This window comes from Telopea speciosissima, chromosome 11, assembly GCF_018873765.1.
Source record: "Telopea speciosissima isolate NSW1024214 ecotype Mountain lineage chromosome 11, Tspe_v1, whole genome shotgun sequence".
NCBI lineage: Eukaryota > Viridiplantae > Streptophyta > Magnoliopsida > Proteales > Proteaceae > Telopea > Telopea speciosissima.
In genome coordinates this window covers 13,600,301-13,744,479 of record NC_057926.1, presented here as the reverse complement: position 1 = coordinate 13,744,479, position 144,179 = coordinate 13,600,301, and the positions used below count along the sequence as shown (strand labels likewise).

Here is a 144,179-nt window from a genome sequence, read left to right as displayed (position 1 = left end):
ACCACGCGGTGATGGTTCAACCATCATTCTAAGGTTCACAAACCTTTATTGAGTTTTAGTATGTTCCTCAAAATACCCTTTCGATACCCTAATGTATATGTGAAGCCATCATGGTAAATCGGTTCTCATTCACCGTAGCTGAAGGAAAACTCGATCCTTTATGAAAATGGAATATTTATTGAATTATTTAACCATTAAGGCATGTAGCTAATTTGACTGAAGCCCTCCACCATGATCACGAGTTTACGGATTTAATCCCAGCTTAGAGATCGATTGAGAAAATGTCTAACTGCAATCAGTTTCAGTTGTTAAAATTGTTAATCACTTCCTTTGCTTCTAAGATAGAAGACATTAGAGACCGATTAATCCTTCCAAAAATTTATTTCTTTTTAGGAAATACACGCAATTTGATCCTAAGGTCGCATCCATTATTTGTGGTTTAATTACTCAAACCCATGGAATTGAATGCTCAAAATCTTGGGATTGAATGTAACTCTGCTTCGGTGGTGGTATCTATCCTAGTAGGCTCAATTTCATTGGTCCTTGAAGCAACACTAGTACTTCTTGAGATCCTATTTGTCCTATATTACATGGAAGATTGAGTAAAAGAGGCAAATCCTATTGTCGGCTACCTTGCTAAGGATGCTGCTAAAATTGGGTTTTCTTGTACACAATTTGATCTCCGTGCTTACATCAAGGACGAGGTGCATAGAGATGCCTTTCGCATGCCTAGACTTCTGTTTCAGTTCTAATTTATGGATTTTGGGGTTTTCTTACTGATGGCAATGCTGAAGGTGGGATTCTCCTAAGTCTTTGTTTTTGGTCTTTGTTTCTGGATTCATCTAGTTATACCCAAACATTAATCCTGTACCCTTTTCTTTTTTTTTTTTTTAATATATATTTTATTTGATTTTTTAGTGAAAAAAAGAGCTTCTCACAGAGTCAATGGTCCGTACCTCCTTTCACATGGATTTAATTTATTATTTCTCTCATTTCACGCCGGCGAATGAACGATGACCGAAACCCTCACGTTTATCTCCGCTGCAGTGCGTGTTTCGTTTCTCCGCCTTGTGCTTGTTTAACTCTCCACCTTAGTGCGTGTTTCGTTTAAACTATGCTCATCGGATCCCCAAGCGACGAAGGCGGTGAAGCCGACGACGATGCCGACGACGACTCCAACGGCGAGCTCAAGCCCAAACTCAACCTGTTTCTCGAGCACCAATACCCTTCGACAACAAATCTCTTCAATCTGGACAAGGAATGCCAGAAGATTGCCCTGTCGACCAACGCTGGGACCTCCCTCTGCATCTGGTTCGTCTGGAATGATGCAGAGCCCAAGGGCATAGACAATACAAGCTCTCCTCCTCCCGGTAGCGTTAGCTTCTATTTTCTCTGGATCTTCAAGCGCAAGGCCGTGGTCTCCCTGCTCACTGCTTTCAAGGTGCTCTACGACTTCCACTGGGGCGGCGGCGGGGTCTTCATTTTCATCTCTGCCGGGGGTTTTGGGTGGACACATGAACTGCGAGATAAGGAGGTGTTGATGTCGGTGATGAGGCTTCTCATCTCGTTCGTCTGGAACGAAGCAACGCTCAATCGTATCAACACCTTCGGCAACACCACTTGCATTCTTTGGACCGTCGACCGCATTGCCATGGACACCCACAAGGAGTGCTTCATTGTCTCTAGTTGGGTTTTTGACCTGCGCAAAAAGGAGGAGACGGTGATGATGATGGGGCTGAACCAGTCCCATGTGGCTGTGTTCATGGTCAGGGATGAGCTGGCCTCAACGGGGGCCATGGCCTCCAAGGGCTCCATCGTGGATATGCTCTGGATTTTCGTCGATCCCAACCCGATGGCCCTGCTGGGCTTTGAAGGGGCAGTGTCGAACGTGCGTCATTCACTTACAGATGCCGCTCTCAGTTCCAGAGAGCCAAACGTGGTGACGTCTCAGATATTGAAGCCGGACCTAATTGGAATGGGGGTTAGCATTTTGGCTGATTGGTCTGAGTCTGTGGGGCATTATGAGTCTTTCTGCCGCGCTCCCTCCATGGATGACACCTCCCTTACCCCTTCCTCTTCCCTGAAACTCCTCGCTATTTGGTTGATTGGGGTTTTTTGCCTTTTTCGGCAATCAATCCCCATCTTTGTGATCCATATGACCATTTCAGTTCTGGGTTTCTTTGTGGACTGCATCGAGGGGTTCCCAGTTAAGGGAGGATTTGCTTTTCTCTTTCTTTCTGTGTTTATAGGTGATTGTGATGATGCAGGTTCTACCGTCTATGGCGCTGCCGTCGCCGTCGCTGACGAAGGTGAAGATTTTTGCCCTAGAACCGCTGCAAGGCCCATCATGAACTTGCGGCATGTTACCTGTGACTGGCGTCCTACCTTTGTGTCAGCTGTCTGTCTGCCATGGGTAACCAAGATTCCAGTTTTTTGTCAGGCATGCATCATAAAAGATGGGGATTATGTATGCTATGTTAATAGCAAATTACCTAGGGAAGTGGTTGTTACCCATCCCCTAGTCTGGATGACCTGATCAATAGCATGTGTGATCATGTCGTTTTCCACTCCTTGGTCCTGGGTACTGTGTATGGGGTCCTTGTGCTTACCATGCTATCTATCCAGTTAATGTTTCGTGTTTTTTTGGCTTTGGGCGCGCATGAATGAATAGCCCTCTTTCTACCCAAAAAAAAAAAATTTATTATTTCTCTCTTCTCCCTTGACTATGTGGGCTTCATGTGGATGATATTACTTCCGATATAACATAGGAGATCTCCCCACACTGGTGGCATGAAAATTCCTATCCAACAGTAAATTAAATCCATCTAAGATCCTCTATCACAATGATCAACCCATATAACACTAAGTGGCAACTTATGAATAGTTAACACTTGTCTTGTCACAATGACATTAGATTAACCCTTCTAATTAAGGTTTTAGTATTTTTTGTTTAGGGGAAAAAGCTTTCCAAACAGAAAATTGCTTCCCATAATTTTATTACAAACCTATAACATAGATGGATCCAATGCCCTGATCATATTATCATTAAGGGGGCCATATAACTTAATTACCAACCTGGTCCTTTACGAGAGGATCTATAGTCTGGCTAGGATTAACCATTGCTAGCTCATTGGAACCCAAACAAGATTAGGGGTGTCAAAAAAGCCCGTTTGGCCCGAACCCGCCCTGAGCCCGGCCCGGGCCCGATCCTGATTTTTCAGCCTGAGTTAAGGGCGGGTTAGGGTTTAGAAATTGCTTGACACTGGCAGGGTCGGGTCGGGATCGGGTTTAGACCTCAGGTTGAGCCCGACCCGACCCTGTATTGTTTATAAGCATATATATATATTTTTATATATACAATATATACTTCTATAGATATGGCAAAAGGTTTCTTGGTCAGCGGTGCAGGTAAGGGAATCTACAGTCGGGAGTAATCTGATGCATGGAATTGGTATCGATAGATCTTGTTCGTTAATTGAATTCCGAAATATTATACAGTTTTGAATCAAATACGATACCTATTACCGAAAAAATAAAAAAAAAGAAAGAAATATGATGCCAAATACACTTCCTCTCTCTCCTTCTCTCTCTTGTCGAATGCTTCATTCTCACTTTTGTTCAGAAGAGTGTATCTCAGATTGAAGGCTCAGGCTTGCTTTTACCCTGTTTCTCTCACACTTAAGAGAGAATTCCACACAGAGGAAGAAGCGTAAAGCAGGTCGCTAAGAAGATTTGAGATTGGAAATCAACAGAGATCTTAATGCTTTAAGACTCAAGAGTTTCAACCTCCCTTAGCAGAGAACTGTAGAGGTTCGTTCGATTTATTTCTTTTACTCTCCATTGTTGCCCTTTCCAGTATCCTCCATTATTTTTGTTATTAGACTCGTTCTCACTTTTGTTCTGAAGAGTGTATCTCGGATTGAAGGTTAGGGCTTGCTTTTACCCAGTTTCTCTCCGCTTAAGAGAGAACTCTCCACAGAGGAAGAAGCGTAAAGCAAGTCGTTAAGAAGATTTGAGATTGGAAATCAACAGAGATCTTATTGCTTTAAGACTCAAGAGATTCAACCTCCCTTAGCAGAGAACTGTAAAGGTTCGTTCGATTTATTTCTTTTACTCTCCATTGTTATCCTTTCAAGTATCCTCCATTATTTTTGTTATTAGACTCTACCTCCCCCCGATTTAGTGTTTTTTTTGGTGGGGTTTTGAGCGAGGAAGATTTGGTGCAATGCTTTCTTTTAGTGTTGCTAGGCCTGAATCGATTCATGTTATTAGGGTGAGTAATTGGTTATTGGTTGGTATTTAATTATATGATTGTGATGTAATTGGCACTTCTGAAAGTTGTCTATTCGCCAAAATTTCAATCACGAAGTAAATCTCTAGTTTCTGGTGCGTTCAGAGATTTAGAAAAGAAGATAGTTTTTAATAATTTGGGACGTTATAGGAACAAGTTGTACTAATTACTAAATACTCTTTAACAGTGGCAATTTGAAGCTAGGTTGTAATTTGTAATTGTGAATACTGACTTCCACGAACTGGTAACTCCATGTTTCAAATGGGTTCATGGAGAAACACATTAAGCTCTCTAAGTGCTGTATTTTTTTTTTTTTAAAGTTAAACTCATGAGATGTTAAACTTTTTTTTAAAGTTGGCAATTGGAATTGATGTAAAAAAATTTTGGTAATTGACATGGCAAATTTTTTTTTTTTTTGAGTAAATTACTCCCCCCTCCCCTCGATTACGCCCTAATGACAAGCCCCACCCCGGCATATTGAATACCCAGTTGGATTTCTGCTGGTTCATGGAGAAACACATTTTCTTATTGATTGCTCTTTGCCACGGCCCTCCTCTGTTTTATTAGATAATATGCTAACTCTGATTGGATTCATGATGATTGATAGATGGAATGTCATTTAATTATTAATTGGAACACTTTGTAACTTCTAATTTCTCTTGGACTTGCCCAAATTGTGGCTCCATGGAAGTCCCATATCCTTTAAGCACCAACCCATAGGGTAAGGATGACACATTTATGGACTGGAAAAGAAGATTACATATAGCTCTACAAACAGCAAAGGCCTTAACTTATCTTTACTTCTCAATACACAGTCCCATCTACCATAGGGATATCAAGTCAACCAACATTCTATTGGGTGGAGAATTTAATGTAAAGGGGAATATTGGGAAGCGATCAAATTGATTAAGAGCCAACTAATAGAATAGTTGGGAACAATAGAATTCAAGGTATTGTACTCAGGTGTACGGGGTATCTTTTGGGTTGATGGGCCGGCGAGAGCTGCATATCATGTATTTGGGGATGTAGTGGTATTTGATACAACATACAAGAAGAATCGATATCACTTCCCGTTTGGTCCCTTTACCAGAGTAAATCATCATGGTCAAAGTATTTTGTTTGGATGTGGGTTGATAGCTGATGAGACAATTGAGTCGTTTATTTGGTTATTCTCTACGTGGTTGTAATTTACTCATGTAAGGATTTACGTGATTCGATAAGATGCCTATATCCACATAGATGAGGGCAGTTTTCATTAAGAATAGAAAAAAGGTTACACACTCTTTTCCTCACGCATCTCCAGACATCCAATAGAGGGCCAGAGTGGTCATTTTGCCCTCCCTATGTCTGGGCACAGTGAACACAGTCTGGCAGCATTCTTTTTCCCTTTTTTATACATATGAAAAACTAAGATCGAACCATTAATAAAACCAATAAAGGAAAGATAAGAGACCATCAAAAGAAATCGATAATAGATGGGCAGCAAGGGGGGTGTGTATGCTCAAGTATTGGGCAGCAACGGGTGTTTATTTAAGAATCTTTTGGGGGTTTATTTTGGACCATTGGGCCGCAAGGGAGGGGTGTATGCTCAGGTATTGGGCAGCAGGGGGTGTTTATTTAAGAATCTTTTGGGGGTTTATTTTGGGCCATTGGGCAGCAAGGGGGTGTGCTCAGGTATTGGGCAACAAGGGGGGGTGTATGCTCAAGTATTGGGCAGCAGGGGGTGTTTATTTAAGAATCTTCCATGGATTCTCCGTTTAATGGCTGTAGAGCCAACTTCCACTGAATAATTGGTCTCTCTTTTCTTGTGTGATTACTCCCCTTTCTGATTTTTATTTTTTGGGCACATCTGAGATCATTTGAGCTCCATTATTCTTTGGTTGTGATATCCGTGACTTTTGTTGGTAAATATTTGTTTGGCAAAATGGATCAAAATAGTGGACTCCATTAATTGTTAGTTGCTGCAAAGCTATATATCATTCTTGTTATTAGATGGGTTCTGTCCTGTATTTGGGTTATTTTATTATATTTTTGCTGGTTTGTTGTTGACTGATTACAGTTTAGAAAATTGAAGATTGAGTAGTCCATTGACCTTCACACTGAATTGGATTGATAAAACAGTGAGGAAAGAGGAGACAATCTTATTGTTGCGATCATATGATTCTTTATCTGTTTGTAAGTTTAATCAAAAGCACTGTTGTTTAAGAATTTGGTTACTCACTGTTGTTTAAGAATTTGGTTACTCATGAATGGAGATACATATGGTAGAGAGTATTTCGGATACAAGATCTATGGGTTTGGGGTATCACTTTGCCAATGGCTACCGTTATGAAGATTCATGGTATGAAGGTCTGAACCAAGGGTTCATGAAGAAACACACTATGCTCTCTAGTTGCTGTATTTTTTTTTTCAAGTTAAACTTTATTATTGGCAATTGGAATCGCTGCATTTTTTTTTTTTTTTTTTGTAATTGAAATGGTATTTTTTTTTTGAGTAAATTACTCCCCCCTCCCGTCGATTCTGCCCTAATGACATTTGGCTCTCTGGTTGCTATATTTTTCCTAGTAGTTGGTGGGTTCTGTCCTGCATTTGGGTTATTTTATCATATTTTTTATGGTTTGTTATTGATTGATTACAGTTTAGAAAATTGAAGATTGAGTAGTCTATTGACCTTCACACTGAATTTAGATGGATTTGAGTATGTGGATTTTGTAGAAACTGATAATTCAAAAAACACAATAAGTAGAAAGTTGAAATAATCACACAATGTAAGGATTTACGTGATTCGATAAGATGCCTATATCCACATAGATGAGGGCAGTTTTCATTAAGAATAGAAAAAGGGATACACACTCTTTTCCTTACGCATCTCTGGACATCCAATAGGGGGTCAGAGTGGTCATTGTGCCCTCCCTATGTCTGGGCACAGTGAACACAGTCTGGTAGCATTCTTTTTCCCTTTTTTATACATATGAAAAACTAAGATCGAACCATTAATAAAACCAATAAAGGAAAGACAAGAGACCATCAAAAGAAATCAATAATTGATGGGCAACAAGGGGGGGTGCTCAGTTGTAGGGCAGCAAGGGGGGTGTATGCTCAGGTATTGGGCAGCGGGGGGGTGTTTATTTAAGAATCTTTTGGGGGTTTATTTTGGACCATTGGACAGCAAGGGGGGGTGCTCAGGTATTGGGCAGCAAGGGGGGTGTGTATGCTCAGGTATTGGGCAGCAGGGGGTGTTAAAGACCAAAAAACCTTTTGGGGGTTTATTTTGGACCATTGGATCTAGGCACCATAATTCTCTTCTGTTGATTTGGAATAAATGGTATAAAGCAATATATATGCTTAGGCATACATAATTTTCATGTGTTGATTTGGATTGCTTTCTTCCATCGCTCCGTCACATTGCATCACCAAATTACAAGGAAATGGGAGTGGCTATTCTTGCACATTTTGACTACTTTATCAATTATCCTAAAAACTTATGTTATGCTTATATACTTGCAGAGTTTTAGAGGGAATAAAAAAATGGAACATGACGATGGATTATCGTATACTATTGTCGATGGATCTATGGCAGAGGTTATTATACCATATAGGGACTTAGGTAAGTTTTACCTTGAAATGCTATTGATATGACAATGAATAGAAATTAATATTGTATTTAGCTGTGTGTTTCATTTTGTAGAGGATGCGTATGCTAATGAAGGTCCCACTGATATGGAGGAAGCTCTTCGATTAGATGTGGAAGATATTGAAAAGAAATTAAATAGCAAGGACATGATAGTTGATGATGGAAGTGATATAACCAATGGAGATATAGCAGATCATGTATTTGTGGATGAACCAAGTGAGAATGGTGATGGGGGTGAAAATTTGTTTGTTGATGATCCAACGGAACACATTAACAATCCTGTTGAGCATAATTAGGAACTATGTATTGGGAAGTATTTTGCCAATGCAAATGATGCATAGGAATTTTATAACAATTATGCTCGAAAGATGGGATTTAGTATTCGGAAATCTAAAGTGGAGAGGCCAAGGAAAAGGAAAGAAGGAATGGACGAGGAGGGGGATGTCTTGTCTCGCATGTATGTTTGTAGTAGGGAAGGTTTTAAGGATTACAAAGATAGAAGACAAGAAGGAAAAGATGTTACTCGTCAAGCTGATAGTAGAGTTGGTTGTCCTACTCGTATGCGGGTAAAATCAGTTGAAGGGGGCTTGGTTGTTGACCAATTTATTTCATGCCACAACCATAGCCTCGTGGCACCCGCTGAAATTTATGGGCTTCGATCACATTAATGGCTCTCAGACTTGGTTGTACAGATTGCAACCACTCTAGATGATTGTGGTATTGGACTGGCAACTATTTATGAGGTTGTGAAGTCTATGTCTGGTGGGGCCTCCTAGGTGGGTTTGCCAGAGTTGGCATTTAAGAGTTTTATGAAGAGGCAAAATCAGAAGTTTCTTGGAATGGACTTAAAAAACTTAATGGAATATTTGCACCCTTCCACACTGTGTGATCCTCAATTCTTTTGCAAAATGGCCATAATAGATGATGGTAGTGTTATCTTTTGGGTTGATGGGCTGGCGAGAGTTGCATATCATGTATTTGGGGTTGTAGTGGTATTTGATGGTACATAAAAGAAGAATCGATACCACTTCCCGTTTGGTCCCTTTACCGGAGTAAATCATCATGGTCAAAGTATTTTGTTTGGATGTGGGTTGATAGCTGACGAGATAATTGAGTTGTTTATTTGGTTGTTCTCTACGTGGTTGAAAGCAATGGGGGATCGACCACCAGTTGCATTTATTATAGACCAATGTCCATCATTGTTGAGGGCCATCCCACCTGTGTTTCCTAGCGCACAGCAAAGGTATTGCTCTTGGCATGTGCAAAAACATTGCATGGAATACTTGAGCCATTTGGATGGGATGAGTCAGTCATTCAAATAGGATTCTGGGAGGTGTATATATGGTAGTAAGACGGAGATTGAATTTGAGACACCTTGGCAAGAGTTACTAGTAAATTATAATCCGGTTGAACATGCATGGTTAAAGAAAATGTACGAGCAACGGGTGCATTGGGTACCACTATATCTAAGAGGTACTTTCTTTGTCGGCATGCCACCTACACAAAGAAGCGAGGGGATGAACTATTACTTTCGCGGTTACTTTAAGCACTCAATCCCATTGTACAAGTTTGCACGACAATACGAAAGGGCTGTAGAGAGACGTTGGGAGAGGGAAGCTAGTAGTAATTTTGCTTGTATAAACACAAACCGTCCATTGTTAGTTGGCAATCCTTTGGAGGAGCATGCATCTAAAGTGTATACAAGGAAGATTTTTGAAATCTTTAAGAAACAATGGGCTGCAGCACTAGTATTGACAGCCACGTTAGTGGAAGTACACGGTCAAAAGAAAAAATATTTGGTGGGTCCCTTTGATGTTCCCGATGAGTATAAGTGTGAAGTTTGGTACGACCTTGATGTCGGTGTTGTCACTTGTAGCTGTAAATTGTTTGAGTTTATGGGTTTGTTATGCAAACACATCCTGCGAGTCTTCCATAAGATGGACCTCAAGGAAATACCTTCCCAATATCTCCTAAAACGGTAGACCATAGATGCAAGGCATTATTTGACGAGTGACAAAGAATTAAGGGATGGAGCTTTTGGATCAGTAACAAGTATGTGGGCTTTCCAACATGCTGTTAGACGTTTGATACCCACAATCAGTGGTTCACAAGAGGCATGTGATTCTGATACGGTTGCGTTGGGGATTGTGAATCAAAAAATCTTACAAGCAATGGGTGAATCCAACTCACAAACTTTGGGTGTTGACCTATAACCGTCTGCCAATGCTACACCTGACCTCTGTTGTAATCTCCATATTCCTATGGATGTGGTGACAAAGGGTCGGCCTAATGAAAGTTGTAGTAAACATCCAATGGAGATGACAAGTAGAAGGAAGAATAGATGTGGCAACTGTAAGGAGTTAGGGCATAACAAGTCCACTTGTAAGAAGGTTTGTTTCTAAGAAACTTGGTTTTGTGTCAGTACTTTTTAGTGCAATGCTAATGATGTGGGACAATGCCTTATGTTTGTTCAGGTAGTATCAGCGTTGACAAATGAATTTAATGGCTCGTACAATGAAGAGTAGCTATTAGAGAGAGATTTCTGATCTGGAATGTTTGATCTCATGTATGTTGTCACTTCTTCTTCCCACTACTTCCTCCTCCCAACCCCTCTCCCCCCGGTTGCACTGTCAGTCTACTTCTGTCTTTTTACTTCTTCCCCACCCGATTTCATGAACCCACCTCTTTTCTTCTCTGTTTGTTCAACATTCTTATACATATTTATGACTGATTCCTTATTAGAATGTTTGCCTAAGAATGGTACAACATAAACCATGTGTTTGTTGAATTGAAGCACGTTGCTTAGACCTATATTGTTCACTGCTACAATAAAATTTTTTGTTTCATTAACTCATGTAGGCTTGTATACGCTGTTGTCCATCCCATTTCATAGCTACAATCCCTTGAGTGTATACTTATTATTGTTCCTATTATGCAACCCATGTAGGAATAGAGAATTTGTATTCTTGGTGGCTTGAATGCTTCTATACTTGTGTTGGTGTGGAATTTTTATCATATTGTACAATTTTTCTTGTTATTAGGTGGGTTCTGTCCTGCATTTGGGTTATTTTATTATATTTTTTCTGGTTTGTTATTGACTGATTACAGTTTAGAAAATTGAAGATTGAGTAGTCTATTGACCTTCACACTGAATTTGGATTGATAAAACAGTGAGGAAAGAGGAGACAATCTTATTGTTGCGATCGTATGAATCTTTATCTGTTTGTAAGTTTAATTAAAAACAATCTGTTGTTTAAGTATTTGGTTACTCATGAATATGCTAGACAGTATTTCGGATATAAGATCTATGGGTTTGGGGTATCACTTTGCCAATGGCTGCGGTTATGATGATTCATGATATGAAGGTCTGAACCAAGAGTTCAAGAAGAAACACATTATGCTCTCTAGTTGCTGTATTTTTTTTTAAGTTAAACTCATGAGATGTTAAACTTTATTAATGGAAATTGGAATTGCTGCAATTTTTTTTTTTTTGTAATTGCCATGGTAATATATATATATCTTTTTTTTTGAGTAAATTACTCCCCCCCTCCCCTCGATTATGCTCTAATGACATTATACTCTCTAGTTGCTGTATTTTTCCGGTTATTAGGTGGGTTCTGCCCTGCATTTGGGTTATTTTATTATATTTTTTCTGGTTTGTTATTGACTGATTACAGCTATTGACTGATTACAGTTTAGAAAATTGAAGATTGAGTAGTCTATTGACCTTCACACTGAATTTGGATTGATAAAACAGTGAGGACAGAGGAGACGATCTTATTGTTGCGATCATATGAATCTTTATCTGTTTGTAAGTTTAATTAAAAGCAATCTGTTGTTTAAGTATTTGGTTACTCAGGAATGGAGAAACATATGCTGGAGAGTATTTCGGATAGAAGATCTATGGGTTTGGGGTATCACTTTGCCAATGGCTGCTGTTATGAGGATTCATGGCATGAAGGTCGAAACCAAGGGTTCATGAAGAAACACATTATGCTCTCTAGTTGCTGTATTTTTTTTTTTCAAGTTAAACTCATGAGATTAAACTTTATTATTGGCAATTGGAATTGCTGTATTTTTTTTTATTTTTTTTGTAATTGAAATGGTAATTTTTTTTGAGTAAATTACTCCCCCCTCCCCTCAATTTAGCCCTAATGACAAGCCCCACCCCCGCATATTGAATACCCAGTTGGATTTCTGCCGGTTCATGGCACGAAGGTCGGAAGCAAGGGTTCATGGAGAAACACATTATGCTCTCTAAGTGCTGTATTAAGTTAAACACATGAGATGTTAAACTTATTTTTTTTAAGTTGGCAATTGGAATTGCTGTAAATTTTTTTTGGGTAATTGACATGGTAATTTTTTTTTTTGGGAGTAAATTACTACTCCCTCCCCTCAATTATGCCCTAATGACAAGCCCCACCCCCGCATATTGAATACCCAATTGGATTTCTACTGCTTCTTGGAGAAACACATATTCTTATTGATTGCTCTTTGACACAACCCTCCTTTGTTTTATTTATCATATAATATGCTAACTCGGATTGGATTCATGATGATTGATAGATGGAATGTCATCTAATTATTAATTGGAACACTTTGTAACTTCTGATTTCTCTTGGACTTGCCCAAATTGTGGCTCCATGGAAGTCCCATATCCTTTAAGCGCCAACCCATAGGGTAAGGATGGCACATTTATGGACTGGAAAAGAAGATTACAGATTGCTCTACAAATAGCAAAGGCCTCGACTTATCTTTGCTCCTCAACACATAGTCCCATCTACCATAGGGATATCAAGTCAACCAACATTCTATTGGGTGGAGAATTTAATGTAAAGGGGAATATTGGGAAGCGAATTTAATGTAAAGGGGAACATTGGGAAGCGGTCAAATTGATTAAAAGCCAACTAATAGAATAGTTGTGAACAACATAGTTGCGAACAACAGAATTCAAGAGATATATCACATAAGAGAAAAGTCAACAGAGAGTAAAGATTGAGTTCACAACTGAGTTCAGAACAGAGTTCACAACGCATGGACTGAGTTCACAACGCATGGACTCAGCCCGATGCTATAGCAGCACTTTAACTTCTTTGTGGATGGAATCCACCAATACACTAACTGCATCACTAGCTTTACTGAAGATTGAGATCTTCATAGTTTTTTTGTCCCCTATCAATCCCAATAACATGAGCCGTTGTCTCGAGCTCTATCTTTTCACAAGCAACAATGATCGACATTAGATTCATATTAGAAGCTGAAGAAGAATAAAAAGGACCAATGACAACATTCCACTATTTTTATAAAGCAAATCAATTGAAAATTCATTATCCCATCCCATATCACACGAACCAAGTGCTTCCTTAACCAAATAATTGGTTAAAAAAATTCCAGATTGATCAACCATTGAAGACCAAATAAAGGAAAATACCAATTCATAATCTTTTCTCCAAATATGTTGCTTCTTAGATCAGCCAACTACAAAAAGATTTTCACCTAAAAAAAAAAAATTACAAAGCCAAAAGATAATCCGATTCTTCACATCCAAGGTTCAGAAAACAAAAAGACCAGAACAGAATCACCAAAAGTAGCTTAATCCGATCCACTTCCTCCAAAGCCATCTCCATTTCCACCTTCAATTTCAGCTTCACTTCCTCCACAGTCATCCATGTAGAAGTAAGGGTGAAAAACCGGTGGATCAACATGTCCTCCAACTAGGTTATCTTAATCTTCAAGGTCAGACAGATTAATGACTATAGGATAATTCGGACGTTCCTTTGGATCGTGTACATAAATTGGTTTCAAGGATGAGCTCCCCCGTTCAAGCCGGATTGGAGGTTTGTTAGGCATGTGTGGCAGTTCCACCTTATCCTCTTTTTTGATCTTCTTCACCACAACACCACCTTTCTTCAGTTCCACGTTAACCTCATTTTTGATCTTCTTAAGCACAACACCTCCTTTCTCTTGTTGTTTTTTTTCTTTCAGCTTTTGTAACATCAACTTAAACTTTTCGATCTTGCGACGCAGTTTCTCCTTGTCGCGCTTAGTTTTAGCAGGCCTTTTCTTCTTCTGGGTCTCTCCTTCATGAAACTTCACTCCTTTGTGAAACCTGGGTTTGAAGTGATCTCCCTTGCTATTCTTAGTTTCAGAGGACCTTCTCTTCTTGCTCACTCCATGAAGGCTGGAGTCAGAGTGATATCCTTTCATACTTTGGGAAGACATCTCCATTCTAGAGTCAGACTGATATCCTTCCATCCTTTGAGCTTATAACATCCTAACTAATAGAACGCAGGACCAATTTATATATGCCCTCCTCCTCCCCTCCCCCCTCTCTCTCTCTCTCTCTCTCTCTCTCTCTCTCTGTCTCTTTACTTCTCCAGAATTATCCCTTTTTCTTTTCCTAGATTTGAAGTGGAATGAAATCATTCCTATTGAATTGAATTTTGATCCAAAAAACAACAAATCGTTTTACATTATACTGTTTGAATGAGTTATAAAACAGATTGTTTGGCTCCCCAATTTGCCTTTCCCAATTACCAGCACACATGGAGCCGAGATGGTTCGTCTTCCCAATACGTTTTCTGGAATATGGAATGAGTGTCAATGACTAATTAAAGCACCAGTTTTAGAGAGATTTCAAACGGCCAGGAGCAAACAAGTGAGAGAGTGGACGCTAAGGGATGCGATTGAACTTACTCATCCCTTATCTGACGGTTCCACGTGATCAAGGGTCTTAGGCTTTTAATGAGTTATTCTTATCGAACGAAGGACTAATTAATGATTTGTTAAAACAGAGATAGAGACCCAAACGGGCAGATCAAACAAGGGAGAGAGAAAATTCCACTGTTTTCGGTGATTACGTTTTGTTTGTTACAGCAGTGGCTAAGTTAGCAGTGGTCAGTTGTTCCTATCAAAATAATAATTAATGAGGTGTTAAAGTAGAGAGAGAGAGAGAGAGAGAGAGAGCAAAACGATAATCCTTTATGGGATTTAGGTTGGCCTTCTCCTTCTACCAAAAAAAATAGGGATGGCCTTGTGCTAAGCCAAAGAAATATTCAGATGTAACAAAATGAATAAGAAATCGGTCCATGAATTGGCTCGATTCAAGATGGATAATGAACAAAATGATTAAAAAATGGGCCCATGAATCGGCTCAATTCAAGATGGATAATGAAGAAAATGATTAAGAAATTGACCCATGAATCGGTTCGATTCAAGATGGATAATGGACAGAATGATTAAGAAATCGGCCCATGAATCGGTTCGATTCAAGATGGATAATGAAGAAAATGATTAAGAAATCGACCCATGAATTGGTTCCATTCAAGACAGATAATGAAGAAAATGATTAAGAAATCAGCCCATGAATCGGTTCGATTCAAGATGGATAATGAACAAAATGATTAAGAAATCGGCCCATGAATCGGTTCGATTCAAGATGGATAATGAACAAAATGATTAAGAAATCGGCCCATGAATCGGTTCGATTCAAGATGGATAATGAAGAAAATGATTAAGAAATCGACCCATGCATCGGTTCCATTCTAGATGGATAATGAAGAAAATGATTAAGAAATCGGCCCATGAATCGGTTCGATTCAAGATGGATAATAAACAAAATGATTAAGAAATCGGCCTATGAATCCGTTCAATTCAAGATGGATAATGAAAAAAATGATTAAGAAATCGACCCATGAATCGGTTCGATTCAAGATTGATAATGAACAAAATGAGTAAGAAATCGGCCCATGAATCAGTTCAATTCAAGATGGATAATGAAGAAAATGATTAAGAAATCGACCCATGATTAAGAAATTGACCCATGAATCGGTTCGATTCAAGATGGTAATGAACAAAATGATTAAGAAATCGGCCCATGAATCGGTTCGATTCAAGATGGATAATGAACAAAATGAATAAGAAATCAACCCATAATGAACAAAATGAATAAGAAATCGACCGATTTCTTATTCATTTTCTTCATTATCCATCTTGAATTGAACCGCTTCATGGGTCGATTTCTTATTCATTTTTTTCATTATCCATCTTGAATTGAACCGATTCATGGGTTGATTCTCGAATCCATACTATGATCTCAAACATCTTCAAAAATCAGTTTGTTAATATAGAATCAATTTCAGTGTTACATATGAATATTTCTTTGGCTTAGCACAAAGCCAACCTTTTTTTTTGGTAGAAGCAGACCAACCTAAATCCCATAAAGAAGGGAAACACACTCTCTCATAGCCACAATCTAGTAAGGATTATCGTGTCTCTCTCTCTCTCTCTCTCTCTCTCTCTCTCTCTCTGCTGTAACACCTCATTAATTATTATTTTGGTAGGAACAACTGATTAATAATGCTTGTAAAGCCTAACAACCTTGATGATGTGGAGCCCTAAGATAAGGGATAACTAAGCCCATGCGCATCCCTTGGCTTCCACTCCAATCACTTATATCATATCACTAACTTAACCACTGCTGTAACAAATAAAACATGATCACCAAAAACAGTGGAATTTTCTCTCTCCCTTGTTTGATCTGCCCGTTTGGGTCTCTCTGTCTGCTATAATAACTCATTAATTAGTCCTTCGTTCGATAAGAACAACTCATTAAAAGCCTAAGACGCTTGATCATGTGGAACCGTCAGATAAGGGATGACTAAGCCCAATCGCATCCCTTAGTTTCCACTCTCTCCCTTGTTTGCTCCTGCCCGTTTGAAATCTCTCTAAAACTAGTGCTTTAATTAGTCATTGACACTGTTAAATTATGTACACCAGAATACCATGGGGGTATTCTGGTCTTTTGGGTGTTTTATGTATTTTTTATTTATGTATTTATGAACAAGGGTAGAAATGTAATTAGGACTGTGACACTGTTCACGTGAACAGTGTCGTGAATAGTATTTCCCCTTGTAATCTCTTTTATTATTATTATAAATAGAGAGCTTGACTGATCTCATTGATCATTCAAGCATTATTCCACAAACCTGTTTTGTTAACATGGCATCAGAGCCAAAATTTCTCTGATCTAAGTTTTCAAAACCTACCCCCTTCCTATCATTTTTTCTTTCCTCCCCTTCTCTCGATTTCTTTTCTCTCCTTTTCTCCCCTTTGCTTCTTCTCCCTTTCTAAGGGTAGCACTACAAAGGTGATCATATGATCTAGTTGTTGCCCTATTCCCACCTCTATTTTTCCCCTTTATGAGATAATTTATTTGGTTCGATTGCTGCTGGTTCCTGTCTACGATTTTTGGAGTTTCCAAAATTTTGAAACCCTAGCCACGATTATTGATCAAGGCTGATTTTCTGCATATTGGACACTCATCTGCGATCTGGACCAGCTGCCCTCAAGCCTTTTTTGGTTGTTGAAGACCCCTTCTCCCAATCGATTCCTCTTTTTTAGGGTTTTCTAAAACCCTGATCATTATCGATTTTTGGGAATTGGGCTGTTTGCTGCTGTTGTTTTATTGGAGCTTCTTCTCTTCATCAAGGACATCCTCTACAGGTTCCTGGACAGATTCGATCAAGCTTCTTCGTCAAATTTTTTTGGATCCCCATCACCACATCGATCTCCAATTTTGGGTTCTCTTCCAAAACCCTGACATTGTCGATCTCTGTGGAAGGGATCTCTCTGCTGCTGCTGATTTTTTGGGAGTTGTTTTGCCCTTCATATTGGCCCACTCGACCTTGATTTCAGCTTTTGGTTTGGTGTAATTGCTGGTTTTTCATTCTCCACAACCTTGTTGCAACTATAGGTGACTGCTGATTCCACTGCAACTTCTAATCAACCTGGACATGAAAAATCAGATTATCATACTTTTCAGCCCAATCCCATCAAACTTGATGGCAACAACTACCTATTGTGGTCTCGGTCAGCCTCTTTTGCTATTGTTGGCTGTGGTCTCGGTCAGCCTCTTTTGCTATTGTTGGCTGTGGTCTCACTGGCCACATTGATGGTACTATTCCCATGCCTGCTGCCCCAGGTGCTGCCCTGACTCGCTGGCCTGCCAACAATGGTGTTCTCATGTCTTATTTGATTGGTTCTATGACTTCGGACATTGCACATGGGTTCCTCCTTTTTTATACATCTTAGGTTTGGTCAGCCTGTAAGGAAACGTACGGACAGCTTGGTAATGATGCACAGGTCTATGAACTCAGGAAGAAGGTTCTTCATACTACTCAGGGGGACTTAACAGTCTCTAAATGTTATGCTACTCTGCGCAACCTTTGGCAATAGTTGGACCACTTCTCTGATTACCACCTGATAATGCTACTAATCTGGCTACCTATAAGAAACATGTGGATAAAATCAGGGTCTATGACTTCTTGGCTGGGTTGAATGTTGAGTATGACCCAATTTGTGTTCAAGTGTTGGGCCATTCCCCTTTTCCCAAACTTGAGCAGTCTTATGCCTTGGTCTCCTCTGAAGAAAATTGCAGAGCTGCTATGTTGCACCCTACTGTCCCTGACAGATCAGCCCTTCAGACTACTGTACCGGCTCCTTCTACACCAATTGGCACTCTCTCTGTGGGTGGTACTACTATCGGCACTATAACTTGTGGGCATTGTCATAAGCCTTATCACACCAAGGGAAAATGTTGGAAACTTCATAGGAAGCCTACTGACTTTGAGGCTAAACGGGCTGCCAAGCGAAAACCAAAAACCAAGGCCAATCACTCTGAGTCTGTCACTGGAGCCCCTACTACTGACACTGGCCTATCTCAGGAAGATTTATAGGCATTCCTACATGTGCTAAAGTCTTCTACTGTTGTTCCCTCTACTACACCAGCTACTGCCACTTTGTCTACTCCTTCGAGTTCACACTTTGCTCGGTCAGGTATTTCGTTTGGTGGTCATTGTGCCTCTGTAGCTTCCCATCCTTGGATCATTGATTCTGGAGCTAAAGATCACATGACCAGGTCCTCTAGCCTCTTCCATTGTTATTCTCCTACGTCTGGGAAAGACAAAGTCAAGGTGGCTGATGGTTCCCTTTCCTCCCTTTCTGAAAAAGGAATCATTAACTACACTCCTTCCCTTCCTTTGTCCAATGCTTTACATATTTCAAATTTTACTACTAACCTTCTTTCTATTAGTAGTATAACTCGTGATCTTAACTGCAAAGTAACCTTTTTTCTTTCCCATTGTGTTTTTCAGGATCTGGACTCTGGGAAGATGATTGGATTGGGTAAAGTGCATGGTGGCCTATACCTGATTGACGATGGATGTCTCACTCCACCTCCATTACTACCACTACATCAGAATTCCTTAGTATCTTCTGCAATTTATCAGTGGCACTCTAGATTAGGTCACCCCCCTGGCCTTAAGCATCTTAACATCTTTATTTCCTACTTTGGTCAAACATTGTGATAAGACCGATTTCTTTTGCGAGGCTTGTGTTCTGGCCAAACAGACACGTTCAACTTATTCTATTTCTAATAAAAGGAGTTCTTCACTTTTTCACTTAGTACATTCTGATGTTTGGGGCCCTAGTTGTAAGACTTCAGTTTTTGGTCACCGATGGTTTGTCTCTTTTATTGATTGTCATTCTAGACACACATGGGTTTATCTTTTACACACCAAAAGTCAAGTTTTTTCTTGTTTTCAGCATTTCCATAACATGGTTAAAACTCAGTTCAATGCTACTCTCAAAGTCTTGAGAAGTGATAATGGGACTGAGTATACAGAGACTCAATTTTAGAAATACCTTGCTGATAATGGGATTGTTCATCAGACAAGTTATGTTGATACCCCAGCCCAAAATGGTGTGGCTGAAAGGAAGAACCGACACTTGTTGGAAGTGGCCAGTGCGTTGATGTTTTTGCGCCATGTTCCCTCCCAATATTGGGGGGATGCTATTCTTACTACAACCTATCTTATTAATCGGTTGCCTTCCCGTGTTCTTGACTCTCGCAGTCCGGCCGATATTTTACATGGGAATTCCACCTTTGTGGTTCCTCCCAAAGTTTTCGGTTGTGTGTGTTATGCCAAAGACACTAAACCTCATGGAAAATTTGATCCTCGTGGGTTAAGGTGTATTTTTTTGGGTTATTCTCTAACCCAGAAAGGTTATACGTGTTACCACCCTCCTTCTCATCATACTTTGATCAGTATGGATGTGGTCTTTCATGAAAGTCTTGCCTATTATCAGTCTACACATCTTTAGGGGGAGAATTCTGGTTCTAGTGAAGATGTGCTTGTGTTTCCTCCCCTTGAAATTCCTCCTTTGGCTGCTGCCCAGCCTCATACCACTACTAACCAGCCTCCTCCGGCTGCTGTCCCTTCATCTGTAGGGACTCCTTTATAGGGGGAGTATGTAGGAAATAATGGTAGTAATGATCATTGTCAAGGGGAGTTGACTCCAGTCCAGAGAACCATCAGTGAATTTCAGAAGAAAATTGACAACTCTAATATCATCACCTACAAGAGGCACTCCAACAGAGGGCAGCATCAATCCACTATGGCACCAATACCTATCCAATTGCCAACCCAGGAGTCAGATCCTCCTCCTCCTTGTGGTGAGACCTCTCCTTCCAATCTACCTATTGCTCATCGAAAAGGTACTAGGACTTGCACCCTGCATCCCATTTCTTGCTTTGTTTCTTATAGTTCTCTTTCTCTATCTTTTCGTGCATTTGAGTCCTCTCTTTCTTCTGTTCCTATTCCTAAAAACTGGCAAGAAGCATATACAGATGGAAAGTGGAAGGCAGCTATGTTGGAAGAAATGAGAGCTTTAGAAAAAAAACAACACTTGGGATCTTATAACCCTCCCTCCAGGAAAAAAACCAGTGGAATGTAAGTGGGTGTTTGTGGTCAAACAAAAGATTGATGGGTCTGTGAATCGGTATAAGGTACATTTGATTGCAAAGGGCTTCACCAAAACATATGGGATTGATTATCAGGAGACTTTTGCCCCTGTTGCAAAATTGAATACAGTTCGGGTTTTACTATCGTGTGCAGTTAATCTTGGATGGAATCTCCAACAGTTGGATGTGAAGAATGCCTTCTTAAATGGGGAACTTTGTGAGGAGGTATACATGGATATTCCACTAGGTTTTTCTTTTGACAATAATGAAGGCAAGGTGTGCAAATTGAAGCGAACATTGTATGGGCTGAAGCAGTCACCTCGAGCATGGTTTGGTCGGTTCCACAAGGCAATGACATCTGTTGGCTACAAGCAAAATAATGCTGATCATACTCTCTTTATAAAGAGGGCTGGTAAGAAGCTCACTGTTCTTATAGTGTACGTGGATGACATTGTGGTTACAGGCAATGATGGGGATGAGATCAGCCGGTTGAAGAGGTTTCTTGGGGAAGAATTCGAGATTAAAGATCTAGGGCCGCTATGGTACTTTCTTGGGATTGAGGTTGCCAGATCTTCTAAAGGCATCTTTCTCTCCCAAAGGAAGTATGTCCTAGAGTTGTTGGCTGAAACTGGTCTGTTAGAATGTCACCCTTCAGATACTCCTATGGAGGCTACTGTTCGTCTGAAAGAAAAGGAGGGTGAACCTGTTGATAAAGGCCAGTACCAACGTCTAGTTGGAAAGCTGATTTATCTCTCACATACTCATCTAGATATTGTTGTTGCTGTGAGTACTGTGAGTCAGTTCATGCATGATCCCTATTCTTCTCACATGGAGGCTGTTCTTCGGATTCTCCACTACTTGAAGTCAGCTCCTCGAAAAGGCATTCTTCTGTCTCCTAATGGTAACCTACGGGTAGAGATGTATACCGATGCTGACTGGGCTGGTTCTACAGATCGAAAGTCTATCTCTGGGTACTGTTCTTTTATAGGTGGCAATTTGGTTACTTGGCGTTGCAAGAAGTAGAATGTGGTGGCTCGTTCTAGTGCTGAAGCCGAGTTTCGGGCTATGGCACAAGGCATTTGTGAGTTACTTTGGTTGAAAGGCTTGCTACAAGATCTTGGTGTTCCTGTTCATCTTCCCATGATGTTGTACTGTGATAACAAAGCTACAATCAGCATTGCACACAACCCGGTACAGCATGATCGCACTAAACATGTTGAAGTGGACAGACATTTCATCAAGGAAAAGCTGGAAGAAGGGTTGATTTGTGTTCCCTTTATGAAGTCTGTTGATCTGGTTGCTGATATCTTCACTAAGGGATTATCTGGGAAATTATTCCATCCCATTCTAGTCAAGTTGGGCATGATTGATATATTTGCACCAACTTGAGGGGGAGCGTTAAATTATGTACACCAGAATACCATGGGGGCATTCTGGCCTTTTGGGTGTTTTAATTATTTTTTATTTATGTATTTATGAGCAAGGGTAGAAATGTAATTAGGGCTGTGACATTGTTCATGTGAACAGTATTGTGAATAGTGTTTTCTCTTGTAATCTCTTTTATTATTATTATAAATAGAGAGCTTGACTGATCTCATTGATCATTCAAGCATTATTCCACAAACCTGTTTTGTTAACAGACACTCATTCCATATTCCAGAAAACGTATTGGGAAGACGACCCATCTCGGCTCCATGTGCGCTGGTAATTGGGAAAGGCAAATTGGGAAGCCAAACAATCTGTTTTACAACTCATTCAAACAGTAGAATGTAAAATGATTTGTTGTTGTTTGGATCAAAATTCAATTCAATAGGAATGATTTCATTCCACTTCAAATCTAGGAAAAGAAAAAAAAAAATTCTGGAGAAGTAAAGAGACAGAGAGAGAGAGGGGGGGAGGAGGAGGGAGGAGGAGGGAGTATATAAATTGGTCCTTCGCTCTATTAGTTAGGACGTTATAAGTTCAAAGGATGGAAGGATATCACTCTGACTCTAGAATGAATATGTCTTCCCAAAGTATGAAAGGATATCACTTTGACTCCAGCCTTCATGGAGTGAGCAAGAAGAGAAGGTCCTCTGACACTAAGAATAGTGAGGGAGATCACTTCAAACCCAGGTTTCACAAAGGAGAGAAGTTTCATGAAGGAGAGGCCAAGAAGAAGAAAAGTCCTGCTGAAACTAAGCTCGACAAGGACAAGCTGCTTTGCAAGATTGAAAAGTTTAAGTTGATGTTACGAAAGTTGAAAGAAAAACAACAACAAGAGAAAGGAGGTATTGTGCTGAAGAAGATCAAAAAAAAGGTCTCTTGAATTCTGTTGTTCCCAACTATTCTATTAGTTGGCTCTTAATAAATTTGATCGCTTCCCAATATTCCCCTTTTCATTAAATTCTCCACCCAATAGAATGTTGGTTGACTTGATATCCCTATGGTAGATGGGACTGTGTGTTGAGGAGTAAAGATAAGTCAAGGCCTTTGCTGTTTGTAGAGCGATCTGTAATCTTCTTTTCCAATCCATAAATGTGCCATCCTTACCCTATGGGTTGGTGCTTAAAGGATATGGGACTTCCATGGAGCCTCAATTTGGGCAAGTCCAAGAGAAATTAGAAGTTACAAAGTGTTCCAATTAATAATTAGATGACATTCCATCTATCAATCATCATGAATCCAATCCGAGTTAGCATATTATATGATAAATAAAACAGAGGTGGGCTGTGTCAAAGAGCAATCAATAAGAAAATGTGTTTCTCCATGAACCAGTAGAAATCCAACTAGGTATTCGATATGCGGGGATGGGGCTTGTCATTAGGGCATAATCGAGGGGAGGGGGGAATAATTTACTCAAAAAAAAAATAGTACCATGTCAATTAACAAAAAAAAAATACAGTTATTACCATGCCATGCTAATCTTAGATCTTTCTTATTACCATGCTAATCTTAGATCTTTCTCATTCCAACTTTATCAGATTTGTATTCAGGAGGAAACTTTCAAAGTACCCAGTTTAAGTAATAAACCAGACTCCTATGCATAAGAAAATAGATGGACTTGAGTATATGGGTTTTGTAGAAACTGATAATTCAAAAAACACAATAAATAGAAAGAAGAAATAATCACACAATGTAAGGATTTACGTGATTCGATAAGATGCCTATATCCACATAGATGAGGGCAGTTTTCATTAAGAATAGAAAAAGGGTACACACTCTTTTCCTCACGCATCTCTGGACATCCAATAGGGGGTCAGAGTGGTCATTTTGCCCTCCCTATGTCTAGGCACAGTGAACACAATCTGGCAGATTCTTTTTCCCTTTTTTATACAAATGAAAAACTAAGATCGAACCATTAATAAAACAAATAAAGGAAAGATAAGAGACCATCAAAAGAAATCGATAATAGATGAGCAGCAAGGGGGTGTGTGCTCAATTGTAGGGTAGCAAGGGGAGTAGTGCTCAAGTATTTCGCAGCAAAGGGGTGTGTGCTCAAGAATTGGGCACTTGGGCAGCAAGGGGGGGTGTATGCTCAGGTATTGGGCAGCAGGGGATGTTTATTTAAGAATCTTTTGGGGTTTATTTTGGACCATTGGGCAGCAAGGGGGTGTGTGCTTAGGTATTGGGCAGCAAGGGGGGGTGCTAATAATAAAGTTTAACATCTCATGAGGGTTGTGGGTCAGCACCAAAAGTTTGTGAGTTGGATTCACCCATTGCTTGTAAGATTTTTTATTCACAATCCCTAACGCAACCATAGCAGAATCACATGCCTCTTGTGAACCACTGATTGTAGCTATCAAACGCCTAACGGCATCTTGGAAAGCCCACATACTTGTTATTGATCCAAAAGCTCCATCCCTTAATTCTTTGTCACTCGTCAAATAATGCCTTGCATCCATGGTCCACCGTTTTAGGAGATATTGGGAAGGTATTTCCTTAAGGTCCGTCTTATGGAAGACTCGCAGGATGTGTTTGCATAACAAACCCATAAACTCAAACAATTTACAGCTACAAGTGACAACACCGGCATCAAGGTCATACCAAACTTCACACTTATACTCATCGGGAACATCAAAGGGACTCACCAAATATTTTTGCTTTTGACTGTGTACTTCCACTAACGTGGCTGTCTACAACCCATTGTTTCTTAAAGATTTCAAAAATCTTCCTTGTATACACTTTAGATTCATGCACCTCCAAAGGATTGCCAACTAAAAATGGAGGGTTTGTGTTTATATAAGCAAAATTACTACTAGCTTCCCTCTCCCGACGCCTCTCTACAGCCCTTTCGTATTGTCGTGCAAAGTTTCACAATGGGATTGATTGCTTAAAGTAATCACGAAAGTAATAGTTCATCCCCTCGCATCTTTGTGTAGATGACATGCCGGCAAAGAAAGTACCTCTTAGATATAGTGGTACCCAATACACCCGTTGCTCGTACATTTTCTTCAACCACGCATGTTCAACGAGATTATAATTTACTAGTAACTCTTGGAACGTGTCTCAAATTCAATCTCCATCTTACTACCGTAGATACACCTCCCAAAATCCTGTTTGAATGACTGACTCGTCCCATACAAATGGCTCAAGTGTTCCATGCAATGTTTTTGCACATGACAAGAGCAATACCTATGCTTTGCGCTAGGAAACACATGCGGAATGACCCTCAACAATGATGGACATTGGTCTGTAATAATTGCAACTGGTGGTCGATCCCCCATTGCTTTCAACCACGTAGAGAATAACCAAATAAACGACTCAATTGTCTCATCAGCTATCAACCCACATCCAAACAAAATACTTTGACCATGATGATTTACTCCGGTAAAGGGACCAAATGGGAAGTAGGGGTGTCAATAATACCCGGCTGGCCCGAACCCGCCCCTGATCTACCAACCCGAAGGGCGGGTTAGGGTTGAGTTTTTGGCTGACCATGGCAGGGTCGGGTTGGGTCTGGGATAAGACCTCGGGCTTAGCCCGGCCCGGCCCGGACCCGACCCTACCCGACCCTGTATTAGTTATAGATATATTATATTATATATTAATGTATATATTATAAAGGAAAAGATAAAAAGCCAATAGTAAACCCTAAAATCTAAATCCCTTTTCATTTTTTCACTAATCCAGATCGGAAAAGCCGCCGCTCGACAATCGTGCCTCCATCTTCCTCCTTCCCTGCTATCAAGCTTCAGTGAAGATCAAGGAAGCTGCTTACCTGCGTTGAGTTCTTACGTTCGTCTTCTCTGCTGGCTTGCTTCCAACAATGTTTGTTCATAGATTTCGGCAGAGAGAGAGAGAGAGAGGAGATTCGTGAGTACTCTGGTAGTCTGGTAGAATACGAGGGAGTACAACATGAAGGTACAATGATGCAGATAGGCGTTGGATAACAAGCAGAGTTTGACCCGAAGTTTGTTTAGTTGAGTCCATAGTAGAGTCTAATTCTATTTATGTTTTAATTAGGGTTTCTTGTTTCAGTTTTAGAGTAAGAGTATTCAATTATTTTTTTTAAATACCATTGTAATCCACCGATACTCAGATTTGAGAGTTTTGGAATGAAATTTTTTTTGGGTTAACCGATGGTTGCCATGAGCCGTGCGTGCACTCCTCCCTCCACTGATTTCCTTCTTCTTTCTTCTTTTACCCAGCTGCTATTTGCATTTATTCCTATTGGTTGCTTATGCTATTGAGGATTGAGAGGCCTTGGGGTGTGGTTGCTACTCTCAAAATTTCAGAACAAAAGACCTCCAGATGAGAGAGATCTATCTCTCAAGAAGATTGAAGCCCTGTTCCGCTTGGTTCTCTGAGTGAAGGTTGAAGAAGACTTCAATCGTGAGTCTAATTCAAACCCCTATTTGTTTTATTTCCCTTAATACCCCTGCCCTTTATTCCTTATTCTCTACTTAGTCTATTATTTTGCTTTGTTCCAAGTGTGACCCTTCACATTAGTTACAATCCCTTCTTTATCTTTTCACTCTTGCCTACCCAAATACACTATTAGTTTCTGTTCATTTACAATCCTGCTACTATTCTTATAAATCTTCAAGCCATTGAAAGTTGGAACTTTATTCTGTAAATGAATATCATAGACAGAACCAACAGTATATGTTCTTCTGTTTATGGTGGGTAGATAGTTCTCTCCCTTAAATTCAAGTCAAAATGTTGCATTTGTTGTATTGGCTATTGATAAAACATTAAAGCCTCTTGCAATATATAAATTAAGCTCTTAGGATTTATGAATTTTTAATGTTTATTCTTTTGCCAGCTTTGTTCTTTTTATCTCTTATGTTCAATAATTTGAGTTCTTGAGGAAAATGTAATTGAGGGACTTGAGATAAGCTTGCAGTCAAGATTTATAGATGTTTGTGAATTATTTTTATTTAAATTTACAAGTCCCTCTCTCCCTCTCTCTCCTTCCCCTCTTATTCTTCTTCTTTAAAGAAATTTTCAGGTTTTTTTTAGATATATTTTTTGATATATATCAATTAGGGTCAAGACAGGGTCAAAACAGGGTCAATCAGGGCCAACCCGACCCTGCCCAACCCTATCAGGGTCGGGTTGGGCCAGGCCAGGTTAGAAAAAACCCTGGCAGGGTCGGGTCAGGGTTGAGGGTTTTTTGGCCCTGCCAGGGTTGGGCCAGGGTCAAGGTTTAAGTTAAGGCCTCTAGGGTCAGGGTCAGGGTCAAGGTTTAGGCAGACTCGGCCCAACCCGACCCATTGACACCCCTAATGGGAAGTGATATCGATTCCTTTTGTATGTTGTATCAAATACCACTACATCCCCAAATACATGATATGCAACTCTCGCTGGCCCATCAACCCAATAGATACCCCCATACACTACCATCTTCTGTTGTGGCCATTTTGCAAAAGAATTGAGGATCACACAGTTTGGAATGGTGCAAATATTCCGTTAACATTTTTAAGTCCATCCCAAGTAACTTTCGATTTTGCCTCTTCATAAAATTCTTAAATGCCAACTTTGGCAAACCCACCTTGGAGGCCCCACCAGACATAGATTTCACAACCTCATAAATAGTTGCCGGTCCAATACCACAATCATCTAGAGTGGTTGCAATCTGTACAACCAAGTCTGAGAGTCATTTTAATTCCTTTTCAATATCTTCCACATCTAATTGAAGAGCTTCCTCCATATCAGTGGGACCTTCATTAGCATACACATCCTCTACAAAATGAAACACACAGCTAAATGCAATATTAATTTCTATTCGTTGCCATATCAATAGCATTTCAAGGTAAAACTTACCTAAATCCCTATATGGTATAATAACCTCTGCCATAGATCCATCGACAATAGTATACGATAATCCATCGTCATGTTCCATTTTTTTGTTCCCTCTAAAACTCTGCAAGTATATAAGCATAACATAATTGTTTAGGATAATTGATAAAGTAGTCAAAATGTGCAAGAATAGTCACTCCCATTTCCTTGTAATTTGGTGACGCAATGTGACAGAGCGATGGAAGAAAGCAATCCAAATCAACACATGAAAATTATGTATGCCTAAGCATATATATTGTTTTATACCATTTATTCCAAATCAACACATGAAAATTATGGTGCCTAGATCCAATGGTCCAAAATAAACCCCCAAAAGGTTTTTTGGTCTTAAACACCCCCTATTGCCCAATACCTGAGCATACACACCCTCCTTGCTGCCCAATGGCCCAAAATAAACCCCCAAAAGATTCTTAAATAAACACCCCCTGCTGCCCAATACCTGAGCATACACCCCCTTGCTGCCCAATGGTCCAAAATAAACCCCCAAAAGATTCTTAAATAAACACCCCCTGCTGCCCAATACCTGATCATACACAACCCCCTTGCTGCCCTACAACTGAGCACACCCCCCCTTGCTGCCCATCTATTTTCAATTTCTTTTGATGGTCTCTTATCTTTCCTTTATTGGTTTTATTAATGGTTCGATCTTAGTTTCTCATATGTATAAAAAAGGGAAAAAGAATGCTGCTAGACTGTGTTCACTGTGCCCAGACATAGGGAGGGCAAAATGACCACTCTGACCCCCTATTGGATGTCCAGAGATGCGTGAGGAAAAGAGTGTGTAAACTTTTTTCTATTCTTAATGAAAACTGCCCTCATCTATGTGGATATAGGCAGCTTATCGAATCACGTAAATCCTTACGTGAGTAAATTACAACCACGTAGACAATAACCAAATAAATGACTCAATTGTCTCATCAGCTATCAACCCACATCCAAACAAAATACTTTGACCATGATGATTTACTCCGGTAAAGGGACCAAACGGGAAGTGATATCGATTCTTCTTATATGTTGTATCAAATACCACTACATCCCCAAATACATGATATGCAGCTCTCGCCGGCCCATCAACCCAAAAGATACCCCGTACACCTGAGCACAATACCTTGAATTCTATTGTTCCCAACTATGTTGTTCCCAACTATTCTATTAGTTGGCTCTTAATAAATTTGATCGCTTCCCAATATTCCCCTTTACATTAAATTCTCTACCCAATAGAATGTTGGTTGACTTGATATCCCTATGGTAGATGGAACTGTGTGTTGAGGAGTAAAGATAAGTCAAGGCCTTTGCTGTTTGTAGAGCTATCTATAATCTTCTTTTCCAGTCCATAAATGTGCCATCCTTACCCTATGGGTTGGTGCTTAAAGGCTAGGGGACTTCCATGGAGCCACGATTTGGGCAAGTCCAAAAGAAATTAGAAGGTACAAAGTGTTCCAATTAATAATTAAATGACATTCCATCTATCAATCATCATGAAGCCAATCCGAGTTAGCATATTATATGATAAATAAAACAGAGGAGGGTTGTGTCAAAGAGCAATCAATAAGAAAATGTGTTTCTCCATGAACCAGTAGAAATCCAACTGGGTATTCAATATGCGGGGATGGGGCTTGTCATTAGGGTATAATCGAGGGGAGGGGGAGTAATTTACTCCAAAAAAAAATTACCATGTGAATTACCAAAAAAAATTTTACATCAATTCCAATTGCCAACTTAAAAAAAAAGTTTAACATCTCATGAGTTTAACTTTAAAAAAAAAATACAGCACTTAGAGAGCATAATGTGTTACTCCATGAACCCATTTGAAACATGGAGTTACCAGTTCGTGGAAGTCAGTATTCACAATTACAAATTACAACCTAGCTTCAAATTGCCACTGTTAAAGAGTATTTAGTAATTAGTACAACTTGTTCCTATAACGTCCCAAATTATTAAAAACTGTTAAAGAGTATTTAGTAATTAGTACAACTTGTTCCTATAACGTCCCAAATTATTAAAAACTATCTTCTTTTCTAAATCTCTAAACACACCAGAAACTAGAGATTTAGTCCGTGATTGAAATTTTGGCGAATGGACAACTTTCAGAAGTGCCAATTACATCACAATCATATAATTAAATAACAAACAATAACCAATTACTCACCCTAATAACATGAATCGATTCAGGCCTAGCAACACTGAAAGAAAGCATTGCACCAAATCTTCCTTGCTCAAAACCCCACCAAAAAAACACACTAAATCGGGGGGAGGTAGAGTCTAGCAACAAAAATAATGGAGGATACTTGAAAGGACAACAATGGAGAGTAAAAGAAATAAATTGAACGAACCTTTATAGTTCTCTACTAAGGGAGGTTGAAACTCTTGAGTCTTAAAGCAATAAGATCTCTGTTGATTTCCAATCTCAAATCTTCTTAGCGACCTGCTTTATGCTTCTTCCTCTGTGGAGAATTCTCTCTTAAGCGTGAGAGAAACAGGGTAAAAGCAAGCCCTAGCCTTCAATCTGTGATACACTCTTCAGAACAAAAGTGAGAACGAGTCTAATAACAAAAATAATGGAGGATACTTGAAAGGACAACAATGGAGAGTAAAAGAAATAAATCGAACGAACCTCTACAGTTCTCTGCTAAGGGAGGTTGAAACTCTTGAGTCTTAAAGCAATAAGATCTCTGTTGATTTCCAATCTCAAATCTTCTTAGCGACCTGCATTACGCTTCTTCCTCTGTGGAGAATTCTCTCTTAAGCATGAGAGAAACAGGGTAAAAGCAAGCCCTAGCCTTCAATTCGAGGTACACTCTTCAAAACAAAAGTGAGAACGAAGCATTCGACAAGAGAGAGAGGGAGAGAGAGCAAGTGTATTTGGGATCGTATTTCTTTTTTTTCCGGTAATAGGTATCGTATTTCACTCAAAACCGTATAATATTTTGGAATTCAATTAACGAACAAGATCTAACGATACCAATTCCATGGATTAGATTACTCCCGACCATGGATTCCCTTACCTGCACCGCCGACCAGAAAATCTTTTCCCTAATTTTATATATATAAATTTATATTATAAATTAATTAATATAGAGTTTTAAATATATTAAATTTATATATATAAAATTATATAGCTTATAAAATGACTAATTGCTAATATTGAAATAGCTTATTCATTATATAAATAATTTTTGTAGAATGTAAAACAGAGATCTCTTGAACTTTTGAATTAATGGATGGAAACAGAAACATACTCAAATCCATATCTTTTCTTAGATAATTTTTTTTCTTAAATTTATTTTGGATTATTGAATTTTTTTTGTGTGGCTTTTAGTAACCCAACCTGGGTCGGTTAGTAACCCAACCTGGGTCGGTTAGTAACCCAACCTGGGTCGGGTTAGTATGATGGTTACACAGTCAAGAGATTGATGATGCTTCCCCTGTTTTTTGTCAGCTTAATGTGACACTAAATAATGATATGATGTAGTATGAATCCTGCTTTCATAAGGTTTCAAGAGAGGTGGATTGGAGTGGGTCTTAACCTTGGGTATCTTCGGGATGACCTACTCAGACTCTATACTCAGAATTTTTTATATTTGTATAAGATGTTATATTGGTTAAGGCTTTAATGATCTTAATTTGAGTATTGTGAGCTTATTGCCCTGTTTCTTTCTCTTGGCTTTTTGATCGATCATGGTGTTTGAATGTAACATGGTTGGTGCCTTATCGAGATTGACCATAGGACAATCTAACGAGATTCATTGAGTGCACTGTTTATAAGCTGTTCATTTTTACTACTTCAAATTAAGTTAAAATATTTTACTTGCAATGCTGACAAATCCTAGAAAATTACAATCTAATCAACTTTGACATAGTAAAAATTACAGGCATAAGAAAAACCATTTCCAAAAAATAAATAAATAAACAAATAAAGTCAAGGTCAGGGTCAGGGACAGGGTCAATCAAGGCTTGCCCGACCCTATCAGGGTGAATCAGGGCTGGGTTGGATTAGGAAAAACACTGGCAGGGTCGAGTCAGGGTTGAGGGTTTCTTGGCCCTGCCAGGGTTGGGTTGGGTCAGGGTTTAGGTTAAGACCTCTAGGGTTGGGTTAGGGTTTAGGGCAGGCCTGGCCCCCCTTGCCCTAAACCCGACCCATTGACACCCCTAAACAAGATCACTCTAACCTCATGCATGCAAGACCATAGATGGTTGGGTTTTTTTTTTATGTCTATAGTTTTGAATTAATTTTTCCTTTGAGGAATAAGATTCCTTTCATCATTGGTGTTGTGACAGTATGATTGAACTCTTGCATTATCATTAACTCTAACTCCCTTTGTAGTTGTACTTGGTCGTAAATCCTCTTTCCATAGTAATCAGAGAGACAGATTTTTAATTCACCATATGTGAAAAGAAACTAGGTCCATTAACATATCTATGTTTATCATGTGGTTGACAAATTAGACAATTTCTACTCTGTGGTTCCAACTTCCAAGACTGTTTATTTGGAGCTCAAGGCTTTTCGCATGATCATCCATGCCCAGCTTGGAACACCCTTGGAGAAATACATTTCGAAACAAGGCCTTGGTAAACAAGTCTCCAAGTTTATCGCTAGAATTGACAAACAGGGTGGGAACCAACTTTTTCATCATTGCATCCTGATCAAAATGATAGTCCACTTCAATATATTTAGTCCTCTCATAAAAGACTGGATTACTGATTGGTTATTCCAGAACACGTGCATAAGTTTGCTGATCAGAAAACCAAGTTCCTGAACAAAGGATTTAAGCCACATCAACTCAACTGCAGTGTGAACTATAGCTCTATATTCAACTTCAACATTAGAATGGGCTACTGTAGTCTACTTTTTACTCTTCCATATATCAAAATTACCCTCCACAAAGATACTATAGCCTGTAGTAGATCCCCGATCACCCTTAGCACCTGCCCAATCAACATCAAAATAACCAACGATATTGGTTTGATTATTATGACGATTGTTGGAAGAACAGTGGGTTAGAAAGAGAGAATTAGAGAATGGAAAGACTTATTTTCATTAATAGGTAAGCCCCTCTATTTATAATAGAGGGGAAAGTTACAAAGGAACTGAAATAGACAACGTGGGACTAAAATCCACGTAGTTGACTTAAACTTAATAACTTAAGAATAAAACTACCCCAAAAGGACCATAATACCCCCACGGTATTCTGGATTACATATTCCAACACTCCCCCTCAAGCTGGATTATACAAATAAGTAAAGAAAGAAGATCCAGCTTGAACTAAAGAAAAAATAACTCCTAATAATGCGAACATTCCCCCTCAAGTTGGTGCATACAAGGTACTAATACCCAACTTGAACAAAAAAAGGGAAAAACTAGCAGAATCTAGCTTGACAGATGAATGCAGCTCCCAAATAAACCTTCAAGAACTTGAAAAAAATAGGTCTTCAAAACCTGGCGACTTGAGCAAAGAACTTTCACCAATCTTTAACAGCTATCCAGTGATGAATCTCTGACGATAATCTTGAAGATAAGCAACTAGGGCAGCAAGCAGATGCATCAAGCAGCAGAAAAGATCAAACAGCAGAAAAAATCAACCCAACTGTAGAACCTCATATAGGCAGACAATAACCAAACATCTCAATACTTTAATACTTCAATCTCCCCCTTACGGCAAACTCAACCCAATAACAAATTAGATACCCATTGGCAATGGTGAAAACTCTGATCTTTAATGTTTTGCACCAAGTGTTCTTGTAAGTTCTTCTACAATGTCTGTAGGTGTACTATACATAATCCCCCCCCTCACGTGTAGTACACGTGGACATAACAGAGATGATGTAAAAGGTAGGGCAAAAACATAATATTCCAGAATTTTCCAAGTGGTGCTAAGGGTAATGGAAAAGGAAGAAATGGCAAATTAGAGAATACCATTAACTTCCAAAGGGGTTATGGGTATATGCCAAAGGTATGTTTTGGGAGGTGGTGAAATGAAAAGAGCAATGGGATAATGAACCATGGACAAAAACAATGCAACACAGTAATCTTCAACCTTTTTCAATCGATCAAATTCCAAAACACCAATCTCCAATGATCAGATCTGAATTATAAAAAAACAGGTTTGATTTTTAGAAGGAGAAGGCACCATTCTTCAAAAACTTGATCAATCTTCACACAAGGAAGAACCAGTGTGCAAAATTCCAAACTATAAACTCCCACATGCTAAATAGAATTGATGAAGATATCTGGACAGCAATGGATGTAAGAAGCTTCAACAAAAAACTTGGATCAAATCTGAATTAGTGAATAAGGCTAGGATCAAGCTCTCAAAGTAAGCTGGATATGAACCAAAAAAACTTCACATAACTGAATAGGTTTGTAGTTGTAACCAGTAACCTTGGAACACATTGTTGTAATCCCAAATAAGCTGATCTCTAGGGTAGTAGATTTGAGTCTTCAATAATGAAAGAAATTCGATCTCCAATAGTAGGATACTCAGTCTCAATAATAGGGCAACAGTAGTCCACGTAAAGGCAGCAGTAACATGTCAACCAGTCATGCTTACAGAAGCCAATCAATAGAACCAACAAGGTAGGTAGTAAAGCTCAATAGAACCAACAAATATAAGATAATCACTCAGTAGATCCAATAGGTAGTCGAAGCACGACCACATAAGAACAAGGAAAATAGGTTGATAATTGGAAAAATCGAGCCATAAGAATGAACCTGAATTTTTTCCAAAAATAACGATGACCGATCTGAAATATGAGTTGAATACTCCTCGATATGTATAAGACTCTCCTTCAAATATGAGCTTGATAGGAAAACCCTAACCTTAAAATTGATTGTTGTCAGGGTTTTAGAAAACCCTGAAATTGAGATCGATTTAAGGAAAGGGGGCTGTAATTGCTGATGTAGACGTGTAATAGATGCTGACCAAGGCTGCTAGAATGGAGCCTCCAAGGTGAACAATCAATCTCTAGTAAGAGTGAGACCTGATCTTCAAAGGGAGAGACTCCAAAAAATCGTAAAAGTAGAGTAGGGCAGACATTACAAGACTACACCAGCATAAAGGACCTTCTTCAAGCCTTGAACTGATTAAGGAGAGTTCTCTTTTAATGTTAGAACCACCTCCAAAGCACTCGAACAGCAGCAAACATCCCTAGCCCAAATTGATTTTTATCAGGGTTTTGGAAAACCTTGAAAAGAAGAGATCGATTGGGGTAGGGGTCTTAAAAAAACTTGGATAGGTGCAATATTGAGGTTGATTGGTCCTTGAAGTGGGAGTAATTAGCCCTCCAAAAATTAGCAAAAACTGAAACCTGAAAGTCAGGGTTTTTGGTAGGTAACCAAATTAGCAGGTTAAGGAATTTTTGCTGTAGAAACAAATCCAGCCATCAGAAAGGGTCCAAACTTAGGTCGAGTAGGGCTTGTAGTGATGGGGAATCACCCCCAAAAGATCAGCTGCATCTGAAAAAGGAAGCACCAAAATCGATTGGAGTCTGGGTTTTGAAAAATCCTGACAAGTTGAGATCGATTAGGGTATGGTGGCTGGAATTAATTAAAGCTTAGAGAAAAATGAAATAGGGAATGAGGATAATGGAATAGGGTAGAAAGGGGCGGGAGAAGGGTGTATAGGGAGCTCTAATGATGGAAGGTCAGCCTTCAATAGTAATAGGAAGTTGATCTCCAAAAAGTTTTAGAAAACCCCAAATCTCAAAGATGATTCCAGCAGTATTTTACTATAAAAAAGTAGATAGAATGGAGGAGGGCAGCAACTAAATCATTGGTCAGGGTTTTTACCTCATTAGTGCTGCCCCCTTACAAGGTGAAGAAGAAGAAAACCAGAGAAAGAGAAGCTGAGAGAGAGAGAGAGAAGAAGGAGAGGTCAATTGGAGAGATGGAGTAGGGTTTTTTCTCTTTTTCTAACCAAGATCAGACCTGCTCTGATACCATGTTGGAAGAACCGTGGGTTAGAAAGAGAGAATTAGAGAATGGAAAGACTTATTTTCATTGATAGGTAAGCCCCTCTATTTATAATAGAGGGGAAAGTTACAAAGGAACTGAAATAGGCGATGTGGGACTAAAACCCACATAGCCCACTTAAACTTAATTACTTAAGAATAAAACTACCCCAAAAGGACCAGAATACCCCCACGGTATTCTGGATTACATAGTCCAACAACGGTAAATAAGACCTTTTCCTGGAATACCCTTAAGATATCTCTCCCAATGAGCCTACTTAGGTGTCTCCATAAACTGACTAATTAAATAAACAACATAGGATATATCAGGTCTTGACCGTCAGGTAACAATATTATATAAAAATTTTCCGACTAACCTCCGATACTGACGTCTGTCTACAAATTCCTTGTCATTAGACGCTCTAAGTTTGACATGAGGGTCCATAAGAGTTTCTACAGGCTTGCAGCCTAACATTCCTGTCTCGTTCAGAAGGTCAAAAATGTACTTCCACTTAGAAAAACTAAGCACTTTCTTGCTTCGAATGACCTCAACGACAAGAAAATAGCTGAGAGCTCCAAAATAATTCATCTGGAAGTGTTGCTATAAGTAAAATTTAACCTGTTCAATCCCAGGCAAGTCATTACTAGAGACAATAATATCATCAACATAAACGATTATGTATATATGTATATATTTTCAATTTTAATATGAACTACAATATTGAAGGCCGACAAAATGTTCACATGATGAAACCCAATATCTCTAATTGCACCTTAGAATCAAGATTCAAAAGCCAAGTGCAAAAACCCCATTTGGTGTCAATCCTAGGCTCCGTTTGGTTGCAAATGAAATAAGGGGAAGAAAATTAAAATATAATTAAACCTAAGGATAATTATTATAAGCATCAGCTAACATGATTGTATAATTAATTTTAAATTATTTTATATTTAGTTTTATTTGCAATCAATGCCCTTCAATTTTAAATGTAAAATTAAGATTTTATTTGCGGAGTCCAATTACATATTATGGTGAGAACTTTAGGAAGCGTTTGGTTCGCTAAGTCTTAAGAATTTGAGTCTACGGACTCCTGATTCTTGCTAAAAAATAGTGTTTGGTTGAATGTGAACTGGATTCTACGAAAATCAGTGATTCTTCATTTCAACGTAAAATGTACTCGGACAAGAATTCACCTCATGAGGTGAATTCCAAAAAGAAACTGTTACGACTATGCCTGTGGAAACCCCTGACGTGGCTAGTGTCGTGGCCAAGGGTCCCTCCATCTCAGATCATTCACAACATACACAAAGGAGGAACAGGAAACGGCCAGCTAGAATGGATGTCTAAGGAATGAATATATAGGAGAGAGTATACTGTATGTTTGATATGGGGGGCGTAAACGTGCTAGTAGCACAAGGATGTTTAGGGGACACGTTATTGAGTGTCAGAGAATATCAGAGTTAGTTAGAAGCCGTTATAAAGATGTACGAGGACCAGAGAAAAGGGAGGAAAAGAATTATCTTCCTAAACCTCTTCTTCTTCTTCTTTCTCCCAACTTTCTTCTCGTTCTCGTTGAGATCTCTGGCTCTCGCTAACAGAAACTAGCATATGGGATACCTGATATAAATTGAAGATTTTTGGGTGATTCTTAAAACCTAAATTCTAAATTCACGATCTCGCGAACGAACTCGACCTAGAAGGAGAGGGGAAAGGGCACTGAAGCTCACTACCGATCGTTGCAATCCACCGATCGAAGGCTCTGCTCTCTGGTCTATGCTCTCTCTCTCTCGTTCTCTCTTTAGCTCTCTCTCTCTCTCTCTTTCACGCCGTCGCCTTCAACCTCCAGAAACTCGATCGCTGCTCTCTGCACTCTACTCGCCGTCGCCTTCAACCTCAAGGTACCAACTGTTCTCTGCTCTCTGCTCTCTACTTGCTGCTCTCTGCTTCTCTCTCTCTCTCGTTCTCTCTGCTCTCTGCTATTTCTCAGTCTCTGTCCCTCTCTCTCTCGTTCTGTCTGCTCTCTCTCTCTCTCTCTCTCTCGTTCTCTCGTGCTCTCTGCTGTGTCTCACTCTCTCTCTCGCTCTTCTCTTAGCTCAGGCCACCGAGGTTTATATTTTTTAAAAAAAATTTATGCTTCTCTGTCCGATTTAGGTTTTCTAGTTTTTGATTATAATTTTTGTTGTGTTTTTCTTCCAGGTGGATTAAGGTGGACAGTGAAGACCGGGTCAGGCAAGGCATTTGGTTAAGGTGATTTTCTTATTCTCTTCTCTCTCTCTGTATCATCCTTTTTGTTTAATGAATTAGAATTTTTTTTTTCTGTAATTTCTGGTTTCAGCCTTCAACTAATGGATACATAGCTGTAATCTTTCTCCTTTTAAGGAACCAGTACTGCGCCTGATCCTTTTTAGAGACAACCTGAATTTGAAAATAAATTTAGAAATTTAAGTGGTAGCACTTTACATAATAAGAGAGGTCTGAACTACATTGTTTCTACTATGCTCATAGGCTCTTGCTGTTGTTCAATCCTGCAAGTCCCTTTTATATTACCTATCGATCAAGTTAGCATTACTTCAGTTTTTCTGACCTTGCAGATACTCTGTTTGATGTCACTTTCCTGAAACATTGACATAACTCTGGAAAAACTGATTTGTTAGCCCTAAAACTTCACCCACCGACTATGTTGTCCTTGAGATTTTAACAACTTAAACCATTTGTGTGAACTATACTTGTATCGTTTTCTTGTGTGTGAGTCTTTAGCTCAAACCGGTAGAGCTATTGGGAATGCCCCAAGATATGGTGGTTTAAATTCAAAGTATACTCATTGAATTTTTTTATGTTTCATTTTTTTAAAAAAAAATTGATTGTTTGTTCTTTCTCTACATTCATGTTTTTTTTTTTAAACAATTCAAAGTGGGTACATGTTGGAGGTTTCACAGAAGATAAGCAAGTAATTTTTGTGACTCAATTCGTTTGTGTTCTTAGTGACATTTCTTGCTTTCATTCTTAATGCACATTTTTTACTTTCATTTAGTTATTGGTAGTGATATGCACACTCCAAGATATGCACAGATGTGTCACATCTTCTTGTATCTTGGTTTATACAAATTGTATTTCAGTTTGATATTTATATGCTTTCTATATATATGTCTAATCTCAATTCCAATTTTCAAACTGCACCAAAGAAGGTTAGTTATCTATAAATCATAGTTGTCACGGCGTCACGGCGATCCAAGTCGGTGGAGGGGTGTCACGTCGATATATCGACATGTTGCCCGCCATGGCGTTGCCATGGCGAGCATGTCGACCATGTTTTATTTTTTATTTTCTCTATTTTTAATGTGTTAATAGATGTATACTCAAGCCATGTTTTATTTTTTCTCTATTGTTTCTCAAGTTTTAAGAAGAAAATTCAGAAATCGAAGAAGAAATCGAAGAGGGAAAGAAGAAATCGAAAGAAATCGAAGAGGGAAAGAAGACAGGAAGAAGAAATTGAAAGAAATCGAAGAGGGAAAGAAGAAATCGAAGAGGGAAGAAGAAATTGAAGATAGGAAGAAGAAATCGAAGAGGGAAAGAGAGACAGGAAAAAGAAATCAAAGAGGGACGCCATGGCGTAGGTCGCCATGCAACCCTCTCCAGCGCCAGGACGCCATGGCGTCGCCATGACAACTATGCTATAAATGAGTAGAAGACCTGGAACAAGGTTTATGGCTTCCCCCCCTTCATGTTTTCAACCATTTCATCTCAGCTTAGTAAGGGTACATATCAGAAGGTATTTTTATTCAATTAGAATTAGAATTACTCTCATTTGTTATCTCATATGTGAGTCTTTATGAAGTGTGGGTGAGTGTGAGTGTGTCAGTATGGGGTGGGGTGAGTGTGAGTGTGTCAGTGTGTATGGGGACAGCAAGGGGTGGGTGAGTGTGAGTGTGTGACTGTGTATAGGGGTAGCATGGGGTGGGGGTGAGTGTGTGAGTGTGTGTAGGGGCAGCAAGGGGTGTGAGTGTGTGAGTGTGTGTGGGGGCAGCATGGGGTGGGGGTGAGTGTGAGAGTGTGACTGTGTGTAGGGGCAGCAAGGGGTGGGTGAGTGTGAGTGTATGTATGAGTGTGTGTGGGGGCAGCATGGGGTAGTGGTGAGTGTGAGTGTGTGAGTGTGTGTAGGAGCAGCAAGGGGTGGGTGAGGGTGAGGGTGAGTGTGTGATATAAGAATATTGTTAAAGCAGATCTGGACTGGATCATTATTCAACAAAGTAGATCCAAGATATTCCATTCTCATCAGTGAACTGTGAAGGCCACATACTGAGATGAGAGATTTAGAAGGTGGAGTTGTTCACCCAAAAAGTAGGCCATGTTTGGCCACCAAAATAACATTGCCTTCCTTATCCCTTTCTTCACAGAGAGGGAAAAAGAGGAGAGAAGAAGAAGGAACCATGGTGGGAAATAGGGGTCTGCCTGAGAAAATGAAACCCCTCTTCACAATCTCATATAGTCTTAAAATCTATTACCAGAAAGAGAATTTTTCCTCATTCTGTCAATGTGGAAGCCAAACTACATTAGCTTTAGGAGAAAGAGAGAGAGAGAGAGAGAGAGAGAGAGAGAGAAGCTCTTGGAACCTTTCATGGAGGAAACAGCATGTTTAACTCTCCTTTCTCAGCCATCACAGTCCATTTTCACCTTGATATCCACTGTCTGAGAAAGAAACAAATCACATCTTTGAAATAGAACAAAACAGTAGTGGAACAATCCAAAAGGAAGTGTAAAGAGGGATAGAGAAATGAGGGGAGGGGGCAGAAAGCAGGGTAACAAAATGTTTTTTCTTTGCAAAGAGAAAAAAAAAAGAAAGTTGAAAAGAAGCAAAGAACAAATGGGTTTATGAGTACCTGCATTGGCTTGCGTTTGCTTCTATTTCTTGTGCTTGTAACAGTGCAAAAGTTAGAAAGATAGTCAAGAGCTCCCATTTTTCTTCTCTTTTGGCAGTACACAATGTCCATAATGTCCTGCCACTTTCATGTGAGGAATTTAGGTTATATCTCGATCTAAAAGTGTTGTGTTTTGTTTGAGATGTAATGTGCATGATGTCAGCAGCAGGTGCTGCTTGATGTTGATGTCTAGCAAGTCTGAGCTTTGAGCCCTTGGGGTCCCAAAAACATTCCACAACATGGTAAAGGATTCACATGACTGACTTGACTTAGGATGAGAAAAGATTGTCAAAAATAGAGAATTCTTTAACCAACTCAATTGATAAGTATGTTGGGTTTGAGTTGGTCAATAAATCTTCAATCCAGCATTCAACACAACCCAAAACATACCAAACTGAAGCCTACTCACTTAGCCGTATGGCCTACCTGTAACCATAGTTGTCATGGTGCTGGAGAAGTATGCATGGCGACCTACGCCATGGCGTCCCTCTTCGATTTCTTCTTCCTGTCTCTCTTTCCCTCTTCGATTTCTTCTTTATTTCTTCTTTCCCTCTTCGATTTCTTCTTCCTGTATCTCTGTCTCTGTTTTGCAACTAAGAAGTCGCCAGATCTGATTCCAGGAATTAAATACTCCTTGTTTAGTTGATTTCTGTGATGAGTTCTTGCTGGAATTGATAGAACATGATGTGGCGATGCTTCGCCTGAAGGTTTAGACTAGACCGAGAAGAGTTGAAGGAGTTATCTCCTTCGTACTGCGCTGTTTTCCGTCCCAGGCTGAAGTCGTAAGGTTGAAGACAACCATAAATCCATAATCCGATCATGGGTTATTACAAACCCTTATGTTTGCCTTTTTCCTAAAGTACCCTTCTCTTCTTTTATTCCCCTTTGTCCATACTTTACACATCCCTCCAAGTTTACCCTTAGTCATTAAATCAAAACCCTTTTATGCCCTTTCTTAGATTTTGCTTAATTACAAGATTGCCATCCTTAAAACTTGAGAAACAATAGAGAAAAAAATAAAACATGGCTTGAGTATACATCTACTAAAACATTAAAAATAGAGAAAATAAAAAATAAAGCATGGTCGACATGCTCGCCATGGCAACGCCATGGCGGGCGACATGTCGATATATCGACGTGACACCCCTCCACCGACTTGGATCGCCGTGACGCCGTGACAACTATGCCTGTAACCAACCAAGCTGGCCAATTAACAAACAGGTGATGTTTGGACTTTGAATTGGACCCTTAGTTGTCACCATGAATAGTCAACACCACTAACCCAACCTATCGCCACTCCTAATCTCTGGTTCTTCTAATGGTTCAAGTGGTGGACGTATATACTCATATTAAAGTTGGCAGACCAACTTTCTTATAGAATCTGAGTAATGGGAAATTTTAAGCCACCTAAAGAATAGGGTTTCAAAAATCTCATGTAAACTAGTATCGGACACTACTTTTCCCCTCATTTTGTGGGTGTTCCATCAAAAACAATACTCATACACTCATATTGGAGTTGGTAGGCCAACTTTCTTATAGAATCTGAGTAATGGGGAATTCTAAGCCACCTGAAGACTAGGGCTTAGAAAACTTCATGTAAACTAGAATCGCAGGAAGGTAGGAACTAAACCAGCAAGAGACAAAAACTCAATAATAACTCATTAAAGACAGATCTGATCTGGTTAAACCCTTGGTCAAATGGTCTATTTGTCAAGGAGAACAAACCATCAAAGTTGGACATGTAATCTACTGACCAGACTTAGAGAAATGAAAGAATTCCACTGTTAGCATTACCAAAACCCAGATAAAATAAAACCCGAAACCAGATTAGTAACTCAGAAAGTTAGATAATATGCTTAAATAGGGATTTAGAAACTAGAAACCAGAATTAACAGATGGATGGAGAAATTGAGAAATAGAAACTGAAGATTATCAGGGCAGAAACCTAAACAGTAGTATAGATTTCAAAAGAGCAAAACAGAATTAAAGTGAACAGAGAAATTAACATGCGCAGAATGAAGAAAGTTTAGTAATTGATCTGATGTGCAATAGGGAAGAAGAAAAGATATGTTCTTGAATCCACCTGACCTATAGGGCTGGAATCCCATAAAACCCTAATCTGAATTCTACCAGAAACAACTATTGAATCCACAGCAATCGATTTTGGGTCATGTTTTCGGTGGGTGCGTAGGATAGGCTCCCGTGGCGCAGACTAGGTTTTTTTCCTTGTGCTTCTGCTATGGCGGTCCCCCCCTAGGGAGGCACGCCCCTGATCCCCCTCCCCTCACAGGGGTTGCTGCAGGTGGGACAGCTTCTTTTGCTGCGGTGGTTTCTAGATCAGCGTCATTGCCACCTGTCCAAGTGGAAATAAAAAAGCCCTCTTCGCATTTTGGTGATCCTGCGATCTTCTTCGCCAGGGAGGAACTCGATGCCTCTACGAAGCCTTTTGCGACTACGCTGGTGGCAAAATGCAGCTACGACAAGCCTCCTCTGTTCCAGATTAAGGAGCATCTCCGGAAGGCTCTCTTCTTGCAGGGTGAAATCTTTGTCTCGACGTTGGACCCCCGACATGTGTTGCTGCGGTTTGCGGTTCAAGGTGATTTTGTTAAGGTCTGGCTTAAGGCGCAACTGCATATTCAAGGCTTCCTGTTTCGATTCATGCGATGGTCGCCGGATTTTGTCTCTGGTTGGGAGTCTCCTATGGCGCCACTTTGGGTCTCCTGGGCTTCCAATCAATCTTTATCAAGGAATTTCCTTGTCTCTATCGCGGGTGCAATTGGGAAGGTCTTGCGTGTTGATGTTGCTACAGTAAATTGCTCAAGGACTGTGGCTGCTAAGGTGTGTGTGGATGTCGACTTGCGTGACTCTCTCCCCTCGAATATCTGGATCGGGTTTGGGGCTTCAGGTTTTTATCAGAAAATTGTTTATGAGAGTCGACCGAACTACTGTGACATCTGCTCCAAGGTTGGTCACAAGAATGTAGAGTGCAGGAGTTTGGCCCGGAGGACGACTGGTGCAGGTGCAGCGGTGGGTACTGCCGTCGTCGACATCCCTCGTGAAGAACAGACTGACAGGGATAATGCAGGCGTATTCATTCCAAGGGGCAAGGGATCATCTTGGGGTGGTTCAGGGACCTCCGGTGAGCCAGTTCTGGGACTGCCGAGGCCTCCCCGCCGGAGGAGAGGTCGGTGGAGGGCTGTGCCTCAGCAGGCAGGGGTGGTCAGTGATGCCCTTCCTGCGGGTGGAGCTTTGGATGGTCACCCTGTGGATTCAGTTGATAAGGGTGTTGCGACTCTTCGTGAGGAGGTGTGACCTGTGATTTTATCTGTACCAGTGGAGGATGAGAACCCATGTGATGATGCCGTTGAGATCAGGGATGGCGTGGGGCCTCGGGTGGCACAGCCTGAGGTGGAAGATGTTTCACATCTCGGGGAGGATGGTGAGATTCGTGACGCAGAAGCCAACGTGGCCTTAATAGAAGCAGGCAGCAGGTATTACCGGTGTTTGACGGTGATGGATCCACTGGCAGCAGGTGTGTCTTCTTTGGATTTGGGCAGTGGCACACAAAGATTACTTTCGCAGGCTGATGGAGACAGGCCACAACGATATTTTGAAAAAGGACTAAGGACTTTGGACTTTGGGTTCTAAAGACGATGGATGTACCTCGGAGGTCACTGGACAGGTGCCGGATTGATAGGCGATGTTGGACAGTTTGGGGGCTTTCCACTCCACTCTTAGAGAGAGGGTCCGCATCACTCTTGGGAGGCTGGATACTGGGAGCAGTGCTTCGGCGCCAGCAGGACATCGAGTTCGTAGCTGTGTGCACCCGAAAACGTCTTTTCTCGGGGCAGCATTGGTGTATGACAGGAAGAAGATAAAAAAGATCAGATAAGGAAGACAACACAGAGAGGGATCTCTAAGACTGGTAACGAGATCAAAGCGATTGGCAGCTGCCCCTAGCAATGTTTCCTTATGAGCTGTGTTTTCTGGAACGCACGAGGGATTGGAAATAAGCCCACGATTAGGCGGCTGAAGTCTTTGGTGAGTATGCACATGGTGGATATGGTTGCTATTGCTGAACCTAAAGCTCAGGTCTCGAAGGCGCGCTTTGTGCTTCGGAAAATAGGTTTCGACTTCCTACACTTGGCGGGCAGATTTTGGGTTTTTTGGAGGGCCACATTTAAAGTCTCTGTGGTGGAGGAACATGACCAATTTATCACCCTCGAGTGTGAGGTGGTTGGCAGAGGGACGTTTCTTGTTACCTTTGTCCATGGTTGATGCACAGTGGTGGAGAGAAGGGCCTTGTGGGAGAGGTTGGAGCTGTTCTCTGGGGAAGACTCTCTTCCTTGGTGATATCCAAGATTCACCGAACCAGTCAGCGGCTGCCACGTGTCACAAAGCGACCCTCTTCAGAACCAGGGAGAACCAACCGGGGGTCCCCCCCGGGCGCGGCCTCACCCAGGCGCCGGCCTATACCCAGGCGCCGGCCTCACCCAGGCGCGGCCTCACTAAGGCGACGGCCTCACCCAGGCGTTGCCTCACCCAGGCGTAACATCACCCAGGCGCTGCCCGTACCCAGGCGTCGACCTTACCCAGGCGTGGCCTCACACCCAGGCGTCGACCTTACCCAGGCGTGGCCTCACACCCAGGCGCGGCCTCTCACCCAGGCGCGGCCTCACCCAGGCGCTGCCTCACCCAGGCGTGGCCTCACCCAGGCGCGGCCTCATCCAGGCGCCGGCCTCACCCAGGCGTGGCCTCACCCTAGGCATGGCCTCACACCCAGGCGCGGCATCGTTGATTTAGACGTGATGTACACGGACACCGGGGCTACTCGTTTATGACCCAATCGTGTCACTATAGACTCATGTCACCACCGGGACTCTAGGCCATCGCTTAGAAGTCACGTGACCCAGACGGATTCAAGCACCAATGACGTTATCACCACACGCGGGTATCTATCCGCCAAGGATCTTGATACCACCAGGACACTCCCTCCCGCGGGGAGATGGCCAATCAGGATAGAGCCCTGCTACCCAGGGCCTCTATCCACTCAACGACACACTCGCCATCAAACTGGGACTCTCCACACCGCCATACACTACTAGAAAAGGCAAGGTACACAACCCCATCAGGGGACATCAAAACTCATATTGAATAATTACTATTCATCTGTTTGCTCAGGAGATCTAACTTTGGCATCGGAGAGCCCCAGGCTGGAACCACACCGGTTCTCTCTGTTGACCCCTTGGTCCACTTGCAGGTGACGACACTCGCAGGACCGCTTGATTTCTTGACGCAATAGATTGGCGCCGTCTGTGGGAACGACGCTAGCCATTACAGCTACTAGCTCGCTTCCATATTCATTCAATGGCACGAAAGAAGACTACCACCACCAACAACGGAGCGAGGAATGGATCACCACCCCCAGAGTGCTCTTGCCGCAGAGCCAATGACCAGGACCATGTCCCTCTGGAGGAAGAGATCCCCCTTAATGACCAGTTTGTGGTCGACGAGCCCAAGAATGACGAGGCAGACGATGTAGTGGTGGAGGTGATACCTGACCCCAATGCTCCAGCCACTGTGGGTCAGATCAACGACCTGCAACAATAGATCCTCGATGAACAACGACTCTTTCGAGAATACTTGACACAGCGTGCGACGTCTCACCGCCGAAGGACGTCGCCATCAGCAAGGGTGGAGTTCGTACCTCGACAAGAGCCGAACCCTAGGAGATCATCTCCCAGGGGTGTGGGATCAAAGAGAATTGCGCAACGGACAACCCCCACTCCGCAGCGGGGGGAGCCTTCCCAGTGTCCCAGGAGAATAAGAGACCTCTCGCCACGGTCAGAACGTGGGAGGACACCAACACCCAGGGTGAGGGTGCCTAGCCCGCAGAGATCGGTTCGGAGGTCTGTGTTCGACAGACGACTTGAAGAAGGTCAAGTACCACGACGGAGCCGGACCTACAGAGAGGAAAGCCCCTCACCTTCGCGACAGGGTTCATCACGGCGTGACCATTTACCATCCCGCCAACACTCAAAGCGGGAGGGGACATCTAGGAGAGAGTGTGAACGAGGTCGCAACAAACGTCCTGCCAGGCATGAGGGACAGACACGGGACAAGGAGTTCGATCAAAGACTCCGTGACCTGGATGAGAAGCTGGAAGGGCTGAAGAAGCAGACCAAAGGCAAGACACATTCCATACCTGGACAACACCCATTCTCGACAGAGATCATGTCAGCTACGCTACCTTCCAGGTTCCGACTACCCACCTTTGAACTTTACAGTGGTACCACTGACCCTAATGACCACATCAACTACTTTAATGGCATGATGACGCTGTATGGTGGGTCGGACGTGGTCTCCTGTTGGGCATTCCCTGCATCCCTTAAGGGAGCAGCCACATCATGGTTCTCCAGGTTACGATCGAGATCTATATGCTCGTTCGCGGAGCTATGCGAATAGTTCGTCACCAGCTTCCAGAGCAGTGTCAAGCAGAAGAAGACCACCGTCAATCTACTGAACATGGTACAGAACCCTGGGGAATCTCTAAGGGAGTACGTTAGCAGGTTCACCAAGGAGTCCCTGGAGGTTCGAGACTTGGACGACCAGACACAGCATGTAGCCCTAGCAGGAGGCATCAGGGATCTGGACGTGATCAAGGACCTGGCACGTCATGAGACCAGGACTATGAAAGAGCTCTTGGAGCGGTGCAACGAGTTTGTAAATATGGCCGAGGTATTACAAGCTAGAACGAAAATAATCGAGGCCAAGCCACAGGACAACAAGAGGTCAGCACCTGATGACCGCAAAGAAGGTAAGAGGTCGAGGACAGAGCGTCGACAAGAGAAGGGCGATCGCCCATCTGGGAGGACAGACCGTCGCACAGAGAGAAGTGAGAGGGCAAGCACCCCTGAGTTCACACCACTAAACACCACCAGGTCCCAGATACTCATGCAGATCCAAGACCGTGACCTACTCCATTAGCCACGACCCATGCTAGCAGGACCAGAGAAGCGAAACCCTAACAAGTATTGTCTCTTCCACAAAGAGAATGGGCACGACACAGAGGAGTGCTATCAATTAAAGAGAGAGATAGAACAACTTGTAAGAGCAGGAAGCTTGAATAAGTATGTGAAGGGGAGACGTGACAACTGCTCAGGCCAAGGAGACAGAGGTCGCGACGGAGACAGAGTGGAACCAAGAGGAGAAGAAAGAAGAACAGATCGAGAGAGAGACCACCCAGAGGAGCAGAGAGATGCAATAGAACCTAGTGGCACCAAGGGACCTCTTATCCTCACCATACTTGGAGGACCAGGGCAAGAGTCCACCAGAAAAGCTAAAGCCCATGCCAGATTCGTGGGAGTGGCAGAGATGCCAAACAAGATAGCTAAGACCGAGGCGGTGATCTCCTTCTCGGATGAAGACCTGGAAGGACTAAACTTCCCACATGAAGATGCCCTGGTAGTACAGGTGGAGGTAGCCAACCGACCTGTACACAGGGTACTGATAGACGCAGGGGCGTCTGTTGATGTACTCTCCTTAGACGCCTATCGACAATTCGGGTTCGGGGAAGATCAGCTCAAACCAAAGCCCACGTACCTCCATGGATTCTCAGGTGCCACCTCCTCCATCAGAGGTACCATAAAACTACCTGTCACCTTCGGGTTACACCCTCGACAAGTGACTATCATGGTGAATTTCATGGTAGTCAAGTCCGTGGTGTCCTTCAACGGCCTCCTAGGGCGACCATCTCTGACAGCCCTTAGAGGAATCATATCGCCACTTCACCTGAAGATGAAGTTCCCCATCGAGAATGGGGTAGGCGAAGTCCGAGGAGATCAGAAGAAAGCAAGGGAGTGCTACGCCACCTTCATGAAAAAGAACAATGGTAACACCCGTGGAATGGCACTCTGCCTAGAGAACATGGTCAGTGACCAGAGAGATGAACTGATAGAGAGAAGGGGAAGACCAGTGGAAGATCTCATCCCATGGCCCCTCAGCCAGGACGACCCCTTCAAGGTCGTACAGGTGGGCTTGCTACTAAGCAAGGAACAGAAAGAAGGGCTTGGACACCTCCTCCAAGCGAACATGGATGTCTTTACATGGTCGATCTCCGACATGCCGGGAATACCACGTTCCATAGCGGGGCACCGACTACATGTTGACCCAATCAGGAAGCCCATTCAACAGAAGCGGCGTTACTTCGCCCTCGACCGACAAGCAGCAATCAAGGAAGAGGTCGAGAAGTTAAGCCAATCAGGGTTCATCAGAAAGGAGAAGTTCCCAACCTGGCTCGCAAACGTGGTCATGGTACCAAAGCCAAGTGGGAAGTGGAGGATGTGTGTCGACTACACCGACCTGAACAAGGCATGCCCAAAAGATGAGTACCCACTGCCCAGGATCGACCTACTGATCGACGCCACTGCCGGCCATGAGATGCTGAGTTTCATGGATGCCTACTCCGGGTACAACCAGATCCTCATGCATGAGGGTGATGAGTCCTATACCGCATTCCAGACGGACAAAGAAAACTACTGCTACAACGTCATGCCGTTCGGGTTGAAGAATGCAGGGGCCACCTATCAGAGGATGGTCAACAGGATGTTCGAGGAGCAGATCGGGCGCAACATGGAGGTATATGTGGATGACATGCTCGTGAAAAGCATCTACGCCAACCAACACCTGACCGACTTAGAGGAAGCATTCACAGTACTGAGGAGGAACCAGGTGAAGCTAAACCCTGCAAAGTGCGCCTTCGGTGTAACGTCAGGAAAATTCCTGGGGTTCATGGTCTCAGTACGTGGAATAGAAGCTAACCCATCCAAGATCAAGGCCATCCAAGAGATGGCACCTCCTCGGACGGTCAGGGAAGTGCAGAGGTTGAATGGAAGGGTCGCCGCCCTTTCCAGGTTCGTGTTACGATAAGGGGATAAGTGCTTACCATTCTTCAAAACATTGAAGAACCTCCGAAGCCTTAAAGATTTCACATGGACGGAAGAGTGCCGTAAGGCGTTCAAGAATCAAGGAGTACCTAGAGAGCCCACCACCGCTTGGGCGACTAACGTAACGAAGAGTTGCAGCTCTACCGATGCCGCCACCCTGTCCGCAACGGTGCAAGATCGTCTGAAGGAAGAAGACAAAGTCCAGAGGCCTATGTCACCATGTTCGATCGATGCGAGACCGCTTACACGTGGATCGAGAAGGTAGCCTATGCATTGGTAATCGCAGCTAGGAAGCTACGACCATACTTCCAAGCCCATACCATCACAGTCCTCACAGACCTACCTTTGAAGAAGATACTCCATAAGCCAGACGTCTCCGGACGATTGATAACATGGGCGGTGGAGTTAAGTGAGCATGACATTAGGTTCCAACCCAGGACTGCCATCAAAGGCCAAGCCTTGGCAGACTTTGTCGTTGAATGCACCTTACCAGAGACAGAGCCAGAAAAAAAAAAAAAAAAAAAAAAAAAAAAAAAAAAAAAAAAAAAAAGAAAAAAAAGAGAGAGGCCAAGTGGCTACGGCCAAGAGGCCATGGCCAAAAGACCACGACCAAGAGGCCACGACCAAAAGGCTATGGTCGTCATCAATGGACGTCACCTATCAAAAGAGAGAGGCCAAAAGACCACGACCAAGAGGCCACGGCCAAAGGACTATGGTCGTCACCTATCAAGAGAGAAAAAAAAAAAATTTCATGAATGGGTGCCATCCGTCAAAGGCCGCTGCCCAAAAGCAAAGAAGAAAAGGGAGAAGAAAGAAAAATAAAAAGGGGGTCTTTGGCCATGGCCAAGGACCACGTTCGACAGGCCATGGGCATGGACGAGGTTCGAGGTCGAGATCCAAGGATGAGGTTCGAGGTCGAGGCCCGAGGTCTAAGGTTCGAGGTCGAAGTTCGAGGATCGTGGTTCGAGGTTTGAGGTTAAAGGTTCGAGGTCCGAGGTTCGAGCAAAGAGGTGTCTATGGCCAAAGACTAATTCAAAAAAATAAATAAATAAATAAAAAATGCTACAGCCAAGGACTGTAGGCGACAAACTATGGCCAAAGTTCGAGATGGTTCGAGTTCCAAGGATCGAGAATGCAACTGCTGATGCATTGTCCAAGCTAGCCAATGATGAACTCAGAAACCTGGCCAATGCAGTGTACGTGGAAATATTACATGAGCTAACATACCGGGAGAAGCAAGTTAATGAGATTGAGGAGGGGCCCAGCTAGATGGACCCTCTACTCAACTACCTCCAGAACGACGTCTTACCAGAAGACAAGGCCGAGGCAAGGAAGATCAGGATGAGAGCTGCAAAGTACACCGTCCTAGACGGGGATCGCATGCGGGGCAACAAAGACCACTACTCCAGGCCAGACCTAAGGGGGCAGAGTACGCCCTAGAGAAGTCCATGAGGGGATATGTGGAAGCCACATGAGGGGACGAGCCTTAGCCTACAAAATCCTCCACCAGGGACTATACTGGCCACGAATGCAAGAGGAGGCCATCCAATATGCCAAGAAATGTGAGCAATGTCAGTTGTTCGCCCTAGTACCCCATCTACCCGCCACCAAACTGACATCAATCCTCAACCCCATACCTTTTGCCATGTGGGGGCTGGACATCTTAGGGAACTTCACCGCAGCACCGGGAAACAGAAAGTACCTGGTCGTCGCGATTGACTACTTCACCAAGTGGGTCGAAGCTAAACCCTTGGCCAAGATAACAGAGATAGAGATGGAGAAGTTCGTCCGAGACGACATCATCTACAGGTTTGGGGTACCACAGATCCTCGTCTCAGGCAACGGCAAACAATTCAACAACCCCAAATTCCAAGCATTCTGTCACAGCTACAACATCGACTATCGGCCAGACGGTAGCATACCCACAGTGCCAATGGTCGTAGAGGTCACCAAATGTAACACCGCGAAGGAGTCAAGAAAAGGCTAGTAGGGAGCCAAAGGGAAATGGGTCGAAGAGCTACCAACCGTTCTGTGGGCGTACCGAACTACAGTACGGACATCCACAGGAGAGAGCCCATTCCGCTTAGGATATGGCACTGAAGCATTGACGCCAGTAGAGGTCTGCGCCATGTCCCATAGGGTTTTGTACTTCAACGAACGTACCTATATCGACGGACTACGGGCGAACCTAGACTTTATAGATGAGGTCCGTGAGAGAGCACTACTAAGGAACGTCGCCTACCAACAACGTACTGCCAGGTACTATAATGCCAGGGTTAAGAAAAGGCTATTCCACCAGGGAGATCTAGTCCTACGGAGGGCAAGTGCATCATAGCCAAGAAAAGAAGGGAAGTTATCAGCAAATTGGAAAGGACCTTACATAGTCTCCAAGCAGATACGTTCAGGGACCTACCGCTTGAAGACTCCGGGGGGCAAGAAGGTAGACCGCACCTGGAACTCACTACACTTGAAGAAGTACTATCAGCAGAAGTAACAACAGCGGAGTTTGGCACCTTCAACAGTAGCAGTAGATGGCATTACAGTTTCAAGGATGAATTGAAAAAAAATTTCGGGAATACTTGGCTTCTTCTACTACTCAACCGAGGCTTCATGCCTAAGGCTTTATGCAACCACTGAGGCTTCATGCCTAAGACGTTATGCCATCCCTGAGGCTTCATGCTTAGGGCTTTATGCCACCACTGAGGCTCTATGCCTAAGGTGTTATGCCACCCCTGAGGCTTCATGCCTAAGGCTTTATACCACCACTGAGGCTTCATGCCTAAGGCATTATGCCACCCCTGAGGCTTCATGCCTAAGGCTTTATGCCACCACTGAGGCTCTATGCCTAAGGCGTTATGCCACCCCTGAGGTTTCATGCCTAAGGCTTTATGCCACCACTGAGGCTTTATGCCTAAGGCGTTATGCCACCCCTGAGGCTTTATGCCACCACTGAGGCTCTATGCCTAAAGCGTTATGCCACCCCTGAGGCTTCATGCCTAAGGCTTTATGCCACCTCTGAGGCTTCATGCCTAAGGCTTTATGCTACCACTGAGGCTCTATGCCTAAGGCGTTATGCCACCCCTGAGGCTTCATGCCTAAGGCTTTATGCCACCACTGAGGCTTCATGCCTAAGGCTTTATGCCACCCCTGAGGCTTCATGCCTAAGGCTTTATGTCACCACTGAGGCTTCATGCCTGAGGCATTATGCCGCCCCTGAGGCTTCATGCCTAAGGCTTTATGCCACCACTGAGGCTTCATGCCTAAGGCGTTATGCCACCCCTGAGGCTTTATGCCTAAGGCTTTATGCCACCACTGAGGCTCTATGCCTAAGGCGTTATGCCAACCCTGAGGCTTCATGCCTAAGGCTTTATGCCACCTCTGAGGCTTCATGCCTAAGGCTTTATGCCACCATTGAGGCTCTATGCCTAAGGCGTTATCCCACCCCTGAGGCTTCATGCCTAAGGCTTTATGCCACCTCTGAGGCTTCATGCCTAAGGCTTTATGCCACCACTGAGGCTCTATGCTGGCGTTAGCCACCCGAGGTCATGCCTAAGGCTTTATGCCACCCCCGAGGCTTCATGCCTAAGGCTTTATGCCACCACCGAGGCTTCATGCCTAAGGCTTTATGCCACCTCTGAGGCTTCATACCTAAGGCTTTATGCCACCTCTGAGGCTTCATGCCTAAGGCGTTATGCCATCCCCGAGGCTTCATGCCTAAGGCGTTATGCTACCAAGGTCCGGGGACCATCGAGACAAGGCATCCCTATGGACCGCCAACTACATGAGATTGCATAGATCAATATCAAGCGACAAGGATCAAATCATATCAACATCTAAAGAAAGAGTTAAGTACATACAAAAGAAAAGCAAGCATCACAATCCAAAAGTTATCATCCAAAAAGTCAACATCCAGAAAGAACATCTATAAAATCAGGGGGCATCTAGTGGAGGAGCAGCCTCTGATCCAGAAGGAGACATCATATCAGCCTCAGCCAGACGAGCAACACTCTCCTCTGGTAAGACCACACCCTCCTCTGTCACGACAACATCATCCTCAGGAGAGACACGAGCCACTACAGCAGTCTCAGGTAGCAACGTAGTGACCTCAGGGAACCTTGAGAAGTCATAATCAGGGGTTTTCTCCAGAATGCGAACAGCCAAGTCCGAGGAAGTCAAGACGCTAGGAATGAGAGCCAACTTACTCCTAAGGTCACCAACAGAAATAGAAGCTCCGGAGGCCCTACGACCCCTACTAGGGGTGGAATCTCCAGAAACCTCCTCCTCCCCTTCACTAGCAACAGGGGAAGGCAAAGAAGAAGAAGTATCCGCGGGGGAAGATGACCCCGAAGAAAACTCCTCAAGGGATCCAACCACAACCGTAATCGGATCAGAGTCATTAGATGATGACATGGACAAATAATGAAGCAGACTAGCTACTTGCTCAGAGCAACGATCTCCCAAACAAGAAGCTAGCAAGAAAAATGAAATGAAGACCACCTGCAAAGTGTAAACAGCAGATCAATCACAGACAAGAAGGAGAGTGGAGAAGCATGAGGGTCCATCACACCCACGCCGCGGCCACCATAGGCGCGGCCTCACACCGTTAGGCGGCGGCCACCCAGGCGCTGCCTCACGCAGGCGAGGCGACCCAGCGGCCTCACGCCTTCAGGCGCGGCCACCCCAGGCGCGGCCTCACGCCCCACAAGCGTGGCCTCACGCCCCACAGGCGCTGCGACCCAGGCGCGGCCTCACGCTCACAGGCGCGGCCTCTCCCCCGCAGCCGCGGCCACCCTAGGAGCGGCCACACCCGCAGGCGCGGCCTCACCTAGGGGCAGCCCTGCATAAAAAAAAAGAAAAAGAAAGAGAAGGTGTCGAACTTACCTCAGGGGGAAGGCGATCGCACGGGGAGGCAAGCACACGACGACGCGGCCACACTACTGGCACGATCAAGTGACAGAGACCACCAGAGGCAAGGCACTCAAGCCAAGCACCACTCAAGCCCTCCAAGTAAACAAGGCACCAAGTGAGCACAAAGCAAACACAAGGACCCAAAATCAAGCAGGATGGATACTAGTCTAGGTGACCCAAAGACGAGCACATGGTGGGCACCAAAAAGAGGACAAAAGACAAAAAGTGGAATGCAAAGGAGAAATTAAAGAAGAGCAAAATGGGAGACAAAAAGTAAGAAAGAGAAATGAGAAGTGAAAGAAGAGAAAGTGAAAAAAAAAGAAAGTGAAGAAGAGGGACATATATCTACCAAAAATAAAGCAAAAAAGAAGAAGGAAAAGTGTGGGAGGAAAGGTTTGAACCTCCAACCTCTCCTATCTCACTAACAGATTTATGGGCAAGCCCCACAAAGAAAGTTCATTCGCAGTGGACCCCTCACTATATAAAGGCATCTACTCTCTTGGACATCCGATCTCAAGAGAGTGGGGGGCAAATGATACATCCAAGATTCACCGAACCAGTCAGCAGCTGCCACGTGTCACAAAGCGACCCGCTTCAGAACCAAGGAGAACCAACCGGGGGTCCCACTCGGGCTCGGCCTGCACCCAGGCGTGGCCTTTACCTAGGCGCCAACCTCACCCAGGCGCGGCCTCACCCAGGCTCGGCCTCACCCAGGCTGTGGCCTCACCCAAGTGCCGGCCTCACCCAGGCGCGGCCTCACTTAGGCGCGACCTCACCCAGGCGCCGGCCTCACCCAAGCGCCGGCCTCACCCAAGAGAGGCCTTACCTAGGAGCGGCCCGCACCCAGGCGCCTGCCTCACCCAGGCGTGGCCTCACACCCAGGCACGGCCTCTCATCCATGAGCAGCCTTTCCCAGGTGCGGCCTCACCCAGGCGCTGGCCTCACCCAGGCGCGGCCTCACCCAGGCGCCGGCCTCACCCAGGCGTGGCCGCACCCAGGCGCCGACCTCACCCAGGCGTGGCCACACCCAGGCGCCAGCCTCACCCAGGCGTGGCCTCACCTAGGCATGGCCTCACCCAGGCGCGGCCTCTCACCCAGGCGCCGGCCTCACCCAGGCGCCGGCCTCACCCAGGCGCAGCCTTACCCAGGCGTGGCCTCACCCCAGGCGCGGCCTCTCACCTAGGCGCGGCCTCACCAAGGAGCGGCCTCACCCAGGCATGGCCTCACACCCAGGCGTGGCATCGTGGACGCAGACGTGATGTACACGGATACCGGGGCCACTCGTTTATGACCCAATCGTGTCACTACAGACTCATGTCACCACTAGGACTCTAGGCCATCGCTTAGAAGTCACGTCATCCAGACAGATTCAAGCACCAATGACGTTATCACCACACGCGGGTATCTATCCGCCAAGGATCTTGATACCACCAGGACACTCCCTCCTGCGCGGAGATGGCCAATCAGGATAGAGCCCTGCTACCCAGGGCCTTTATCCACTCAACGGCACACTCGCCATCAAACAAGGACTCTCCACACCGCCATACACTACTATAAAAGGCAAGGTACACAACCCCATCAGGGGACATCAAAACTCATATTGAATAATCACTATTCATCTGTTTGCTCAGGAGATCTAACTTTGGCATCGGAGAGCCCCAAGCCGGAACCACACCGGTTCTCTCTGTTGACCCCTTGGTCCACTTGCAGGTGACGACACTTGCAGGACTGCTTGACGATATCTGAACGCAACACTTGGGTAGTGGGGGGTGATTTTAATGTTATGTTGTCCCCTTTGGAGAAGTTGGGTGGTAGACCGGCTTGTTCGTTCTCTATTGAGGAGTTTGGTTCTTTTGTGAACAGGGCTGGCCTTGTTGATTTGGGCTATGTTGGGAATATGTTTACTTGGTCTAACAATCAGGCTGTGGTGGGAAGACTGGTGGCGAGACTTGACAGATTCCTGGTTACTGCTCCTTGGCTTGCTGCCTTCCTCAGGAGCTCTGTCACCCATTTCAACCGGACTTGCTTAGATCATGCGCCCCTGGGTCTCTCTTTCATGGTGCCTGGACAGCACTCTTTCTCTGCTTTCAAATTCCAGCAGATGTGGCTAAGACACCCTAGCTTTCATGACTTTATTAGAGAACAGTGGGCACGGCCGGTGTCTGGCTCACCTCTATATGCTCTGTTTTTAAAGTTGAAGTTTCTTCGCAGTGCGCTGCGTAGATGGAATAAGGAGGTTTTTGGCAATATCCACCAGAAGGTCAGGGATGCAGAGGACTCTGTGTGTAGGGCCGAGGCAGCTTTCGACCAGCAGGTCTCCGAGGCCACCAGGGAGGCTCTCTTGACTGCAAAGGACAACCTGCAGGAGATTCTTTTACAGGAGGAAATTTTCTAGAAGTAAAAATCCAGAGTGACTTGGTTAAAGGAGGGGTATCGAAACACGAAATTCTTCTACTCAATGGTGAATATACGAAGGAGGCAGGCCAATATCCAGAGAATTAAAGGGGGGGATGGTGAATGGATCATGGACCCAGAGGGAATTTAGGCGAGGCGTGCGGCATTTCACAGACATTTTTACCTCGTAAGGCTATGAGGTGGATGAAGACCTCTTTTCTGTGATTCCTCAAGTTGTTTCAGAGGTTGACAATGCTGTGCTCCTTGTGTCACCATCTTTGAAGGAAGTCAAGGGGGCAGTCTTTTCCGTGTCTTGTGAGAGTGCGCCGGGCCCTGATGGCTTCTCTGGTTATTTCTTCACAGCATGCTGAGATGTGGTAGGTGAGGATGTTTGGGCAGCTTCCCAGGACTTTTTTGCACGGGGCGAGCTGCCCAGGAGTTTTACCTCTGCTAACTTGGTGCTTATTCCAAAGAAGGAAAACCCTGAGGTAATGGCTGATCTCCGCCCTATAAGTCTTTGTAATTTTGCTTATAAGATTATTGCCAAGATTTTTGCAACCAGGCTGGCAGGTATCCTCCAGGCTGTCATTGTAGAGGAGCAAGGGGCGTTTGGGCAGGGCAGAAGTATTCATGGTTCCATCTCTATTGTTCAAGAGGCTGCACAGGATATCAACAGGAAAACTAGAGGGGGCAATGTAAACTTGAAGCTTGACATGGCAAAGGCCTATGATCACTTGGAATGGGTCTTCCTATGGCAGGTGCTCTCTAAGTTTGGCTTTTGTGATGCCTGGATCAGCTTGATCAAGAAGATGGTGGTTAATTGCTGGTTCTCACCAGTGCTGGGGGACAAACAAGCGGGTTTCTTTAAATCGACTAGAGGGGTGAGGCAAGGTGACCCCCTCTCGCCGGCCCTGTTCATCATTGCAGAAGAGGTTCTTAGCAGGGGTAATCGAAACCTATTTGTAGAGGGGCATGTTACTCACTACAAGCTGCCGAGAGGGTGCCCGGGGGTTTCTCACTATATGCTATCCGTCTGTTAATTCTGGTTTCTAGTTTCTAAATCCCTGTTCAAGTATATTATCTAAATTTCTGAGTTTCTAAATTTGAGTTACTAATCTGGTTTCGGGTTTTATTTTATCTGGGTTTTGGTAATGTTAACAGTGGGATTCTTCCATTTCTCTAAGTCTGGTCATTAGATTACATGTCCAACTTTGATGGTTTGTTCTCCTTGACAAGTAGACTATTTGACTAAGGGTTTAACCAGATCAGATCTGTCTTTAATGAGTTATTATTGAGTTTTTGTCTCTTGCTGGTTTAGTTTCTTCCTTCCTGCGATTCGCGTTTACATGAGGTTTTCTAAGCCCTAGTCTTCAGGTGGCTTAGAATTCCCCATTACTTAGATTTTATAAGAAAGTTGGCCTGCCAACTCCAATATGAGTATATGAGTATTGTTTTTGATGGAACACCCACAGAATGAGGGGAAAAGTAGTGTCCGATAGTAGTTTACATGAGATTTTTGAGACCCTAGTCTTTAGGTGGCTTAAAATTTCCCATTACTCAGATTCTATAAGAAAGTTGGCCTGCCAACTCCAATATGAGTATATACGTCCCCCGCTTGAACCATTAGAAGAACCAGAGATTAGGAGTGGCGATAGGTTGGGTTAGTGGTGTTGACTATTCATGGTGACAACTAAGGGTCCAATTCAAAGTCCAAACATCACCTGTTTGTTAATTGGCCAGCTTGGTTGGTTACTGGTAGGCCATACGGCTAAGTGAGTAGTCTTCAGTTTGGTATGTTTTGGGTTGTGTTGGATGCTGGGTTGAAGATCTATTGACCAACTCAAACCCAACATACTTATCAATTGAGTTGGTTAAAGAATTCTCTATTTTTGACAATCTTTTCTCATCCTGAGTCAAGTCAGTCATGTGAATCCTTTACCATGTTTTTGACTGCCATATAATATACTAGGCTTGACAGGGCTGATAGAATAAGCAATTTATTCCAATAACGCACACCTACTTCCTTGAGTTCTGAATGAAGGATGATATCCCAAATTTGTCCCAAGCGTAGTGCTGGTTCTTATCTTAGTGATTACTTGTTTTGATTCGACTGAGGTTTCCTAAAACTATTTACTGTGTTAACATCTGCTTAGAGCTCGCAATCAATGTTTATATGTGATGGAGGTATGTTGTAGTAGAGCTTTAGGGGAGGTTAGATATATTAAAATCCAAATGGGTCCCTATTGACAGAGGTCCACCTTTGGTAACATGATGCAGATTCGTCATCGAAATAGACTTATTATAAGCGTTAGAAATAAGTCTAGGGTTGGGATATATATATGTTGGGCCTTTGTTCCCAAGGGTTTTCTATGTAATGGGCCACTTTAATGAGCCTAAACTAGCGGTACATAGGTTGCATACGGTTTTAGCCCAATACTTAGTTTATTTTTCATGTTTTAAATTGAACCAATTGGACCACTAGTCCAATTTAAGTGAAATGTTCCTATTGGCTGATAGGGTCTTATATCCTATTGGTTACTTAGGAATCTTCTTAGTTTAAGTGTTTTAAATTATTTTAAGTAGTATAATTATAACTCTCCACGATTTATAAAGAGGGGAGAGTTGTAATAGCTTTAGAAGTTGGCCTATGGCCTTTTATTATAAAAGATTAAATCATGGGAGGCTCCCCCACAGTTGAATATTTGAAAAAAACAGAATTGTTGGCTGCCGATTGTTGCTGCTACTGCTCTTTGGAGTGTTTGCCTTGTGGTTCTATCAAGGAAGAAGGGCAGGTGGATCTTCTGTGACACTTTACGCCGTGATGGTTGGGAGGTTCTTCTCTGAAGGTGTTTCTATCCTTCAACCCTGCTCAAGCTGCTGCCAGTGGATTTCTGCTGCAACTTGTTCACCAATTTCTGCTTCTACTCTTCTAATTCCCCCCCCCCCCCCAATCGATCCCCTTTATTTTTGTGTTTGAGTTCCATTAAACCCTAGATCTTGCTGCCCAGCCATATTTGACCATCAGAATTATTTCAAATTCAAACCACAACCTCCATACTACATCCCCTCCACTCGATCCAACTTGCAGGCCCATCCTCCCACTCCAACCCTAGTTTGCCTTGTCTCTGTGAAATCCAAAAAAACCCTAAATTTCAGAATTAGTGCTTCCAGCCAATAAAAACCTCCCATATTTGGATCGAACCTCCCCCTCCTTACCTGGAAAACTCGATCCAACCCTAGCCCTAACATCCCATTAAAAACCCTAGTTTTAGCCTAAGTTCTAAAACCCAAAACCGAAACCCTAACACTAATTTTCTGAAATTCAAATTTTCAGTTAAACATCATCCAAACCTACATTAATAGCTTATCCTAGACCTGCCCATCAATACCCTATAAGACCCATCTCCATATTCATAAACCTAACCCTAGATTTGACCTAAAACTGCAATTCTGTCTTACTGAGACTGTAGAACCAGCAGCCCCTTGATTCCTTTGTTATTAGATCCTTGATAATTGGCCTCTAGTAGGATCCCTCTCTATCTAGAGCTACATTATGACACCAAAGAGATGTGTTACACCCGCGCCCAAATCGGGTCTAATTTGAACTTGGTGTGTAGGTACTACTCCGGTGACTGACGACATTGGTGACATGTGGACTGTAACAGTCAAGGAGTCAAGTGAAGTTGCTGAACTTCCTCCATGCACGAGCTCATGGAAAGAAGGGAGTAGGAAGAGATATTCGAATCCACTTTTAGATGTTTGGTCGTAAGTAACATAGCCATGCTGATTTAACCTCCGTATGTGTGGTAGAATATTCCAATTATTTTGTGTACAAACCCTACTAAATCACCGTTGAGAATGGGTGAGAAACATTTGAGAAAATCCAGTTTGAACAACACAGAATGACCCACCGGTCGATATCACAGGCTGATTAATGATCTGTCTATTACATCAGCCGGTGGATTGCTGAACTCCCTAGTATAGAGTTGCTGTTTGTGGGACCCGGTGCTTCGGGTCAAGCTTTCTTTCGCGTGTCCCATCGTTGTTGTGCTACCCTTGTACAACTACACACCCAATATGGAGTAAAGGTGGTGGGCCCATGCAGTCCAACTAAGATTTAATGGGTTTGACTGGGTTTAGGTGTGCAGGCAATCATGCCTCAGTGGCCCTTGCCTATATAAGGAAATGAGCTTCTAAAGCTCATAAACATCACCATCCAATACCGAGAAAGAAAGGAAAGAAAGGAAAGAAGAAGAAGAAAGACTGAAGCTTGGAGGTGCAAACTTGCTGCCCATCCTTGAATCCAAGGTAGGAACATCGATTCCCACCTTCATCTCTCCATTTTTTAAGTTTTACAAACCTAGGGTGTAGGATTTTTTACAAGGTTTCAACTGAAACCCAGTGCTGAGCATTAATGCCAGCTGGAGTGTTTGTGTGAGGGTATTGCACCCTCTTGCACACTCCCAAACCTATTACAAATCGAATCCCAAGTGGTTTGTGGGTGAAAACTGCCCAAATCCTAACTTTTTGGGTTTCGATCGGAGTTTTGACAAGGTGAGTGGGTGTGGTTTGAATAAATTTGAGTGTGTTTCTTATTTTATAATAGTTGAATGTTGCATTTTCATGCATTTCAATTATATAATGCTGTTTATTGAACTATGTATGCTTTTTTTTTTTTTTTGGTGTATAAAAAATTATATTACCAAAGCCCAAGGAGGGCAAGGAAAGGGGAGGGGAATATACAAGGGGGGGAAAAGGGGGGAGGGGAAAGAGAAAAGCCCTGAGCCCAATTAGGAGGGTGAAGGGGGCAGCAAAAGAGCACTATCTAAACCCCAGGAATTTGCAATATGCCTGTTCCTTGGGGAGTCCAAAAACCTCTTGTGAAGGAGTAACTGGATTTTAGAGGAGACATCCAAAGAGATGGCTTTCCAAATCAGGTCAAAAGATCTAGATTTGGAGGTCCATCTCCTGAAGTTCCTCTCCATCCAGATGTGATAGATGGCAGCACCAAACACAAGTTTGCCTATGACGTCACAGTTAGAGCTTCTGGAGAAGGTCATGACCATCCAGAGCCACTCTCTGGCAAAGGGGTGGGGGGTTCTGTTGTGAGGCCAGATGGGAGAGAGGGATTTTTTCCAGATGGTAGAGGTGAAGAGGCAATCAAAGAAAAGGTGATCAATGTCTTCAGATCCATCACAGCAAAGGATGCAAGAGGTAGGGACATCGATTCTTCGGTACAAGAGAAAAGCTTGGGTTGGTAGGAAAAGGTTTAGGGCTCTCTAGGCTAGGAAGCTATGGGGAGGGATGTGGCTTTTGAACCAGACAAGCTGATGCCAGATAGCAGTAGCGGCGTGAGGCCTAACAAGGTTCCAGGTAGACTTAAAGCTAAAGAGGCCATTTGAAGAGGGGAGCCAAATGATCCTGTCCGCAGGAGGCGATGGGGGGGTAGGGGGGAAGGGAATGCCAGATCAGGTTGAGGATTGGGGGGAGGGGTGGGGGAGGGGTGAGGGAGGGGTCCAAGAACCCAGAGAGATGATGGAAGAGAGGGGGGCAGACTTGGGGATACCAGAAGAGTAAATAGAGCGAGGCCCAAAGGAATTATAGAGGACTCCTATGGGATGCCAAGGGTCATGCCAAAGGGAGATGGAAGAGCCATCAAGGATAGATGAAGAAGTGGCGCTGAGGGCTAAGGGCCAGAGAGAGGATTTTGCGCTAGACCCAAGAACAGTCCGAGGGGGTGGGGGCAGTCCAGATGGAGTCAAATTTGAGAAGATGGGACTATGGGAGTAAACCCAGTGAACCCGAATGGAGTCCTGTTTGGAAGAGATCTTGGAAAGGAACTTGAGAATACCCACGGTATTAGAGCCGTGGATACGGCAGATGCTAAGCCCGCCTTCAGACTTGGGATGGCAGATTGATTTTCAGCTGATGGGGTGAAGGAATTTGGTGGTTTCCTTTCCTTTCCAGAGGAAGGCACAGAAGATGGTTTCCATAGCCTTGATGGTGGCTTTAGGGAGGCCGAAAATGCCAGACCAGTAGATGTAGGAGGATTGGAGAACCGATCTGATGCACTCAAGCTTGCCCGCATAGGAGAGGAGCTTACCTTTCTGTAGCTGAAGCCGCTTGCAAATGATGTCGAGCATGGGGGTGCAGTGATGGCTAGAGAGCCTAGCAGGGATGAGGGGGAGACCAAGGTATTTCACTGGGAGGGAGCCGAGAGAGAACCCCGTGAGGCGAAGGAGGGTGTCTTTGTCAGTGTCAGGAACACCGGAGAGGAAGAGCTTGGATTTGAGAAGGTTGATGCGGAGGTCAGAGAGACGTTCGAAAAGGTGGAGGGAGGACATGATGGCCGAGATGGAGGAGGGGGAAGCTTTTGAGAAGATCATAAGATCGTCAGCAAAGGCAAGGTGGGTGAGGTTGAGTTGCTTGCATTTGGGGATAGGGGAGATGAGGTGAATTATTGAAATGTATGCTATGTAGGGATACAGTGTGGCCGAGGTGGATTCTGGTACCGTGATCGCCATACTTAAATCATGCATTCATGTTTCATTAGACCTTAGCTTGGAAATGGGTTGTAGTGTGGCCGATGTATGATTATGGTACCGTATTCGCCTTACAAATTATTGCCTTAGAATTGTATGTTGCATTAGGCTTGGAAATGGGTAGCAATATGGCCGAGGTGGATTTTGGTATCGTATTCGCCATACTTGATAGTATGTGTATGTGTATGCTTGAGGAAACAGGAGGACGGTGTGACCGATGTATGATTTTGGTACCATGATCAGCGGCCTTAAGCATATATGTATATATGTGAAGCATACTGCCATGTAGACTGGTATGAGGCTAGGATAAGTGACCCTGTGCTACAACCCCTAGCCAATAGGGAATTACGTGTTGGATGCCTTTTTGTGGTATGTTTGATGAGATTTTCTGAAATGCCACTTCCGCGGTACAATGTGATTATTGCCGGATGTAGACCGAGTCGGGTGATCGATGGTAATTCCGGGACCGATGGGGTTATCGAGGTTTGCTGGGTGACCCTGACGTATTTAGGGACTGGCAAGCTCCCTTTCGCAACTAGGGCGTGTATCGCTGGGTGACCCATGGCGCATTCGGGGACCAGGGATACATCATAATGTGTTGCATTAGTACACTTAACCTGACTTAGCTTTGTGTATGCTTGCATGCCCCCAACCCCTCATTGAGCTTAGTGAAGCTTTGCTACCAATTTAATGTAGTTTTAGGTTGAAGATAATCGAACTAGAAGACAAACCAGAATATGTTCTTCAAAGGGTGACCGGTTAAGGTTAATCTAATGGAAATAGCTAAATTTAGGGTTAGGGTTTGGTGGGGTCTAGGGTTGTAAGTTAGGGTTAGGGTTAGATGGTATGTAGGAGACTTCCAGTGAAGGTCTCGTTAACAAATAACAAGTCTGAGGTAGCTAGACAGAATCGGCAGCAAGAGAAGTTGGGTAATTAGGGTTTGGTTAAAGGGAAAAGAAGGAGTGGAGATACTAGGATTAGAGTGGACAGAACTGGACCAGGTCTGGATTGAGTTATCTAATGGGTCAGAGAAGCACTTGGTCAAACTTTGGTATGGTTTTGATGGTCGGTTAGGACTGTGCTGGTTGTGGGTGTTTAGAGGAGGAGAAGAGAATGGTTAGGGTTTGGGATTTGATTCAGACTTCTTTGTTTAATGAAGAACAACTTGAACAGAATTTTGTTGATGTAGAACGAAGCTTGAAACCAGAACTTGAATGTAGAACAGTGAATGAAGAAGATTAAAGTAACCACGAACCACCCGAGCTTCCCACCGCAAGGTGTCAATCAGATCAAACACTGATTCTGTCATCCTTGAGCAAACACAAACAATTCTTGAAGAAGACAAGTTGCAGCAGCAGCTTTGAAGAGAAAATTTTCAAATTGTGAGGTAAAGAAGAGCCGCATGAATTTATTTATTTATAAGGGCCAAAAAGCCTTTTTCCAATTCAGCCTAGGAGTGAAAAACCCCTGGCCGATTCTAAGTACATCACACTTTCATTCTCCAAAACCATGGAGGGAGTTTGGACAATTTAAGTTGTCACATGACTTCTAAATTGTAGAGAGATTTAAAATTAGGGAAAGGCTTGGATGATTCATTCACCCCAAGCCCCACTTTATTTATAAGAATAATGAAAACATAAAAATCTGTACATGAGCAATGTGGGACTAAACCTTGTCACGCCCCGAAACCACCCCCTGGGAGGATTCGACGTCTGTCCCGAATACCCGACGTATTCGGAGACCACCAGGATCCAGATGCAGTAAATACACGTCATAAGTACAACACAATTTCAACATAACATGAGTTACATTGATCAGAGTGCAGGGAAAGTAAAGTGCTATAAGTGTTATACATATTATTTACATTGAAAGTTCCAACAGCTCGATGTTCCCAAGTTCACGACCATCGAGCCAATACACCATTATTTTAAAATATAAACAGTGGAAATTCATCCACAAAAAAGGATAGCACTAAACAAGAGAAAATAAAAAGATAATGCCACGTCATCAGTTCATGTTCTCCAAGTAGTCCTTTCTGCCACAAACGCATTCACTTGCAGGATCATCTAAAAAGAGGAAATTCCACAGGGGTAAGCTCCACTGAGCCAAGCAAGTAAAGGATAGACCACACATACAAGCATGCATCCTAAATGCATGGGTTCAATTTTAATATTAAATCCACCTAACAAACAAATGCCTAAGTCGGTCTGTGCTACGACAACAACTCGGGAGATGTTCTCGGTTCTTTCTTAACCGCCTCGAGAAATAACCTCAACTGTTGTATGCAGCCCACAGTAGTCGTTGGTATTATATATCTTCCCATGGGTAGACCCCGATAATCATAGCCAGGACCCCATCCCGGCGTCCTTCACAACACTCAGTGACAGGGAGCTATGATCACCTAACACCTGAACCCCTGCTCGTAAGGGTTGTAGCACTAAGGAATGACATTCCTAGCCATATGCGCTAAATGGCATAGTACGAGGTGTACAGTGCTCACGCATCCCATACTACGACACACCATACCTCTTGTTTCCAAGCCGACTACGGCATCTAATCTATCACAAGAATTCATTTTGCCAATTAATCCACATCATATCATTCAGAACCACAAGTCATAAACATTGAATTTAATAATTATCATAAATAAAATAGGAATTTAAATATGCAAATGATTCCTGGCAAATACATCTAAGCATGAAAGAAACACTCTTGAAAGAAATCAAAGCCTACCCCCACTTACCTTATTATGATCGAGATAGTGATGTTGGGTTTTGTTTGGTGTTGGTGGTCGGCGCGACATGATGAGCGAACGGTAACGTCCTACGAATGTTTAACCACATCCGGTGTTAAAAAGCGTCAAAACCCGTGTGGAGTCCTAGGGTTACCTTGTGGTACAGTTGGACAGGGTCTAGGGCGTGTTCACAAGTGAAACAACATCTCAGGTTGATGAGGCAGTCAACTACTCAATTGGGACATCAACCTGAGATGGCAGTGTTCTAAAAATTGATATAGTCATTCTCTGGTTGATGAACCAGTCAACTGGGACATCGACCAGAGATGTATAGCAGCCCCAAAAATACAGAAAACATAATTTCTGATGAGGTTTAGGGCCGAATCCACATTCACTTGACCAAGGATGTTGTTTGTGTGATTTTTACTATAAATGGGACCATCTAAAGCCAAGGTCAGGCTTACCTTAAAGTTGGATTCAAGAGATGGGTTTACTCGATTCCCTCTCAAGAAAGAAATTAAAAGAATCCATAGGTTTAGGAGAAGATTAAGCAAGAGAGGGGTTTAGGGGAAACAATTTGATGAGGAAGGAAGATGGGTTTCATAGAATCTAACATAATTAGGTTGAAGAGAACATGAGGGGGTGAAGATATTACCTTAGGTTAGCAACCCCTTCTTCTTCCTTTCTTCTTCTTCTCCTCCTTCTCCTTCTCTTCTTTTCTTCTCTCCTCTCTCAATCGGCCTCTCTTCCCTTTCTTCTTTGTTTGTTTTTTTTTTTCAAACGGTTAGAGTATAGTGGAACATTGTATTAGATTGGTTTTAATATATATATATATTGTTTTTATTAAACCCACCATAAGGCGGTTTATGGGTTTTAGATAAACTTAATTAGTTTGTCTTCTTCTTTTAGTCGGTTATAAGTGAAACAAATCTTATTGGTTTGTTTGTTTACATTTATTTAACTATTCCTTTAATTAGTCGGCCAAGGGGTTGGATAAGGATTAGTTTGATAGGTAATTAATATGGGTTGGTTTAGTGGGTAGAGGTAAGTTAGTTTAATTTTTAATTGATTAGAATAGCGGTTCTTTTCCATTCTCGGTTGTTCTTGGCTGTCAGGGTTCAATTGTTTTGCAATTAGGTCCGTAAGTATCTATAACTTGTTAGTTATCTTAGAGCCAATGATTATGAAACTAGATTGTCTAGGTCCCGGCCCATGAAGGTCCAGTGGTCCACTGGATCAAAGCCCATTAAGGATTTAATCCGGTAGGGGTAAGATGGGAAACAAAAAAAACAATCTCTAAAATCAAAAGAGGAGGGTAAAATAGGAGGAAAGAAAAGAAGAAAACATTTAAAAAGGAGGCACCTGAGATGGGTCTCGATTTAAGGTTAAAATGGGAAAAGGCAAAAAGATAACTAAGCCTAAAAGAGGGGAAGGGGTAAAATAGTAAAACACTTAAAGATTGAGCTTCAAAAGAGACAAAAAAGAGAGATTCTGGAGGGGGACAGCCATCATTTCAAACGAAACAAAAATTTCCCAAAAGTAGCAAAGACAAAAGAGAAAGGAGAGAAGGAAGAAAAGAAAAAAAAAATGGAAAAAAAAGAGGGAAAAGTGAAGAGAGAACGAAAAAGACTTTCTAGCCCAAATCTAAATGGCTCAACGGATTTGACATTGGTATTCTCTTAGAAAAGGTCAATAACATTGTGGATTGTTAGCCTAAGGCTTTTGAAATGATGTGATAACACAAGGCAATTTCAAGTTTCAATACAAAGAAGGTGTTAATCTAAGGCTATTGAGGTGAAGTGACAACACAAGGCATTTTCAAGTTTCTATATAAAGAGGGTGTTAATCTAAGGCTATTGAGGTGAAATGACAACACAAGGCAAATTTCAAGTTTCTATACAAGGAAGGTGTTAATTTAAGGCTATTGAAATGAAGTGACAATACATAGACAGTATTCAAGTTTCTATACAAAGAAGGAAAAAAAAATAAGCTATGGGTAGGGATTGTTCATAGGCTATTTGGGTAGTACTTAGGAAAAGTTACTGCAACCAACCAGAGAGAGAGAGGGAGGTGGAAAATAATTACTTTAGGTGAGGGGACTGGGGAGGGAAGGAGGAGTAGATGAGAAATGAAACAGAGAGAGTGAGGAAGAAGGAGAGAACGTAAGAGCACTGGCATTTTGGGTTTATGTTTCTTTGTTCCGTTGGTTGAAAAGAAGGTGTTTCAATGCATTGTGATGGGGCTGTATATAGCTTTGTGATCAATTGTCGCAAGTGGTAGATCGAATTCGAGGATTGAGATGTTCTAGAGTTGTTGCTGTCCCATTATTTTTTTCAGTTTATTTATTGGATTGGAATAAATCCCTTCCCCTCTTAGTTCCCAGTTTGTAATATTTGCCTGTATGTATTGTCACTTCACTTCAATAGCCTTAAATTAACACCTTCCTCGTATAGAAACTTGAAATTTGCCTTGTATTGTCACTTCACCTCAATAGCCTTAGATTAACACCCTCTTTGTATAGAAACTTGAAAATGCCTTGTGTTGTCACTTCACCTTAATAGCCTTAGATTAACACCTTCTTTGTATAGAAACTTGAAATTTCCTTGTGTTGTCACATCACTTCAAAAGCCTTAGGCTAACAATCCACAGTGTTATTGACCTTTTCTAAGAGAATACCAATGTCAAGTCCGTTGAGCCATTTAGATTGGGTTAGAATGTCTTTTTCGTTCTCTCTTCACTTTTTCCTCCTTTTTTTTCCATTTTTTTTTCTTTTCTTCCTTCTCTCCTTTCTCTTTTGTCTTTGCTATTTTTGGGAAATTTTTGTTTCTTTTGAAATGATGGCTGTCCCCCTCCATAATCTCTCTTTTTTTGTCTCTTTTGAAGCTCAATCTTACTTTAAGTGTTTTACTATTTTACCTCTTCCCCTCTTTTAGGCTTAGTTATCTTTTTGCCTTTTTCCATTGTAACCTTAAATCGAGACCCATCTTAGGTGCCTCCTTTTTAAATGTTTTCTTTTTTTCTTTCTTATTTTACCCTCTTTTTTTGATTTTAGAGATTGTTTTTTTTTTTGTTTCCCATCTTACCCCTACCGGATTAAATCTTCAATGGGCTTTGATCCAGTGAACCTTCATGGGCCGGGACCTAGAGAATCTAGTTTCATTATCATTGGCTCTAAGATAATTAACAAATTATCGATACTTACGGACCTAATTGCAAAACAAATGAACCCTGACAGCCAAGAAGCAAATAAGGGAGAGAGTGGAAGCTAAGGGATGCGATTGGGCTTAGTCATCCCTTATCTGACGGTTCCACATGATCAAGGGTCTTAGGCTTTTAATGAGTTGTTCTTATCGAACGAAGGACTAATTAATGAGTTATTATAGTAGAGAGAGAGACCCAAATGGGCAGATCAAACAAGGGAGAGAGAAAATTCCACTGTTTTTGGTGATCACGTTTTGTTTGTTACAGCAATGGTTAAATTAGCAGTGAAATATGATATAAGTGATTGGAGTGGAAGCCAAGGGATGCGCATGGGCTTAGTTATCCCTTATCTGAGGGTTCCAGGCTTTACAAGCATTATTAATCAGTTGTTCCTACCAAAATAATAATTGATGAGGTGTTAAAACAGAGAGAGAGAGAGAGAGAGAGAAACTATAGTCCTTACTAGATTGTGGCTATGAGAGAGTATGTTTCCCTTCTTTATGGGATTTAGGTTGGTCTGCTTCTACCAAAAAAAAAGGTTGGCTTTGTGCTAAGCCAAAGAAATATTCATATGTAACACCTAAATTGATTCTATATTAACAAACTGATTTTTGAAGATGTTTGAGATCATAGTATGGATTCGAGAATCAGCCCATGAATCGGTTCGATTCAAGATGGATAATGAAGAAAATGAATAAGAAATCAACCCATGAATTGGTTCGATCCAAGATGGATAATGAGGAAAATGAATAAGAAATCGACCCATGAATCGGTTCGATTCAAGATGGATAATGAAGAAAATGAATAAGAAATTGACCCATGAATCGGTTCGAATAAGAAATCGGGCCCGATTCATGGGCCGATTTCTTATTCATTTTGTTCATTATCCATCTTGAATCAAACTGATTCATGGGCCGATTTCTTATTCATTTTGTTCATTATCCATCTTGAATCAAACTGATTCATGGGCCGATTTCTTAATCATTTTGTTCATTATCCATCTTGAATCGAACCGATTCATGGGTTGATTTCTTAATCATGGATCGATTTCTTAATCATTTTCTTCATTATCCATCTTGAATTGAACGGATTCATGGGCTGATTTCTTAATCATTTTGTTCATTATCCATCTTGAAATGAACCGATTCATGGGCCGATTTCTTAATCATTTTCTTCATTATCCATCTTGAATCGAACCGATTCATGGGTCGATTTCTTAATCATTTTCTTCATTATCCATCTTGAATCGAACCGATTCATGGGTCGATTTCTTAATCATTTTCTTCATTATCCATCTGGAATCGAACCGATTCATGGGCCGATTTCTTAATCATTTTGTTCATTATCTATCTTGAATGGAACGATTTATGGGCGATTTCTTAATCATTTTGTTCATTATCTATCTTGAATGGAACTGATTTATGGGCTTTCTTAATCATTTTCTTCATTATCCATCTTGAATGGAACCGATTCATGGGTCGATTTCTTAATCATTTTCTTCATTATCCATCTTGAATCGAACCGATTCATGGGCGGATTTCTTAATCATTTTGTTCATTATATATCTTGAATGGAACTGATTTATGGGCCGATTTCTTAATCATTTTCTTCATTATCCATCTTGAATGGAACTGATTCATGGGTCGATTTCTTAATCATTTTCTTCATTATCCATCTTGAATGGAACCGATTCATGGGTCAATTTCTTAATCTTTTTCTTCGTTATCCATCTTGAATCGAACCGATTCATGGGCCGATTTCTTAATCATTTTGTTCATTATCTATCTTGAATGGAACTGATTTATGGGCCGATTTCTTAATCATTTTCTTCATTATCCATCTTGAATCGATTCATGGGCTGATTTCTTAATCATTTTGTTCATTATCCATCTTGAATCAAACCGATTCATGGGTCGATTTCTTAATCATTTTCTTCATTATCCATCTTGAATTGAACCGATTCATGGGCCGATTTTTTAATCATTTTGTTCATTATCCATCTTGAATCGAACCGATTCATGGGCCGATTTCTTATTCATTTTCTTCAATATCCATCTTGAATTGAACCGATTAATGGTTGATTTCTTATTCATTTTGTTACATCTGAATATTTCTTTGGCTTAGCACAAGGCCATCCCTTTTTTTTTTGGTAGAAGGAGAAGGCCAACCTAAATCCCATAAAGGATTATCGTTTGGCTCTCTCTCTCTCTGTGTCTCTGCTTTAACACCTCATTAATTATTATTTTGATAGGAACAACTGACCACTGCTAACTTAACCACTGCTGTAACAAACAAAACGTAATCACCGAAAACAGTGGAATATTCTCTCTCCCTTGGTTGATCTGCCCGTATGGGTCTCTATCTCTGTTTTTACAAATCATTAATTAGTTCTTCGTTCGATAAGAACAACTCATTAAAAGCCTAAGACCCTTGATCACGTGGAACCGTCAGATAAGGGATGAGTAAGCTCAATCGCATCCCTTAGCTTCCACTCTCTCACTTGTTTGCTCTTGGCCGTTTGAAATCTCTCTAAGACTGGTACTTTATTTAGTCATTGACACTCATTCCATATTCCAGAAAACGTATTGGGAAGACGAACCATCTCAGCTCCATGTGCACTGGTAATTGGGAAGCCAAACAATCTGTTTTACAACTCATTCAAACAGTAGAATGTAAAACGATTTGTTGTTTTTTGCATCAAAATTCAATTCAATAAGAATGATTTCATTCCACTTCAAATCTAGGAAAAGAAAAAGGGATAATTCTGGAGAAGTAAAGAGAGAGAGAGAGAGAGAGAGAGGGGGGGGGGGGGAGGGGAGGAGGAGGGAATATATAAATTGGTCCTGTGTTCTATTAGTTAGGACGTTATAAGCTCAAAGGATGGAAGGATATCAGTCTGACTCTAGAATGGAGATGTCTTCCCAAAGTATGAAAGGATATCACTCTGACTCCAACCTTCATGGAGTGAGCAAGAAGAGAAGGTCCTTTGAAACTAAGAATAGCAAGGGAGATCATTTCAAACCCAGGTTTCACAAAGGAGTGAAGTTTCATGAAGGAGAGACCAAGAAGAAGAAAAGGCCTGTTGAAACTAAGCTCAACAAGGAGAAGCTGCGTCGCAAGATTGAAAAGTTTAAGTTGATGTTACGAAAGCTGAAAGAAAAAAAACAACAGGAGAAAAGAGGTGTTGTGCTTAAGAAGATAAAAAACGAGGTTAACGTGGAACTGAAGAAAGGTGGTGTTGTGGTAAAGAAGATCAAAAAAGAGGATAAGGTGGAACTGCCACACACGCCTAACAAACCTCCAATCCGGCTTAAACGGGGGAGCTTATCCTTGAAACTAATTTATGTGCACGATCCAAAGGAACGTCCCAATTCTCCTATATTCATTAATCTGTCTGACCTTGAAGATGAAGATAACCTAGTTGGAGGACATGTTGATCCACCGGTTTTCCACTCTTGCTTCTACATGGATGACTGTGGAGGAAGTGAAGCTGAAATTGAAGGTGGAAATGAAGGTGGAAATGGAGATAGCTTTGGAGGAAGTGGATCGGATTAAGCTACTTTTAGTGATTTTGTTTTGGTCTTTTTGTCTTCTGAACCTTAGATGTGAAGAATCGGATTATCTTTTGGCTTTGTAGTTTTTTTTTTTTTTTTTTTTTGTAGTTGTCTAATCTAAGCAGCAACCTATTGAAGAATGGGATTTTTCTTTTGGCTTTGTAATTTTTTTTTTTTTTCGGTGAAAATCTTTTTGTAGTTGGCTGATCTAAGAAACAACATGTTTGAAGAAAAGGTTATGAATTGGTATTTTCCTTTATTTGGTCTTCAATGGTTGATCAATCTTGAATTTTTCTAACCAATTATTTGGTTAAGGAAGCATTTGGTTTGTGTGGTATGGGATGGGATAATGATTTTTCAATTGATTTGCTTTATAAAAGCAGTGGAATGTTGTCATTGGTCCTTTTATTCTTCTTCTTCTTCAGCTTCTAATATGAATCTAATGTCGATCAATGTTGCTTGTGAAAAGATAGAGCTCGAGACAACGGCTCATGTTATTGGGATTGATAGGGGACAAAAAAACTGTGAAGATCTCGATCTTCAGTAAAGCTAGTGATGCAGTTAGTGTATTGGTGGATTCCATCCACAAAGAAGTTAAAGTGCTGCTGTAGCATCTGGCTGAGTCCATGCATTGTGAACTCAGTCCATGCGTTGTGAACTCAGTTCTGAACTCAGTTGTGAACTCAATCTTTACTCTCTGTTGACTTTTCTCTTATGTGATATATCTCTTGAATTCTATTGTTCCGAACTCTGTTGTTCCCAACTATTCTATTAGTTGGCTCTTAATCAATTTGATCGCTTCCCAATATTCCCCTTTACATAAATTCGCTTCCCAACATTCCCCTTTACATTAAATTCTCCACCCAATAGAATGTTGGTTGACTTGATATCCCTATGGTAGATGGGACTGTATGTTGAGGAGTAAAGATAAGTCGAGGCCTTTGCTGTTTGTAGAGCGATCTGTAATCTTCTTTTCCAGTCCATAGATGTGCCATCCTTAGTTCCTTACCCTATGGGTTGGTGTTTAAAGGATATGGGACTTTCATGAAGCCACAATTTGGGCAAGTCCAAGAGAAATTAGAAGTTACAAAGTGTTCCAATTAATAATTAGATGACATTCCATCTATCAATCATCATCAATCCAATCCGAGTTAGCATGTTATATGATAAATATAACAGAGGAGGGCTGTGTCAAAGAGCAATCAATAAGAAAATGTGTTTCTCCAAGAAGCAGCAGAAATCCAACTGGGTATTCAATATGCGGGGGTGGGGCTTGTCATTAGGGCATAATCGAGGGGAGGGGGTAGTAATTTACTCCCAAAAAAAAAAAAAAATTACCATGTGAATTACCCAAAAAAAGTTTATAGCAATTCCAATTGCCAACTTGAAAAAAATAAGTTTTAACATCTCATGAGTATAACTTAATACAGCACTTAGAGAGCATAATGTGTTTCTCCATGAACCCTTGCTTCCGACCTTCATGCCATGAACCAGCAGAAATCCAACTGGGTATTCAATATGCGGGGGTGGGGCTTGTCATTAGGGCATAATCGAGGGGAGGGGGAGTAATTTACTCAAAAAAAAAAAGATTACCATTTCAATTACAAACAAAATATAAAAAAAAATACAGCAATTACAATTGCCAAAAATAAAGTTTAACATCTCATGAGTTTAACTTGAAAAAAAACATACAGCAACTAGAGAGCATAATGTGTTTCTTCATGAACCCTTGGTCCCGACCTTCATGCCATGAATCCTCATAACAGTAGCCATTGGCAAAGTGATACCCCAAACCCCTAGATCTTCTATCAAAAATACTCTCCAGCATATGTATCTCCATTCCTGAGTAACCAAATACTTAAACAACAGATTGCTTTTAATTAAACTTACGAACAGATAAAGATTCATATGATCGCAACAATAAGATTGTCTCCTCTGTCCTCACTGTTTTATCAATCCAAATTCAGTGTGAAGGTCAATAGACTACTCAATCTTCAATTTTCTAAACTGTAATCAACCAATAACAAACCAGAAAAAATATAATAAAATAACCCAAATGCAGGATAGAACCCACCTAATAACAAGAAAAATTGTACAATATGATAAAAATTCCACACCAACACAAGTATAGAAGCATTCAAGCCACCAAGAATACAAATTCTCTATTCCTACATGGGTTGCATAATAGGGACAATAATAAGTATATACTCAAGGGATTGTAGGTATGAAATGGGATGGACAGCAGCATATACAAGCCTACATGAGTTAATGAAACAAAAAAATTTATTGTAGCAGTGAACAATATAGGTCTAAGCAACATGCATCAATTCAATAAACACATGGTTTATGCTGTACCATTCTTAGGCAAACTTTCTAATAAGGAATCAATCATAAATATGTATAAGAATGTTGAACAAACAGAGAAGAAAAGAGGTGGGGTTCATGAAATCGGGTGGGGAAGAAGTAAAAAGACAGAAGTAGACTGACAGTGCAGCTGGGGGGAGAGGGGTTGGGAGGAGGAAGTAGTGGGAAGAAGAAGTGACAACATACATGAGATCAAACATACCAGATCAGAAATCTCTCTCTAATATCTACTCTTCATTGTACGGGCCGTTGAATTCATTTGCCAACGCTGGTACTACCTGAACACACATAAGACATTGTCCCACATCATTAGCATTGCACGAAAAAGTACTGACACAAAACCAAGTTTCTTAGAAACAAACCTTCTTACAAGTGGACTTGTTATGCCCTAATTCCTTACAGTTGCAACATCTATTGTTCCTTCCACTTGTCATCTCCATTGGATGTTTACTACGACTTTCATTAGGCAAACCCTTTGTGACCACATCCATAGGAATATGGAGATTACGACAGAGGTCAGGTGTAGCATTGGCAGAGGGTTGTGGGTCAACACCCAAAGTTTGTGAGTTGGATTCACCCATTGGTTGTAAGAATTTTTGATTCACAATCCCCAACGCAACCGTAGCAAAATCACATGCCTCTTGTAAACCACTAATTGTGGGTATCAAACGTCTAACAGCATCTTGGAAAGCCCACATACTTGTTACTGATCCAAAAGCTTCATCACTTAATTCTTTGTCACTCGTCAAATAATGCCTTGCATCTATGGTCCACCGTTTTAGGAGATATTGGGAAGGTATCTCCTTGAGGTCCGTCTTATGGAAGACTCGCAGGATGTGTTTGCATAACAAACCCATAAACTCAAACAATTTACAGCTACAAGTGACAACACCGGCATCAAGGTCATACCAAACTTCACACTTATACTTATCGGGAACATCAAAGGGACCCACCAAATATTTTTGCTTTTGACCGTGTACTTCCACTAACGTGGCTGTCAATACTAGTGCTGCAGCCTATTGTTTCTTAAAGATTTCAAAAATCTTCCTTGTATACACTTTAGATGCATGCACCTCCAAAGGATTTCCAACTAACAATGGAGGGTTTGTGTTTATACAAGCAAAATTACTACTAGCTTCCCTCTCCCGACGTCTCTCTACAGCCCTTTCATATTGTCGTGCAAACTTGTACAATAGGACTGATTGCTTAAAGTAACCGCGACAGTAATAGTTCATCCCCTCGCTTCTTTGTGTAGATGACATGCCGGGAAAGAAAGTACCTCTTAGATATAGTGGTACCCAATGCACCCGTTGCTCGTACATTTTCTTCAGCCACGCATGTTCAACGAGATTATAATTTACTAGTAACTCTTGCCAACATGTCTCAAATTCAATCTCCGTCTTACTAACGTATATACACCTCCCAAAATCCTGTTTGAATGACTGACTCGTCCCATACAAATGGCTCAAGTGTTCCATGCAATGTTTTTGCACATGCTAAGAGCAATACCTATGGTTTGCGCTAGGAAACACATGTGGGATGGCCCTGAACAATGATGGTTATTGGTCTGTAATAATTGCAACTGGTGGTCGATCCCCCATTGCTTTCAACCACGTAGAGAATAACCAAATAAACAACTCAATTGTCTCATCAGCTATCAACCCACATCCAAACAAAATACTTTGACCATGATGATTTACTCCGGTAAAGGGACCAAACCGGAAGTGGTATCGATTCTTCTTTTATGTTGTATCAAATACCACTACAACCCCAAAAACATGATATGCAGCTCTCGCCAGCCCATCAACCCAAAAGATACCCCGTACATTACCATCATCTGTTGTGGTCATTTTGCAAAAGAATTGAGGATCACATAGTTTGGAATGGTGCAAATATTCCATTAAGTTTTTTAAGTCCATCCTAAGAAACTTCTGATTTTGCCTCTTCCTAAAATTCATAAATGCCAACTCTGGCAAACCCTCCTTGGAGGCCCCACTAGACATAGATTTCACAACCTCATAAATAGTTGCCGGTCCAATACCACAATCATCTAGAGTGGTTGCAAATTGTACAACCAAGTCTGAGTGCCATTGATGTGATCGAAGCCGATAAATTTCAGCGGTGCCACGAGGGTATGGTTGTGGCCTGAAATAAATTGGTCAACAACCAAGCCCCAACTGATTTACCCGCATACGAGCAGGACAACCAACTCTACTATCAGCTCGACGAGTAACATCTTTTCCTTGTCTTCTATCTTTGTAATCCTTAAAACCTTCCCTACTACAAACATACATGCGAGACAAGACATCCCCCTCCTCGTCCATTCCTTCTTTCCTTTTCCTTGACCTATCCACTTTAGATTTCCGAACACTAAATCCCATCTTCCGAGCATAATTGTTATAAAATTCATATGCATCGTTTGCATAGGCAAAATACTTTCCAATACAGAGTTCCTCATTATGCTCAACAGGATTGTCAATGTGTTCCGTTGGATCATCAACAAACAAATTTTCACCCCCATCACCATTCTCACTTGGTTCATCCACAAATACATGATGTACTATATCTCCATTCGTTATATCACTTCCATCATCAAGTATCATGTCCCTACTATTTAATTCCTTTTCAATATCTTCCACATCTAATCAAAGAGCTACCTCCATATTAGTGGGACCTTCCTTAACATACGCATCATCTACAAAACGAAACACACAGCTAAATGCAATATTAATTTCTATTCGTTGTCATATAAATAGCATTTCAAGGTAAAACTTACCTAAGTCCCCATATGGTATAATAACCTCTGCCATAGATCCATCGACAATTGTATACGATAATCCATCGTCATGTTCCATTTTTTTGTTCCCTCTAAAACTCTGCAAGTATATAAGCATAACATAATTTTTTAGGATAATTGATATAGTAGTCAAAATGTGCAAGAATAGTCACTCCCATTTCCTTGTAATTTGGCGACGCAATGTGACAGAGCGATGGAAGAAAGCAATCCAAATCAACACGTGAAAATTATGTATGCCTAAGCATATATATTGCTTTATACCATTTATTCCAAATCAACACAAGAAATTTATGGTGCCTAGATCCAATGGTCCAAAATAAACCCCTAAAACCCCTTGGTGCCCAATACCTGAGCATGCACACCCCCCCTTGCTGCCCAATGGTCCAAAATAAACCCCCAAAAGATTCTTAAATAAATACCCCCTACTGCCCTATACCTGAGCATACACCCCCCCTTGCTGCCCTACAACTGAGCACACCCCCCCCCCTTGCTGCCCATCAATTATTGATTTCTTTTGATGGTCTCTTGTCTTGCCTTTATTGGTTTTATTAATGGTTCGATCTTAGTTTTTCATATGTATAAAAAAGGGAAAAAGAATGCTGCTAGACTCTGTTCACTGTGCCCAAACATAGGGAGGGCAAAATGACCCCTCTGACCCCCTATTGGATGTCCAAAGATGCGTGAGGAAAAGAGTGTGTAACCGTTTTTCTATTCTTAATGAAAACTTCCCTCATCTATGTGGATATTGGCATCTTATCGAATCACGTAAATCCTTACATTGTGTGATTATTTCTTCTTTTTATTTATTGTGTTTTTTGAATTATCAGTTTCTACGAAACCCACATACTCAAATCCATCTAAATTCAGTGTGAAGATCAATAGTCTACTCAATCTTCAATTTTCTAAACTGTAATCAATCAATGACAAACCACAAAAAATATAATAAAATAACCCAAATGCAGGACAAAACCCACCTAATAACAGGAAAAATACAGCAACCAGAGAGCATAATGTCATTAGGGCATAATCGAGGGGAGGGGGGAGTAATTTACTCAAAAAAAAAAAATTACCATTTCAATTACAAAAAAAAAAAAATAATGCAGCAATTCCAATTGCCAATAATAAAGTTTAACATCTCATGAGTTTAACTTAAAAAAAAAAAAATACAGCAACTAGAGAGCATAATGTGTTTCTTCATGAACCCTTGGTTCAAACCTTCATACCATGAATCCTGATAACAGCAGCCATTGGCAAAGTGATACCCCAAACCCATAGATCTTGTATCCGAAATACTCTACCATATGTATCTCCATTCATGAGTGACCAAATAATTAAACAACAGTGCTTTTGATTAAACTTACAAACAGATAAAGAATTACACGATCGCAACAATAAGATTGTCTCCTCTTTCCTCACTATTTTGTCAATCCAAATTCAGTGTGAAGGTCAATAGACTACTCAATCTTCAATTTTCAAAATTGTAATCAGTTAACAACAAACCAGAAAAAATATAATAAAATAACCCAAATGCAGGACAGAACCCACCTAATAACAAGAATGATATACAGCTTTGCAGCAACTAACAATGGAGTCCACTATTTTGATCCATTTTGGTAAACAAATATTTACCAACAAAAGTCACGGATATCACAACCAAAGAATAATGGAGCTCAAATGATCTCAGATGTGCCCAGAAAATAAAAATCAGAAAGGGGAGTAATCACAAAGAAAAGAGAGACTAATTATTCAATGGAAGTTGGCTCTACAGCCATTAAACGGAGAATCCATGGAAGATTGCTCTACAACCAAAAAACAAACAAACAAAAATTGCTAGCATGGAGGCTTTATAATCTTATCCTCCCTATATAATCTAACCGATAGCCTATTTTCCCCTTTCTTTGTTGCTGCTGCTGGATTAAACAAATTTAAAGAACAAAAAAAACGAAGTAGACCTGCGGATAACATCTTCACCTGTGGCAACAACAAAGAAAGGGGAAAATAGGCTATCGGTTAGATTATATATGGAGGATAAGATTATAGAGCCTCCATGTTAGCAATTTTTGTTTGTTTATTTTTTGGCTGTAGAACAATCTTCCATGGATTCTCCGTTTAATGGCTGTAGAGCCAACTTCCATTGAATAATTAGTCTCTCTTTTCTTTGTGATTACTCCCCTTTTTGATTTTTATTTTCTGGGCACATCTGAGATCATTTGAGCTCCATTATTCTTTGGTTGTGATATCCGTGACTTTTGTTGGTAAATATTTGTTTAGCAAAATGGATCAAAATAGTGGACTCCATTGTTAGCTGCTGCAAAGCTGTATATCATTCTTGTTATTAGGTGGGTTCTGTCCTGCATTTGGGTTATTTTATTATATTTTTTTCTGGTTTGTTGTTGACTGATTACAGTTTAGAAAATTGAAGATTGAGTAGTCTATTGACCTTCACACTGAATTTGGATTGATAAAACAGTGAGGAAAGAGGAGACAATCTTATTATTGCGATCGTATGAATCTTTATCTGTTTGTAAGTTTAATTAAAAACAATCTGTTGTTTAAGTATTTGGTTACTCATGAATGGAGATACATATGCTAGACAGTATTTCGGATACAAGATCTATGGGTTTGGGGTATCACTTTGCCAATGGCTGCGGTTATGATGATTCATGGTATGAAGGTCTGAACCAAGAGTTCAAGAAGAAACACATTATGCTCTCTAGTTGCTGTATTTTTTTTTAAGTTGAACTCATGAGATGTTAAACTTTATTAATGGCAATTGGAATTGCTGCAATTTTATTTTTTTTTTTTTTGTAATTGAAATGGTAATTTTTTTTTTTTTGAGTAAATTACTCCCCCCTCCCCTCGATTATGCCCTAATAACATTATGCTCTTTGGTTGCTGTATTTTTCCTGTTATTAGGTGGGTTTTGTCTTGCATTTGGGTTATTTTATTATATTTTTTATGGTTTGTCATTGATTGATTACAGTTTAGAAAATTGAAGATTGAGTAGTCTATTGATCTTCACACTGAATTTAGATGGATTTGAGTATGTGGGTTTTGTAGAAACTGATAATTCAAAAAACACAATAAATAGAAAGAAGAAATAATCACACAGTCTAAGGATTTACGTGATTCGATAAGATGCCTATATCCACATAGATGAGGGCAGTTTTCATTAAGAATAGAAAAAGGGTTACACACTCTTTTCCTCACGCATCTCTGGACATCCAATAGGGGGTCAAAGTGGTAATTTTGCCCTCACTATGTCTGGGCACAGTGAACACAGTGTGGCAGCATTCTTTTTCCCTTTTTTATACATATGAAAAACTTAGATTGAACCATTAATAAAACCAATAAGGAAAAGACAAGAGACCATCAAAAGAAATCAATAATTGATGGGCAGCAAGGGGGGGGTGTGCTCAGTTGTAGGGCAGCAAGGGGGGGTGTATGCTCAGGTATTGGGCAGCAGGGGGTGTTTATTTAAGAATCTTTTGGGGGCTTATTTTGGACCATTGGGCAGCAAGGGGGGGTGTGTATGCTCAGGTATTGGGCAGCAGGGGGTGTTTAAGACCAAAAAACCTTTTGGGGGTTTATTTTGGACCATTGGATCTAGGCACCATAATTCTCGTGTTAATTTGGAATAAATGGTATAAAGCAATATATATGCTTAGGCATACATAATTTTCATGTGTTGATTTGGATTGCTTTCTTCCATCGCTCTGTCACATTGCGTCACCAAATTACAAGGAAATGGGAGTGACTATCCTTGCACATTTTGACTACTATATCAATTATCCTAAAAAATTATGTTATGCTTATATACTTGCAGAGTTTTAGAGAGAACAAAAAAATGGAAAATGACGATGGATTATCGTATACTATTGTCGATGGATCTATGACAGAGGTTATTATACCATATAGGGACATAGGTAAGTTTTACCTTGAAATGCTATTGATATGACAACGAATAGAAATTAATATTGCATTTAGCTGTGTGTTTCGTTTTGCAGAGGATGCGTATGCTAATGAAGGTCCCACTGACATGGAGGAAGCTCTTCGATTAGGTGTGGAAGATATTGAAAAGGAATTAAATAGTAGGGACATGATAGTTGATGATGGAAGTGATATAACCAATGGAGATATAGCAGATCATGTATTTGTGGATGAACCAAGTGAGAATGGTGATGGGGGTGAAAATTTGTTTGTTGATGATCCAACGGAACACATTGACAATCCTGTTGAGCATAATTAGGAACTATGTATTGGGAAGTATTTTGCCAATGCAAACGATGCATATGAATTTTATAACAATTATGCTCGGAAGATGGGATTTAGTGTTCGGAAATCTAAAGTGGAGAGGCCAACGAAAAGGAAAGAAGGAATGGACGAGGAGGGGGATGTCTTGTCTCGCATGTATGTTTGTAGTAGGGAAGGTTTTAAGGACTACAAAGATAGAAGACAAGAAGGAAAAGATGTTACTAGTCGAGCTGATAGTAGAGTTGGTTGTCCTGCTTGTATGCAGGTAAAATCAGTTGAAGGGGGCTTGGTTGTTGACCAATTTATTTCACGCCACAACCATAGCCTCGTGGCACCCGCTGAAATTTATCGGCTTTGATCACATTAATGGCTCTCAGACTTGGTTGTACAGATTGCAACCACTCTAGATGATTGTGGTATTGGACTGGTAACTATTTATGAGGTTGTGAAATCTATGTCTGGTGGGGCCTCCAAGGTGGGTTTGCTAGAGTTGGCATTTAAGAGTTTTATGAAGAGGCAAAATCAGAAGTTTCTTGGGATGGACTTAAAAAACTTAATGGAATATTTGCACCCTTCCAAACTGTGTGATCCTCAATTCTTTTGCAAAATGGCCACAATAGATGATGGTAGTGTATGGGGTATCTTTTGGGTTGATGGACTGGCGAGAGTTGCATATCATGTATTTGGGGTTGTAGTGGTATTTGATAGTACATAAAAGAAGAATCGATACCACTTCCCGTTTGGTCCCTTTACTGGAGTAAATCATCATGGTCAAAGTATTTTGTTTGGATGTGGGTTGATAGCTGACGAGACAATTGAGTTGTTTATTTGGTAGTTCTCTACGTGGTTGAAAGCAATGGGGGATCGACCACCAGTTGCATTTCTTACAAACCAATGTCCATCATTGTTGAGGGCCATCCCACCTGTGTTTCCTAGCGCACAGCAAAGGTATTGCTCTTGGCATGTGCAAAAACATTGCATGGAATACTTGAGCCATTTGTATGGGGCGAGTCAGTCATTCAAACAGGATTCTGGGAGGTGTATATACGGTAGTAAGACGGAGATTGAATTTGAGACACATTGGCAAGAGTTACTAGTAAATTATAATCCGGTTGAACATGCATGGTTGAAGAAAATGTACGAGCAACGGGTGCATTGGGTACCACTATATCTAAGAGGTACTTTCTTTGTCGGCATGCCATCTACACAAAGAAGCGAGGGGATGAACTATTACTTTCGCGGTTACTTTAAGCACTCAATCCCATTGTACAAGTTTGCACGACAATACGAAAGGGCTATAGAGAGACGTCGGGAGAGGGAAGCTAGTAGTAATTTTGCTTGTATAAACACAAACCGTCCATTGTTAGTTGGCAATCCTTTGGAGGTGCATGCATCTAAAGTGTATACAAGGAAGATTTTTGAAATCTTTAAGAAACAATGGGCTGCAGCACTAGTATTGACAGCCACGTTAGTGGAAGTACACGGTCAAAAGAAAAAATATTTGGTGGGTCCCTTTGATGTTCCCGATGAGTATAAGTGTGAAGTTTGGTATGACCTTGATGTCGGTGTTGTCACTTGTAGCTGTAAATTGTTTGAGTTTATGGGTTTGTTATGCAAACACATCCTGCGAGTCTTCCATAAGATGGACCTCAAGGAGATACCTTCCTAATATCTCCTAAAATGGTGGACCATAGATGCAAGGCATTATTTGACGAGTAACAAAGAATTAAGGGATGGAGCTTTTGGATCAGTAACAAGTATGTGGGCTTTCCAACATGCTGTTAGACGTTTGATACCCACAATCAGTGGTTCACAAGAGGCATGTGATTCTGCTACGGTTGCGTTGGGGATTGTGAATCAAAAATCTTACAAGCAATGGGTGAATCCAACTCACAAACTTTGGGTGTTGACCCATAACCGTCTGCCAATGCTACACCTGATCTCTGTCGTAATCTCCATATTGCTATGGATGTGGTCACAAAGGGTCGGCCTAATCAAAGTCGTAGTAAACATCCAATGGAGATGACAAGTGGAAGGAAGAATAGATGTGGCAACTGTAAGGAGTTAGGGCATAACAAGTCCACTTGTAAGAAGGTTTGTTTCTAAGAAACTTGGTTTTGTGTCAGTACTTTTTAGTGCAATGCTAATGATGTGGGACAATGCCTTATGTTTGTTCAGGTAGTATCAGCGTTGACAAATGAATTCAATGGCTCGTACAATGAAGAGTAGCTATTAGAGAGAGATTTCTGATCTGGAATGTTTGATCTCATGTATGTTGTCACTTCTTCTTCCCACTACTTCCTCCTCCCAACCCCTCTCCCCCCGGCTGCACTGTCAGTCTACTTCTGTCTTTTTACTTCTTCCCCACCCGATTTCATGAACCCACCTCTTTTCTTCTCTGTTTGTTCAACATTCTTATACATATTTATGACCGATTCCTTATTAGAATGTTTGCCTAAGAATGGTACAGCATAAACCATGTGTTTGTTGAATTGAAGCACGTTGCTTAGACCTATATTGTTCACTGCTACAATAAATTTTTTTGTTTCATTAACTCATGTAGGCTTGTATACGCAGTTGTCCATCCCATTTCATAGCTACAATCCCTTGAGTGTATACTTATTATTGTTCCTATTATGCAACCCATTTAGGAATAGAGAATTTGTATTCTTGGTGGCTTGAATGCTTCTATACTTGTGTTGGTGTGAAATTTTTATCATATTGTACAATTTTTCTTGTTGTTAGGTGGGTTCTATCCTGCATTTGGGTTATTTTATTATATTTTTTCTGATTTGTTATTGACTGATTACAGTTTAGAAAATTGAAGATTGAGTAGTCTATTGACCTTCACACTGAATTTGGATTGATAAAACAGTGAGGAAAGAGGAGACAATCTTATTGTTGCGATCGTATGAATCTTTATCTGTTTGTAAGTTTAATTAAAAACAATCTGTTGTTTAAGTATTTGGTTACTCATGAATGGAGATACATATGCTAGACAGTATTTCGGATACAAGATCTATGGGTTTGGGGTATCACTTTGCCAATGGCTGCGGTTATGATGATTCATGGTATGAAGGTCCGAACCAAGAGTTCAAGAAGAAACACATTATGCTCTCTAGTTGCTGTATTTTTTTTTTAAGTTAAACTCATGAGATGTTAAACTTTATTAATGGCAATTGGAATTGCTGCAATTTTATTTTTTTTGTAATTGCCATGGTAATATATATATCTTTTTTTTGAGTAAATTAGTCCCCCCTCCCCTCGATTATGCTCTAATGACATTATACTCTCTAGTTGCTGTATTTTTCCTGTTATTAGGTGGGTTATGCCCTGCATTTGGGTTATTTTATTATATTTTTTCTGGTTTGTTATTGACTGATTACAGTTATTGATTGATTACAGTTTAGAAAATTGAAGATTGAGTAGTCTATTGACCTTCACACTGAATTTGGATTGATAAAACAGTGAGGACAGAGGAGACGATCTTATTGTTGCGATCATATGAATCTTTATCTGTTTGTAAGTTTAATTAAAAGCAATCTGTTGTTTAAGTATTTGGTTACTCAGGAATGGAGAAACATATGCTGGAGAGTATTTCGGATAGAAGAGGGTTTGGGGTATCACTTTGCCAATGGCTGCTGTTATGAGGATTCATGGCATGAAGGTCGGAACCAAGGGTTCATGAAGAAACACATTATGCTCTCTAGTTGCTGCATTTTTTTTTTTCAAGTTAAACTCATGAGATTAAACTTTATTATTGGCAATTGGAATTGCTGTATTTTTTTTTATTTTTTTTGTAATTGAAATGGTAATTTTTTTTTTGAGTAAATTACTCCCCCTCCCCTCAATTAAGCCCTAATGACAAGCCCCACCCCCGCATATTGAATACCCAGTTGGATTTCTGCTGATTCATGGCACGAAGGTCGGAAGCAAGGGTTCATGGAGAAACACATTATGCTCTCTAAGTGCTGTATTAAGTTAAACACATGAGATGTTAAACTTATTTTTTTTAAGTTGGCAATTGGAATTGCTGTAAATTTTTTTTGGGTAATTGACATGGTAATTTTTTTTTTTTGGGAGTAAATTACTACTCCCTCCCCTCGATTATGCCCTAATGACAAGCCCCCCCCCCCCCCACGTGCATATTGAATACCCAATTGGATTTCTGCTACTTCTTGGAGAAACACATTTTCTTATTGATTGCTCTTTGACACAACCCTCCTCTGCTTTATTTATCATATAATATGCTAACTCGGATTGGATTGATGATGATTGATAGATGGAATGTCATCTAATTATTAATTGGAACCCTTTGTAACTTCTAATTTCTCTTGGACTTGCCCAAATTGTGGCTCCATGGAAGTCCCATATCCTTTAAGCACCAACCCATAGGGTAAGGATGGCACATTTATGGATTGGAAAAGAAGATTACAGATTGCTCTACAAACAGCAAAGGCCCCGACTTATCTTTACTCCTCAACACACAGTCCCATCTACCTTAGGGATAACAAGTCAACCAACATTCTATTGGGTGGAGAATTTAATATATAGGGGAATATTGGGAAGCGAATTTAATGTAAAGGGGAAAATTGGGAAGCGGTCAAATTGATTAAGAGCCAACTAATAGAATAGTTGGGAACAACATAGTTGGGAACAACAGAATTCAAGAGATATATCACATAAGAGAAAAGTCAACAGAGAGTAAAGATTGAGTTCACAACTGAGTTCAGAACAGAGTTCATAATGCATGGACTCAGCCAGATGCTACAGCAGCACTTTAACTTCTTTGTGGATGGAATCCACCAATACACTAACTGCATTACTAGCTTTACTGAAGATCGAGATCTTTACAGTTTTTTTGTCCCCTATCAATCCCAATAACATGAGCCGTTGTCTCGAGCTCTGTCTTTTCACAAGCAACATTGAACGACATTAGATTCATATTAGAAGCTGAAGAAGAAGAAGAATAAAAAGGACCAATGACAACATTCCATTGTTTTTATAAAGCAAATCAATTGAAAAATCATTATCCCATCCCATACCACACGAACCAAGTACTTCCTTAACCAAATAATTGGTTAAAAAAATTCAAGATTGATCAACCATTGAAGACCAAATAAAGGAAAATACCAATTCATAACCTTTTCTTCAAATATGTTGCTTCTTAGATCAACCAACTACAAAAAGATTTTCACCCAAAAAAAAAAAATAACAAAGGCAAAAGAAAAATCCCATTCTTCAATAGGTTGCTGCTTAGATTAGACAACTACAAAAAAAAAAAAAAAAACTACAAAGCCAAAAGATAATCCGATTCTTCACATCCAAGGTTCAGAAGACAAAAAGACCAAAACAAAATCACCAAAAGTAGCTTAATCCGATCCACTTCCTCCAAAGCCATCTCCATTTCCACCTTGATTTCCACCTTCAATTTCAGCTTCACTTCCTCCACAGTCATCCATGTAGATGCAAGGGTGGAAAACCGGTGGGTCAACATGTCCTCCAACTAGGTTATCTTCATCTTCAAGGTCAGACAGATTAATGAATATAGGAGAATTGGGACGTTCCTTTGGATCGTGCACATAAATTGTTTTCATGGATGAGCTCCCCCGTTCAAGCCGGATTGGAGGTTTGTTAGGCGTGTGTGGCAGTTCCACCTTATCCTCTTTTTGGATCTTCTTCACCACAATACCACCTTTCTTCAGTTCCACGTTAAGCTTGTTTTTTATCTTCTTAAGCACAACACCTCCTTTCTCCTATTGTTTTTTTTCTTTTAGCTTTCGTAACATCAACTTAAACTTTTCAATCTTGCGACGTAGCTTCTCCTTGTCGAGCTTAGTTTCAGCAGGCCTTTTCTTCTTCTTGGTCTCTCCTTCATGAAACTTCTCTCCTTTGTGAAACCTGGGTTTGAAGTGATCTCCCTTGCTATTCTTAGTTTCAGAGGACCTTCTCTTCTTGCTCACTCCATAACGGTTGGAGTCAGAGTGATATCCTTTCATACTTTAGGAAGACATCTCCATTCTAGAGTCAGACTGATATCATTCCATCCTTTGAGCTTATAACGTCCTAACTAATAGAACGCAGGACCAATTTATATATTCCCTCCTCCTCCCCTCCCCCCCTCTTTCTTTCTCTCTCTGTCTCTTTACTTCTCCAGAATTATCCCTTTTTCTTTTCCTAGATTTGAAGTGGAATGGAATCATTCCTATTGAATTGAATTTTGATCCAAAAAACAATAAATCGTTTTACATTCTACTGTTTGAATGAGTTGTAAAACAGATTGTTTGGCTTCCCAATTTGCCTTTCCCAATTACCAGCGCACATGGAGCCAAGATGGTTCATCTTCCCAATACGTTTTCTGGAATATGGAATGTGTGTCAATGACTAATTAAAGCACCAGTTTTAGAGAGATTTCAAACGGCCAGGGGTAAACAATTGAGAGAGTGGAAGGTAAGGGATGCGATTAAGCTTACTCATCTCTTATCTGACGGTTCCACGTGATCAAGAGTCTTGGGCTTTTAATGAGTTGTTCTTATCGAACGAAGGACTAATTAATGATTTGTTAAAACAGAGATAGAGACCCAAACGGGCAGATCAAACAAAGGAGAGAGAAAATTCCACTGTTTTCGGTGATTACGTTTTGTTTGTTATAGCAGTGGTCAGTTGTTCCTATCAAAATAATAATTAATGAGGTATTAAAGTAGAGAGAGAGAGAGAGAGAGAGAGAGAGAGAGAGAGCCAAACGATAATCCTTTATGGGATTTAGGTTGGCCTTCTCCTTCTACCAAAAAAAAAGGGGTGGCCTTGTGCTAAGCCTCAGAAATATTCAGATGTAACAAAATGAATAAGAAATTGGCCCATGAATCGGTTCGATTCAAGATGGTTAATGAACAAAATGATTAAAAAATCGGCCCATGAATCAGTTCGATTCGAGATGGTTAATGAACAAAATGATTAAAAAATCGGCCCATGAATCGGTTCAATTCAAGATGGATAACGAAGAAAATGATTAAGAAATCGACCCATGAATCGGTTCCATTCAAGATGGATAATGAACAAAATGATTAAGAAATCGGCCCATAATGAAGAAAATGGTTAAGAAATCGACCCATGAATCGGTTCCATTCAAGATGGATAATGAAGAAAATTATTAAGAAATCGGCCCATGAAACGGTTCGATTCAAGATGGATAATGAACAAAATGATGAAGAAATCGGCCCATGAATCGGTTCGATTCAAGATGGATAATGAACAAAATGAGTAAGAAATCGGCCCATGAATCGGTTCAATTCAAGATGGATAATGAAGAAAATGATTAAGAAATCGACCCATGAATCGGTTCGATTCAAGATGGATAATGAACAAAATGATTAACAAATCGGCGCATGAATCGGTTCGATTCAAGATGGATAATGAACAAAATGAATAAGAAATCGGCCCATGAAACGGGCCGGGCCGATTTCTTATTCATTTTCTTCATTATCCATCTTGAATCGAACCGATTCATGGGTCGATTTCTTATTCATTTTCTTCATTATCCATCTTGAATCAAACCAATTCGTTTTCTTCATTATCCATCTTGAATCGAACCAATTCATGGGTCGATTTCTTATTCATTTTCTTCGTTATCCGTCTTGAATCGAACCAATTCATGGGTCGATTTCTTATTCATTTTCTTTGTTATCCATCTTGAATCGAACCGATTCATGGGCTGATTCTCGAATCCATACTATGATCTCAAACATCTTCAAAAATCAGTTTGTTAATATAGAATCAATTTAGGTGTTACATATGAATATTTCTTTGGCTTAGCAGAAGGCCAACCTTTTTTTTTGGTAGAAGCAGACCAACCTAAATCCCATAAAGAAGGGAAACACACTCTCTCATAGCCACAATCAAGTAAGGATTATCGTTTGGCTCTCTCTCTCTCTCTCTGCTCTAACACCTCATTAATTATTATTTTGGTAGGAACAACTGATTAATAATGCTTGTAAAGCCTAACAACCTTGATGACGTGGAACCCTCAGATAAGGGATAACATAGCCCATGCACATCCCTTGGCTTCCACTCCAATCACGTATATCATATCACTAACTTAACCACTGCTGTAACAAACAAAACGTGATCACCAAAAACAGTGGAATTTTCTCTCTCCCTTGTTTGATCTGCCCGTTTGGGTCTCTCTCTGTGCTATAATAACTCATTTATTAGTCCTTCGTTCGATAAGAACAACTCATTAAAAGCCTATGACCCTTGATCATGTGGAACTGTCAGATAAGGGATGACTAAGCCCAATTGCATCCCTTAGCTTCCACTCTCTCCCTTGTTTGCTCCTGCCCGTTTGAAATCTCTCTAAAACTGGTGCTTTAATTAGTCATTGACACTCATTCCATATTCCAGAAAACGTATTGGGAAGACGACCCATCTCGGTTCCATGTGCACTGGTAATTGGGAAAGGCAAATTGGGAAGCCAAACAATCTGTTTTACAACTCATTCAAGTAGTAGAATGTAAAACGATTTGTTGTTTTTTGGATCAAAATTCAATTCAATAGGAATGATTTCATTCCACTTCAAATCTAGGAAAAGAAAAAAAAAATTCTGGAGAAGTAAAGAGACAGAGAGGGAGGGGGGGAGGGGTGGAGGAGGGAGTATATAAATTGGTCCTTCATTCTATTAGTTAGGACGTTATAAGTTCAAAGGATGGAAGGATATCACTCTGACTCTAGAATGAATATGTCTTCCCAAAGTATGAAAGGATATCACTCTGACTCCAGCCTTCATGGAGTGAGCAAGAAGAGAAGGTCCTCTGAAACTAAGAATAGTGAGAGAGATCACTTCAAACCCAGGTTTCACAAAGGAGTGAAGTTTCATGAAGGAGAGGCCAAGAAGAAGAAAAGTCCTGTCAAACTAAGCTCGACAAGGAGAAGCTGCTTTGCAAGATTGAAAAGTTTAAGTTGATGTTACGAAAGCTGAAAGAAAAACAACAACAGGAGAAAGGAGGTATTATGCTGAAGAAGATCAAAAAAGAGGTCTCTTGAATTCTGTTGTTCCCAACTATTCTATTAGTTGGCTCTTAATCAATTTGATCGCTTCCCAATATTCCCGTTTACATTAAATTCTCCACCCAATAGAATGTTGGTTGACTTGATATTCCTATGGTAGATGGGACTGTGTGTTGAGGAGAAAAGATAAGTCAAGGCCTTTGCTGTTTGTAGAGCTATCTGTAATCTTCTTTTCCAGTCCATAAATGTGCCATCCTTACCCTATGGGTTGGTGCTTCAAGGATATGGGACTTCCATGGAGCCACAATTTAGGCAAGTCCAAGAGAAATTAGAAGTTACCAAGTGTTCCAATTAATAAGTAGATGACATTCCATCTATCAATCATCATGAATCCAATCCGAGTTAGCATATTATATGATAAATAAAACAGAGGAGGGCTATGTCAAAGAGCAATCAATAAGAAAATGTGTTTCTCCATGAACCAGCAGAAATCCAACTGGGTATTCGATATGCGGGGTTGGGGCTTGTCATTTGGGCATAATCGAGGGGAGGGGGGAGTAATTTACTCAAAAAAAAAAAGAAAAAAAGTACCATGTCAATTACAAAAAAAAAATTAAAAAACACAGTTATTACCATGCCATGCTAATCTTAGATCTTTCTTATTACCATGCTAATCTCAGATCTTTCTCATTCCAACTTTATCAGATTTGTATTCAGGAGGAAACTTTCAAAGTACCCAGTTTAAGTAATAAACCAGACTCCTATGCATAAGAAAATAGATGGACTTGAGTATGTGGGTTTTGTAGAAACTGATAATTCAAAAAACACAATAAATAGAAAGAAGAAATAATCACACAATGTAAGGATTTACGTGATTCGATAAGATGCCTATATCCACATAGATGAGGGCAGTTTTCATTAAGAATAGAAAAAGGGTTACACACTCTTTTCCTCACGCATCTTTGGACATCCAATAGGGGGTCAGAGTGGTCATTTTGCCCTCCCTATGTCTGGGCACAGTGAACACAATCTGGCAGCATTCTTTTTCCCTTTTTTATACATATGAAAAACTAAGATCGAACCATTAATAAAACCAATAAAGGAAAGATAAGAGACCATCAAAAGAAATCGATAATAGATGGGCAGCAAGGGGGGGTGTGCTCAGTTGTAGGGCAGCAAGGGGAGTTGTGCTCAAGTATTGGGCACCAAAGGGGTGTGTGCTCAGGTATTGGGCACTTTGGCAGCAAGGGGGGGTGCCAATAATAAAGTTTAACATCTCATGAGGGTTGTGGGTCAACACCAAAAGTTTGTGAGTTGGATTCACCCATTGCTTGTAAGATTTTTGATTCACAATCCCCAACGCAACCGTAGTAGAATCACATGCCTCTTGTGAACCGCTGATTGTGGCTATCAAACGCCTAATGGCATCTTGGAAAGCCCACATGCTTGTTACTGATCCAAAAGCTCCATCACTTAATTCTTTGTCACTCGTCAAATAATGCCTTGCATCCATGGTCCACCGTTTTTGGAGATATTGGGAAGGTATTTCCTTGAGGTCCATCTTATGGAAGACTCGCAGGATGTGTTTGCATAACAAACCCATAAATTCAAACAATTTACAGCTACAAGTGACAACACCGGCATCAAGGTCATACCAAACTTCACACTTATACTCATCGGGAACATCAAAGGGACCCACCAAATATTTTTGCTTTTGACCGTGTACTTCCACTAACGTGGCTATCAATACTAGTGTTGCAGCCCATTGTTTCTTAAAGATTTCAAAAATCTTCCTTGTATACACTTTAGATGCATGCACATCCAAAGGATTGCCAACTAACAATGGAGGGTTTGTGTTTATACAAGCAAAATTACTACTAGCTTCCCTCTCTCAACGTCTCTCTACGGCCCTTTCGTATTGTCGTGCAAAGTTGTACAATGGGATTGATTGCTTAAAGTAACCGCGAAAGTAATAGCTCATCCCCTCGCTTCTTTGTCTAGATGACATGCCGGCAAAGAAAGTACCTCTTAGATACAGTGGTACCCAATGCAACCGTTGCTTGTACATTTTCTTCAACCACGCATGTTCAATAACTGTTGCCAACGTGTCTCAAATTCAATCTCCTTCTTACTATCGTATATACACCTCACAAAATCCGGTTTGAATGACTGACTCGTATCATACAAATGGCTTAAGTGTTCCATGCAATGTTTTTGCACATGCCAAGAGCAATACCTATGCTTTGCGCTAGGAAACACATGCGGAATGACCCTCAACAATGATGGACATTGGTCTGTAATAATTGCAACTGGTGGTCGATCCCCCATTGCTTTCAACCACGTAGAGAATAACCAAATAAACGACTCAATTCTCTCATTAGCTATCAACCCACATCCAAACAAAATACTTTGACCATGATGATTTACTCCGGTAAAGGGACCAAACGGGAAGTGATATTGATTCTTTTTGTATGTTGTATCAAATACCACTACATCCCCAAATACATGATATGCAGCTCTCGCCGGCCCATCAACCCAAAAGATACCCCATACACTACCATCATCTGTTGTGGCCATTTTGCAAAAGAATTGAGGATCACACAGTTTGGAATGGTGCAAATATACCGTTAACTTTTTTAAGTCCATCCCAAGAAACTTCTGATTTTACCTCTTCATAAAATTCTTAAATGCTAACTCTGGCAAACCCACCTTGGAGGCCCCACCAGACATAGATTTCACAACCTCATAAATAGTTGCCGGTCCAATACCACAATCATCTAGAGTGGTTGCAATCTGTACAACCAAGTCTAAGAGTCATTGATGTGATCGAACCGATAAATTTCAGTGGGTGCCACGAGGCTATGGTTGTGGCCTGAAATAAACTGGTCAACAACCAAGCCCCCTTCAACTAATTTTACCCACAGACGAGCAGGACAACCAACTCTACTATGAGCTCGACGAGTAACATCTTTCCCTTCTTGTCTTCTATCTTTGCAATCCTTAAAACCTTCCCTACTACAAACATACATGCGAGACAAGACATCCCCCTCCTCGTCCATTCCTTCTTTCCTTTTCCTTGACCTCTCCACTGTAGATTTCCGAACACTAAATCCCATCTTCCGAGCATAATTGTTATAAAATTCATATGCATCGTTTGCATTGGCAAAATACTTCCCAATACATAGTTCCTCATTATGCTCAACAAGATTGTCAAAGTGTTCCGTTGGATCATCAACAAACAAATTTTCACCCCCATCACCATTCTCACTTGGTTCATCCACAAATACATGATCTGCTATATCTCCATTGGTTATATCACTTCCATCATCAACTACCATGTGCCTACTATTTAAGTCCTTTTCAATATCTTCCACATCTAATCGAAGAGCTTCCTCCATATCAGTGGGACCTTCATTAGCATACGCATCCTCTACAAAATGAAACACACAGCTAAATGCAATATTAATTTCTATTCGTTGTCATATCAATAGCATTTCAAGGTAAAACTTACCTAAGTCCCTATATGGTATAATAACCTCTGCCATAGATCCATCGACAATAGTATACGATAATCCATCGTCATGTTCCATTTTTTTGTTCCCTCTAAAACTCTGCAAGTATATAAGCATAACATAATTGTTTAGGATAATTGATAAAGTAGTCAAAATGTGCAAGAATAGTCACTCCCATTTCCTTGTAATTTGGTGACGCAATGTGACAGAGTGATGGAAGAAAGCAATCCAAATCAACACATGAAAATTATGTATGCCTAAGCATATATATTGCTTTATACCATTTATTCCAAATCAACACATGAAAATTATGGTGCCTAGATCCAATGGTCCAAAATAAACCCCCAAAGGGTTTTCTGGTCTTAAACACCCTCTGCTGCCCAATGGCCCAAAATAAACCCCCAAAAGATTCTTAAATAAACACCCCCTGCTGCCCAATACCTGAGCATACACACCCCCCTTGCTGCCCGATACCTGAGCACACCCCCCCTTGCTGCCTAATGGCCCAAAATAAACCCCCAAAAGATTCTTGAATAAACACCCCCTGCTGCCCAATACCTGAACATACACCCCCCTTTGCTGCCCAATGGTCCAAAATAGACCCCCAAAAGATTCTTAAATAAACACCCCCTGCTGCCCAATACCTGAGCATACACACCCCCCTTGCTGCCCAATACTTGAGCACAACCCCTCTTGCTGCCCTACAACTGAGCACACCCCCCCTTGCTGCTCATCTATTATCGATTTCTTTTGATGGTCTCTTATCTTCCTTTATTGGTTTTATTAATGGTTCGATCTTAGTTTTTCATATGTATAAAAAAGGGAAAAAGAATGCTGCCAGACTGTGTTCACTGTGCCCAGACATAGGGATGGCAAAATGACCACTCTGACCCCCTATTGGATGTCCAGAGATGCGTGAGGAAAAGAGTGTGTAACCTTTTTTCTATTCTTAATGAAAACTGCCCTCATCTATCTGGATATAGGCATCTTATCGAATCATGTAAATCCTTACGTGAGTAAATTACAACCACGTAGAGAATAACCAAATAAACGACTCAATTGTCTCATCAGCTATCAACCCACATCCAAACAAAATACTTTGACCATGATGATTTACTCCGGTAAAGGGACCAAACGGGAAGTGATATCGATTCTTCTTGTATGTTGTATCAAATACCACTACATCCCCAAATACAGGATATGCAGCTCTCGCCGGCCCATCAACCCAAAAGATACCCCGTACACCTGAGCACAATACCTTGAATTCTGTTGTTCCCAACTATTCTATTAGTTGGCTCTTAATCAATTTGATCGCTTCCCAATATTCCCCTTTACATTAAATTCTCCACCCAATATAATGTTGGTTGACTTGATATCCCTATGGTAGAAGTCAAGGCCTTTGCTGTTTGTAGAGCTATCTGTAATCTTCTTTTCCAGTCCATAAATGTGCCATCCTTACCCTATGGGTTGGTGCTTAAAGGATATGAGACTTCCATGGAGCCACAATTTGGGCAAGTCCAAGAGAAATTAGAAGTTACAAAGTGTTCCAATTAATAATTAAATGACATTCCATCTATCAATCATCATGAATCCAATCCGAGTTAGCATATTATATGATAAATAAAACAAAGGAGGGCTGTGTCAAAGAGCAATCAATAAGAAAATGTGTTTCTCCATGAACCAGTAGAAATCCAACTGGGTATTCAATATGCGGGGGTGGGGCTTGTCATTAGGGCATAATCGAGGGGAGGGGGGAAGTAATTTACTCAAAAAAAAAAAATTTACCATGTCAATTACCAAAAAAAATTTTACATCAATTCAAATTGCCAACTTAAAAAAAAAGTTTAACATCTCATGAGTTTAACTTAAAAAAAAAAATAAAGCACTTAGAGAGCATAATGTGTTTCTCCATGAACCCACTTGAAACATGGAGTTACCAGTTCGTGGAAGTCAGTATTCACAATTACAAATTACAACCTAGCTTCAAATTGCCACTGTTAAAGAGTATTTAGTAATTAGTACAACTTGTTCCTGTAACGTCCCAAATTATTAAAAAGTATCTTCTTTTCTAAATCTTTGAGCACACTAGAAACTAGAGATTTACTCCATGATTGAAATTTTGGCGAATGGACAACTTTTAGAAGTGCCAATTACATCACAATCATATAATTAAATACCAAACAATAACCAATTACTCACCCTAATAACATGAATCGATTCAGGCCTAGCAACATTGAAAGAAAGCATTGCATTAAATCTTCCTCGCTCAAAACCCCACCAAAAAAAACACTAAATCGGGGGGAGGTAGAGTCTAAGAACAAAAATAATGGAGGATACTTGAAAGGACAACAATGGAGAGTAAAAGAAATAAATCGAACGAACCTTTACAGTTCTCTGCTAAGGGAGGTTGAAACTCTTGAGTCTTAAAGCAATAAGATCTCTGTTGATTTCCAATCTCAAATCTTCTTAGTGACCTGCTTTACGCTTCTTCCTCTGTGGAGAATTCTCTCTTAAGCGTGAGAGAAACAGGGTAAAAGCAAGCCCTAGCCTTCAATCAGAGATACACTCTTCAGAACAAAAGTGAGAACGAGTCTAATAACAAAAATAATGGAGGATACTTGAAAGGACAACAATGGAGAGTAAAAGAAATAAATCGAACGAACCTCTACAGTTCTCTGCTAAGGGAGGTTGAAACTCTTGAGTCTTAAAGCAATAAGATCTCTGTTGATTTCCAATCTCAAATCTTCTTACCAACCTGCTTTACGCTTCTTCGTCTGTGGAGAGTTCTCTCTTAAGCGTGAGAGAAACAGGGTAAAAGCAAGCCCTAGCCTTCAATCCGAGATACACTCTTCAGAACAAAAGTGAGAACGAAGCATTCGACAAGAGAGAGAGGGAGAGAGAGGAAGTGTATTTGGGATCGTATTTCTTTTTTTTTCTTCCGGTAATAGGTATCGTATTTCACTCAAAACCGTATAATATTTTGGAATTCAATTAACGAACAAGATCTATCGATACCAATTCCATGGATCAGATTACTCCCGACCATAGATTCCCTTACCTGCACCGCCGACCAGAAAACCTTTTGCCTAATTTTATATATATAAATTTATCTTATAAATTAATGAATAGAGAGTTTTAAATATATTAAATTTATATATATAAAATTATATAACTTAGAAAATGACTAATTGCTAATATTGAAATAGCTTATTCACTATCTAAATAATTTTTGTAGAATGTAAAACAGAGATCTCTTGAACTTTTGAATTAATGGATGGAAACAGATACATACTCAAATCCATGTCTTTTCTTAGATAATTTTTTTTCTTAAATTTATTTTGGATTATTGAATATTTTTTTGTGTGGCTTTTAGTAACCCGACTTTCGGGTTAGTGTGATGGTTACTCAGTCATGAGATTGATGATGCTTCCTCTGTTTTTTGTCAGCTTAATGTGACACTAAATAATGATATGATGTAGTATGAATCCTGCTTTCATAAGGTTTCAAGAGAGGTGGATTGGAGTGGGTCTTAACCTTGGGTATCTTCGGGATGAACTACTCAGACTCTATACTTAGAATTTTTTATATTTGTATAAGATGTTATATTGGTTAAGGCTTTAATGATCTTACTTTGAGTATTGTGAGCTTATTGCCCTGTTTCTTTCTCTTACTTGGCTTTTTGATCGGTCATGGTGTTTGAATGTAACATGGTTGGTGCCTTATCGAGATTGACCATAGGACAATCTAATGAGATTCATTGAGTGCACTGTTTATAAGCTGTTCATTTTTACTGCTTCAAATTAAGTTAAAATATTTTACTTGCAATGCTGACAAATCCTAGAAAATTACAATCTGATCAACTTTGGCATAGTAAAAATTACAGGCATAGGAAAAACCATTTCCAAAAAAATAAATAAATAAACAAATAAAGTCAAGGTCAGGGTCAATTAGGGCCTGCCCGACCCTATCAGGGTGAATCAGGGCCGGGTCGGGTTAGGAAAAACACTGGCAGGGTCGGGTCAGGGTTGAGGGTTTCTTGTCCCTGTCAGGGTTGGGTTGGGTCAGGGTTTAGGTTAAGACCTCTAGGGTTGGGTTAGGGTTTAGGGCAGGCCCGGCCCAACCCGACCCATTGACACCCCTAAACAAGATCACTCTAACCTCATGCATGCAAGGCCATAGATGGTTGGGTTTTTCTTATGTCTATAGTTTTGAAGTAATTTTTCCTTCAAGGAATAAGATTCCTTTCATCATTGGTGTTATGGCATTATGATTGGACTCTTGCATTATCATTAACTCTAACTCCCTTTGTAGTTGTACTCGGTCGTAAATCCTCTTTCCATAGTAATCAAAGAGACAGATTTTTAATTCACCATATGTGAAAAGAAACTAGGTCCATTAACATATCTATGTTTATCATGTGTTTGACAGATTAGACAATTTCTACTCTGTGGTTCCAACTTCCAAGACTGTTTATTTGGAGCTCCAGGCTTTTCGCATGATCATCAATAAATCTTTTTCGTATTGAATTTTTTTTTTTTTTTTTTTCTTCACTTTTGGTGTCTTATGTATATATATATATTTTCAATTTTAATATGAACTACAATGTTGAAGGCCGACAAAATGTTCACATGATGAAACCCAATATCTCTAATTGCACCTTGGAATCAATATTCAAAAGCCAAGTGCAAAAACCCCATTTGGTGTCAATCCTAGGCTCCATTTGGTTGCAAGTGAAATAAGGGGAAGAAAATTAAAATATAATTAAACCTAAGGATAATTATTATAAACATCACCTAACATGATTGTATAATTAATTTTAAATTATTTCAAATTTAGTTTTATTTGCAATCAATGCCCTTCAATTTTAAATGTAAAATTAAGATTTTATTTGCAGGGTCCAATTACATAATATGGTGAGAATTTTAGGAAGCGTTTAGTTCACTAAGTCTTAAGAATTTGAGTCTACGGACTCATGATTCTTGCTAAAAAATAGCGTTTGGTTGAATGTGAACTGGATTCTACGAAAATCAGTGATTCTTCATTTCAACGAAAAATGGACTCGGACAAGAATGCACCTCATGAGGTGAATTCCAAAAAGAAACTATCATATGGGATACCTGATATAAATAGAAGATTTTTGGGTGATTCTTAAAACCTAAATTCTAAATTCACGATCTCGCAAACGAACTCGACCTAGAAGGAGAGGGAAAGGGCACTGAAGCTCACCACCGATCGTTGCATTGCTGTGAAATCCACAGATCGAAGGTATCTGCTCTCTATGCTCTCTCTCTCTCGTTCTCTCTTTAGCTCTCTCTCTCTCTCTTTCACGCCGTCACCTTCAACCTCCAGAAACTCGATCGCTGCTCTCTGCTCTCTACTCGCCGTCGCCTTCAACCTCCAGGTACCAACTGTTCTCTGCTCTCTGCTCTCTACTTGCTGCTCTCTGCTTCTCTCTCTCTCTCTCTCGTTCTCTCTGCTCTCGGCTATTTCTCAGTCTCTGTCCCTCTCTCTCTCGTTCTCTCTGCTCTCTCTCTCTCTCTCTCTTTCTCTCGTTCTCTCGTGCTCTCTGCTGTGTCTCACTCTCTCTCTCGCTCTTCTCTTAGCTCAGACCACCGATGTATATATATTTTTTTTTTTAAATTTATGCTTCTCTGTCCGATTTAGGTTTTCTAGTTATTGATTATAATTTTTGTTGTGTTTTTCTTCCAGGTGGATTAAGGTGGACAGTGAAGACCGGGTCAGGCAAGGCATTTGGTTAAGGTGATTTTCTTATTCTCTTCTCTCTCTCTGTATCATCCTTTTTGTTTAATGAATTAGAAAAAATTTTTCTGTAAATTCTGGTTTCAGCCTTCAACTAATGGATACATAGCTGTAATCTTTCTCCTTTTAAGGAACCAGTACTGCGCCTGATCCTTTTTAGAGACAACCTGAAAATAAATTTAGAAATTTAAGTGGCATCACTTTACAGAATAAGAGAGGTCTGAACTACATTGTTTCTACTATGCTCATAGGCTCTTGCTGTTGTTCAATCCTGCAAGTCCCTTTTATATTACCCATCGATCAAGTTAGCATTACTTCAGTTTTTCTGACCTTGCAGATACTCTGCTTGATGTTACTTTCCTGAAACATTGACATAACTCTGGAAAAACTGATTTGTTAGCCCTAAAACTTCACCCACCGACTATGTTGTCCTTGAGATTTTAACAACTTAAACCATTTGTGTGAACTATACTTGTATCGTTTTCTTGTATGTGAGTCTTTAGCTCAAACCGGTAGAGCAATTGGGAATGCCCCAAGATATGGTGGTTTAAATTCATAGTATACTCATTGAATTTTTATGTTTCATTTTTTTTTTAAACATTGATTGTTTGTTCTTTCTCTACATTCATGTTTTTTTTTTTAAAACAATGCAAAGTGGGTATATGTTGGAGGCTTCACAGAAGATAAGCAAGTAATTTTTGTGACTCAATTCGTTTGTGCTCTTAGTGACATTTCTTGCTTTCATTCTTAATGTACATTTTTTACTTTCATTTAGTTCTTGGTAGTGATATGCACACTCCAACATATGCACAGATGTGTCACATCTTCTTGTATCTTGGTTTATACAATTTGTATTTCAGTTTGATATTTATATGCTTTCTATATATATATATGTCTAATCTCAATTCCAATTTTCAAACTGCAAATGAGTAAAAGAGCTGGAACAAGGTTTATGACTTCCCCCCCCCCCCCCCATGTTTTCAACCATTTCATCTCAGCTTAGTAAGGGTACATATCAGAAGGTATTTTTATTCAATTAGAATTAGAATTACTCTCATTTGTTATCTCATATGTGAGTCTTTATGGGGTGGGGGGTGAGTGTGAGTGTGTCAGTATGGGGTGGGGTGAGTGTGAGTGTGTCAGTGTGTGTGGGGACAGCAAGGGGTGGGTGAGTGTGAGTGTGTATAGGGGCAGCATGGAGTGGGGGTGGGGGTGAGTGTGAGTGTGTGAGTGTGTATAGGGGCAGCATGGGGTGGGGGTGAGTGTGTGTAGGGGCAGCAAGGGGTGGGTGAGTGTATGTATGAGTGTGTGTGGGGGCAGCATGGGGTGGTGGTGAGTGTGAGTGTGTGAGTGTGTGAGTGTGTATAGGGGCAGCATGGGTGGGGGTGAGTGTGAGTGTGTGTAGGGGCAGCAAGGGGTGGGTGAGGGTGAGTGTGTGATATAAGAATATTGTTAAAGCAGATCTGGACTGGTTCATTATTCAACAAAGTAGATCCAAGACATTCCATTCTCATCAGTGAACAGTGAAGGCCACATACTGAGATGAGAGATTTAGAAGGTGGAGTTGTTCACCCAAATAGTAGGCCATGTTTGGCCACCAAAATAACATTGCCTTCCTTATCCCTTTCTTCACAGAGAGGGAAAAAGAGGAGAGAAGAAGAAGGAACCATGGTGGGAAATAGGGGTCTGCCTGAGAAAATGAAAACCCTCTTCACAATCTCATAGTCTTAAAATCTATTACCAGAAAGAGAATTTTTCCTCATTCTGTCAATGTGGAAGCCAAACAACATTAGCTTTAGGAGAAAGAGAGAGAGAGAGAGAGAGAGAGAAGCTCTTGGAACCTTTCATGGAGGAAACAGCATGTTTAACTCTCCTTTCACAGCCATCACAGTCCATTTTCACCTTGATATCCACTGTCTGAGAAAGAAACAAATCACATCTTTGAAATAGAACAAAACAGTAGTGGAACAACCCAAAAGGAAGTGTAAAGAGGGATAGAGAAACAAGGGGAGGGGGCAGAAAGCAGGGTAACAAAGTGTTTTCTCTTTGCAAAGCGGAAAAAAAAAAAGTTGAAAAGAAGCAAAGAACAAATGGGTTTATGAGTACCTACATTGGCTTGCGTTTGCTTCTGTTTCTTGTGCTTGTAACTGTGCAAAAGTTAGAAAGATAGTCAAGAGCTCCCATTTTTCTTCTCTTTTGGCAGTACACAATGTCCATAATGTCCTGCCACTTTCATGTGAGGAATTTATGTTATTTCTTGATGTAAAAGTGTTGTGTTTTGTTTGAGATGTAATGTGCATGATGTCAGCAGCAGGTGCTGCTTGATGTTGATGTCTAGCAAGTCTGAGCTTTGAGCCCTTGGGGTCCCAAAAACATTCCACAACATGGTAAAGGATTCACATGACTGACTTGACTCAGGATGAAGAAAGATTGTAAAAAATAGAGAATTCTTTAACGAACTCAATTGATAAGTATGTTGGGTTTGAGTTGGTCAATAGATCTTCAATCCAGCATCCAACACAACCCAAAACATACCAAACTGAAGCCTACTCACTAAGCCGTATGGCCTACCTGTAACCAACCAAGCTGGCCAATTAACAAACATGTGATGTTTGGACTTTGAAGTGGACCCTTAGTTGTCACCATGAATAGTCAACACCACTAACCCAACCTATCGCCACTCCTAATCTCTGGTTCTTCTAATGGTTCAAGTGGTGGACGTATATACTCATATTGGAGTTGGCAAGCCAACTTTCTTATAGAATCTGAGTAATGGGAAATTTTAAGCCACCTAAACACTAGGGTTTCAATAATCTCATGTAAACTAGTATCGGACACTACTTTTCCCCTCATTCTGTGGGTGTTCCATCAAAAGCAATACTCATATACTCATATTGGAGTTGGTAGGCCAACTTTCTTATAGAATCTGAGTAATGGGGAATTCTATGCCACCTGAAGACTAGGGCTTAGAAAACCTCATGTAAACTAGAATCGCAGGAAGGTAGGAACTAAACCAGCAAGAGACAAAAACTCAATAATAACTCATTAAAGACAGATCTGATCTGGTTAAACCCTTGGTCAAATGGTCTATTTGTCAAGGAGAACAAACCATCAAAGTTGGACATGTAATCTAATGACCAGACTTAGAGAAATGGAAGAATCCCACTGTTAGCATTACCAAAACCCAGATAAAATAAAACCCAAAACCAGATTAGTAACTCAGATTTAGAAACTCAGAAATTTAGATAATATACTTGAATAGGGATTTAGAAACTAGAAACCAGAATTAACAGATGGATGGAGAAATTGAGAAATAGAAACTGAAGATTATCAGGGCAGAAACCTAAACAGTAGTATAAATTTCAAAAGAGCAAAACAGAATTAAAGTGAACAGAGAACCTAACATGCGCAGAATGAAGAAAGTTCAGTAATTGATCTGATGTGCAATAGGGAAGAAGAAAAGATATGTTCTTGAATCCACCTGACCTATAGGGCTGGAATCCCACCAAACCCTAATCTGAATTCTACCAGAAACAACTACTGAATCCACAGCAGTCGATTTTGGGTCATGTTTTCGGTGGGTGCGTAGGATAGACTCCCGTGGCGCAGGCTAGGTTTCTTTCCTTGTGCTTCTGCCATGGCGGTCCCCCCCCTAGGGAGGCACGCCCCCTGATCCCCCTCCCCTCACAGGGGTTGCTGCAGGTGGGACAGCTTCTTTTGCTGCGGTGGTTTCCAGATCAGCGTCATTGCCACCTGTCCAAGTGGAAATCAAAAAGCCCTCTTCGCACTTTGGTGATCCTGCTATCTTCTTCTCCAGGGAGGAACTCGATGCCTCTACGAAGCCTTTTGCGACTACGCTGGTGGCAAAATGCAGCTACGGCAAGCCTCCTCTGTTCCAGATTAAGGAGCATCTCTGGAAGGCTCTCTTCTTGCAAGGCGAAGTCTTTGTCTCGATGCTGGACCCCCGACATGTGTTGCTGCGGTTTGCAGTTCAAGGTGATTTTGTTAAGGTCTGGCTTAAGGCGCAATTGCTTATTCAAGGCTTCCTGTTTCGATTCATACGATGGTCGCCAGATTTTGTCTCTAGTTGGGAGTCTCTTATGGCGCCACTTTGGGTCTCCTTGTCGGGGTTTCCAGTCAATCTGTATGAAGGAATTTCCTTATCTCTATCGCGAGTGCAATTGGGAAGGTCTTGCATGTTGATGGAGCTACAGTAAATTGCTCAAGGACTGTGGCTACTAGGGTGTGTGTGGAGGTCGACTTGCGTGACTCTCTCCCCTCGAATATCTGGATCGGGTGTGGGGCTTCAGGGTTTTATCAGAAAATTGTTTATAAGAGTCGACCGGACTACTGCAACATCTGCTCCAAGGTTGGTCACAAGAATGTAGAGTGCAGGAGTTTGGCCCGGAGGACGACTGGTGCAGGTGCAGCGGTGGGTGCTACCGTCGTCGACATCCCTCGTGAAGAACAGACTGACAGGGATAATGCAGGCGTATTCATTCCAAGGGGCGAGGGATTATCTCGGGGTGGTTTAGGGACCTCCGGTGAGCCAGTTCTGGGACTGCTGAGGCCTCCCTGCCGGAGGAGAGGTTGGTGGAGGGCTGCGCCTCAGCAAGCAGGGGTGGTCAGTGATGCCCTTCCTGCGGGTGGAGCTTTGGATGGTCACCCTGTGGATTCAGCTGATAAGGGTGTTGCGACTCTTCGTGAGGAGGTGTGACTGTGATTTTATCTGTACCGTGGAGGATGAGAACCCGTGTGATGATGCCGTTGAGATCGGGGATGGCGTGGGGCCTCGGGTGGCACAGCCTGAGGTGGAAGATGTTTCACATCTTGGGGAGGATGGTGAGATTCGTGACGCAGAAGCCAACGTGGCCTTAATAGAAGCAGGCAGCAGGTATTACCGGTGTTTGACGGTGATGGACCCACTGGCAGCAGGTGTTTCTTCTTTGGATTTGGGTAGTGGCACGCAGAGATTACTTTCGCAGGCTGATGGAGAAAGGCCACAGCGATATTTTGAAAAAGGACTTTGGACTTTGGGTTCTAAAGACGATGGATGTACCTCGGAGGTTACTGGACAGGTGCCGGATTGACAGGCGATGTTGGACAGTTTGAGAGCTTTCCTGTCCACTCTTGGAGAGAGGGTCCGCATCACTCTTGGGAGGCTGGATGTTGGGAGCAGTGCTTCGGCGCCAGCAGGACTTCGAGTTCGTAGCTGTGTGCACCCGAAAACGTCTTTTCTCGGGGCAGCATTGGTGTATGACAGGAAGAAGATCAAAAAGATCAGACAAGGAAGACAACACAGAGAGGGATCTCTAAGACGGGTAACGAGATCGAAGCGATCGGCAGCTGCCCCCAGCAATGTTTCCTTATGAGCTGTGTTTTCTGGAACACACAAGGGATTGGAAATAAGCCCACGATTAGGCGGCTGAAGTCTTTGGTGAGTATGCACAAAGTGGATGTGGTTGCTATTGCTGAACCTAAAGCTCAGGTCTCGAAGGCGCGCTTTGTGCTTCGGAAAATAGGTTTTGACTTCCTAAACTTGGCGGGCAGATTTTGGGTTTTTTGGAGGGCCACATTTAAAGTCTTTGTGGTGGAGGAACATGACCAATTTATCACTCTCGAGTGTGAGGAGGTTGGCAGGGGGCGTTTCTTGTTACCTATGTCCACGGTTGATGCACAGTGGTGGAGAGAAGGGCCTTGTGGGAGAAGTTGGAGCTGTTCTCTGGGGAAGTCTCTCTTCCTTGGGTAGTGGGGGGTGATTTTAATGTTGTGTTGTCCCCTTTGGAGAAGTTGGGTAGTAGACCGGCTTGTTCGTTCTCTATTGAGGAGTTTGGTTCTTTTGTGAACAGGGTTGGCCTTGTTGATGTGGGCTATGTTGGGAATATGTTTACTTGGTCTAACAATCAGGCTGGGGCGGGAAGAGTGGTGGCGAGACTTGACAGATTCCTGGTTACTGCTCCTTGGCTTGCTGCCTTCCCCAGGAGCTCTGTCACCCATTTCAACAAGACTTGCTCAGATCATGCACCTGTGGGTCTCTCTTTCATGGTGCCTGGACAGCACTCTTTCTCTACTTTCAAATTCCAGCAGATGTGGCTTAGACACCCTAGCTTTCATGACTCTATTAGAGAACAGTGGGCACGGCCGGTGTCTGGCTCACCTCTGTATGCTCTGTTTTTTAAGTTGAAGTTTCTTCGCAGTGCGCTACGTAGGTGGAATAAGGAGGTTTTTGGCAATATCCACCAGAAGGTCAGGGATGCAGAGGACTCTGTGTGTAGGGCCGAGGCAGCTTTCGACCAGCAGGTCTCTGAGGCCACCAGGGAGGCTCTCTCGACTGCAAAGGACAACCTGCAGGAGATTTTTTTACAGGAGGAGATTTTCTGGAAGCAAAAATCCAGGGTGACTTGGTTAAAGGAGGGGGATTGAAACACGAAATTCTTCCACTCAATGGTGAATGTGCGAAGGAGGCAGGCCAATATCCAGAGAATTAAATGGGGGGATGATGAATGGATCACGGACCCAGAGGGAATTTAGGCGGAGGCGGTGCGGCATTTCACAGACATTTTTACCTCGCAGGGCTGTTAGATGGATGAAGACCTCCTTTCTGTGATTCCTCGAGTTGTTTCAGAGGTTGACAATGTTGTGCTCCTTGTGTTACCATCTTTGGAGGAAGTCAAGGGGGCAGTCTTTTCCGTATCTTGTGAGAGTACGCCAGGCCCTGATGGCTTCTCTGGTTATTTCTTCATAGCATACTGGGATGTGGTAGGTGAGGATGTTTGGGCTGCTGTCCAGGACTTTTTTGCAGGGTGCGAGCTGCTCAGGAGTTTTACCTTTGCTAACTTGGTGCTTATTCCAAAGAAGGAAAACCCTGAGGTAATGGCTGATCTCCGCCCTATAAGTCTTTGTAATTTTGCTTATAAGATTATTGCCAAGATTTTTGCAACCAGGCTGGCAGGTATCCTCCCGTCTGTCATTGCAGAGGAGCAAGGGGCGTTTGTGCAGGGAAGAAGTATTCATGGTTCCATCTCTATTGTTCAAGAGGCTGCACAGGATAGCAAAAGGAAAACTAGAGGGGGCAATGTAATCTTGAAGCTTGACATGGTGAAGGCCTATGATCGCTTGGAATGGGTCTTCCTATGGCAGCTGATCTCTAAGTTTGGCTTTTGTGATGCCTGGATCAGCTTAATCAAGAAGATGGTGGTTAATTGCTGGTTCTCAACAGTGTTGGGGGGCAAACAAGCGGGTTTCTTTAAATCGACTAGAGGGGTGAGACAAGGTGACCCCCCCCTCTCGCCGGCCCTGTTCATCATTGCAGAAGAGGTTCTTAGCAGGGGTAATCGAAACCTATTTGTAGAGGGGCATGCTACTCACTACATGCTGCCTAGAGGGTGCCCAGAGGTTTCTCACTACATGCTATCCGTCTGTTAATTTTGGTTTCTAGTTTCTAAATCCCTGTTCAAGTATATTATCTAAATTTTTGAGTTACTAATCTGGTTTTGGGTTTTATTTTATCTGGGTTTTGGTAATGCTAACGGTGGGATTATTCCATTTCTCTAAGTCTGGTCATTAGATTACATGTCCAACTTTGATGGTTTGTTCTCCTTGACAAATAGACCATTTAACCAAGGGTTTAACCAGATCAAATCTGTCTTTAATGAGTTATTATTGGGTTTTTGTCTCTTGCTGGTTTAGTTCCTACCTTCCTGCGATTCTAGTTTACATGAGGTTTTCTAAGCCCTAGTCTTCAGGTGGCTTAGAATTCCCCATTACTCAATTCTATAAGAAAGTTGGCCTGCCAACTCCAATATGAGTATATGAGTATTGCTTTTGATGGAACACCCACAGAATGAGGGGAAAAGTAGTGTCTGATACTAGTTTACATGAGATTTTTGAAACCCTAGTCTTTAGGTGGCTTAAAATTTCCCATTACTCAGATTCTATAAGAAAGTTGGCCTGCCAACTCCAATATGAGTATATACGTCCACCACTTGAACCATTAGAAGAACCAGAGATTAGGAGTGGCGATAGGTTGGGTTAGTGATGTTGAGTAGTACACACCAAGGATAGGTGTTGGTCTCTCTATGGTTACCCTCCTGGTACGCGTGGTCGTGGTGGCCGTAGAGGGGGAGCTCGAGCTCATTCCGTAACGACTGAGACTGATGCCCCACAGGATGACTCCACCTTTATGGATGCAGTGGTTCGCAGGGTTGTGTCACAGTTGAGCACATCTTCTACATCTAGTGTGGCTGGCTCCTCAGCTTTACAGGTCTCCACCTCAGCTTCTACTGCCACCCAGTCTTGGGTCCAAGTCATTGACTTTGGTGCCACGGACCACATGCTCTGGTAAGGATAAGGTTAGGGTAGCTGATGACTCCCTTTCCTCTATATCTGGTAAGGGTAATATCCCTATGACATAATCTATTTCCCTCACTTCTGTTCTTTATGTCCCTAGCCTTACACTGAATCTTTTATCTGTGAGTCATCTGACTAAATCTCTAAACTGTTGTGTCACATTTTTTCCTTCTCACTGTCTTTTTCAGGATTTGGTGACGAAGAGGATTATTGGTAGTGGATGTGAGGAGCAAGGCCTCTATTTTTTTTATCTTTTTTGCCCACAGCTCATTCCTATGTGTGTGGCCGTAATGATAGTAGTTCTGTGGATTCTGTTATGTTATGGCATCGTCGTCTTGGCCATCCATCTTTTGTTGTCATGAGGAAACAATTGCCTCACTTATTTTCTTCCGTTGCCCCTTTTCATGTTTTTCAATGTGAGCCATGTATGTTTGCCAACATTGTCGGTCTTCATATCCTTATCATGGTAATAGAACTGTTACTCCTTTTCATATTATGCATATTGATGTTTGGGCCATGGTTCGAGAACTCGCGCTATCTCGCCAAGTTTCTCGGTTTCGTGAAGCCCCGAGACGAGATGCCATACGTATTATAAAACTACACTTTCTCGGCGAGATCTCAGTATCGTCTCGCTCCAGCCAAATGATTCAAATTTTGAATTTATTGTCCAGTTTTTTTTAGGTTTAAAAATTCAATATCTCGCCGAGATCTCGGTATCGGGTAAGAACCATGGTGTTTTACCCATTTTAATGCCCATTTTACCCATGTGCCCCTTTTATTAAAAGAGGCTTACGGACAGAACTCGGAAATCTCGCTAGTTCTGTCCATAGCTCTCTAAACAAAGGGGAAAACATCCCTCTCCCTCAAATTTCTTCCTATTTCTTTCAAATGATTGCATTGTTTCAAGTGAGATTCAAGTGTTAAAGTGAAGATTCAACTCCAACAATCCAAGAATCATCACCTATTTGTAGGATTTCAAAGGTATTTTCTAGTTTTCCCCAAATCTATGTTTTTCAAAACAATTTTTGTAATCCTTGTTAGATCATGTGGTTTTGATATATGTTAAACATCTTTGGCCGATCTATCACTTGATGGAGTCGGATTTATTTTTCAGTTATTAAAATTTTTATTATAATTTCTGGAAAAATAAATGATTTATTTGAAACAAAAATTGAAAAAAATAGGATGAGTAGCAATTGTTTGAAAATGATTTTCATATATGTTAAACAACTTGGGATGCTCTACAGCCCCATGGATCAATTTTTTATTTTCACCCATTAAAATATTTATTTTATTTTTTGGATTTAATAAATATATTATAAAAATTAAAAATATATATATAATATTAAGGAAAAATACTTGTTGCTTATGGAAAATTATGTACAACATATGTACATAATGTTCAACTTCAAATGGTGTCAAATACATCATTACATTATATTTTTCTTATACTTTAAGGTATAAATATTTTTTTTAAAAATTCAAAATATTATTTTTAATTAAGAAATAAATATTAGGGTTAGGGGATAAATAAGAGATAGTTATTTCATGGTTCTAGTAACTTGACATTACGTTTAAGAGTTATGAATAGCATACTTTAAGTCTTGAATACCTTACTTCAAGTTATCCATGGTTATTAATACATGCTTTTTTATGTAACAGTGTAAAATATAAGACATTTTGCACACAATGTCTGATATAGCATGGCAACATGGAGTCCCCATGTCCGCAGACAAAAAGAAGTCCAAATGCAATTATTGTGGGAAGTTGCTATCTGGAGGAGCCACCAGGTTAAAGCAACATTTGTCTGGTATAGGCAAGGATGTTGCCTCATGCCCAAATGTTTCTAGCCAAGTGAAAGTGGCAATGGCACAACACTTGAAAGGAGGAAGAATAAAGAAAGTTAAGAGAGAAAGAATGCAACAAGAGTTTGATGAGGCAGTACTAGAGAGGATTGGTGTAGAGGTCCGTGGCGGAGATGATACTGACATTAGGCCTCCACCTGGTGAGTTTCAATCAGAGGCTGAATGGAGAATTTACCAGCAGACTTTGGCTGAGAGTAGACAAAGTTTTCATTTTGAGAATATAAGAGCATATGAGCAAGCAAGAGGAGCTGGTGGATCTGGCTCAGCTGCACCAGTGCAAGAAGATGAGAGGAGGAAAAGCACTGGGACAAGAAATATACCACGACCCCCAACCCGACCACGAGTACAAGCTCCAGATCCCATTTTTTAGCAGGATCCCACAATTGTTAGGCAACAAGATGCCTACCAGCCAACCATCCCACAAATGTTTGGTGGTAAACAAGAGGAAGCATGAAAAGCCTTCAGCAAGTTCATGCTTTACCATGGATTCTAGCCAATGTAGCACAAGGAACATACTATAATGCATTCCTTGATGCTGCAGGGAGGGCTGGTCCAAGATGGAAGGGACTTTCACCACATGAATTATACAATGTATATTTGCCTCAGGAGGTACTGGAGTTGAAAGATTACATTGATGGTTTGAAGCCAATGTAGGAGACATATAGGATTACTCTTATGGTTGATGGTTGGACTGGACCTACTAGACTGTCCATCATAAATTTATGGTGAGTTGCAATGGAAAAACTGTATTCTTGAAGTCTATCGATGCATCAAAGAATGTATAGGATGCATCATACTTGTATAAGGAATTGAAGCAAGTGGTGGAGGAGGTAGGACTAATGAACGTTATCCAAATTGTGACGGATAACGGTTCCAACTTTAAACAGGCTAGAGAAGAGTAAGAGGATCCGGCTCTTTTGGACCCCATGTGCAGCCCATTCTATTGATTTAATGCTGAAGGACATGGGAAAAAAGACTTTGGTGGCAGGTGTGGTAAATAGGGCAAAACAAGTAACAACTTTTGTGTACAACCATGGTTAGGCTTTAGCCTTGTTGAGGGAGAAATGCAATGGAGATTTAGTGAGGCCTAGTGTCACTCGATTTGCCACCAATTACATTGCATTGAAGAACTTTCAGATGAAGGTGATAGGTCTGAGGTCTATGTTTGCAAGTGAACAATGGTTTGGTTGGCAAGGTTCTAAGTCAGAAGAAGCAAAAGCAACACAACAAACCATTGCAAGTGATGGATTTTAGAAGGACTTGGGGAAAGTGGTTGCCATATTAGAGCCAGTGGTGGCAATACTGAGGATGGTTGATACAGAGAAGAAGCCTACCTTGGCTCATATTAATGCTGCCATCCAAAAAATGAAGGAAATGGTTAGAGCTGCTATACCTCGAAGTGCAAAGTCCTACACTAACATCATTGATGAGCGGTGGGAGAAGCACTTGAGTCATCCATTGCATAAAGCTGGTGAGTTAAACGTACTTTACACTTTAAATGTTATAACTTTTTTACATTTACATATTCAAAACCCAAAGACATTAAGTCACTAACAAATCATATTTGTGGTGCATACTTTACCAGCATACTATTTGAATCCAAAGTATCAGTACTCCCATGATCTTGGGCTAGACATAGAATTGTTAGAGGCAGTTCAAGCTGTTATTGAGAAGTTGGAGCCCACTCCAAAGACACAATCTGCCTGCAATGATGAGGTGAGAGTATGGGACTTTGGTACTTTGGTAGTTAGTTTATGAATGTAATTACTAATTAGGAAATACTAATGCCTCAAATTGAAAATAGATTAAATACTTCAGAGAGGCCTCAACAAGTTTCGGTCGACAAGCTGCAGTGGAAGGTAGACAAAAGTCAGACTGTAGAATTGGATCGATATAGCAATGCGAGGAGACACGGACGATTTAACGTGGTTCGGTGAAACACCTACATCCACAGACAGAACACTGAAGTTTCATTCATACAACAAAACTCATACACCCAAACTCTTAAATACAAAACACTTCACAACGGTCATATTCCTTCTTAAGGAATAAACCTCAACAGATATATCCCAACGGATATATCCCAACCAACAGCATTCAATACTCCCCCTCAAGTTGGGGCGAAGATATCAATAGAGCCCAACTTGGCTAAAATGGAATAAAAGTGATCTTTTGATGTAGCTTTGGTAAATATGTCCGCCAGCTGAGTTGTACTTTGAACATAGGAAGTTTCAATAATCTTGTTCTGAACTTTTTCCCGGATGAAATAACAGTCGACTTCTATGTGCTTGGTTCGTTCATGGAAGACAGGATTTGAGGCGATGTGCATTGCAGCTTGGTTATCACAAAATAATTTAATCGGAGTCTTTAGCTCCATGCCGAGATCTTGAAGGAGATATTTTAGCCATATCAATTAACTGGTTGTAGATGCCATTGAACGGTATTCAGCTTCTGCACTAGATCGAGCCACCACGTTTTGTTTTTTGCTTTTTCAGGTGACAAGATTTCCTCCTACGAAAGTACAAAATCCTGTAGTAGACTTTCTATCAGTTGGATTTCCGGCCCAGTCAGCATCTGAGTATCCAAGGATATTGTTATCATTGTTTTTCTTCATCCAAATCCCCCTTCCAGGAGAGGATTTTAGGAAACTCAAAATTCTGTTTACAGCTTCCATGTGACCCTTTTTTGGAGCATGCATGTATTGACTTACAAGACCAACCACATAGGCAATATCAGGTCTAGTGATAGTAAAGTAAATTAATCTTCCAACTAACCTTTGAAACTGACCAATATCTTCAAGGGGATCACCATCATTCATTCAAATTTTGGATTGGTGATCAATAGGAGTACAAACAGGTTTAACTCCTAATTTTCCAGTTTCTTTTAATAAGTCAAGAACATATTTTCTTTGAGAAATGAAGAGACCCTTTTTGGAATAAGCAACTTCAATTCCAAGGAAATACTTCATTTTTCCAAGATCTTTGATATCGAACTTCTTTCTCAAGTACATTTTTAGATTTGAAATGCTATTTTCATCATTTCCAGTGACAACAATGTCGTCAACATAGATTAGGACAACTGTGATTCCTGAAGAGCTTCTTTTTGAAAACATGGATGAATCAGCAGCACTTCTTTTAAATCCATTACTTGTTAGGGCCAAGCTTAATTTAGCATACCAGGCTCTAGGCGATTGTTTAAGCCCATATATAGCCTTTTTCAATTTACAAACAATATCCGATCTGAGCTCTTGGGGATGTCCTGGAGGAAGCTCCATATAGACCTCTTCCTCTAGGTCTCCATGTAAAAAGGCATTTTTCACATCCATTTGCATTAAGGGCCATCCATTGTTCACAGCTATAGACATTAGGACCCTAATAGTATTCATTTTCGCTACTGGAGCGAAGGTTTCCTTATAATCCACTCTATATGTTTGAGTGAAGCCTCTAGCAACAAGCCTAGCCTTGTACCTTTCTATGGTACCATCACTGTTATATTTAATTTTATAGACCCACTTGCATCCTACAGTCTTCTTTCCTTTGGGAATTTTTACAATTTCCCATGTGTTATTTTTATCTAGAGCTTGAAGCTCTTCTTGCATTGCTTTCCTCCACTTGGGATGAGAATTGGCCTCAGAAAACTTAGTAGGCTCCTTATTACTCTCAATGGTGGTAAGGAAAGCAACATGATCAGAGGAAATTTGGTTGTACCCAACATAGTCTTGAATGGGAAAGGAGACTGTGTGATACGTGTAGAAATCTTGAAGTCTAGAGGGAGGTCTAGAAATACGGGTTGACCGACGAACTTCTTGAGTTTTGGAGTTCTCCTGGGTTTCTTGAGGAGGATTGACCTCAATGGTGTCAAGATGACTATGCTCTTGTATATGTTCTTGTGCAACAATAGGTAAAGGAGTAAGATCATAGTTAAGGTCATTTAGATTCTCCTCCTGACTCCTACTGTAAGGATCCTTAAAGTAGGAGTCATTTTCCACAAAATGAACATGATGAGACATATATAACGTATGACGAAGAGGGTCATAGCACTTGTATCCCTTTTTTGTAGAGGAATATCCAAGGAACACACATTTGGTAGCATGAGGGTCTAATTTGCCACACCCTTCCTTATAGACATAGCAAGGACACCCAAAAACACGAAGATGTTCTAAATTACATGTTTTTCCCAAGATCTCCATTGGAGATTTGTAAGTTAGAACACGACTGGGTATCCTATTGATTAAATGGCATGCAGTTAACACAGCATCAGATCAATATTCTTTTGGCATATTTCTTTGAAATAATAGGGATCGGGTGACTTCAAGCAAATGGCAATTTTTTCTTTCTACAATACCATTTTACTGGGGAGTCCCAACACAAGTGGTTTGATGTATAATTCCTATTTCTTTTGTGTAGTCACTAAAAAGATGATTGATATATTCAGTACCATTATCAGTTCGAAGAACCTTTATGTGAGCACTAAATTGGTTAAGGATCATACAAGTAAATTCCTTGAAAATGATCAAGGCTTCATATTTATGTTTTAGCAAATAAATCCAGGTAGCACGAGATTTATCATCAATGAAGGTAATAAAGTATTTAAACCCATCTCGTGATTCTACCGGGGCGGGTCCCCATAAGTCAGAATGTAGTAGGTCAAACAAGGCATCCGATTTATGAAAAGATTGAGTAAAGGGAAGTTTAGTTTGTTTAGCAAAACGGCAAATGTCACAACTATGAGAATTAAAACCATTTAAAGGAAATAAAAGGTTCAAGATTTTATCTGAAGGATGTCTAGTTCGAAGATGCCAAAGCTTGCAATCTTTTTGCTCTTTTGATCTAGCCTGAAGAGCATGAGTGGGTTGTTCCAAGAGGTATAGGCCATGTTGAAGGTATCCGTCACCAATCTTCCTCCCCGTGATCCGGTCCTGAAAAATGACCTTATTTGGAGAGAAAATAACATTGCAATTCAAGGAGTTAGTAAGCTTACTAACAGATAACAAATTTGAAGGAAAGGATGGTAGAAATAATGCTTCTGTGTCAGAAGAAAAAATTTTAGTGTACCCTTTTCCTTGAATAGGGATAATAGATCCATTAGCCACAGTCATAGATTGTTTTGAGGGAATTTTTTCAAGTTGTGAACTGCAATTACTATTGCCTGTCATGTGGTCTGTGGCTCCTGAATCGACAACCCATGAATTAGAATTATTTGAAGTAAAATGAGCATAAGGTTTACCATTTTCACGAGCTAATGAGGAATGAGAGGCTATGGAAGGAACACTGGTGGGAGTGCTAGCCGATGGCTGCTGGATAAGCTGTTGCAGAAGTTGAGTCAGAAGCTCAACCGAACTTGGGGTGTTACATGCTGCAGTTTGAGCCATATTTTTTTCTCCATTGATCCGCACAGGTCAAAGATGTGGATGCAAGACCCAACATCTGTCTTTGGTATGCCTCGTTCCTTTGCAATGATCACATTTGAAGAGGGGTCGGTTCCCACGACCTCTTCCTCGGCCTCTTGAACTATTGAAATTTCTCCTTTCATTTCCTTGTTTGTGTTCGGTTACCCCAGTATTGGCAATTAAAGCACTGTTTTCATGAGCACTATCGGAGATATGAGAAGGGAGATTCATAACTTGTTTCCGGATTTCTTCTTGTTGAATAATAGCACAGACATTTTCAAGAGTGGGAAACTCAGTACTCATAAGAATCTGACTGCGAAGTTGTTCATACTCTGGTTTAAGACATGCAAGCAGTTGAAAGATTTTATCCTGCTCCTCTTGAGTCTGTAAAACCTTTAAATCTGTAGTGGGAGTTCGATAAATACGCAGTTCTTCCCATTTTCGTTTTAACAAGCCAAAGAGATCAATAAAGGACATATCACCTTGTGTAATCAGGGATATTTCTTGTTTTATTTGAAAAATCCTAGAGGCATTATTTTGCTGACCATACATGGATTTTATTGAATCCCATAAAACTTTAGCATTGTCAGCATATATGAAGATTTCAGACACAGTAGGTTCCATGGAATTTAGAATCCAAGACATGATCATTTGATCATTTGCTTGCCAATCATCAAACTTGGGATCGTTGGCAGCAACGGGAGCTATTTTCCCATTAACATAACCAATTTTACCTCGACCACATAAGGCCAAGGAAGCTGCCCGTGACCATGGTAGATAATTCAAGCCATTCAAAAGAATAGAGGTGAGCTTGATACCTGTATTGGTTTCATGTCCGGAAGAATCGGCCATTTGAAAGAAAAAACTGAGGCAAAATTGAAAAAAAGCTCGTCCCAGTTCCACGCTCTTGAACTCGTTCCAGAAAAACAACTTGGTGGAAGGGCAATCTTTGTCTCTTGCACCAAAGGAAAGTTCTCTATTATAGTGTTAGTTCCAAACATAAAGAAGCAAAAGAAAGAAGGAGCTCAAGAGTGCAGCTGTTAAGAAAGTCAAGACACGTTAGAGGTGAGTTCCAATAAATTAATAAATGGGAAGTAAGTTCCCAAGTCATTAACAAAGAACTTGACCTTTGAATTTGAAAAAATTCTGAATAGCTCCTTCAACGTAAGAACCTGATTTTTGAATTTGAAAAATTCTGAATACCTCCTTTAACGTTTTGCAGTTAGAAGCACAAATGAATAAATAATTCTTCAGCAGAAGTGACTCAGTTGCAGGAGGAAATTCCAGTGATTTATAGATACTACTCTGATACCATGTAGAATTGGATCAATATAGCAATGCGAGGAGACACGGACGATTTAACGTGGTTCGGTGAAACACCTACATCCACGGACAGAACACTGAAGTTTCATTCATACAACAAAACTCATACACCCAAACTCTTAAATACAAAACACTTCACAACGGTCATATTCCTTCTTAAGGAATAAACCTCAACGGATATATCCCAACCAACAGCATTCAATAAGACCCTAGTAGATGGCATGATATTACATTTATGAATTATAATTTTATCTCTTTAGAATGTACATATTCTTACTATTCTATATTTGTAATGCAACCGACTGGTGGGTGCTCTATGGTACAAGTTCACCCAACCTAAGGAAGGTAGCAGTGAGAGTGTTCTCACAAACTTGTTCATCCTCTGGATGTGAGCGCAACTGGAGTACATTCTCATTGATACATTCAAAGAGGCGGAACAGGTTGGGTAGCGAACGACTGGAGCAGCTTGTGTATGTGCACTACAATATGAGATTAAGGATGAGACACATACGTGAAGGAATTGAGGCCAATGATAAAGAACCCATTGAACATTTTCTAGTAGGACTCTGACGACGATGAGGATCCCCTATTCCAGTGGGTGAGGGATCGTGGTACACCCGATATGGATCAGCCTGGGGGTAGGCTCGACCCCACCATTGCGTTTGTAACCGGTACTGATGTTGATGAATATATGTCGTCGTATGAGGGGCGTGCACATGCAGAGTCACCGAAACCTTTTGAGCCTGCTTTAGGAAGTCCTACTGATGATGATGATGGTGGTGATGATGATAGTGGTGATGGTGGTGATGGTGATGGTAGTAATGGTGGTGGTGGTTGGTGGTGGCATGCAGAGTGGTGGTTATTATGATGATCGTTATGAGGGGATGCGCGAGTAGTACCAGTATGAAGTGGGAACGCAGGAGGTCCCTGTGCGTTTCACAGGTGAGTCTCAGTTTACGCATGCCACTCAAGATCAAGACCATGGTGGCCACCCTAAAACATACAACAGAAAGAAGGGTCGCAAACACTCACATCAGTCACATGCTCAGGATGATGACAGCAGTATGAACACAATGCTTGCAAGTTTCGGAAGCATAAGTATAGATACTACTAGTGATCATCAGCCATGGCATTCATCTCAGCATCATCATGGCTATGACTATGGCCAGGAGAGCACCAGTTCAGAATATAGTGGCTATGGTCAGTATGGGTAGTCAGCAGCTGAGTATGACAGTCAAAGCTCTGGGTCAGGTTTTGGGTACATATTCCCAGTCCCAAACCAGTCATACATGCCTCAAACTCAATACGACAGTAGCAGTGGATCTTACACCTCATACCAATAGCCTCCCATGTACCCTAAGATAGGAAGATTGCTATTTGTTAATGACAACACTTATATGGAGGCTGTGTCACACTATGCGCAACACTTTTGCAATTCTAAGACATGGGAATTCTTTGTGGAGCAATACGGGGATGAATTTGTTGCTCGATCACATTTTATGTAACAAATTCAGAGAACATTGATGTAATGTATTTTTTATTTGAATATTTTGATTGCTAATTTGCTATGTTTTACTAAATTATGTGTAGAGTAGGTTGTTTTAGTCCGACTCGTCGCCTACCAACCGATGGTCCAAAGTGAAACTCATTTTTGGACTTGTTTTTTGGGAAATTTGGGCATGCCATTGTGTTTAAATGGCCTGAAATAGGCTGAATACCAAGTTTCAGACCCAAAATGTGTAAAACCCACCAAGTTGGGGGTCCAAGTAAAAAAAAAAAAAATGCAGCATCTCGGCGAGATCTCGACTCTTCTCGGTTTCTGGCTGGGCCGAGATGCCACCGAGACCTGAGTTTTAGAACCTTGATTTGGGGTCCTTCCCCTACTACTTTATTTGGTTATTGTTACTTTTTGTCATTTGTTGATGATTTTTCACGTGCCACATGGACTGTTCTTCTAAAGCATAAGAGTGATGTTTGTGATGCCTTTCAGAAATTTTATCAAATGATTCTTACTCAATTTGAGATTCGCATCAAAATTATTCGATCTGATAAAGGGGGGGAGTACATGTTTGGTGGCCTTCAAACCTTCTTTACTACTCATGGCATTATCCATCAGCTAGCGTGTGTTGACATGCCCCAACAAAATGGGGTTGCTGAGAGGAAAATCGCCACCTACTAGAGGTCACCCGTAGTCTCTTGTTTGGCATGCATGTCCCCAAGACCTTCTAGTCTGCGGCTCTTCTCACTACCTCCTTTCTCATCAATCGCATTCCTACCAAGCTTCTTAATTTCAAATCTCCCTTGGACATCTTATCTCCCAAGGCCTCTGCTTTTTCTCTTCCCCCTAGAGTCTTTGGCTGTGTTGTTATGTGCATGTTAACAAATCTGCTCGCACTAAACTTGACCCCAAAGCTCTCAAGTATCTCTTCCTTGAGTACTCTTCTACTACCAAGGGGTACAAGTGTTTTCACCTTTCTTCCCGCCGATGTATCATTTCCGAGGATATTACCTTTCTTGAGTCTGTCCCTTTCTTTGTCCCTTCTCAGCATCCTCTTCAGGGGGAGGATTGTGGGAGTGAACATGCTACTGATGATTTCTTCCTTTCTCCTCTACCTACATCCCCTTTTATGCTTGACATTGGAAAACACAGGACTATAGATGTGGTTGAGGTTGATGATCAACCAAGGGGGAATACAGATTTGGTTGTTGAAAATGGTTCTGGTAAGGAGAAGGATTACCACATTATATACAAAAAAGGTGAAGGCTTACATAATACAGGAAAGAAGACCTACCAAGAGTCCTCTTCAGATCCAGATCCACATCCTGAGATTCATTCTTCTCAGTCAGGTGACATTCCTTCTTCTCCATCTGATTTGGACCTTCCTATTGCTATTAGGAAAGGGAAAAGAACTTGTACTAATCCTATATCCCAATGTGTTTCCTATAATGCAATTTCTCCTACAGGTCTTGCCTTTATTACTGCTCTCTCTACTGCTTCCATTCCCAAGAATGTCATTGGTGCTATGTCTGACCCAAAATGGAGACAAGCCATATCTGAGGAGATGATGGCACTTGAGAAGAATGGTACTTGGCAACTTGTGGACCTTCCCGGGGGACGTATCCCAGTTGGATGCAGATGGGTCTACACAATCAAGTATAAATCTAATGGCAGTATTGAAAGATACAAAGCAAGGTTGGTGGCCAAGGGGTACAATCAAGTCTATGGAATTGACTACCAGGAGACATTTGCCCCTGTGGCCAAGCATAACTCAATAAGAGTTCTTTTATCTTTGGCTGCCAATAGAGATTAGCCTTTATATCAGTTGGATGTAAAGAATGCCTTCCTTCTTGGTGACTTGGAAGAGGAAGTGTACATGCAAACTCCACCAGGCTTCAAGATGCCTTCAGCTAAAGGGAAAGTGTGTCTCCTTAAGAAGGCTCTATATGGTCTCAAACAGTCACCAAAGGCATGGTTTGAGCGCTTCAGACAGGCTATTCTGAAGAATGGATATTTTCAGAGCCAAGCTGATCACTCTCTCTTTACCAAGCGGAGTAATGGTACTATCACAACTCTCATTGTCTATGTTGATGAATCGTGGTCACAGGAGATGATACAGCTGAGATAGGTAAATTGAAGAGCTACTTGGCACAGCAATTTGAGATCAAAGATCTGGGTCCCTTGATACTTCTTAGGAATAGAAGTATCAAGGACCAAGAAAGGAATCAACATATGTCAGAGGAGGTTTATTCTTGACTTGTTAACAGAGATAGGTTGTAAACCAGTAAGCTCTCCTATTGAGCAGAACCACAAACTAGGAGAGGATTATGGTCCTTCTCTTGTTGATGCGGAGAAGTATCAAAGGCTAGTGGGGAAGCTTATCTATCTCTCTATGACTCGACCAGATATCTCTTATGTAGTGGGAGTTGTCAGCCAATTCATGCATGCTCCCAAGAGTGGCCATTTGGATGCTGTGTATCGCATTCTAAGATATTTGAAGTCCTCTCCAGGGAAAGGATTGTTGTATGCAAAGCACAACCACTTGAGAGTGGAAGGTTTCACAGATGCCGATTAGGCTGATTCCTTTACAGACAGGAGATCTACCTCCGGCTATGGTACCTTTGTGGGAAGTAACTTAGTCACATGGAGGAGTAAGAAACAGCATGTTGTGGCCAGATCTAGTGTCGTGGCAGAATTTAGAGCTATGGCACATGGAGTGTGTGAACTCATCTGGCTAAAAAGACTTGTTCAGGAACTGGGATTTGACACTGAATGACCCATGAGGCTGTACTGTGACAACAAGGCTGCCATCAGTATTGCTCACAACCCTGTTCAACATGACCGGACTAAGCACATTGAGGTTGATAGGCATTTCATCAAGGAGAAGATATTTGTACTCCTTTTGTGAAGACTAGTGATCAGTTGGCAGATATCTTCACCAAGGCTCTTGGCTCTCCTCAATTTAGTTCTCTCCTAAGCAAACTGGGAATGCATGATATATATTCTCCAGCTTGAGGGGGAGTGTTAGAAGTCATGTAATAGGGGTAGTTTAGGAACTAATCCCATTACTAGTTGCCTTATTGTGTAATTATGTTTTCTTCTTTATTTCTCTTGTACCTCCCTAGGGAGGTGGATGTAATTCTCTTTATTATGTTTGTAGTAACATAGGTATATGGAGAGACTCGATTACAACCTAAAATATTCTCTTCTCTCTTCTCTCTTCTCTTGCAATCTTCTTCCTCCTCCAACTTCTTCCTTCTCTCTTACTTACCTTCTCAACCTAAAATCTAACTCTACTCTCACCTCTTGATTAATAATCGACTGAGCATTTGGATTTGGCTCAAGCCTCTCTGCCTGTATAAACTGCTTCTATTAGATTTTGTCTCATCGCAAGTCTATGCTTGTATTGGTACTTAGGATTCAGATAGTGTGCTGAAAACAACGCAAAGTACTATAATAAGAAACTAAATGACAAACTGACAAATTGACAAGTTGAATTGAGGTGAATAAAGTAACGACTTACCAGTCTTATGTAGTGGTTGCATGAGCTGCCTCTCCCATTGATCCCTGCTAATCGAAATGAATCTTATGTTACCCCGTCTGTGCACTGCCTCTACCTGCACCTTCATCATGTCAATAACTGCACCTTCTTCTATGAGTCCACCATTCTCTACATGGTGATGATCGGGTGTAAGATCTTTACGACCTTCTTGAGGTCATCCCAAAACTTGTCACTAGTAATGGTGGCCTGGGCTGCCCAACCTCCACGAGAACTAGACCCCTCCCAGTCAATCGAATCCTTTGAAGCATACATGGACCTAAGTCCAGACTTCTTTGTCTCGAAGCTGTTCAGAGTAATCCAATTTGTTGCAAATTGTATCAGCCCTGGCCTCACCAAGTCACCACCATACTTGCTCCTCAAACAATTGCAGGGCAAATCCATGATTGTAGACGAAGGTGGTCACTTGTCTTGCCCTCTCTACCACCTCTTTCACAATCTTCAAATTCCCCATGTCCTTCAACATGAGATCAATGTAGTGGGCTGCACATGGAGTCCAGAAGAGTCGGTACCTAGGATTGTTGATCAATTTTTTCCTTCCCTTCTTAAAATTACTCCGATTATCAACTTGTAAATGTATTGTGCATCCTTCTTTTCCTTGGATGCATCAACTGACTGGAGGAACATGGTCCTCTCATCACAGATACCATGAAGTTGATGGATTGTCTAGTGGGTCCAATCCAACCATCACACATCACGGTCACTCCATAATGCTCCCACATCGGCTTCAGCCCCTCAATACACTCCACCTCTGTCTTGTAGTGGGGCAAGTAAACATTATACATCTCATATGCCATGGCCCCCTTCACTCCTGGACCAGCCCTACCTATCTCATCTAACATGTTCTGATAGTGTGGCTCTGTAGTGGTATTGGCTGGAATATTGTGGTAGAAAGCCCACTTGGAGAAAGCAATCCCCACTTTTTCCTTACACTAGCCCACATCTGTTTCAATTTCTTTTGTTTTTGTTCCTGTCTTGGAAAGAGGGTAGTATCATACTAAAGGACCTCAACAGATTGGTCACAGGATAGGGGTGGGGGTGGGGGCCATAGAGTTGGGGTTGGGGCCCTTACACTCCGGCTCCTCCTGAATGGAATCTCTTCCTCTCTATGTCTCAACCTCCTCCTCATCCAGTGTATTTGTGGCTCTAGCTCTTCTCTAGCTTGGAAAGAGGGAAGTATCCTACTACAGGATCTCAACAGCTTGGTCAAGGGATAGGGGTGGGGGTGGGGGCCGTGGAGCTGGGGTTGGGGCCCTCACACTCCGGCTCCTCCTAAATGGAATCTCTTGCTCTCTGTGTCTCAACCTCCTCCTCATCCAGTGTATCTATGGCTCTAGCTCTTCTCTAGCTTGTCTAGATGAGTCAACTCCCCTGGCCATCTGTATCAATCTCTCCCAGTTCATCCTAAAGGTGTCTTTGCTCTCTAACCTTGCCCCCCTCAGTTGTGCAGCCTTTGCCGGTGTTTCTACATCATCCTAATCTGGCTCCTCACTGTCATAATCCCCCTCCCATAACTCAGGGATTTCTCTAGACATGCATCATCAAACTCATCCTTGGCTGCCCTCTTCTTCCTACTAGCTTCTACCCCGTCCCTCAGATGCATTGCCATAGCCTTCTTTATCTCACTTGGCACACTAGGTCAGCCTGTGACATTCCTGTCACCAGCAGCAAGATGCCACTTCAGTCTTGTGGATCCACCTCCCCCAATTCTCTTCTTACAATAAATGCACTCAGATTTCTTCCTGTCAGCTGAAAGGCGTCTCCCATGCAGCCATGCAATGTTCCCTCTGTCTTGGCTAGCCATTATGGAGCACTAGTTGGTACACTGTTGCAGTGTTGCAACAAGAACACAAAGAATATTAGCATGTATACTTCAAATATGGTTCCTAAACAACAAAGTATATTCTAAATTTCCCTCTTATTGTGATATTTTTTGCCTTTTAAAAAAATGTATTTTTAAATTATTTTAATAACTACTAATTCTTTAATTACCATCAATTAGTTAAAGAGCATGACATCACTACTCAAATTTGCGTAAAAATTTAAATTTTTTAAAAACTAAAATAGAATATTATTATTTTTAAAAAATTTTTTTTTGCATTTCTTCAATTATTGTTGAAAAAAAATAATAATAATAATAACAGTATAAGAATTCCGACACTGTCACATATTTCCATCCATCATATATAATCCTTATTTTTTTTCAAAAATTGGTTGTGGGAAAATTCATTTTTTTAAATAGAAAATTAAAAAAAATAATTCAACAACCCAAAAAATAATCCGACTCTGTGGAGTCGTAGATCGGGCCATTCTATCTAACATATAAGAACTTGAAACAATTCTACCATGTTACTAGTATATTCAGAAAATTTGAATTTGGGAAAAAATTGGTATTATCTTCAACCTTCAAGCACCAAACCCACTGTCTAGCATGGTTGATTATGAAGGAGAATGCAAGAAAGAGGTGTTTGATAAACTATTGTGGCAAAAAACTACAATTATTTGGCAAAATGAGCTCCTTGAAGCATAGTTGTCAAGGCGGTGGAGGGTTGGTGAAGCGCTTAGGTGACAAGGCGCCCGCCTAGGCGACCAGGGCTCCCAAGTGTTATTTTTTATTTCTCCTCTTTTCTAACATTATTTAGTATACTACAATATGTACCTTATATCATCAAATATCAACATTAAGCCACAACAAGTCATAAAAAATCAACATTAAGTCACATCAAGTCATCAAAAATCAATATTAAGCCACATCAAGTCATCAAAAAGCAGCATAGAGATAGAAGACAACAAAGCTGAAGAAGCAAGCTATTGGAAGTTTGAAACTATTAAAACATACACTTGGTTTATATGTTCTTGGAATTGGTCATTTTTAGGCATACCTAGTCTCACATTTGATTTATACTGTTCTTAGAAAATATGATCTTATCAATAAGTAATTTACCTACTCTTGATTTAGGGAAATGTTTTTGTTCTCTAACAAATTTGATTGATCAAATGATTTTATTTTTACATGAGACTTTTTGTATTCGGTAGAGTACAAAACCAGCTTTCCAACAAATCCAAGATTACTTAAATCTGATTTATATTGAAGGAGTTATGTTCTGGTCAAACCTTATTTGGTGTGTGCGAATGCTGTCAAAATCACTTGAATGAAAATATTTTTTTTTAAATATCAAAACAAATGAATATTTTACTGCACTTTTGGTTTTTAGCAATGTTTTAAAATTTTTAAATTTGAGAAAAACCCCGGCATTAGAAAATTGAAAATTTCACCTATCGCCAAAAATCAAGTTTTTGTTCTTGAACTGGAGGGGCTGACTTTTTATCCTTTTGAAATTTTATTTTTTAACTATTTTTATTGGATTCAAATTGGGGGGGGGGGGGTAATTTGTTTATTTATGAATAATATCTTAAGTAACATTTACTTAAATGATATTTGGCAAGAAGGCGACAGCCGCCTAGGCACCTAGAAATCCGCCTGGACGCCTAGGCAGTGCCTTGACAACTATTGCTTGAAGTCAAAACCTACGAAAGCAATGGCCTCTCTGTTGAAACTTGTGGAAATATGTAAGTTATGATCGAGTTAGGTGAATATAAAGGTGTGGTCCAACCAGGTTTCAGTCTAAACTAAGGTTTCGGTTGAAACCTGGTCGAAACATGTTGAAACCGATCAAAACCATTTACATTTTGGTATGGATCCATGGTTTCGTATCGGAAAGCTGCAAAACTGAATATATCTCGGTTGAAACTTCTAGTTTGAGATTTATAACCATGGTTGTGTGGAGAGCCAATCAGCAAAAACTTCCCGGAAAATTCAAATTAGCTGAAACATGCAAGGAAAGTTGAAACAGGTTGACAGGAAAAGGTTTGAGAATGCAAATGAAGACCAGACCAACAGATCCAGGTGAGGATTGGGGGGGGGGGGTGGGAACAGAGAGGATGATCGTCTGAACTCAAGACAAAGGCATCATAAATTGAGGGATCTATAATGGATCTGCCAGATCGGTCAAATTAACTCGGGATTCTAGTAGCATCTATGGCCCAAACCATGGCCCACACAAGAGATAATCCTTATACCAGAATCTAATACAAAACAGAACGAGGCCCAGGTCGAAAATCAGTTAGCCTGGTTCTTTCTCTTCCTACGGTAGCCTTGTATCACATCAAAGTATCCTAAGGGTGCTTCAGGGTAAGGATTTATTTAGAAATGCCATGGTTATACGGATATTTTCAGTTACTCTGACACTGATTGGGCTGGTGTTGATGGTGGTTGGAGGTCGACTATGGTATTGTACGTTTGTTGGAGCCTTGGAGGTAATCTTGTTACATGAAGGAGTAAGAAACAAATTACAGTGGCTCGGTCTAGTGTTGAAGCTATGTATAGGGCCATGACTCGCACTGCAGCTGAGTTAATGTGGTTGAAATCTCTTCTTCGAAAACTTGGTTTTCCTGTTGACAAGCCTATGGATATGTATTGTGAAAATCAAATTGCTGTCTACGTTAATAGTAATCCAGTCTTTCATGATAGCTACACCATTGGTTAGATCTAGTATTCTACTTGATGATATGTTTTTCAAGGTTTTGTCTCAGGTTTTTTTTCAAGGGTGTTCCAAACTGGGCATAGATGATATTTATGCTCCAGCTTGAGGGGGGTGTTAATTAGGTCTACCGCAAGCTAAGCCGCTAAGGGGTGTTTTAGTCCCATATTTATTGATTATTGGCTTGTGTGTGATTATATCTACTTTAGTCTGTCCTTGATTGTGATTACATGCTTTATAATTTATAAATTATAAATAAGACTTGGAAGTCAGGGTATTGGTATTCTGATTCGTACCACGAACTCTTTTGTTCTCTCCCTTCTTTTCTTTCCTTCTCATCTTTTTCTCCTCCTCCTTCATACATGTACAGGTACTTATTACTTGTTCTTGATATTATTATACAAAAGGATGGATCGGTGCATGTACTTGGAACTGATTTTATTGTGTTTGTACTAGATGAATTAGTTTTGAAAAAAAGACTAATCAACTATTTGTATGAGAAGTGCATAGTATCATGACCATCCCATTGAGATTGACCTCTATTTTACAGTTGAACCAGAAAGTCCAAACAGATCTAATAATCTAGCTCTCTTGTCCTGACATCGTCTGGCAGTCAACTTCATCAGGACAAGCAACCACTTTACGCTCATTTTTACTCATCAATATTTTCTTAGGTTATATTTCTTTATCCTAATTGGCATTTTTTTTTTTTATGCAATTTCTCATTAATTCCATCTTAACTGCAGTAACAAACTCTACAGTTTTCAAAGTGAAGGAATCCATGATTGTGTTCTCCGTGAAGCCTCTTTTCAGCATTCTCCTGGTCACTCTATCCCTATTGATTGCAGTGATTGTTTCCTTCATCTCCATTTTCTGAAAGATCACTTGCACGGAATCCTCTACTGTATGTTTACTGTTTTCTGTTTTCTTTTCTTTTCGAGAAAATTAAATTTTTGTGTCAACAATTTGATGTGTAATTGATGTCTTAATAAAACAGGTCTAATTCCAACGGTGAAAAGCAGGATATATGGAGTGTTCAAAGGGCACTAGAGTGGAGACCCTGCAAATGGTGGATGGAAGGGGGTTCGACTGGTTAGTCCCATAGTTTCATGATTTCAAGCAGAGAGGTTCATTTTTCTGTTTTTTAACCTGAATTCTTCTTAACTGATTTCATTTCAGACAATTGCGTTGGTTTTTGTTGAAATGCTGCAGCGCTGCCGGCGGAGAGTAATGGATATATCAGAGTGGATTGTTATGGGGGCCTCAATCAAATGAGACGTGATGTGAGTTTTTTTGAGCTCTCCTTAGTTGAGATTTCTGGGCAGATGTTGGTTATATTCCACAGTTATGTTTGTTATTTATTTTGTGTTATACATGTTTTATTGTGAATGGTATTCTGGTGACTGCAGTTCTGTGATGGTGTCGGTATTGCTCGTTTGTTGAATGCTACTCTGATTTTGCCAAAATTTGAAGTGGCTGCATATTGGAATGAGTCAAGGTATTTAGTATTTTGTTTTTTAAAATAGCGCATTGGGCCTAATATTTTCAATTTGTACATTTATCTATGTTTGTATCGCTTAACTCACAGAAGAGTATCAAATGTCAAACAAATTATGGTCAAATCTTTTAAATACTTGGTCTCAGTGAGGACCAAAATATTCTAAATCAGGGCAAAAATTGGAAACTATTTCCTGGCCACAGCTTCAGAACTCTATTTAGTGTTCAGGAAAATTCATAATCTTCCCTCAAGTATGCATGCAATTAATTACTCATACCCCTCTATGAAACACTTCTGCACCACTGTACCCAAATACGTAAATTTACACAACACTTTCTCTGCTTCTTTTTCTTAAATTCTCACGTCCTGTCCTAACATAAAACTTCCAATCCCCCTGTCCTGAACAAAATTGTAAATAGAATTGGGCCTAGATATAAAGTTAACATTTGACAAGCTGACTCATCTAGTCACATCATCCCATTCCCACAATTTTGGCATTGCATAAGCCCCACTCAGTTCAATAGGCACATAGTTATGGCCGTTAGAATTGTTTCCATATCCAATGCCCGAATCCTTTTTATTGTGAATCCTCCCTTCAAACCGACGATGAGAGTAACCTACCAGGAGAGGAAATGTTGAAACTTAAAGACGAGTGGGGATAAATTATTGTGTTACTTCAGAAATTTGGGTACAACTGTGGAGAATTATTGCGTAGAGGAGTATCGGTAATTATAAGAATACTTTGGTGGACACATCAAAATTTTCCCTTGGTGTTATTATCCTAACCATGTGTCTCAGATCCTTTTCATGCCTTTTGAAGGCATTAGCAAGCATGAGTAGTAAACCATCTTTAGCAGATGATCCTTTACCCTTGGATTGCGTAATCTGAGATTTTTCTGACCTAACCAGACCTATTGTTTGGATGTGGTTAGTATGATCAGGCTTTAGATTGGGCCATTAGTTGAGAAAATGCAAGCCCCCTTAGGATCTACCCCAACCTGACTCAAACATGAAAGTTACTTGGGATTTGGCAGTTAAAGTGTGTGTTCAAATTCAAGGACAGTTTGGTTGAACTTGGTTTTGCTATACTTTGTGGGATAGAGCTCTAATTCATGGCTATAAGTGTACTTTGATTTTTTTAACTTCTGTCATTAAGATTTTTATAGAGCTATAAACTATTTGTGTCAACCTAGTGGTTTTGCAGATGTATTTGTTGTTGACTACTTCATTCAGCAGATGGATGGTTTTGTAAAAGTTGATATAGAGTTGCCAGCAGAGATAGCATTGAGAGAACCATTTCGAGTGGACTGCAGCAAACGCAAAGGTCATTTTGATTATATTGAAAGTGTTCTTCCTTCACTCAGGGAGCACCATTATATTTCAATCACACCTGCAATGAACCAAAGAAGTGATAGGTACAATATGTTTTTTTTTTTTTTTTTTTTTTTTTAAATCCCATTACATTTGAACCAGTTTATACTCTCCTGCTCAGTCAATAATGGTTTCATCACCAACGCTATCATCAGGGCCTTAATCCAACTGTTCGTGATCTGCTATCTATGAACCTTCTCACCTGAATTCCCTTTTCCCTTTATATCGGAACTGCTGAGGTTCTTTAAAATGTCCAAATAGTTAGTAGTTCATGAAGAAAAAGGTGGAGGGAGAGGTTACTGTTCTTCCTTTCTCCTTTTCCCTTTCCCTCTCTGCAGGAAATGGAAAAAAAAAGAACTTGTAATTCACTAATTCTGTTTGGGTTTGTAGCTTACTTTTAGTCCCTTTGTGTCATTTATATCTCACTTTTTTCTTTTTACTACCAGTTGTGCTCTTTAATTTTTTTCCTGCATATACTTTGTTGCCTGAAGAGCTCAAAGGCAATTTTCTTCGACATGCTCTTATTAGTTTTTTTCATTTATTTTTTTTTTGGGGAGGGGGGGGTGGTTGTTGCTTGGGAACTTCCAGAGTGCTTTTGATGAGGGCTTCCTTATTTTTCATTTTTTTTTCTGTGGCTCAGTCTGCGCCGCTCAGGCCGCTACGGGCAGCGCACCGTAGAGGATCTGGATCCATATTTCTATACATCCATTCCATTCACTGTTCTTGGTTGCACGGATCTGCCATACGTCTTTTATTAATTTTGAGTTTTCTAAACTAGATGCAGTTATTGCTCTTTCTCTGCTTTTCTTTCCTTTTTTCCTCTCCCTTTTCTATTAAGGTGACTATCGTTAGATGTTTTTTCGATCCTTTGAAAGCAACTGGTCACCATCAAAGAAGGGGAAACAAAATTAAAGGAAAGAAGAAGATATGTTTGCACTTTGTGCAACTGCTAATGTTGCTCATTCATTTGTGCTTCTTTTTTATAGGTATCCATTGTATGCAAAGGCTGGGCGCTGCCAAGCTTGTTACAAGGCTTTACGCCTTTCCAGAATCCTGGAGAAGAAAAGCTCTGAGCTTTTGGATACCATACCCAAGCCCTTTCTTTCCCTTCACTTGCGGTTCGAACCGGACATGGTTGCTTACAGTCAGTGTGAGTATGCAGGTCTTTCCCATGCCTCAGTAGAGGCCATTGAGGCTGCACGGGGTGATCGAAAACCATGGACAGGGGATGCGGCTCGTGTTTGGAGAAACCGAGGGAAGTGCCCACTTACCTCAAATGAGACAGCTCTTATTCTCCAAGCATTATCCATTCCAACAAACACAACTGTTTATCTGGCTGCTGGGGATGGTCTGATGGAAATTGAAGGTTTGACAAATGTTTATACCAATGTGTACACGAAATCCACCCTCCTCAAAGGTGAGGATTTCACAAGCATGCATGGGAATACAAAAGCTGCATTGGATTATTACGTGTCAATCAACAGTGATTCGTACATGGCAACATATTTCGGTAACATGGATAAGATGGTTGGTGCTATGAGAGCATCTCAAGGATTGTTCAAAACTCTGTTCTTGAGCAGGAGGGCTTTTGCGGAGTTCACTTCAAAGGGGCTGAAAGGAGAAGAGTTATCACAAGCCCTTTGGAGAGTTCACAGAGATGACTTTATGGTGGGGAGAGGTTCTTCCTTGCCTGATTGTTTTTGCGAGTTCAAATTGTAACTGGCACCATAACGTTTCATTTGAAACTTTACCTGCCATCTAAAGTAAGATTTTTAGTTTAATTCACTTCTCTTCTTTTTTCTTTACTTGCAAGTTGAAGCTTGAAAGAGCTTTACAGTCCCAGGTTCTCTAACAAGAGTGGCCAAGCATACTGTCACTCCAACAATTGGTATAATGGAGAGTAGGTAATAGGAGTAATATTTCCATATCGCATAATCCCTGGATTTCCTTTACACAGAACCTAAGATTCCTTTTTCCTAGTTGGCTAATCTATTATATACACATGTGAATGACTTTATCTCCAATGGTGTTTGTACAATCTTTATTTCTAGGCGATGTTGCTACTGCCATTCTTTGTAGTTTGTATCACTCTTGCGTCTTATAATCTAAATGATTGGTGCTACTCATTTAGTAAGACATGGAGTTTCAACAACTACTCAATCTTATCCCAACTAAATGGGGTTGGCTACATGGATCTTTGCCCTACAATTAGCTCTATTCGAGATCATATTTGATACAAAGAAATACAAGTAGGATTCAGGACTTAATATGTTAGGTAGGACCATAGGAGTAGGACGACCCATAGTTAGTAAATATGCATATTATACATGTATTATATGCGTATTTGAACGTTTTGATGAAAAAATACCGTATTACGTATAATACTTTAGAGTTGAAAAAATACATGCATTTTAAGGGTCGCCGTATGATACTCAAATGAAATGCGTATAATACGTTTACATATATATTAAAAAAAAAAAAACTAAACTCTATCTTAACCGTTAAACCAATTCCTTATACTAGCCGTTAGATTAAAAAAAACCTAAAATCTACCAAACCCTCGTCTCTTCTCCAGCGGAAAACCAAACCTCTAGCGGCTGGTTCCCCTTCTCCATTCCTATCTCTTCTTCCTCTTCTTGCGTTCTGCCGGCGATTGCGGCGGTGGTTCTTCCATTCGTCAAGCCGGCGATGGCAGCGGTGCACTTGAAGCGACAATTCTTAAGGTATTTTTTTGAAACCTTTTCCCCTCCATTCTATAAATGAAAATCGCAGGGAAGGCTTAGAAATTGAAGCCCAACCGAACCTTTTCCCCTGTATTGTTAAGGTGTTTACAACAACACAAGGCAACTCATTCGATTTTTTTCAAGAAACCCAACCAAACGAAACATATACAATCTGTGAGAACTCAGCTTTTCTTAGCAAAAAACTCCATTGTTATAGTTCTGAACCATCCGTTCTTTCTGTTTTTGACGGTCAAAGAGATAGACTCTAGGATTTATTAAAGTCCAAAACCCAGGAAGCATGAAATAAACTCAGATTTAGTTAATATTTAATAACAATACTCAATTCAGCAGCAGAACCGAAACCTGAAATTAGAAATTGAAAATAGAATCTGAAACTAGAGAAGAAATTAGAAAGAATGTGTTTGGATTATAAGCCTTGCTTCGTACCACATTTTACATTGTAACCTTTTATGTCCAACCAGGTAGCCTTAATGATGCAGGTATGAAAATATTCATTTTAATTCCTCTCACATTACTGTTCCAATATTTGTTTCATTGTTGCTCAGATAACTAATATAAGATCAAAGTACTTTTAAGCTTGAAATGCATCTTAATTGTCACAGAGAAAATAAATATAAACTCAAGAAATTTTCAACGCCTAATGCATCAGCAATCAGTTACTACTTAAGCTCATAAGTTGGTTAAGTCATACTCATACTTTGCTTCCCAACCATTTCATCAATCAACTCCATGTAGATAACACTAATCAAACTATATATTTAGGCACATCAGTAAATGCTATTATTGTGTTTATTAGGTGTACATGTCTGTTGCATAGTGAATATATGCCTGTATTTTTGCTCTCGGATTTTTACAGAATAGACATATTATACACGTATTAAACATGTATCGTATTATTGCTGTAGCGTATTATTGCGTCAGATTTTTTGAAAAGTATTATTGTCGTATAGTCCGTTTATCCGTATGTATCCGTTCCTGTATTAATGCCGTTCCTGAACTTACTAACTATGGGATGGCCACAACTAATCTGACCCAAAAGTTGCTGATTTTTAAGGGAAGAGCAAGACAGAGAGTAGAGGTGTGGACCGGCTCAACTCAGATGTTCAATTGGTCAGAGCATCACACAGAGCACCCATGGCCCTGATAGTATTTTATATCTTGTTTGACATTAAATCCTCTTTTTTTTTTTCTAATTTTAACTGGGTCTATATTAAAAAAAAACCCAAGACATGTTATTCACATTGCTCACATTTTAGTGCAACAAGCTAGACGTAATCTCATAAATGGTGATGTAACTGACAATTTAAACATCTTGTTTTTATAATATTTTTCTCCTTTTTCATCAAAAAATTCCTTACAATCATAGTTGAAGTGATACTCAGAGATTTGTCTTACGTTTCGCTAAAGGTTCTATGCACGGTCCTGTCCTCCCTCTCACAATAGAAGGTCAAAATGACACAACACCACCCCTATTTGACAATTTGTAACCCGGACCCTGTCATTGCACCATGCATGAAAACCTCTCCCTAAACAATAAATAAATGTTGTGAGGGTTTCTTATCCTTGTCTTCAATATTCATCTGGAGATTACACCCTCCTATCACATGGTAGATATGGGGACTAAGATCTATGTCCATAGAGGATTGTATAACTATTTTAATCAAATTTTAAACCAAATGAAGGAAGAAAGTGACTAAAATTAAGTTGAAAGTATTATATAATTACCAAAAAAAAAATGGTATATCATAATGATATCATTGAGTGGTATTCTCATATTTTCTTCTAACCATGAATGCACTTTTAAGACACTTTCTACATATCATTGAGTGGTATTCTCATAGTTAAAGGAATTAGTGTAGGAATTAATTTATTAATTCTCTAATTTTGTGTCCCACATGACCATAACTTAGTGGCAAGAAATATCTCAAATTAGAATTAGATTTAATTAAGAAAACCTAATCTTGCTAACCAAGGGAATAGAGTCCTAATCTAGTTTGCACACCTTGATGGGAGGGTGCGTTATAGACTTTATAAATAGGACTTTAGGTCATCCTTCTGTCTCAAGCGTTTTATATCGACATTGCAGTCACTGAGAAATATTGTGGGAGATGAAGAGGGAGAAACTTAGAAGATCCATTTGTTTGTTCTTGTTGCAGTGATTCGAAGGCAAACGTCGCAATGACCAGTGGGAGTTAAGATATCGTCGCAGCACGTTGGTGAACGGTATGCATCTTCTCTCTTATGTTTGTGATTCTTGAATGCATTGGCAAGATCCTTATGAATTCGTGTGAACGGAAATATTAATCTCACACTTGGTATTAGAGCTGGAGTTTCGCCAGTGCATTCTTGAATCTAATGATGGATTATTATTAATGTTTATTTTCTATCTTCTTTGCCGCTATCATTAGGAACTGTGAGGATCTGTTCCCGTGGCGTACACGATGTGCGCAAAGGGGGTATGTTGCTCCTCAATTGAGAGAGATGGAAGGCGTCTTCTCAAGGTTATAATTATCAGGGGATAAGGGTCATACAATTTATATGAAATGAAGTCGCCACTTAGGATTAGGCCTAGGACCCATTGGTGTAGCCCTGTGAAGGGCTACATGATTCCATTTGGTTTGGTCAGAGATTAGGGGCAAGAGATCAGGTTACGAGAGTGGGAAGGTGTTAGGCACCCACCTCGCCCGGGTAAACTGATCTTTCTACTAGATGCTTGTTTTCGAATATTCTCCCTATATGAATGTCTTATACCTACATGTATGACTAAATAATGATGCACAAACTATTTAATTAAATCAAACTATGTTATACTAAGTACTATATACACTACACAGGAATACTTGAAAGACTACATTGTGCAAAATTAATGATTAATGATAGAAATGTATACCTGTATGCTTTAAACTAATGCAATTATGAGAAGTGCGAAACAGACAGCGTCCCCCGGCTCAGGTGGAGACAAATGACTGACTTTGTCCTCTGTTGGATAGAGTAACGGCTTACAAATGTCAAAATTTTGGGGCTCAGACAGAATAACGGTGTTGCGAGGATTAGGGAGCTAAGTACTCGATTCTCGGGCAGAGTGGCTACGCCATAACGGATTTCTGGGTTTCAGGCGAAAAGGAGGTCGAAGAAGATGGGTTTGGGTAATCCAGACTTCTGATAAGGGGACAAGGCTTGAAGGCTCAGAAACGGGTCAGGGAAGGGCCTCAGCATAAGGAAACTGGGAAAGATCAGAAAGTTGGAGCTCTGGGGGTTCCCCCTCTCCTGGAAACTTAGAATGTGCAAATGACAGGGGTGGGAGAGGGGCTATCTATAGGCAAACATTGGGTTCCGCGGTGCCAAATAGAATGCACGGGGCTGTCTGGTGGGGCCGCAAAAAGTGAAAGGGTCGCTATAACTATCCAAGAAGACACTCGAAACTAGAAGGATTGGGTCAGTCGTTTCGTTTAGTACGAGATCGCTTCACATCTAGCTTGATAGTGGACTGGTGTGGTCTCACCGGCAGAAGTCGCCCTGGCTTTTCAAAATGGATAGGTGGCCTTTCAAATAGGAGGATGGAAAGCACCAGGTCCTGATGGTCACCCAAAAGAGGAAAAAAGGGAATCTAGTGCTCGTAGGGCCACATGGTGGGGCCACATAGGGCATGCGGCGCCGTATAGCAGGGCCGACACAAGGATTGCGGCACCTCAAGGCAAGGTTGCACAGGTTGCACGATGCTGCCTTGTGGGGCAGTGCCTTGTCTGTGGTGCCACATGGTAGGGCCACGCCTTGTTTGCGGGGCCTCGCCCGTTGCACCCCATAGTGGGGCTGCGCCCGCTGCAGTGCCGCCTGGCGGGGCCGCGCCTGTCACGCATACGATATACGCTTTATAGGGCGGATGGAGGTGTTTTTTTTTGGACTTTTTTATATTTCTTGGGTGCTGGAGGATGGGTTCCAGGGGAGATTGTCAATCATTCATGTTTGATTGTCATTATTGCTGAGGGTGGTGAAAAAATTCAACGTCTACAGTTTGCCTCTCTTTGGCTGAGGTCTATGTCAACAGCCGAAGGACGAAGGCAAAAGATCGCTTGATTTTGTCACCAGGAGCATGTACTGCCACCACTTTGCTCATAGGTGACTGAGTTGAACGATAAAACTGCGTCTCGATAAACCATTCGAAAGAAAAAACAATTATGCTTGATAAAGCCAAAAAATAGTGAAAGATGAGGGCCATGAGGGCCACTCGTGAGGGTTATAAAGAACCGCTCAACCAATGACAATGACCACCTGTGAAGGTTATAAAGAACCTCTTAACCAATGACGAGGGTCGTGAAGGCCACTCGTGAGGGTTATAAAGAACTGCTCAACTAATGACGAGGGCTGTGAGGGCCACCCGTGAGGGTTATAAAGAACCGCTCAACCAATGACGAGGGCCGTGAGGGCCACCTGTGAGGGTTATAAAGAACCACTCAACCAATGATGGTTTTTTGAGAACGAGGCAGCATTGCTTACCTGTGCTTGGATCTTTTGAGAACGAGGCGGCATTGCTTACCTGTGCTTGGATCTTTTGAGAACAAAATGGCATTACTTACCCGTGCTTGGATCTTTTGAGGATGAGGTGGCATTGCTTACCCATGCTTGGATCTTTTGAGGATGAGGTGGCATCACTCAACCGTGCTTCTTATTCTTTTTTTCCTTTTGAGGATGAGGCGGCATCAATCGACTGTGTTTCTGATCTTTTAAGGGTGAGGTGGCATCACTTGGCTGTGCTTCTCGTTCTTCTTTTCTTCTTTTGAGGATGAGGTGGCATCACTCGACCATGCTTCTTAATCTTTTTGTGGATCACTCGACTGAATTTTGGTTTTTGAGCATCACTCGGTTGAATCCTGGTTTTTGAGCATCGCTTGGCTGAACTCTGGTTTTTTTTAGCATCGATTTGTTGAATTCTGGTTTTTGAGCATCGCTCGGTTGAATTCTAGTTTTTTGAGCATCGCTCGGCTGAATTCTGATTTTTGAACATTGCTCGGTTGAATTCTGGTTTTTTTTTTTTTTAGCATCGCTCGGCTGAATTTTGGTTTTGAGCAACGTTCGGCTGAATTTTGGCATTGAGCAACGCTCGACTGAATTTTGATTCTTGAGCAATGCTCGGCTGAATTCTGATTCTTGAGCAACGCTCTACTGAATTTTGGTTTTGAGCGATGCTTGGCTGAATTCTGATTCTTGAGCAACGCTCTACTGAATTTTGGTTTTGAGCAACGCTCGACTGAATTCTAGTTTTGAGCAACGCTCGCTGAATTCTAATTCTTGAGCAATGCTAGGCTGAATTATGATTCTTGAGCAACGCTTGGCTGAATTCTTGTTTTGAGCAACACTCGGCTGAATTCTATTTCTTGAGCAACGCTCAACTGAATTATGATTTTGAGCAACTCTTGATTGAAACCTGATGCTTTGAGCAACGCTCGGCTGAATTCGAATTCTTTGAGGATGAGGCCACATATCTCGATTGTACTTCTGATCAATCAAATAATCATTTGACGTCTAGTTGCTCTTCAATGGCTCTCAGCTTTATTTGTTTTTCTTCGACATCATTCTGAAAGAAGACCCCAATCTTGGCTGTTTAAAGTCTTGAGATATAGAGATGGTTTCTTCATCTTAGAGATGCTCGCCTTCTGGCATTCTTGTCTCATCCCCTTAGGATTTCTTCTAGCACTTTATACCCTAGCCTACGATGGTTGCCATATGTCGAAAAGTCAGGGCATTCTAGAATCCCTTGTTGATCCTTTCCTAACCCGAGTCCTGGAAATATTCCATATTGTTCATCATCTTCAGAGCTGTATTGTTCCCAATTGATTAACTGATTGCCCCAACCTCAAATCCTCCTAGCTAGATGTCCATCAGAGTTTCCCATCTACTTCAGTGTTTGCCAAAGTGTGAACCTTTTCTGGGTCGCCAAAGACAGAATTCTCCCTTCATAGATGAATTTCAATTCCTGACGCAGTCTTAGGGCTATTACTCCTTAAGAGTGCAGCAAAAGTCATCCCAATGATGCTCGAATGTCAACCACTTGTAAATTGAGCAGGTCAAAATTCCCATATCTTTCTTTCTTGTATTGCCATGTGCTCGGACTCTTTGAGAAGAGGGCTTTATTTGGGTAAGATCCCCCTGGACTTACAAGACTTTTATTGACAAACCTTCATGCCCTTTTTTTTTTTGAAAGCATTTCTGCTTCTTTGAAACACTTTTTTTTGGTACTCCTTGAAAATACTTTTTTTTTTTTGGAAAATTTTATGGCTCTTGTTGAAAATATTTTTTTTTCATGCGGGGCCGCAAAATTGCACGGCACTGCCACACAGGGTTGCGACCGAGCGCGACGTTGCTGGGACACGTCCTCATTTCTTCATTTATTTCTCCCTTCTTTTTTGGCTTCCTCCTTGGAGCTCTGCCCTCTCTCATGTTTTTCTTTCTTGTATTTTCTTTTTTGCACTTTTCCTTTTTCCTGCATTTTTTTTTCTTCTATTTGCCTTTTCTATGTCTGCAAAGAAGCGTGCTCGGCTGGGGGGCTTGCCTTGGGACGATGGGTGACATGCGAGCAGAGTGGTACATGGTTACCACCGCAAAAGATACGGCTTCCACAAGTATTGCACCATTTGAGGTTAGGGCCTCAAGGATGTAGTTGACTTTCGCCTTTTTCTTGTATGGTATATTCTGCTCAATGTTTGACTTTTGCTGTCCATTTTGTAGGATCTTTATTCTCCTTGTTACAAGAAGTACTGCCATATGGACGATGTTTGGACGTGGAACTGGCAACTCCATCCCGCTGTGAGAGAGAGGGTAGGTCGTACGGGGCTTGGCCGCATAGCCCAGCTAGTTGCCCCGAAGCTTGATACTCCAATTGTTTGAGCTCTTGCAGACCGTTGGTGGCCTTCGACCCATACTTTTCATTTGCCTGCAGGGGAGGTAACCATCACTCCGTTAGACTTTTACATGATCAAGCTTCCCTTCTCTAGAGAGCCTGTCTCTTTGACTCCAACGGTTCAGATGAGGTCCTTAAGGGAAATCAGTGATCTTCTCGACTTCGAGGTAGTGGAGCACGTCATGCTCATGTTTGCTTTGAAGGAGTGGGATGAAAAGGATATAGACGACGAGTCTCCTGAGGAGTTGCTAGACTAGGCTACCAGGAGTTTCCTCCTTTACTTGATCTCCCTTGTCCTTTTCTGCAATGAGCGAGGTCGTACAGACAATTCCTTTGTCTATTTCTTCTCGGAATTTGACGAGGCAAGAACCTTTGACTAGGGTGGATCAGCTTATGCCTACTTTCAAGGAGACCTCGACAGCCAGAGGGGTCGAACTATCAGAAGCCATGAAATAAATAAAAGATAGAGCGACTTACTGGTCACTTGGGCTAAGTAGAGCAGAATAGTCAGATCATCAGCAACCAACCAAGAACATCAGATGGAAGCAGAGCGCCCGACAAAAAAGTTTCTAAGTGAAAAAGAAAAAACCTCCCACCTATTAATAAAAAGAAGACAAGGGAAGACCAAGAGTTGCCTCAATTGGGCTTCCCAAGTAGGGCTGACATGGCACCCCTTCACATTCCAGGAAAAGATTAGCTTCCCTAATTAATGCCGACTTTTAAACTAACTACATTACTAAAGAAAACACGGTGCGGACGACTAGTTGGCCTAGAGTAGAGCCCCATGGCAACGCCGGCCCAGTGGCCTAGCAGAATGCGCTGAATAGGTCCCTGCGGCAATGCCCGCCCAGCAGTCGAGTAGAATGCGCCAAGTAGGTCCCTACAACAACGCCCAGCGATAGGGCCAAATGCGTCGATCGGGTCCCCGTTGCAATGCCTGCCCAGCGGCTAAGCACAACGTGCCAAGCAGGTCCCCGCGGCAACGCCCCAGCGGCCAGGCAGAACGCGCCAAGCAGGTCCCCATGGCAATGCCTGCCCAATGACTAGGCAGAATGCACCGAGTAGGTCCCTGAGGCAACGCCCGCCCAGCGGCCACGTAGAATGCGTCGAGCGGGTTCCCACGACTGGGAAGAATGCTCCGAGCAAGTCCCCACGGCAATGCCTGCCCAACAGCCAAGCAGAACACCCCGAGCAGGCCCAACGATCGCAACACTTAGGACACCAGCCAAATCCAGTCAAGCAAGTCTGCCCGGCCAGACACTCAGACGAGTAGAACTAGCCGAGCAAGTTTGCCTGGCTAGATACCCAGATGGGCAGAACCAGCCGAGCAAGTCTGCCTGGTCAGACGCCCCGACAAGCAAAATCAGTCGAGCAGGTTTGCCCTGCCAGACGCCCCGACGAGCAGAACCAACGGAGCAGGTCTACCCGGCCAGGCATCTAGACAAGCAGACCTGTCTAGCCAGAACGTCTAAGCGGACAGAACATTCAACAAAAAAAAAAAAAAGAGAAGAAAACTTACTCCCCTCACACCCACTTTGGGTCCAAGGGAGTAGGGGGCATTTGATAAACCCAAAAATGGTCAGCCAACAAGAAGTCGACATGTGGCAGGATCTCATCAAGTAACCCACGAGAGGGATCATGCGACACGTGTCATAGAGCTTGCCTTGGAGGACACGCAATTGACTCAGAACATGACTCAAGGAGCCGTTAAAACCAACGACACATAAGAGAATCACATTCCCCACTAGGAGGCATCCCCTCTCATTAAGGTAGATAACTGACCCCACTATCGCTATGTGTCAGAAGATGGGAAGCAGGGAGGTTATCAACTACCTCGATAACCGCTCCAGGGATAAAAGGATAGGATGGACCCAGGTAAAACCATTCTGACTTTTGGATTTACAGCTCTCTCTGTACCCCTTTCTAACTACTCATCTCTGCGCTTGACTGACTTAGGCATTGAAGAGTCCCCCCTCGGAGTCCGCTTTGGGTCTCTTGTGTCATCTTCCCCTTTGCAGCACGCACATGTCATTAGGAGGCTTTTCAGTGGCAAGACACGACAAGAATTAATTTGGCCATAGGTGAACTCTGGCGTGATAGTAAGGAGATGACTCATTTTTTACCAACTCCCAAAGTTCCATGGCCGTGGTATTTGGTGCCCCTTTTTTTGAAACTTACAAGCATGATCTCAGGGATCCCGATCTCTGTTGACCCTTACCCAAATATATCTACCTTTTCTAACTGTTTAACTCATTTTGCCTCTTCCAAAAGGCATTCTTTTGTGTCAAAATACTTCATATTTTTTTATCTTTCAATAATTTAAGTTTCTTCATTATCATGGAAAGTATTAAGAAAAATACAACTTCCTCTATTTCCTAATTCAGATAAGCTTGAGTGGATGGCCTCAAAGAATGGTGTTTTCTCTGTGAAGAGTGTCTATCATCTTCTTGCTAATGCCGTAATGTGTGAGAGAATTTTGGAGGCAACAACTTCAAGGAACCACTCTTGGTCGGATGTGCCAAAGGGTTTTTGGAAGATGATCTGAAATTGTAGAAGCCTTCCCAAAATTCAATGCTTTCTGTGGAGAGCATGTGTTGTTGGTGTAGCAACGGGTGATGCACTTTGCCATCGCAATATCAGAGTGGATCGGTGTTGTGCTGGGTGTGGATCTATTGAAACTATCTCACACATTTTACTGGGTTGTTCTTTTGCCTGTGTGGCTTGGTTTGGTGGTTCTTTAGGGCTCATGATTCCTTCGGATGATGATCCTTCACTAAGTGATGGATCATGGGTTGGAGCAGTATTTCACGAGATAAAGGCACTCATCGAAGGGGAATTTCATTATGCTCTTTTATCTGCGAGACTCTTTGGAAAGCACAGAATGACAATGTATTTGGCAGACAGTGTTGGTCTCCATTAGAGGTAATTCAGACCTCTTTTCATGCTTCCCAGGAATTTTATGAATCCTAGGGTTCTTTTGCTGCACAATCTCCATCGGTGACCCTTTCTTCATCAGTGGTTTCTAGAGAATTCTCACACCAACTAGGGACAACTCAGATTTTTTGTGATGCTAGTTTGCTTCCTAACTCTTCTATGGGTGGTGTTGGCATTATTTGCTTGGATTTTTTATGCAGACCCATTCATGCTGTTTCGATTTCAATGAGTTTTGTGGCTGTTGCTATTGGGGAGGCTATGGCTATCCACTCTTCTCTGTTGGAGTGCATATCAGAGGGCTATGACAATATTGCTATTGCATTTGATAATAAGGAGGTTATCACTTACTTGCAAGGCGGGCTATCAGTGTCTCGTCTTCGCATCCGTGGCATCCTAGAGAATATTGTTCATCTTTCTATTTATCTTGATACATTTAGTTTCACTCATGTTCCAAGGGAGAATAACAGTTGTGCTGATTCTTTGGCAAGGAAGGCGCTATTGGTAACGTGTGCGATGGTGTGGCCCATTTCCGATCCATGGCTTGTTAATCTATGTAATCCTCAACCATGAGCTTTCACGTTTCCATAATAGAACTCTTTTTACCAAAAGAAAAAATAATCATTAAAAAATTTCCCTTTAGATTTGAAATTTTCAATTCCCTCCCTTTTAATTTCCCTTCAAACCAAACGTAGCCTTATAAATTAAAAATAATGAAAAGTGAATAAAAAAAGTGTAAAAGAATAAATTTTGGCACTTTGGCCAATAAGGGGAAATCCACCTTCCACTTCCACCTTACGAGAAATAGTTTTTGGTGTTTTTCCGCTCCTAGAAACGGGAAAACAGCCAAAAACCGCTTGATAACGAAGTGTTTTTTGTTAAGTGTTTTTGGAAACATAAATCAAAATTTAAGCTCCCTGGAAGACTTTTGACAGAACATGTTGGACATGTTCTATCGTTCTGTGCTGCAAATTAAAAGTTGTGCCCGATAAACTGCTCACGCCTTTAACCTCTCTCTCACCTCTCAATGTCTCCAACCTCTCTCTCACCTGTCATGCCTCTAGCCAATGAAACCTTGTACAACCTGCAACTCATCTTGGAGGTATCCCTTTCTTTCTCTCACTCTATCTCTTCCTCTCTCTTTTTGTCACTCGTTCTCTGTGCGCGATTTGGTTCATAAAAACCCTAAGAACCATGGTTTCTATGTTCATCCATTGGAGTCAACTGAAAGCCGTGGTTATTAGGATTTCCCACTTGAGAACCTTCACGACGAAGTAAGAACCCAAGAAACCTTCATCGTTGCTACACACTTCAACAAAATCACTGGTTCGATATGCTTTCGCCATTACTAGAAACGAGAAGAACTCCTTCACTAA

General features: G+C 41.2%; 1 protein-coding gene, 2 long non-coding RNA genes and 1 pseudogene across 3 annotated transcripts; 2 read left to right on the top strand and 2 right to left on the bottom strand.

Annotated features, from left to right (window-relative positions):
- Window positions 1–40,832: 40,832 nt before the first annotated feature.
- On the top strand, window positions 40,833–72,400 carry LOC122646653. The gene is made up of 4 exons (XR_006330667.1): window positions 40,833–40,938; window positions 51,385–51,395; window positions 59,038–59,040; window positions 72,367–72,400. It is a non-coding gene; the product is annotated as an uncharacterized LOC122646653 (long non-coding RNA).
- Window positions 72,401–75,741: 3,341 nt separating this feature from the next.
- On the bottom strand, window positions 75,742–76,371 carry LOC122644791. The gene is made up of 2 exons (XM_043838176.1): window positions 75,877–76,371; window positions 75,742–75,792 (listed from the first exon to the last, which is right to left on the bottom strand). Exons 1-2 carry the CDS (start codon window positions 76,369–76,371, stop codon window positions 75,742–75,744), a joined length of 546 nt encoding a protein of 181 aa, XP_043694111.1.
- Window positions 76,372–77,095: 724 nt separating this feature from the next.
- Window positions 77,096–96,270, bottom strand: LOC122646540. Its single transcript, XR_006330642.1, has 3 exons — window positions 96,106–96,270; window positions 87,710–87,714; window positions 77,096–77,117 (listed from the first exon to the last, which is right to left on the bottom strand). It is a non-coding gene; the product is annotated as an uncharacterized LOC122646540 (long non-coding RNA).
- A 31,841-nt stretch (window positions 96,271–128,111) lies between these two features.
- On the top strand, window positions 128,112–131,975 carry LOC122646285 (annotated as a pseudogene).
- The last annotated feature ends 12,204 nt before the right edge of the window (window positions 131,976–144,179 follow it).

Excerpts from the sequence above, each read along its gene's own strand:
- LOC122644791 (XM_043838176.1), bottom strand. The coding sequence starts at position 76,371 with ATGGGTTTGTTATGCAAACACATCCTGCGAGTCTTCCATAAGACGGAC. Across the intron at positions 75,793-75,876 it reads ACAAGTCCACTTGTAAGAAG|GTAGTACCAGCGTTGGCAAA; the intron begins GTTTGTTTCTAA and ends ATGTGTGTTCAG.